This window comes from Lissotriton helveticus, chromosome 8 (genome assembly GCF_964261635.1).
Source record: "Lissotriton helveticus chromosome 8, aLisHel1.1, whole genome shotgun sequence".
NCBI classification, from domain to species: domain Eukaryota; kingdom Metazoa; phylum Chordata; class Amphibia; order Caudata; family Salamandridae; genus Lissotriton; species Lissotriton helveticus.
In genome coordinates this window covers 208,301,520-208,445,698 of record NC_136069.1, presented here as the reverse complement: position 1 = coordinate 208,445,698, position 144,179 = coordinate 208,301,520, and the positions used below count along the sequence as shown (strand labels likewise).

Sequence of the window (144,179 nt, the reverse complement as noted above, 5' to 3'; positions counted from 1 at the left end):
TCCTTTTTTTGTGTAAACATATTTTATTGAAATTTTGAAGTTTTGGGCTGTACTTTTACTGGGTACAAAGAAAGCTGAACATTGGACACATTATTTAGCTGTACAATCAACATAAAAACTGTGTTGGACCTGGGGTTACCAATCCACATAGGGTAGCTTGGCTTGGAGTGGGAAGGCCTATCTCAAAGGTACATGTGTTAAGCTTGCGTCTCACCCACTCAGTAACTCAGTGTCCATCCATCCAAAAATGACACTACACCTTAATTTTTATAAAAGTAGAAAAGCTTTATACTCTCTTATGGTAGATTCTTGTTTTTCTTTCAGTCGCCTCTAGGACCACATTTACAATTCATACAGTGCATTTACATTACTTGTTTTACTATTCGCCAATATCATTCTGGACTCTGTGGATCACTATTTTAACTCCACTCGGGTGGTATTATTAAGACCTTTCTGCTTCAGTTTTCAATCCACCCGGGTATGAACAATTTACACTCCCTCCATTTCTTATTCTAATCCTTCATATCGAGAAGAGTAAGTTATTACTGTCCATTAGTATGTTGCTATTACCAGATTCAACAAAAAGGAACCTCTGACTTCAGTTACATTGAATTAGTTAGGTATGACATCATTCCAGTCTGATTACAACTTTCCTTGTCTAGTTCACCTCCCTCCTGGTTCCACAATTACATGGTTGTTGCCACTCTGATATTGCTTTGGTTCCCCCTATTCAAGGATGATTTTGTGCTGAAATAATTCACTTCGATTCCTTTTCTGACACCATTTGAGCCGATTCCCCAGTTCTCTGTGACTCACCAGCCCTCGTTAAATGTTGAAGGCTCCCCACGGTAATGTCAACAACTTCCTTCACTCCCCCCCACCACCATGCTTACTTTATAGTGGTTGATCTCGCTGCTGTGAGGCGGTTTCAGGGGTTACGGTGGACACTCGGGGGGGTAATTATGTGACAGTACGAGGGGATCAAGCAGGGGAAAAGAACCCGTCTCCTGGTACCTGTCCAGACGCTCTGAACCCGAGCGTTTCCCTCCTCGAACGTCTCTGTGAGAGGCGGAGGACAGGGCAAGGGCTTCCCTCTGAGGAGGCTTCCACACAGGGCGGCACAACACGCAGGAGTCGGCCCCAGCTTCGTAGCTGAGCACCCGGCAGTCAAGTACCTCCGCTCCTGCGCAGTCGCCTGCCACATGCCTCCCGGTCACGCCTCCTCCCCGCCTCTCTCTCTCTTTCTGGCTCCGCTCTCCCACACTGCGGTTTGCCCCTGTCAGGAGACCTCCGGGCACCGGCCTGATGACGGCCCGCTCCTCCGCAGCTAGCGTCTCAGGAGCCCGTCTCCCTGCGCGTCCGCCACCTCCTCACCTGGCTCACTTCATGAGGCGCTGTCGGACTCGTCCTCACAATGCGGCACCCCTTCCGCTCCGAGCCCCCACAGACTCGCCGCCTCAGACCCCACAGATGCCGGGCTAGGATAATGCAGCAAAGTCCCGGTAAGGAGATAGGTGAGGGGAGGGCACCTCCGGTCAGCTTTTCAAAGCCCACAGCCAATTAAGGATTGTGTCAGCCCTCCGCTTCCACTTCTGGGGGACGTATTACGAAGAGGCTTCTTACTTCCCTACTGGAGGTTGACCTCTCCACCTGGCAGTTTCTCTTCAGTTCGCAACCTGTAGTCTTTTCAGGGTACGGTTCCGCCGGGTCAGATCTATAGCTGAGGGGGGGGGTCAGACAACAAAGAGAGCAGCCCCAGGGGACTGTCAAACTCCTTACTGAGCGCCCACCTCCTCACTCCACAGCCTGGACTCCAGCTGACCTCCTCTCACACCAGTACTCCACACAAAATGGCCGCACAACATTCCACTATATATAGCCTAGGGCCAGTGGGTCTAGAGTGGACCAGAAAGTTCTGGAGCCCCTCTGTTTATCCAATGGCCCAAGCCCTGAGGTAGCAGTTGGCAGTTGGCAGGACACCATTTTGTGGGTCTTGTAATTTCAGACAGGGAGGCACCTAGGCCTCAGGAAGAAGACTATGAGGGCAAAGAGCACCTAACCCCTAGGTCAACACCTAAAAAGTCCAGTGGACATAAAAAATAAAGAGGTTGAGGGGCAAAAAGGGGACAAAATAAATAAATAATAGGAGGGACCACCAAAAGGCTGACATGTCTAACAAACTGCAAGCCTGTTGATGCATCCGGAGACGGGTCCCCTTGATTATACTAGTATGGCCAGGGCTGGGTCTGGGATCACAAATAGACCTGGGCACCCTAAAAAAAAAAGTGGTCCACATTTGCGGAGTGTGCATCAATTATAAGGGCCCAAGGGAGTGGTCAAGAAGATAGCCATAATAGGATACTTGTTACCATTGGCAAATCCAACACTGAAAATGGGACACCCTGCAGGCCCCTGAAGAAGGCCTACAAAGGGTTCCTTAAACAAAAGCCAATATCACTCTCCTGTAGTGCATCAGACAGACCCTCAAATAATTCTTCTTAGGAGGATATATTGCTAGCAGGCTTTGAAGGGTTGTTCAGGTGGATTTGGTGGTAAGTCTCAAAGAGAAATGTACCAACCTTCACACGAGGCAAAGCAGGAATAGAACGAGTGCTGTAGCCAGCTGTTGCAATGCCCACAAGGGTGCCCTAGGATAGGACAGATCCTGATGTTACAGCCTGAGGGGTACCTTCAGTGAAGCACTTTGATTGGAGTTCACAATGTGACCCCACCAGCATTTCAGGCAAAGCCTGTATGTATGGCCTACCAGATATCTTGGGTCGAGAGACAGAGTAAGAGATCCACTGACCCTTGTGAAACCACTAAAGTTAGTGCTGCATTGTGAGCACACTTAGGGGCATATTTACATGCCCCTATCGGCATCACAACATCACTTTCAGTGATGTTGTGATGCCGATAGAGGCCTCGCCTTATTTACATGGCAGCGTTAAGCCACTTAACGTGGCTTAATGCTGCCTTGTAAATAAGGCACCCGTTCACACTGTATTTAGCATGAAAGGGGAGGGTAATGGGTGTTGCGGTGGACGTTACTCCGCAACACCCATTGATTTTGACGCTGCCCCCTATTTACAAGGGCAGCGTAAATAGGAGGCAGCACCAAAATTACGACCAGGGAAAACCTGGTCTTAAACAGGCAGAACGAGGAGAAATGCTTAATTTCTCCTCGTTGTTGCTGTTTCCATGTGTCCTGCTTTGTGCAGCACACATGGAAACAGCAAATTGACTGTGATTGTTTATGAGCAGGAAGGTCCCCCTTCCTGCACATAAACAATCATTTTTAAAAAAAATGCTGTTTTGCAACTTCTATGTGAGCTGCAGTAAGCATCACACATGCAAGTTATAAAACAGCATTTAAAGATTGTTTATGTGCAGGAAGGGGGACCTTCCTGCACATAAACAATCACCGGCAATTTGCTGTTTCCATGTGTGCTGCACAAAGCAGGACACATGGAAGGGGCTACCATCTTCTAGGGACAATTAACAACCTCAAACGTCTTTATACATCCCTTGCACTAGGTGCTAGATTTCCAGTTAACACTGAGTTCTATGTCAATGTTGTACTAAGAGGGATACTTTATGTAGACGTGGTGAAGTTCAAAAGAACTCAAGTTTCTTTAGGTAAAAATAGGTTTAGCTGGAGACAAGCAGTTTATACTTTGATAGTACCAAATAGATAAGTATGTTCTGAAAAAATGTGCTGCACTCATAAATAATTTGTGTCCAGAAGAGATCATATACACATACATATATATAATATATATATATATATATATATAAAATCCAACAACAAGTTGCCTGTAAAAGAGGTGCCTACGACTTGAAATTCAATTGCCATCAATCTTTAATGGGGAAACAGCGAGGAACCAGCACATGCAGCACAAGAAATGATGTCCAGCCTGACGCGTTTCATCCAAAAAGCATTTCCTCAGAGGCATCGGACTTCTGAGCCAACAGCACGATGGTATCAGGCAGCACTTTTAAATGAAGAGTTACGCCCTTTGTGGGCGTGGCAACTCCCTTGTGGTGAAACCTTACCTGATGGTGGTCCTTTCCTACAGCAGGCAACTTTGTTTGGATGGTGTTTAGCGGCTTGCCTGAGCCGCGGGAAAGTGACCGGCTGCTTTTTCAGCAGTCCTGTGGGTACGCCACTGGCGTGGCCAAGAAGGACGTCGGGAGCCGTATTGGAGGTGTAAGCAGTTGGTGCGGTTTAAGACAGTTGAGTACAACAATCCACTTGGATTTTATTTATTTATGTGAGCAGGACTGAACGGCAGCTCACTTGAGAAATAGCAAAGCACTCCGAGTACCAGAGGCCACTGGGGTGGCGACGCCCTCAGAGGCGGAGTTACGAGAAAATGTATTTGGTGCCGCAAACATTGCCACTCATTCTGTGTTCAAGCAGCAAACCCCTGAGGAAGTGATTAAACATGAAACGCGTCAGGATGGCTGGTTGATAGCAAGCGGGATTGACTGTCTCTCCGCACCGCTTCCTTCAATAAAATTGTGGTGAAACCTTACCTGATGGTGGTCCTTTCCTACAGCAGGCAACTTTGTTTGGAGATATATATACTGTCTCTCCGCACCGCTTCCTTCAATAAAATTGTGGTGAAACCTTACCTGATGGTGGTCCTTTCCTACAGCAGGCAACTTTGTTTGGAGATAGATAGATATATATATATATATATGTATACTTTGCGACCAAAGACACAGCAACAGCGGAAAACAAGAAGGAGGAAATGCCGGAGGGAGAGGTTTCGCAAAGAGAGGCAGGAGAAAGAAATGGTAGGCATAATGCCTGGTATCATGGGTGAGGATGACTCAGTTAGGGTCATTGCACCGGATGAAGCAACCAAGTCCACAGAAGATACCACAGTTGTGAACCTCTCTGATGCCGTCCTCTCTAAAGCTGAAACTCAATTATTATCTCTGGGTCTGTCTTTCTGTCTGAAAAACACCTACAATTATGTACAAACCCAGATAGATGTTTTTAAATTGATCAGGAAATTGAAACTTAAGAAACACTTCAAATTGGCAAATGTACAAAATCAAGCAAGAGATATCACTGATATGTCTCAAGCTTCAACTAAATTTCAGGTATCTGATATTAGAGCATTACAAACGGCACATGAATTGGCTCTTGAGGAAGATCTGGGGGAAGACCCAACACAAGCTAGGTGTCACAGAATGGGGGTAACATCAATCAACCCTGTACAACTCATTTCAAGGCATCTTCCACCTTCATCCCCCTTATGCGTAAAGATGCTATAGACACTTTTAGTGACATGGTAATTGAAGACCTGAAGGGTTTGAAGAGAAATATTTCCAGGAGAGCCAAGCGAGTTAAATACATGGAAAAACAATATTTCAATCTAATGAAAAAACTCAGGAACAACTCTAATCTCATAATAAACAAAGCAGACAAAGGAGGTAATATTGTTATTTGGCCGCGGATCCAATATATGGAAGAAGCAAAAAAGCACCTGGACGATTCTTCATGTTACAGGAAAGGACATTTCAGTGACATTCGTACCTTGAAAGAGACTGTGCATAAGGAGCTGAATCAATAGAAAAGAGAAGGACTCCTTAGTAAACAAGAACATGCTTTTTTGAAGAATGATTTCCCTTTAATTCCGACTTTTTACCTCATTCCTAAAATTCACAAACTTACATTTCCGGTACCTGGGCGACCTATCATCGCAACCCAAGGCAGTGTACTAGATGCAGTCTCCAAATATGTGGATTATTTTCTTCAGGACTTTGTTGTGGAGCTTCCATCCTACATTAAGGACACGGGGCAATTCCTAACCAAATTAAGGGAAGTGGAGTGGCAACCAGGATACATACTTGTGGCCCTTGACATTAGTACACTGTACACTAGCATCGAACATGCTGATGGTCTGAATGCTGTCAAGTATTTTTTGAGCCAGCGCAGTATTGTATTTAAGAAACACAATGATATGCTGATTAAGATGATACAGCTTTGTTTAACCCCATGGAAGCTCATCATATTCTGCTGCTGCGCTGGGATTTACAAAAACCCATTATTCATGACGAGCTGGGCTCGTCATGAGCGTGCTGGGAGGCTACTTCATGACGAGCCCAGCTCGTCATGAGCGTCGAAGGGGTTAATGAATAATTACTTCTTATACAACAGGGAAGTGTATCAGCAGCAAAGAGGTGTGGCTATGGGGGCATGCTTCTCCCCCACCTATGCATGTTTACATATTGGGTGGTGGGAGGAGCATGTCCTCAGGGGCACGCTCAGCGTTAGGTTCGCTGACAACATCATCCATTTTTGGAGATTTATAGACGACATCTGCATGGTATGGAAAGGGTCAGAAGAATTAACAAGGGAGTTTGTGGAAACTATCAATGTGAATAATTTAAACCTTAGTTTCACCTCCCAGATTAGCACAACCCACATGCAGTTCCTAGACGTAGAAATCTATGTCCACAACAACACACTTGAAACTAGGTTACATAGAAAAAGCACTGCAGGCAACTCCATTTTGCACGCCAACAGTGCCCATCCAGGCCACCTGATTAAAAGGATCCCTTATGTGGAGTTTATCAGGATGAGCAGAATCTGTAGTTCAGAATCTGACTTGATAGCCTCTCAAAATGAGGCACTTAAAAGATGCCCCTTAGAAAGAGAAAATTGACTCTGAGCTGTTTTTGTGTAGGAAGATGAGCCTTCCTGCACAAAAACAATCCTGCCTGCAGCGCATAATGCAAGGGTGCCTGCGTTGATACCAGGCTGCACTGAGTGCACCAGCACTAGGAGAGGAAAGGAATGTGCCATATAAAGGCAAATATGGCGCATTCCTGCCCTCTCCATTTCATGCAGTGCAGCAAGTTGTCTTGCTGCATCGCGTGATAAATGATAAATATTGGCTTAGGTCACTTAGGATGTTTGTTGAGTTCTCAGTAACCGGTCTCCCCGTTTTTTCTTAATTAATGGTATTCCAAGGATGTAGATTTAATTGTGGTGAAAGCCATTTATATCAGAAACATTCTCGGCCATCTTTATTTCCAGAATCACATAGGTCTCTTTATCAGAGAGACATACACTAAATTCACCTTATACCTTTACCCCGTGCACCCCTTTTTTGCCTTGTTTGTAGTATGGGAACCCCTGCCCATTCAATTGTACCCCAATTCCAACCAATTCCCTAGGACTTCTATACCTGTCTGGACCCTTGTAACTATAATCACCTAAACCATGCTCCCTCCACTCCCGTGTACATTAGTACCTGTCCCCCTGTTAAAAGCCCATATTTCTGCCCCATCTATACCCTATTACTTTTCCCCTTCCCACAACCAAATATCACTACTCTACATATACTCTAGCACCTCTACTCCCACCAATATTTCATGTGTACCTGCTTCTTGCGTTATTATCCTGAGCCCTGCTTCATTGCTGGGATGCCTTCGGGTAGCTACACACTTTAGAAGTGATGTTTCATTCATTCATTCATTCATTCTAGTGTGTTTTCATTTTAGAAAGTCTCAAAAATTGAGTTTCTGCAGCCTTGGGCAGTCAGGCTGATACTCTACATCTTGGGGTTTGTCTAATTTGAGGCAGAGCATTTTTCGAACAGCAGTGTTGAGCCGCCTGTTGTTCTCATCTGGTTTTGTTGCTTCTACCACTGTGTATGTCTACTGATGATAGCCAGAAAATTTTCTGTTTGGACAGAAATGACAGATTTCAGTCTAAAGCAATGATCAAAGGCTCTCCAAGACTGGATGAGCAGCCTCTCTCAAAATTATATTGGATACCTTATACTTATAGTCTCTTTTGCAGAAAATCCTGCTAACGGGATTTCAGTTCTTGGATGGATAATCCACACATGTATCTAAACTACTTTATAACATGCAAATACTCTAGTTGATTCAAATAGTAAGAGGCCTGACTCATACACTATAGCTAACCACACCATGGATCTGATATTCTCACAAAACATAGGAAAACAAATATATATATTCCAATATCATCTTCAACCTCGCAACAAACTCCATTCCAAGACTGTATTGTTCTCTTTTCTGATTGCAGCAGTCATCATTTTTTCAGAAGAATCAGGGCTCGAGTCGGGGTACCACGCGGGTGGACGGCATCCCCCACTTATTTTACCGGGTGGACACCGTCCCCCCTGCCAAACAGCTGGACGTCACTCTTTGGCCTCTCTGGGACGAGATCGGAGTCAGCTTTCGTGACGTCACTTCCTGTCGTGACGTCCCGTCCGGTGACAGCGTCCCCCCACTTCTTTTTTTAGGACTTGTGCCCTGAAAATATGATTCAAGATTCAGAAGTAGTTTTAAACCAGCATTGGCAATGCCAATAGGTCTGGCATTAAAGGAATGCTGTATGGTAATGTGAAGCATTACGAGTAAATAGCATGGGAATGAATATGTTTTTGTGTGGAAGCAAATAACTGTGGAATATTGGTGTAGGTTAAAAGGCAACTCTCAAACCAGACCTAAACATTCATTTGGTTAATAACTGCCCTCCCATCTGTGCTGCCAGAGAAAAACACCATAAACTATCTGGTTATCTAAGACACTTTAATAGAAATACAATGTTATATGTGCTCCTGAAAGTGTAAGTTCAGGTAGCTGGATAAATAAACAAAATAGTACCTGTGTGAAGGGCAAGAACGTTTTTGTGGAATTGCACGACTTCTGCCCAATCAAAACATGTGCTCCCAACATGTGTGTGGAACCAAAGCCCCTCTCTAGAGATGCTCACATAATTGTCTGGCGATAGCTGCGATGTCAAGCCAGACCATAAAAATATGCATTGTAACTGTACAACAATGCTGGACATTTTGGCCCCTATTAAACTAAATAAGGCACAAAAGCAAGTACAGGCCATGAAAAATACACTCACCAACTTGCAATGGCGAGTCAGAATTTATCAGGGCGAGCTAATTTTAGCACCTACTGTTCCGTTCTAGAAAAGGAACAGATGTTCTGTTAATTCAGAAAATGAATGAGCAATAAAGATGGCTTTAGATCTTGTTTTTATCTTGACACATATGAAGTCTGTTCAAGGGAAGATGTCAAAAGCCAGTTTGGGAATTTACTAATTGCTGTTTGGAAAATGGAGTTGGTTTCTTTCTCTTACTATTGTCACAGGTTATTGTCAAGTGAGCTGTCTGACAATCATTGTGAAACACAAGGTGTGATGCAAAGAAGTACATATGAGCAAAACAAATAAGAACACTTTAATTGGTGATGTGCAAATGACAAATATTTACAGAAACTCAATTTCCAAACATTGTTTGTACACTATATTATTTTATCAGTTAAAACCGCATCAGAGGGTAATTGTGTGGCCATTTCAATGTAAAATCAGCTGATTGCAAATGACAGTATGCTACCACTTCATGCTTTAGTTATGTATTTATTAAAAGTGATAGGTTTTGAACATATTTAGAGAAACATGCCTGCTCCCAACCTGATGACCATGCTGTTATCGAACCAAGGGGCAAGTCAGGGATCATGTGTATCCTATATGAGGCAAGTTTTGTATACTATATTGAGCAAAGATTTAGGGGCAGATTTACAAGCCACTTGCTCCACTTTTGCATTACTGTTAACATGGGAAAAGTGACGCAAGGGGCTTGTAAATCTGCCCCTCAGTCTATCAAATAAAAACAATGTTTTTTGTACAGCAGATATGCTGAACTGCCATATTTGAAGGTGCAGTGATATGGGATCATGAAGAAAATGGCGACTCACTGAATACAAATATTTGCACAGGATCACATCACTTGAAATAACTTTATGTGTCAGGAACATTGCAATTAGGTTGAGTGGATTATTTGAGTCATCAGACCTGCAGGACTGATAACATTTTTATGAGTTTTCAAGGCCTGCGGTAAAACATTTTTCAGTAAGGATCTGGCAAATCTTAACAGACTCAATAATGTACTGGAATGAATATGGATAAAAACATGGAGCCAAATTTATCAACATTTCACGCCTATGCAGAAAGGCCCCTTGTTGGGTGAAAGGGCAAGAATGTGACCCATTTAAAATTATACGGTGCATTGCTGCTCTCTACCTGCACTGGCGCAGAATCTGCTGCAGAGGCATGTTCCTCTTTGTCAGTGTACTGCAGAATGTAGCACACATAGAAAGATTAAACTAGAAGAAATAAACATATTTCTCCTCTATGTGCCTCAGCTGGGGTGGGGGAGGGTTCAGCATTTTGATGCATTCCCAGGTAATGGGAATGGTAAATCTGGGAAAGCGTCAAAATCCATGGGTGGTTCCATCCATGGAATGCCTCTCTGGGGGCGAGTAATGCAGGGCAGCGATTTGCGCTGCCTTATGTTACTTCTTATTTATCAAGCCATGCAGGGCCACACAAGTTGGTCTTGGGTGGCTTGATAAATCTCACTTACGTTTTGCGTGGTGCAAGGGCAATGCCAAACCTTGATAAATTTGCCCCGTGGTTTGCATCTGGTAATATACAGCTACAAATATATAGAAGAGGCTACTATAAAGCCATTGAAATAGCAATACACTTCCTTCTTTGGCAGAAGAATTAGTGAAGCCCGATATCAGACAAAAAATGTCTTTAGCACTTTCAGAGAATTAACCAACCCAACTAAGATCATAAGCTGCCCCACACACTGCAAAGATCTCATTCTTCACATCAAAATAACAAACATCTAAAAAGCTAACCTGGCTGAATATGAGATGACATCATCCACCTTCACTGCTCCTTATCAAGATATGAACAAGCTACATCTTTTCCAAAGCAATTAATCTAGATGTCTTGTGAGCCAAATAAAATAAATCAAAGCTTCCACGTAACTGATGGAACATTGTACTTCATCTTTTTTAAAATTGGCTTCTGAGATTACAAACCTAGTTAATCTAGAAGATATGTTTTCAGGCTCACTGAAACATGTAGTGATTAACCACTTAACAGCAGACCCATGTGTCTTCTATAATTACAGTCCTACTACAGATCTCCCTCATCTGAGCAAAATTCTAGAGAAAGAGATAACACAACTTCAGATGCACCCTAAACAAAACATCATCCCTCATGACTAACAATCTGGATTCACACCAATTACAAGAAATGTAACCAACCTTGGAGAACTACTCCCTCACCTTCATCAAGGTAAACAATCAGCCCTCAAACTCCTAGACCTCTTGGGGGCATACAATACAGTGTACTATACTATTCTCCACAAAAGACTTGACAAATGGGCAGTTGTTACTGGCACAACCTTGAAATGGATATTGTCCTACCTTTCAGAGCACTATCAAGAGGTATGGATTGGATCTGTAGGCTTCTTTTACATGTACCGCCGCTTGCAACATGCTACAAATCCTGTCTTTCGCCATTATTGTTCAATTTATACATGCTCCGACTTAGATTATTTTGAGTAACTAGGAAGTCAATTTCCAAAGGTTTGCGGATGATAGATTCTCATTTGTCAGGAGAACAGCTTGGGTCAGCTACCCAAACATCACCAAATTCTTTTAGCAGCAGGGGATGAAAGAAAGCTTTCATCCCTTTCATTTCTGTGTACTGTGTGTCTGCGTGTCTGCCTGCCTGCCTGCCTGCCTGCCTGCCTGATGTGAATTGCATGTCTGGTTTGTGATTGACAGGAGCTGAGAGGTGTGGGAGGCTCCAGGATACAAGGCGGCGTTTGCCCAGTGGTGAATAGAGAGATCTGCATGCAGATGGGAGGGAGGAGTTGCCCCTGGGACCTGACTAGGACTGTGCCTCCCCTCCACAATGCTGGTGCCGCCCCCTGTGGTGCGTCTGAGCACTGAGCCCCCACCAGACAAAGGAGAGAGGAGCTGAACAAAACAAAGTGCTCCAAAGCTCCTCTGAACCAGTTGGTTCTCCCATGCCCTGCACTTGACACAAAGGATTTACTGCTATAAATATATGGGCTGTGACCCCATGAAATTGGTCAGTTCTGGTGCTGCTGCTGGGGCCCGGGGGTGAGGGGCTGCCATGAGGGCTTGCCTCCCTGGGCCCTGCTTTGCCCCTGGATGCCTCAAGGACTTTTTGGGACCTTTTGCTTTTTCTTTAATCTTAAAAGGACTTTGTGCTTTGGCCTCGAGCGCCCTGTGAGCGCTTTACTTTTATTTTCTAAAAGCGCTTTCCCTAGCGCTGTGCTCCCTGCAGATGAGATTTGGCTCTCAGAGGAGCCCTGGAACTTTGCAGCATCGAGCTGCACCTTGCCCGGAGGGAATCCCCGGCATAAGGGATTCCCCCGACATTGCCGCGATTGAGCGGGTGCCCACCCCGCTTTATATGGATGGAGAATGGCAGGGGCTCCGGATCCCCTACCGACCCCTGCCCCCACCACGTCTTCAACAAGGCCGACTCCATCATCGCACCCCAACTCCGGGACATCATCAACATCTCCTTCACCACCGCCACCTTCCCGGAAAGCTGGAAGCATGCCGAGCTCAGCGCCCTCCTGAAGAAACCGACAGCAGACGCCACCGACCTCAAGAACTTCCGCCCCATCTCGCTCCTCCCTTTCCCTGCAAAAGTCATCGAGAAGACCGTCAACAAACAGCTCGCCGCCTTCCTCGAGACGAACGGATCCCTCGACCCCTCACAGTCCAGTTTCCAAACCAACCAAAGCACCGAGACCGCCCTCATCGCTGCCACCGACAACATCAGATCCCTGCTAGACAACGGGGAAACAGCTGCCCTCATCCTCCTGGACCTCTCTGCAGCATTCGACACAGTCTGCCACCGCACCCTAATACAGCACCTCAGCAACATCGGAATCCAAGAGAAGGCACTGGAATGGATCATCTCGTTCTTTGCCGGAAGAACCCAGAGAGTCCGCCTCCCCCCGTTCTGATCCGCGGCCTCCAAAGTCCTCTGCAGTGTACCTCAAGGATCCTCGCTCAGCCCCACCCTCTTCAACGTCTACATGAGCCCCCTCGCAGACATCGCACGCCAACACAACCTCAACATCTCCTACGCCGACGACACCCAGCTGATCCTCTCCCTCACCAACGACCCTGCCACCGCCAGAGCCAACCTACACGAGGGAATGAAGGACGTCGCCGAATGGATGAAGAACAGCCGCCTGAAGCTGAACTCGGACAAGACGGAAGTCCTCATCCTGGGATCATCCCCCTCCGCCTGGGATGACTCCTGGTGGCCCCCTGCCCTGGGCACCACCCCCAAGCCAACGGACCACGCACGAAACCTGGGCTTCATCCTGGACTCCTCCCTCACGATGACCAGACAAGTCAACGCCGTCTCGTCATCCTGTTTCAACACCCTGCGCATGCTCCGAAAGATGTTCCGTTGGATCCCCACCGAAACCAGGAAGACGGTCACCCAGGCACTCGTCACCAGCCGACTGGACTACGGGAACACCCTCTACGCAGGAACCACTGCCAAACTGCAGAAAAGGCTCCAGCGCATACAGAACGCCTCCGCACGACTCGTCCTGGACATCCCCCGCCACAACCACATCTCCGCCCACCTGAGAGACCTGCACTTGCTCCCCATCAGCAAGAGGATCACATTCAGACTCCTCACCCACGCACACAAGGCTCTCCACGACCTGGGACCCAAGTACCTCAACAACCACCTCACCTTCTACACGCCCACCCGCCAGCTGCGATCGACCAGCCTCGCCCTCGCCACCGTACCACGCATTCGCAGAACCACCGCCGGAGGAAGATCCTTCTCCTTCCTGGCGGCCAAGACATGGAACTCCCTCCCCATCCACCTACGGCTGACCCAGGACCATCTCTCCGTCAGGAGGCAACTCAAGACCTGGCTTTTCGAGCAGTAACGGACCCCCTCGCCCCCTGTGCCTTGAGACCCTCCGAGTGAGTAGCGCGCTATATACATTGTTTGATTGATTGATTGATTGCCCACCCCGCATTCTTATAGAGCTTTGCGGGTACCCACCCCGCGCTGCCGGCAAGAAATCACCGCTGCGTCCCGAGCCGCTACTAGAATCGCTTCCGGGCCGCTGCCCAGCGCGACCAGGAAGGCAGGCGAGGCTGTGGTTTTTGTGGGCGGGGCGTTGGAGACCGGAGGGAAGCCCCACGAGAAAGGACTCCGCCACCGAGGATGATGCGGGGCTCCCATGAGCGAGGGAGAGCCCTGCGGTGGCGGCCGCCGGAAAAGCAGAGTCCCGGGTCTCAGGAGGGGGCACGGGTGAAGGAGACAGAAGCTCTGGTCCCACCTACCAGCGAGAGAATCCTGTGTCAGTGAGCCCGGCGAGTATGGGCTGGTCCGGGAGTCTGAGCGGTCCCGCTAGGAAAGTGGGCCGCTCCACAGTTGGGGGCATAATTTTTCTTAGAGCCTAGTTGGCTCCAACGATGGGGCATAGTTATTTTCAGAAACTACGTGGCGCCAACGATGATCTCATTTATTTTAAAAGGGCCCAGAGGTGCCCATGCTTTTTTCCCCTTTTTGTGGCCATTCCTCCACAGCTGCCCCAGATCGGGGCACATTGTCGGTGCTCATGCTCCTCCCAGTTTGGGCACATTTGTTTTCAGGGCACAGTCGGTGCCAGTGCCCCATAGTTGATATTCTCAGCCGCCCAGCAAGGAGTGGACAGCTGCACCGTTTAGGTTATTTCTTTGGGGCCATGTCTGAGTCAGGGTTGAGATGCACTCCTTTGCCCCTGACATTCACAGCTGCGCAGCACTTAGTGCCAGCTGCTACGTTTAGGCCTGCGCAGATTGCGCACCCTTTACTTTCGCTGCTTTGGCAGCGTGCCCTGACTCTTGGGACGGAGGGCATTTGAGCCCCTTTTTGAGATGGTCAGTTGGCCAGGGGGACTATTAGGTTTGTAGGGCGCCAGGCCCTAATGTGATTATAGGGTGCTAGGAAATGTAATGTATGTAGTATGATTTACGCACCCTGTGTTATACCTCTAAATGTGATGATTGTGAGGTGGTTTTGCATATTATGGTTTATGCTAGTGAGATTATGTTCCACTGTGACTTACGCCCCTAGTGTGATTTATGCTTAGGAGGTTAGGGTCTAATGTGTTTAGACTTATGAGAAGATTACATAAGGTGTTTATGCTGGTGAGGTTGGCGCAGAATGTAATTCACGCCTGATGTGATACTGTGCATAATGTAGTTTATGTTACAGGCTGATGCTAAGTACAGTGATTACCAGTGGTTACTGGTTGTACGTTTATGATCTGTTTTACTTTTACTAAGTTCGCTTTGTGATGGTCTTGACAGTGGTCCCTGTCAGGTGTAAATAATCCCTTGTAGATAGGACCAAGTGGCACCATGTATAATGTTTACTACTCTGCACATTAGTGTCTCCCCCTCCTGTAGTGAAGCTGGACCAGGGAGGACAGAACTGTTTTTTCTGAGCTCAGAGACCCTTGAAACAAAGACTACAAATAGAAAATGGAATATAAATATTAGACCTAAAACGTTAGATTACTTCTGGAATCAAGAGGAACCTCAGCCAAACATGAAGAGCTGTGAGGAGGAGACTGCCCCTTTGCTGTTTTGGCCTGCAGTTGCTGCTTCTGCAAAGGAGAGGACAAACACTGGAACGTTGCTATGAACCTGCTTGTGAAGAATCTCCAAGGGCTTGTGTGTACTTGCTTCATGTTCTGAAGTCTCAGGGACACAAAGACGTTCCCACCAGCTTCCTTGAACTCCACTACTGGGAGTTCTTACCTGCCAGGAGGTGTCTGTTCCAGTCTGGACCTCTGGAGGTTGTTCTGTTTCTGGAAGCTGAAAAAGCTTGAAGAAACCAAGAAAAATCAATGCATCGCCCAGTCAGCTCCTGTTTTTCCAACGCAGCAGCACTGTGCAGGAAGAATTTCCATTCACAGATGCTGCTGTGTGGGAAGAATTTCCACACACTGCTGCCGAGCCCGTCAGTGGTTGAAAAATCCCCCACACGTGGAGTCCAGTGCATAGACTCCAACACAGGCCCTACTGTGCGGCTGAAAGAATCAACGCATCGTGGGATCACAGCTGAAGAAATTGGAGCATTGCCTGTTTACCGCGGCCTTGGCTTCCAGCACACCCGGATTTCCACGCATCACACCTAATGTTTCCTCTAATTTTTTTCCTTTTTGTGCTGCAGCCAAGGCTATGTGCGCCCAGGACCCGACAGCAGGTGTAGACCAGGGCTTTAAGTGGGATGAAAAAACGAGGGGGGGTCTCTCAATGGGGCGTGGCCGATGCAATTAAGGGCGTGGCTTGAAAGCAATTAAGCTAAAAATCTGTGCTTAGCATAGTGTGCCACCCGACTGATATTGTGCTTCTTTTCTTTGCATCCAGAAATGTAATACAAGTAATATTACACCTACAAGAAGCCAGGACTATTGGTTAGTTGTATATAATATTGAAAATGCTTCAGCTCTTGTGGTAGCAGTTGTGGCTTAATGCTCGAGCTGCCAACTTAGGAGACAGATTTTGAGAGGTAGGGTCAGTGAGATATGTGTACAATGATTTTATGCTTTGGTGGCAATCAAGAGAAGTGTTCCGTCAACCCTCACATGACTATTTCCTCCCTGGGACGACATTTACTTCAACAAAAAACTCAGGGGTTCCATGTTAGTCTGGACAGTCTGATGGTACATAAATATAGTGTAGGACATTCCTTGTAAAGAGAGTTTAGAACTGTTCAATTTGAACTTGTTTAGCATACTGGGGTGTAAGTAAGCCAATTATGAAATTTCATGGGAAATTATCACAAACTGGGGATGTGATGCAGGCACCAAGGCAGATGAACTCTTGGACCTCGGTCAAGCCGTGTAGAGTGGTAATTCCATGTACTAATTGCTGAATTACTACCCCAGATAATTCTAAGCTTTACTTTGCGTGGACTTGCATTCGGTACTACTAAATTATTTTCTGCCCACATTTTATCAGCTAAAAGCAAGTGGGAAATGTGAGGGGAAAGGGCACTGAATTATTAAATCTCTCTGCAGTAAAGTGCCCTGCAATTCCAGGACCCGCCAGCTTTCCATTTTTCAGGGCGAAAAACTCATAATGGCTGCTAATTGAGGTACTGATACCAACTTGCATCAGTAACAGCAGGCCCAGTATTGCCAACTGTTGTTACCAACCATCTTAGATGGATGACGTTGCAGTTAAGTGAGCCCTACACTTTTTGTTTTAAGCCAAATTTAGTAGCTTCTGCCATATTTAATCAGGACTGCCAGCTTTGCAAGGGCAGAGGGTTATCTGGCGGAGGCTCTTAAAGGAAGGGCAGTAGTGATCTATTATTAAGGGAATTTAATACAGTACAGATTCACATCTTTGTCTTTAGGTTATGCAATAAGTAAAAGCAAGAACATAAAGCTCTGCATGGCATTTCAGTAAGATAGAAGAAATGGTGAGGACAAAAAGCCATTTTGGAATAATTAAGTCCTAGGACCTAGCCTTTTGCTGAATGAGTTGTTCAAATCCTTACCAAAATGGTGGGTAAAGGTTCAACAGAAACATCAAGACTATTTCTTTTTAACAAGTGTACTCATTACTAACTGAGGGGACTCCAGAAATGCAAACTATTTATGTTTCCATTCTGAACGAATAAGGACAAGCTAAATAAAGAGAAATGCAAAGTAATGGTATAACTTTTGATATGATGTCAAGTTTTGCCTAGCTCGAAATCACCTCATCTAATTAGGTTTGCCTGAGGAGATCTCAAGAAAAAAATATCCGAATTCCACAAAGTAAACGTAGAAAACAAATACCTCTATTTGCTTCAAATTTCAGTAACTGTGTCACTGCACGCTGACTGCAGAGTGTTCTTTAGTGGGACTGCAATGTTGTTAAAAAAATGTATATGCTTTTCTAAACAAAGATTTTGTTTGGCTCTAATGTACTGATTCAGTGGGGCAGTGACAGTTTACAGATGTTAACAACAAAAGCTTTGAAAGATTCATTGAAGAAGAAGCTACAGATTTGAAGCTATCCACACAGAGGCTTCTATTATGGAAAATCCTGTCTGTCCAACCTGGCTTTAAATGATTCATCTGATGAAAATACGAACAGATCGATTATTTGGAATTGTTCAATCCAGCAGAGTATGTGTAAAAGGGGCCCTCGTCCAAGATTTCAGAATTACAACAGAAAATGCACACATATCTAGCCAGTCTGCAAAGCAGAGAGAAATGGGGAACCTTTTCTACGTCTAGAGTGAATTTGCTAGATAGATACATTAAGGAGGCAATAGAATCAAGGTGATAAATGTGTCTCTGATGCTAGATCAATTGACATGATCAATAAAAATGTCAATCATCTTAGGGCAAATGATGAAAACTGCCCTCATATGGAACGAGTATCTTCTGGGGGAACAATTTCCCAATATTAAATGCAATATTATCTCTAAAAACACTGAAGCTAAGGAAAAAGTAGCATGTCAGTACTTTCTATTCATTCATGACTGTATGAGGAGGTGCAACTTGATGAAGCCAGCAAACATGAAAAAACGATTAATATGCAAGTGGTACATCACCGTAGAGAGCAAATTAATAAATGTTGATTGGTTCAACAGCCTTTATGACAGCCTAAATATTTGTAGGAAAGATTGTCAGGAACTGCTATTAAGTCCAAACCAACAAGAGATATTGATAGTTCTCATCCCAGACGCCCTGCTCACTGAGCCTAAATATTAGCAAGAAAGATGATGACCAGGTGTGCCATTCAGTCCATTCTATCAAGAAGGGGTACTGACAGTTTTCATTGCTTACACAATCCTCTCTACAAACACACCTGTACTCCTGTTGTACAAAGGGAGGAGGTGTAAATACTAAGGCATGAGTCGACATGGACATTCTCTGGCCAGTAGTCTAAGCATGAATTATGTTATGTTATAAAAGTCTCTTCTATAGCGCACGGCTACTCCACAGAGTGTCCCAGCGCTTTGGCAAAGAGAACTACAAGGAAAAAATGCACAACACAACACCGAACGCAGGCCGACAGAGAAATTACTGTGAGAAAAGCCAGGTCTTCAGCTCCTTTCTGAAAGAGAGCAAACTGTTGGCTATTCTCAAGGAAAAGGGAAGCTCATTCCAGCATCGAGGTGCCAGGTACCGGAAGGAACGACCTCCAATGCGTGCACGTCTGATGGTGGGAACAACGGCTTTAGCATGCAAAGCTGACCTTAAAGTCCTCCTAGGGGCATAGAAGGCCATACGCTTCCCGAGGTATTATAGAATAGCTCACTTCCCAATGAGATCTTGAGTGGTGATGTTATAAAGCTCTTTTTTCCTCTGTACACTCAATTCCCAGCGCATTGATTTCTGAACACATACATTACATTTTATCCATCTAAACTCTCACATCATTGTAAGAAACTATTTTTCATTTTTGTATTCCTTTTCATGCACAAAGGCCTAGGAGACTGAATGCTTAATGGAATTTGAATGTAAAAGTTCAATTGATATTTTATATCGGCATTCTTCTAATTATCATATTTTAACTATATTATTAGCTAACGTGGGAGATCAGAATTGCCTCACAAGCGATTAAAGAATTCTGATGAAAGGCGCATGCTTACATTATAAGGCCACAATGCATGGTCTGTTGAGTAGCCTCTTTCATGGCTCGGCACATGCACAACATGCTTCGTATTTGGAATAACAACAATTCTGGTCACCAGTGTCCTGGTTATCACATGAAAAGCATACAGTGATGTCTTGCACTGAATCGGCAACTAGGACTGCTTAAATGGCTTGATAACTGATTCCGCATTACACATATTCGTTTACCTGCCTAGATAAAACTGTGCTCTTCAGGATGCTGCCAACCACTCGGTATTATGTACCTATCTGCCCTGGCTAGTGTACCAAAGGCTGTAAAGGAAGTAAAGCACACAGGCACACTTATGCAGTGAGCAACAGAGAACAGGTGGCAGGCTCCAAACAGTATTCCTACGCTGAAAATGCACCCTTGTTTACTACTATATACCAGGCTTTTAAAAATGTGTGTAATCGCTGCCATTCAGTCTTTTCTCCACTGGTAATGCTAACCTATTTAACTTCATGATTCTGTTCTGGAAGGAATTGTAGCTTACATCAAGTACATTTTAGTGTAACCCCGGTGTCCAAACTGTCTGTCGTTTTTGGGAAAAATACACTCTCTCACCGCCCCAAAATTGGCCAAAACACTTTTCTGGTTTGTGCGTGCGTATATGTTTTTGGTTTAACATACAAACAAAAGGACTTCTTGTTATTTACAGGTTTCCAAACCTAGGGATCAGATAGACTTAGATTTAACATGTAAACTCACTTTACAATGCAACAGGTACATTTAAAATGGTAGCAAATGAATGAAGTGGGCGCAAATAAAATATCCTCGTTAGGTCTCGGCCTAGGCAGCGCATCCGCCGTCTCGTCGAGGGATGCAATATACTGTATAGTGGGGGAAGCTCCGCCCACTTTCTGGCTATCTTTTTAATTGGCCGAACTCGTAAATGCTGCATTCTGATTGGTGTTCGGCAAGTTAGTCCTGCCTCCTTACGCCCATGACGTCATTTTTGTCCCCCCATGGCTATCGGCCCCTTTACTTTCAAAACAGTTCTGTTCGCCTGCCTCCTCCCGTCCGTCACTTCTCTGCCCACCACAACCCCCCCACCCACTCCTGTTTTCTTGCACGACCTCAGTTTTGTTTACAATGCAATAGGGCTCTTGTAAATACGAGTCCTATTTCATGTGTAAATGCTTGTCTTCTTCACTGATTGGCTGAGTGGATTCGCACTCTTTCTTGCCTGACCTGTCCAGTCTCTCGTTTTAGTCGTGATTCACACGGCTCCCTTACCCGGAAGCGGAAGCATGGCAGCTGTAATGCAACTGCACATCCTGCTTTACCAAGGGCAGGCAGGAGCTCGCGGTGCTCTCCATTACCAGGACCTCAATGGCAGCTGTAATGCAAATGCACATCCTGCGATGCGCTTTACCGAGGGCAGGCAGGAGCTTGTGGCAGCTGGCGGCGCTCTCCCCTACCCGGACCTCCCGCGCCGTCCCCTCGATTTATTTTTATTTATTTATTTATTGAATTTCTATGGCGCAACAGCTACCCAGAGGGTTTCATGGCGCCCTGGATCAGTACTAGACCAGGAGGAGTCACTAGGCTATTTAATCAAAGGGCTTATTGACTGAATAGCCAGGTCTTAATGCCTTTCCGGAATTTTATATAGCTCGGTTCCAGTCGCAATGGAAGAGGGAGAGAGTTCCATAAGGCCGGAGCCAGCTGAGCGAAAGAGCGGCCACCCATCCGCGCTCGCTTGAATCTAGGGACCACAAATTTTGCCTGATTTAAAGAGCGAAGGTTACGGGTCGGGATGTATTTTTGGACCAGCTTACTTAAGTAGCTGGGGGCTGTCCCCGTGTTTATTCTGAACATAAAATAAAGTGCTTTAAACTTAGATCGATTGCCCATCTTGAGCCAATGTAAGTTGTGGAGATGGTCAGAGATATGCGTCCGCCTGGGGAGGCGGAGAAGTACCCTGGCTGCCGCATTTTGAATGACTTGTAGCCGCCGCGTGACTTCTTTGTTCGTGCATAAATATAGGATTTCTGATAGATACATCTGCCGTGTGGATTCCTAACCTTGTGAATATCCCCTTGCGCCAGCAACATTCGGAAATTCTTTTTGTAGCTTCGCGCCAACGTGGACTTGGACGTCATAGAGGCACGGCACCGCTCGCGACTCCGCTGACGTCACCGACGCCTATAATAGGCCCAAGCCGGCGTGATGACATCAGTTCCCTTTTTTCCACGTCGTCGACGCTAACGGTTTTCTGGGATCGTACTGTAGCTTCCTGGTAACTTTGTTACTCTTGTTCTATTATTGCTGTTTCTGTTTTCTTCGAGATGTCGTCGAAGAAGACTGGCTTTAAGGCTTGCGGAGAATGTGGCAAGACAATGTCTATTATTGACCCGCATGAGTGCTGCGTCTGGTGCCTGAGTTCCGACCATGACGTCGAGGATTGCCCTTGTTGTAAGAAGATGACCCCAAAGGCCCTGCGGGAAAGGGAGACAAAACTCCTCGTGGCAAGGCTGAAGAGTAAGAAGGTTAAAAAGACTTCGAAGTCTCGATCTCGGTGGTCGAGGTCTCGATCGAAGTCGCGCTCGGATTCGTCTTCAGCTCATGTTTCAAGATCCTCAAGGAAAAAGCATAAGAAGAGGAGCCATGAATCACGTCATCACTCAGGGAAGGACTCTGGTTCGAGGCCGAAGTCGCAGGTCAAACTTCTTAATAAAGAAGCGGAGGTTTCGGCGTCGGAGGCTCAGGACTCTGTTGGTGAAGCTTCGCATCCGAATTCGCCCGAGTCGCCGAAGCAGATGGCTATCCCTTCTCCAGATCCGTCCAATCCTTCTGGTCAGGAGGATGAAGGTGAGGTGCAGAAGGTTGGTGAGCCCGAGGTTCTGGTGCCTGCGGGTTCGTCGACCCCGGTTCCGGGGCTCGGAGAAGAGGTCGACTTCGTGTCGACTCCGCCTCCTCGGGAACAGCCCGGAGGACCGTATCCAGATTTTCCGGCTCCAGGTCAGGATCCATCCCAATTCCTGAACGCCATGTTTGGTGTTTATTCCAGGGCGATGTACCCGTCTGGTGCACCTGTTGGTCCTACGGGTCCTATGTCTTTTAACTTGGGTGTTCCCCAAGCTTATGCTCCTGCGCCCTTCATGCCTTTTATGCCGGCTCTACCACTGCATTGGCATTTTCCGACACCGCCTGTGTCGTCGACGCCGACTCCGTCAAAGGGGAGGTCAGAGAGCTCGAGTTATTGTTTTTAGAAAATACCTGAAATGATCTATTGGACAGGAAGTTTTCTAGCCAATTCAGGGCCGAGCTTCTCACCCCTATCCTTTCCAGAGTCTGGATCAGCATGTCATGGGAGATGGTATCGAAGGCGGCACTCAAATAAAATGAGTGCCACCGTGCTACCCTCGTCCGACAGATAGTTTCCATCACTCCCAATAGTGTGGATTCTGTTGAATACTCAGTGTTGTTTAAATACCCCTCACAAACCAACAGGCCCCTTGGTGTCATGCTTCATCATCGGGGTCTTCGCACCCCTCTACGGGATGCAGCGTGCTGCGACCGACGACTACGTGGGAGCACTTTCTATTGGACTATGTGTGGATGTGTGTGGGGTAAAGGACGTATGTGAGTGGTGAGTTTAAAGTGGGTGAGGGTTCAAAAATACCTGGCTCGTGGGGTAGGAAAATAAAAATCTTTATTCAGCCCCCGGCTGGTATTGTTAAAAAGGGTGCAGAGAGAGGTTTGTGAGTGTATAATTAAGTTTTGTGGGTTCCACCAATGCAGAGAGTTGTATGCCCAACCGCTCACCAACACTAGGTCTGTTAACTGCCCCTGAGCCTGATTCCACTGACGTGCCAAGCGGACGCATATGTAGCCTCGCGTGCGGGACTATGGAGATGCAGGAGGCCCCATCATGCATATCAACTGCATGAACACTTTTGCTGTAAGCGAGTGTTGGGGTTTGAATTTTTGGATCAGCAATTGCATGCTGTGTATTCTCGCCGAATTTGGCTGAGCTGTGGCTGCCAGAGTGTTTATTGTCGCGCCCAGGTACTGTCGCACGTGGGCGGGCTGAAGATGTGATTTTGGATAATTCAGCGAGAATCCCAGACTGTGAAGAAGATGAATGGTGTGGGACATGTGGCTGGCACACTGCTGGGCCGACTTTGCTTGAATAAGCCAGTCGTCCAGATAAGGGTAGACATGTATGTGCCGCCTCCTGAGGTGTGCCGCTACTGTAGCCAGGCACTTTGTGAGGACTCTGGGCGCTGTTGTTACTCCGAAAGGGAGGACTTTGAACTGATAATGTTGATTTTGGATGGTGAACCGGAGATACCGTCTGTGCGACGGGTGTATGGGTATATGGAAATACGCATCTTTGAGATCCAGTGTTGCGAGGAAGTCTCCCTGACTGAGTAACGGCAGAACCTGCTGTAAGGTGAGCATGTGGAAATGCTCTGACAGAATGTAAGCGTTCAGAGGTCTAATATAGGTCTGAGAGACCCGTCCTTTTTTGGTATTAGAAAGTACAGAGAGTACACCCCTGAGCCCTGGTCTTCTACAGGCACGAGCTCTATGGCCCCTTTTTGTAGCATGCTGACGACCTCCTGCTGCAAGACGACCTCCTGCTGCAATAAGTGTAAGTGCTCTGCGGACATAGGACGGTGTCTTGGTGGAATGTTGGGTGGAGTGGTCGTCAATTCCAGACAATACCCGTACTGGACAAGGTCTCTCACCCACCTGTCTGTGGTGATAGATTTCCAGACCGGCAGGAACTGCTGTATTCCGCCCCCCGGCAGGTGTTATATGGTCGGGGGGCAGTGACAAGGTGTCACTGTTTGGTATTGGCAGAGGATCTGGAACTGTCGTTTCCTCTGCCTCTGCCTTTGATGTTGTTTCCACGATATCCACCACGGGCGTTTTTATGGTAGGTGGATTGTGTACTGCCTTTATTGTACTGTGTTTGTTGTGTGGATTGGCCTCGTGAAGGGCCCCTAGCATTGGAGCGACGAAAGGAGCCACCCCGAAACTGCTGTGACTGCAGAGCCCCCATAGACTTTGCAGTCTCTGTGTCTTTCTTAATCTTCTCAAGGGTGGTGTCAACCTCAGGTCCAAACAGGAAGTCCGGATTAACTGGCTGATTGAGGATAGAAGTTTGTATTTCTGGTTTGAATCCCGAGATTCTCAACCATGCATGCCTCCGCAACATAACGCTAGTGTTTATGGCCCTGGCTGCAGTGTCAGCTGCGTCAAGCGCGCACTTGATGGAAGCATTGGTTATAAGCTTTCCTTCCTGTATCAGTAGTTCTGCACCCTCTTTGTACTGATCTGGTAGGTGTTGCAGTAGTGTCTCAAGGGTATCGTAGGGTGCCCTGTCATATCTGGCTAACAGTGCCTGAGTGTTAGCAATGCACCAGACGTTAGCCGCCTGCGCAGCCACCCTTTTCCCAGAAGTTTCCAGTACTTTCGACTCTTTGTCCGGAGGAGGAGCATCACCTGTAGTCTGGGAGTTCGCCCTCTTTCGTGCATTAGAAACAACCAATGAGTCTAATGGCAACTGTCCCCTTATATACGTAGGGTCCACAGGTGCCGGTCTATATTTTCTCTCAATCCTGGGGTTTAACACCCTGGCCCTAGTTGTGTCCTTAAAGATGTCAGCAGCATGCTTAAGGACTCCTTTTAGCATGGGCAGGGCCTTGACTGTCCTTTCAGAAGTGGAAAAGGTGTCAACCAGAAAGTCCTCAGCATGTAGATCTACGTTATGATTACTGGCCGCCTGTTCAATAAGGGCGTTAAAGGCAATAGTGTCCTCAGTTGGAGATGTTTTTACACTGTACATATGAGTGTCAGGGCCAGCTTGCGGATCCCTAGAGTCAGCCGGGTCTGCCCATGTTTGGTTTTGATCCTCGGGATCAGTGTCCACTTGATAAGGGTCATCCTCATGTTCGACATCCCCTGCATCCACATCCGAGTATGTGGGTGAAAAAGTCTGTGGTTGTTGGCCATAGGAATGGAGGGGTTCCACAAGAGCAGGTGACGTTGCAGAGACCCTCTTTTTCTTCAAAGGAATTTTATACGACTCCATGGGTGTTTCTGGAATTATTTTCCTTTTATATATGGACAGTCTACCAGTTTCTGAGTCGATGTACTGCCTGGAGTCCTGGTCTTCAGGCTCCTCCGTAGCCTCCAGTGCCGTCGACACTTGTGGAGCGGTGCCGGAACCTCTTTTAGGATCGAACATCTTCGGACGCACTGGGGGTGGCAACCCGAATTTGATCGGCGCCGACGCGGTGTGAACGTGTCCGACCAGTTTTGGTGTCGGGGCCTTCTTTGACCCGACCGCTGTAGCTTTTTCATTGATGCATTGGAGGGACTCCGACACTTGCTTGGCTATGAATGGATTCCGATGCGTCGACTCGACAGGGTCCTTGGACCCAGTCTTCGTCTTGTCCGCAGGCCTCGACCGGGGTTCGAGTCCGTCTTTCGGTTCGAGTCTCTTGTGTGTGCCAGCTCCTTTTGGCATCGACTTCGTCGGTTCGACAACCTTGACCTTAGTCGCCGGTGCCCCAACCGTCGGTTCGATGACCTTCTTGAGCTTTCCGGTATCGACGGCCATTTTGTGTTTCTTCGGCTCCGAGGGGTTTGAGGCCTTGGTGCCGACCAAAGTTGGTTGCACTTTCGGTTTCAACACTTTAGGATTGACCGATGTAGGGTTGGAAACCGATGGCTCAATATTAATGTTCGAAGCCGGGCCTTTATGCGGGGCTGTAGATCTTGGGTAAGGCCTAGTGGCGATCCCTTGACCTGAGCCGTGTGGAGTGCATCAACGTCGGCCCCCATATATCCGGAAGGGCCTAGCTCCTCGCCTGAGCTATCTTCGACAGCCCCAAGGGCCTGTGCGTCGTCTAATACCTCTTCGACGACGTGTTAGTCTTCTTCCTGCGCACCTTCGTCTTCGGCGTCATACTCGGACTCAGGGCCGGAAGCCGGATCGGAGCAGTATTCCTGATCCCCTAGATCAACGACCTCCTCGTCTTCGGTCCCGAAGATGTTTTCAGGAACAGGCGCTGACATTTTGGACTCCAGTCTAGCCGCGCGTCGAATCCGAAGGATTTTCTTCGACCTGAACCGGGCACAGGCCATGCAGTTGGCTTCGTTGTGATCCGGGGACAGGCACTTGTTGCACACCGGGTGGACATCGATGTGCGGGTATTTTGCATTTCAAAGAGGGCACCTCTTGAATGGACTTCTATCCATCGTAGATAGAAGATCGGGTCGAGAGTGGAAAGAAATCCGACCAAGTCCTTGATGTCCTCTCTAAACAAAGGTACCGGCACCGAACGAAATGAAACCGACGCTGTCGAAAGCCTTTTGGCTTTAAAGAAAGTTTTCCTAACTTGAGCTAAGATAGTAACATCCGAACCCAATGGCGGAAAAAAACAATCTGAGGATGGAGAGGATGCCCATGCGCACTGTAGTCCAGGGGAGGAGCCACCTATCTCGTGATACTTCGAAGACTCTTCCAGGACAACAATGTGCAATCATCCGGACCCAACACTAGGCGGCGATCTATGCACAGATATGAATTCAGCAGCCCACATGCCTCGAACATCTGGATTTATTCTTCGTAAGTGGAATAATGGTGTCTATAACTTCCAATACCCATTTGTTAATTGTGTTTGTATCAGCGACTCTGGTGTCTTTTAGATGTGGCATTGAATTAATTAATTGAGTGTTGAGACAATCTATGTTAAGCCTTTTCCAGTTTCTCGACCAGGTAGCCTCAGATCTGTCCGAGCTCTGTGCAATTGTCAGCATAATTTCAAAAATAACCAGATAGTGGTCTGACCAGAGTAAAGGCAACGAGGGCTCACACGTTAAATTATCAACATTAGAGAATACAGGTGTCCTGCCATGTGCGTGGGTCCAGAATTGCATAAGCGCATATTAAGAGCTTCCAAGTCTGATATAAGGTTCAAGCTCGTGGAGCAGTTTAAATCCTCAAGGTGTAAGTTAAAATCTCTTAAAATGGAGAAGGCGGAGGTTTACAATAAATAAGGGGCGATAAAATCTGGGAGAGCGGCCACCCATTCTCCTGCTGTTCCTGGGAGCCGGTAAATCAACATCCCTGAGAATGTGGCCTGGGGTGTAAGGGTTAGTTTGAAAAGGCCTGCTTCACAATTATTTAATGGTAGATCTTCCCATTTACAGCTAAATTCCTTTTTAAAAATAATGCCTAGACCTCCCCGATTCTGTGCTTACGATCTCTTCGGATTATAGTATAATTTGGCAGGAGGGCTATAGCTATGTCCGGGCCAGAGCTATCACTAAGCCAAGTTTCTGTCTGAAAGATGGCGTCAGGCTGTAGATCATTTAATAAGTTGTAAATGTCTTCTTTATGTTTCGGTAATGATCTGCAGTTTGTACTGAGAAATTTGAAGATTCTAGGTTGATTCCCCTTTTTCATTGAATTAGCATTCTTATGCAACCTAGTCTCCCCTGTTGTTCCCTGCCCCCATTGGGGAAAAAGGGAAGTTACAGCCCGGGCAAGGGGGTAAAGGATACTAAAGATTTAACAATTACAGTGCCGCTGGCAATTTGGCCTTAAATTGGTAAGATGTCTGTGCGAGTAACTTAGTGGGGTCGGCAGGGGGGGTGGCCCCTGGTCCCGGGCGGGTTTGCCGTTGGCGTGCCGCCGGCGCGCCCGCTGCGCGTCGTACTCCTGAGTCCACTAAATACTGTTGCAGCAGTATACCCGCCCCCTGTCCTCTAACCCGGAAAGGGTCGATCAGTCCCGCCTTCACTCCCTCCACACAACAGGGAAAGACCCGTGGTGGACCGGGGAGTTGGCAGACTGGACTTTGGATATCGGATTAACAGAACGCGGCAGTAAGTTACCCACAGATTAAAAGGCAGAGCACTCAGTGAAGCAACAATTGTAAAATATGTTTAAAATAGGTTCCTGTATGGATTTAAAATTTTGTGCAAAATGGCAGGGTTACATATCAACAATACGTAGCGCCCGTACCTGACAAGCGCGAATCCAAATGCGTGTCGCCCCACAAGCCCACTAAATACTGTTGCAGCAGTATGCCTGCCCACTGTCCTCTAAGCCGGAAAGTGTCGATCTGTCCCGCCTTCACTCCCTCCACAACAACCGGGAAAGACCCGAGGTGGACCGGGGAGTTGGTGGACTGGACTTCGGATATCGGAGGAACAGAACGTGGCAGTAAGTTACCCACAGATTAAAAGGCAGAGCACTCAGTGAAGCAACAATTGTAAAATACGTTTAAAATAGGTTCCTGTATTGATATAAAATTTTGTGCAAAATGGCAGAGTTACATATCAACAATACGTAGCGCCCATACCTGGCAAGCGCGTGAGTGATAAGGTGAACACAGTTTAGTTAGGTAACATAACACATCTGGGGCTCAATTAGGTAAAGTGGTGCTGTTCCTGCCTGCGGCAGATGAACCTGGGCAGTGCGCTCTCTTGCATATAAGATGTGCTTCTCCAGAGCAGACATGAACTCGCCGAGCATTGAACGGCAGACCAGCGTTTTGACCATGCCGGGTTGTTGTTCAAGGCAGAGGTTCTGCTGCTTATTGAGAAGGTGCCCCGACAACAACAGATGACAAAGGAGCCCCACAGTCAAGATCAGAGAGGGGGGGGGGGGGGGAGCACAATCCTCTCCTGGGGCAGTTCAGAGGTCCCTCAGCCCTTTAAGGGCCCCCATTCAGGATAAGGCAAATTACTACCTGCAGAAAGGCCGCACTTCAGCAGGGCGCATTGATCTGGCGCAGCTTAATTAACTTTAACCCGTTTTAACCTAATGCCAGTTCATTGATTGACAGTGGACACTGTGCCACAGGCGCTCCATTCAACATACTGGTGATGCCATAGTAAACACATTTTTCATACAGCATCTTGGATTTGCTTCCATTTTGGTACACATTGCACACTGAGCTGCACAGCAGGCATTCAGTCTGCTGTGGCGGACGCATTCTTGCTAATTGTTTTGTAAATTGGACCAACTGGTGATGTGTGTGCTTGTCTAAATGCAGTTGTGTATTTTTATGTTAATTCGTTTTTTGCTGCAGCATTTGACTGATATTTCGTTTTTTATTTTAACTTTAAAAACTATGAACGACAGAGGCAGTTCTCCCAGACCCAGATCTCGGCTTTAACAATTTCACACTAACTTGCCCAGCAGGCGCTCAACACATTGAGCCACTACAGTGCACGTACTTTTTGTTAAGCATCTTTTACTTCCTTGCAGTTATGCTCAGTTTCCTTCCAGAGATGCGCAGCAGGCACGTAATCCACCGAGTTGCCATAGCAGAAACACTCTTTATAAAGCATCTCTTAGATGGTGGGTTTAAAGGCAGCAAGCAAGAGAGAAGCCCCTCTAAAATGTTTGGATTTTCCACCGGTCCTATAATAAGTTAGATGCATGGACACAATAGTTGAATGTCTGTGTTTAAGAATCTTTATTTAATTTGTAACAGCAGACCCTAATTGAAACCAAACGTGTTTGTTGCCACACTAAATGAAACAAAAGTGATACAGCTTACATAATTGATGCTTGCCAGATCTTGTCTCAGGTGTACTACATACTATAAACATGCAAAAGTGCTGATTTCTAAAATAATGCTGGCATCGTTTTAAAGATGTGTAAAAGCATGTTTGCAGTATGAACAGGAATTGTAGTTATTATAACATATTTGCTAGTCTTTGTTTGTAGCCTGCATGTTAATCGGTTGATTCCTCAGCGCATTGCCCCTCAGTCTGTGTATTTAGGCCCTCAAAGTGCTGGCTGGCAATGTCTGGATGAGAGAGAAGAGCGTCCTATCCCGCTCTTGTACTGACGCAGACTGGAAAGCTGCATTTCTTATCTTAAAGGAGTGCAGCTGGGGGCCGATTGTGGGCCATTGTGAAAATATTCATGTTAATTGCAGCGCATGACGGTGCTGTAATTAACAAATATTCTCACAAAGGTCCACAAACAGCCTCCGGCCGCACTCCATTAAGAAATTAATGCAGCACTTGCAGGAGGAGCCACTGCTTGCACGAGCTTCCAGCAGAGAGGAAATTAGCAGTTTTCACGCCGCTCGTGTTTTAAATGCGGCGGCGCAAATGCTCTCCCGGGATGTGCTACGTGTGCGCGCTTCACACACAGCACTGCGCACTCAGGGGAACGAAGGTGCGCGGGCACCCAGGCGCGCACCTACTGGGAACAGTGATCACACCTATGGTTGTTCAACATTTCCCTTTTCCGAGTCGGTTTGGCCCTGTGAATTTTGAAGCAGCTAAAGATACATTGTGTAAAATCATGCATCCATAGTTTTCTATGGACACAATTGCTTGAAACCTTTGAAAAGTCATATTTGGAATTGTGCATGTTGGATTTTTGTCTTGTTTGGACTAGATAAAGATACTTTATTTTTCCAAACTGGTGTGGTGTCCATTTCTAGTGTTTTCACTGTGCTACTCTGTCTGGGTGCAAATACACATTGCCTTTGGGATAAGCCTATCTGCTCGTGCCAGGCTACTAAGTGGGTGAGCAAGGGTTATCTAAAGTGTATAACTCCCTTATCCTGCCTAGAGGGAAGGGTTCCTACTTGGACAGAGTGCATAACACTGCCAACTAGAGATCCCCATTTCTAACACTGTTTACCTTCCTCTGTTGGCAGGGGAGGGCTCAGCAGCCTCTCCCCGTAAGCCAGGGTGTCAGCAGCCCACTCCCTAGCTCTAGGGAGAAGTAATCTCCGGTCCTGCTGATGCAGCGGCTACACCTTATCCTCTTGGGCTCAGTGGGGCCACCCAAGGAGGTCAGTTGCCATCTTGCTTACTACTCTGCTTGCGTTCGACCACATTGTTGCTCACTCACCCACCAGAAATCTAGGACATTGCATGACAGGGGAATTCGCAGGCAGCTCTGCTGGCACTCAGGAGCAGAATTAGTGGTCCGGGCCCGCTATGTTAGCTAATAACTGGCAGGCAGGCAGAGGAGTGCGAAGCATTTAGCACCCGTCCATGTCCCATAGAAGAATTTGTAAAACTGAGCGGACAAGGTATTTGAAAACCCTGTTTTTCAGGTGTCATCACCACCAGATACTTCACTTGCTCCAAGCATTACAATATCAAATATTCCCAAAAAAGGCAAATACTGTATGAGTCGCACATTTGACCTTGTAGACCATAAACTCCTTCGGCAAAACATTTAAAGAGGGGCATTTCACCGGGGCTATTGTCATTGCTTACTACCCTCTACAGTGTAATATGGATTAAAGTTCTAATGGAGGCAACTGGCGTATTCACTGAAAATAAATATACATAGCGGAGACAAGAATGCTTTGAATTAGCAATATTTTCCCCTCATCTGTGCCCTACTTTTCAGCTTTCTTTTTTGTTTTTTTAAACATGGGCCTCAAATTCATCTCCTTAAATGTGGAAATCACTTCCTGGTATATATGCACAGATGATATTCAAATGAATTAAACACCAATTAGTCAACAAAAGAAAATGTTTAAAAACTGGAAATACAGCCCCAAAAAAATGGCTCAAAAATATTACAATATGGTGTTTGCCAGAAGGAGTATTCTATCTTCATTTATATGGTGATCAAAGAACTAGAGTTCAACTATTGCTATCGAAGGGTCACACTGTCATCCAAATTGGATTAGACTCTGGTATCAAAAGCCAAGAATTGAACAAAGAAAAGAATGTTACTTTTTTATTAATATGGGTTGTCACGGTGTTTTCTGTCCTCGGAAACGGTGCATAATGCACACTGCCACCAAAGACGTTATATGGCATAGAATGCCCTGCTCTTCAATGTGTGCATCTCCTTGAACCTGAAGGATAACTTTGGGAATGCTTCCTAGCAGTTAGGCAGTCATTACCAAGTGCAGACCTCAGACTGAGTGTTGGCCTAAAGAGTTTTGCATAGCCCAACTGAATGCTCAGGTGATCTGCTCGACATTCCCTCTCCATAAACTTGCAGGATTCGCCAAGAATGCTAATCTACAAAGAGTTTTGGGATGCTCAGGCACATATACACAATGCTCTGCATTTAAGGCTACTTAAAGAAAAAGCCCTTAAAAGCTTTTAGGATAATTTGATGTTATTAATCTTTCAACTGGCATAGTATGTACAATTGTTGGCTGCACAATATGACAAATATACTCAATTGTAGAAACCCAGAGAGAGTAACACTACTAGTAATATTTCTAACTAGAGTGTGGAAGACAGTCCAGCAACATTAAAAACTATGTATTATACAGAGTCAATGAAAATACGTAACCATTTTTATTAATTTCTTTACTTTAACCTTTTAAATACTGCAATTTCCTTGTGACTTTGGAGGTATTGCAGCATCAGTGGAAGTAACAAATAAATAAAAGAAATGCAGCTGCTTTACTTCTTGTGAGTAGCCCAGGATTCAGTACGATGACGAGCCACTGAAACAGGTATTAAACAACAGAGGTGGTTAGATTTGCAGACAGTCAATTTTCATATTTTGAAACATACACTACCATTGGAGGCACAAGTTCTGGACCCTCCTAGAGACTGCCTATTGCATGCAGTCTTTAAAATAGGTTTGCCTCTATTTAATCTCGTCTGACAGGTGTTCTCTTGCTTCTTCCATGGTCTCCTTCTGAAACGCTGCAATGTCAGCATTTTACAGATGTGCTTCTTTTAACTGTACATCTGTAACTTTTTATCTAAATCATTCAGAAAGCTTTGAGCCACCTCATACTGGACACACTTAAAAACAGCACCATAAGTAGATGTTTCATTCGTTTTTAACTCAACAGAACAAACACAATTACTACTTGATACTCAGAAGGAATATTTATTGATTCAATACATGTAGGGGCTTCGTGGTGAAATTTAACAGTGCGATAAAAATATCACTCTTACAGAAATATTAACTTAAGCCGTCTCCCTCATAATTTTGCCCAGTTTCTGAATTTTGGCTTTCGTTGACATATCGATGTATTTATCACCAATGCTGATAACCATTCCGCCGAGGATCGCTGGATCAGTCTACAAAGGAAGACACAATTAGTTAGAGAAAGAGCATATTTTTTAATTCTGAGAACAGTTTTATGTTTTCTGCTACAGAAGGTAGTCCAACACTTGCCTAAACCTTTAAAACACCACAAATTCACTCCTACTACTAGAGTTTGCCCAGAATGAAGGTACAGGAAGCTTTGGTTATCCAAACTTTCAAAGGTAAAAAACATTTGTGTCTTTATTATTCAATGCACAAGCCCAGAACAATGTCCACCTAACTGTGGCATTACGTTACCAGTGACTATGCCAACCAATGGCAAACTCCTTCAAGGATATCAACACTCAGATCCATGCAACTGGTTTTGCTCATGAGCAGGTTGCAGCTATTGTCTTCCGATTGTAATTTAAGTAGTAGATAAGGAATATGCTACTTACCAGTATGCATCTGTTCTTGGCATAGAGGGCTGCAGAGTGGTACATTTATGAATAGATCGCCATCTGGTGTTGGGCTCGGATGATTGCACTTGTTTTTCTTCTGGAGAAGTCTTTGTCGTCATAGATGACTCCTCCTCTTGGTGTTAGTGCGCATGGGCATCGGCTCCATCCTTAGATTGTTTTGCCATAGTAGGGTTAGATGGAGTAGTGTAGTATAATACATAAAGATATGCCCATGTAAATGTATCTAAATAAGATAATGTTGGGACAGACACAGGTTTCCGGGGAGGCAGGGAGGGCATGTACCACTCTGCAGCCCTCTATGCCAAGAACAGATGCATACTGGTAAGTAGCATATTCCGTTCGAGGCATATGGGCTGCAGATGGTACATTTATGAATAGATTGTACAGCAGTTACCTCCCTAGCGGTGGTCACCAGTGTCTGTCGCAACTTTTTGAAATAGAGTTTTTAATACAGCTTGGCCCACTCTGGCTTGTTGTGTAGCCTGTACATCAACACAGTAGTGCTTTGTGAATGTATGTGGTGTAGACCAAGTTGCTGCTCTACATATGTCATCTAGGGGAATGTTCCCTAAGAATGCCATAGATGCTCCTAGCTTTCGTGTAGAGTGAGCTCTAGGAGGAACAGTTAATGTTCTCTTTGCTTTAATGTAACATATCTGTATACATCTTACAATCCATCTAGCGATGCCTGCTTTAGAGATAGGATTGCTCTTATGTGTTGGGGAAAATGCTACAAATAGTTGTTTAGTTTTCCTGAAGTTTTGTGTCCTTTCTATGTAGTACAAAATGGCTCTTTTGACATCTAGTGTATGTAGAGCCCTTTCTGCTACCGTCTGTGGCTTTGGAAAAAAGACTGGTAGCTCCACTGGCTGGTTGATGTGAAATGCTGAAATTACTTTAGGCAAGAACTTTGGGTTTGTTCTAAGAACCACTTTATTCTGGTGTAACTGTAGGAATGGTTCTTGTATTGTCAATGCCTGTAATTCACTTACTCTCCTGAGTGAGGTAATGGCTATAAGGAACGCCACCTTCCATGTAAGGAATTGTATCTCGCACCTATGCATAGGTTCGAAAGGTGGTCCCATTAGTCTGGTGAGTACTACGTTGAGGTTCCAGACCGGGGAAGGTGGTAATCTTGGTGGAATGACACTTTTAAGGCCTTCCATGAAGGCTTTTATCGCTGGCACTCTGAACAGTGATATATGTTGCCTGTTTTGTAGGTACGCTGCTATAGCTGCTAAATGTACTCTGATAGATGTGTACGCGAGATTACATTGCTGTAAGTGTAGTAAGTAGCAAATAATCTCCCTTGTTGATGCGTCCAGAGGGTTGATATTATTAGTAGTACAGTGTATAGCAAACCTCTTCCACTTAGCTGCATAGCATGCTCTGGTGGTGGGACGTCTCGCTTGTTTAATTATCTCCATGCAATTTGGGGGTAGATCTAAGTACCCAAATTCTAGGATTTCAGGAGCCAGATCGCTAGGTTCAGTTGTGTGGGATCTGGGTGCATTATTTCTCCATGGTTCTGTGTAAGGTGCATGGGTAGAATTCTTAGCTTTTGATGTGGCACTTGTGAGAGTTGCAGGAGCGTGGTGAACCACGGTTGTCTTGCCCACGTGGGTGCTACTAGTATCATGGTCATTGAGTGTTGTTGCAGCTTCCTGACCACTAATGGGATTAGTGGGAGAGGGGGAAAAGCGTATGCAAATTTGTTGGACCAATTTATCCATAACGCATTGCCCTGCGACAGGTGGTGTGGGTACCTGGACGCGAAGCTTTGGCATTTTGCGTTCTGATGAGTGGCAAAGAGGTCTATCTCTGGCTGTCCCCATCTTTGGAAGAATGGCTGCAGTATTTGTTGGTGCAGTTCCCATTCGTGTATTTGTTCCGACTGTCTGCTTAAGATGTCTGCTATCTGGTTTTGGACTCCTGGTAGGTGTTCGGCTAACAGATAGATGTTTTGAGGAATGGCCCATCTCCAGATTTCCTGTGCTAGTCCGGATAGTTGGAGAGAGTGCGCCCCCCCCCCGGTTTTTGAATATAATACATTGCTGTCATGTTGTCTGTTCTGATCAGGACTGCTTTGTTGGCAACATGTATTTGGAAGGCTTTCAATGCTAGAAACACTGCTAGTAGTTCTAGATGATTGATGTGCAGTCTTTTTTTCCTGCACACTCCACCTTCCTTGTACTGTGTATTTCTCCATATGTGCTCCCCATCCTGTGAGCGATGCGTCCGCTGTTATTGTCACCTGTGGAATCGGTTCTAGGAACGACCGCCCCTTGGCAATGTTTGTTGTGTTCCACCACTTCAGAGAGCGGTGTGTGCGGTCGTCTACCAACACCAGATCTGTAATCTGTCCTTGAGCCTGATTCCACTGTGTCGCTAAGCATTCTTGTAGCGGACGCATTTGTAGTTTGGCATATGGTATTAGCAGTATGCAGGATGACATCATCCCTAATAGCTGCATGAACACTCTTGCTGGTAGTGAGTGTTGTGGCTGGAATCTTTGAATGATTGTAAGCATTGTTTGGATTCTGACTGGATTGGGGTATACTTTGGCTTTTTCTGTGTCTATCGTAGCCCCCAGATATTGTTGAACCTTGCTTGGTTGTAGGTGTGACTTTGTGTAGTTCACTGTGAACCCTAGCTGGTGTAGTAGCTGAATTGTCTTTTGTGTGTTTTGAAGACATTCCTCTTGTGACTTGGCCTTTATTAGCCAGTCGTCCAAGTATGGGAAGACATGTATTTGTTGTCTTCTTAGGTGAGCTGCCACCACTGCCAGGCATTTTGTGAACACCCTTGGTGCCGTTGTGACACCAAACGGAAGGACTTTGAACTGATAATGTTGTCCTTCTACCACAAACCTGAGGTATTTCCTGTGGGCTTTGTGAATTGGGATATGAAAGTAAGCGTCTTTTAGATCCAGTGTAGAAAGAAAGTCCCCTTTCTTCAGTAAAGGAAGTACTTGTTGGAGCGTGACCATGTGGAAATGTTCCGAATTTATGTATGCGTTGAGAGGTCTCAGGTCCAGTATTGGCCTTAGAGACCCGTCCTTTTTGGGAATTAGGAAGTATAGGGAGTATACTCCTGTTCCTTGTTGGTGCTGTGGAACCTTCTCTATGGCATGCTTTTCTAGTAGGGATAGTACTTCTTGTTTTAACAGTGTCAGGTGATCTTGTTTCATTGGACGCTGTTTGGGGGGGATGTTTGGTGGGGTAGATGTGAGTTCCAGGCAATAACCATGTTGGATAATTTGTCTCACCCACCTGTCTGATGTGATGTTTTCCCAGACAGGTAGGAACCGTGATAGGCGTCCCCCGACCGGTGTTATATGGTCTAGGGGGAGCTGTATGAAGTCACTGCTATGGGGTTGGAGAGTTGCGGTTGTTGTTGTTTCCGAGACCTCTACCCTTGTTGTTGTTACCTCTGTAACTACCTCTAGAATTACCTCTGGGTGATGTAGGTGTAAAAGAGGTTTGTTGCTGGCTTGTACCTGTATTTTTGGATCCTCCTCTATAGGTGGACCTACGAAAGGAACCTCTTTGTGTCGGTTGTTGCAATGCTCCCATTGATTTAGCCGTTTCCGTATCCTTTTTCATCTTTTCTAAGGCCTCATCTGTCCCTGTGCCGAAAAGTGTTTTCTCATCAAAAGGTTGGTTCAGTAATGATGTTTGTACCTCTTGTTTGAACCCTGAAACCCTGAGCCATGCATGTCTCCTTAACATGATGCTTGTGTTTATAGATCTTGCTGCAGTGTCTGCCGCGTCTAGGGCGCACTTGATTGAAGTGTTAGTAATTAACTTCCCTTCCTGTATGAGTTGATCTGCTCTCTTTTGATGTTCGTTAGGGAGATGTGTGATGAGTTTTTCTAACTCATCATAATGCGCTCTGTCATACCTTGCAAGTAGTGCTTGTGTATTAGCTATGCGCCAGCTGTTTGCCGCTTGAGATGCTACTCTCTTACCAGAGGCATCTATTAGCTTAGACTCTTTGTCAGGAGGTGGAGCTTCTCCTGTAGATAAAGAGTTTGCTCTCTTACGAGCGTTTGTGACTACTAGTGAGTCTAGAGGAATTTGCCCTTTAATGAATATTGGGTCTTTTGGAGCTGCTCTATATTTCTTATCAATCCTTGGGTTCAGTACCCTAGCCCTCACCGGGTCTTTGAATATTTCTGATGTGCGAGTGAGAAGGCCCTTAAGCATTGGTAGTGTTCCTGATGTTCTTTGTGTAGTAGGTAGTGTTTCTAATAAGAAATCCTCTATTTGAGGTTCTGCATGTAGTTCTACCTTGTGGTATTTTGCTGCTCTATTAATGAGTTGCGCAAAACCAGTATTATCATCAGGAGGTGAAGGTTTTGAAGGATACAGTTCAGGGTCGTTATCGTTATCTGACCCTACATTGTACTCTTCCCATGGGTCTGCCTCCTCTGGGATTGTGTCTTCATCATTCCCAGGATGTTCTCCCTCCCCTATGTCACTTTCTACATCTGTTGTAGGTGTAGATGGTCGTGTGGGAGGAATATTTGGCCTATTGTGAGGAAGAGGAGAAGAGGGTGTGTCTCTAGGTTTTGGAGAATGGGGAGGAGTTGTATTTGTCCCCATTGTTCTCTTCTTCGGATGAGTCCTGTCGTCCGACTGTTCATTCTTCCTCTTTTTAGGTAGTTCTGTGACTACCTTGCCAGTTTGTGGATCAATAAACAGAGTCTTTTGTTTAGGATCTGTTTTATATTCCTGTGTCGGTACCGCAGTTTTCGGGTCCGAAAGGTGTTTTTTCTTCTGACTGTCCATTTGTGTTTTCGGCACCGAGATTTTATTCGGATCCGATGTTTTCGGTGTCGACGATGTCCCCGGTGTCGAGGGTGTTTTCGACGTCGAAACGTGTTTCGGTGTCGACATGGACTGTTTCGACTTCGAGCTTTCTTTGACATGTAGCTTCGGTGTCGATGTGGGTCGTCTATCGGAACCACCATGATGGGAGACCGAGTGTTTCGGTTTCGTTGCCGGGCCCGAAGGCGGGGCGTCGGAAACTTTTTTCGGTTGTCTGACCGGGCTCGAGGGCGGGGTCGACACCGTGCGGGGTCTGTTCTTTGGTAAAGGGACGTCGTCACTCACGGTTTGCTGGACGTCGATTTCCTCGACGTCGGACTCGTCCACTTCTGACCCCGCTTCGTCGACCTCCTCTTCCTCCTGTTCTGGGTGCTGGTCCTCGAACAGCTCCGGGATTGCTTGTGACTGCATTCTCGATACCTCGTGTCTTCGGGCTCGACGGTTTCTAATCGTCGATTTTGAAGAAAATGCTGCACAGGCCTCACAGTCCCTGGATTCGTGTTCAGGGGACAAGCAGAGGTTGCACACTTCGTGTAGGTCCTTGTGTGGGAACTTAGCACCACACGTTGGACATTTTTTGAATGGAGTCCTTTCCATGGACTCCGGGCTGGACTACGTCGAGCTGGTCTTCTCGTAGTCGTCGTTCTTCGAAACGCGTCGAGATGGAATTGAAGTCGCGTTCGATAACAATACCGTCGAATTGGAAAGGGTTACGCGCCGAATATAACCGTCTTTATTGAAGTCGGTCCGGAGCGCTTCGATCCTCATCCGAACCCGATGGCGGAAAAAAACAATCTAAGGATGGAGCCGATGCCCATGCGCACTAACACCAAGAGGAGGAGTCATCTATGACGACAAAGACTTCTCCAGAAGAAAAACAAGTGCAATCATCCGAGCCCAACACCAGATGGCGATCTATTCATAAATGTACCATCTGCAGCCCATATGCCTCGAACACAATATCTTCATCCTTCATGCTGCTTCAATACTGAGAACTTTTTTTTCTTCATACAATATATTCCATAGTGAAATTGTGCACCCCCACCCCCAGCTTCAGCCTCTGCACTCATTTACGAGATTTCACCTAAGAAGCGTGGAAAGAGGATCATGGAGAGGGTTTCTTTTTTCTACAATGTTCTTACTTAGCAGATTTTTTTTGTTCCGCAAGTTACGTTAAAAAAACACAAATAGGTCAAGAAAACTGTTAAGCTACCAAGGACACCAGAGAGAGTTATAATTCAGGTATTGTGATACACTTGTATTGTGCTGTACACCCGAGTTAGGGAGCATCTTTCCACCCCTTTCATGCAGACAGTAACATACTTATGCATTTTTGTGCATTGAGGGATGCCAGCCATTGATCAATGGTGTGCCTTATTGTTGAATTATACGTAGCGTCTACGTTCCCTGCATTGTGAAAATCACAGGTACGTGGAAAAAAACCTATACCGTCTATAACAGAGAACTGACAAAACGAATTCAAATTAATTCTGCTGTTTAATTTCTTTTTATTTCCCAGTTTTCCCTTATGGGTATCTTCATTCAATTCAAAATTATTGAACAGCTCCACATCACTGTATCTTGGAAATGTTAAGTGAAACCACGTATAAAACCCTATCTGGCTTTATAGTTAAGCAATGTTTAATTGTAAAAAGAATAAAAAGGAGACCACGATGCTTTAAGCTTTTCCAAACTCCCAATTTTAAAAAGTGAGTAGAAACACAAAGAAATAAAAAAAGGCAATTAACTCGAGGGCTTTATTAAAAAATGTCCATGAATCATGATTAAGCCAGTAAGGATTAGTTACTTACCTGTAATCCTAGTTCTCTTCCAGGGGTATCCTCATCAAAGTCATAAGCATTAGAATATTCCCGCCCATGTGCGGGACCCCGGAAACACTATTATATGTGCCCCACATATATATACTCGTATATATATAAATGCATATATATATATATATATAACATGCAATAGCAGCCATTAAAAACAGAGCTGAAATATGCTGTGTAGAATTTCCACCATACATGCAATAATAATAAGCATTAGAAACATGAGAAACAACACAAAGTTTGTTTTAGAAACTGTTTTAATGCTCAGAAAGCAGTAGAAATTCTCATAACTCACTGGAAGCATAGAAAGCTCCCAGGCTGCATTGCAAACACACAGTCTAAAAAGACTGAAAAGCTAACCTGTAGCTACATTGCAATAAACTGACACCGTGCCTTTAAGGCACTCATGACCCCCAGTATCCCATCATGCCTCAGGGGTGACAGTTAGGTCAGTTGTTCTTTTTGGAGACTGAAAATAAACCCAATAACAAATAGGTTAACCATATCTCCTTATTAAAGAATGTCCTTTGCCCGGGGAGGCGGGAGGGTTGATTATGACTTTGATGAGGATACCCCTGGAAGAGAACTAGGATTACAGGTAAGTAACTAATCCTTCTCTTCCAGGGGATCCTCATCAATAGTCATAAGCATTAGAATAGAATAGCGAGCCTCACCTCATCTCCCTGCGGGCAAAGGAGTAACAATACAGTAATAAACCATATTAAGCCTAGTATTCACTAAGCTTGTACAGGCCGTAGGCTACCCAAATAGATTCCTCAAAGAGGCTTGTCCTACTTGAGTATCGGCCCTGGAATCAGACTCGAGACAGTAATGTCTCGTAAAGGTATGAACTGATTTCCAAGTCGCAGCCTTGCATATCTCGGACATTGGGATGTCGTGCAAGAAGGCTACTGTAGCGGCCTTCCCTCTAGTGGAATGCGCTTTGGGCGACTGCAACAAAGGCTTGCCTGCAAGCTGATAAGCCAATTTAATGCAAGAGACAATCCATCTCGCGATGGACCTCTTGGCCGCTGGAAAACCTGTTCGCATTGAACCATAGTTCACAAACAGTTGATCCGTTTTCCTAATCCCTTTGGTCATTTCCAAATAGAACTTGAGCACTCTCTTAAGATCTAAGGAGTGAAGTGACCGCTCGGCTGGGGTCGTAGGATTTGGAAAAAATGAAGGGAGGGAAATGGACTGATTTATATGAAAATCAGAGATGACTTTAGGTAGGAAAGCTGGATGAGCCCTTAGGACTACCCTATTGTGATGAAAGATAGTGTATGGTTCTTTCGCACAGAGAGCTTGAATCTCGCTGACTCTGCGAGCAGAGGTAATCGCCACCAAAAAGGCCGCCTTCCAAGAGAGATGTTGCAAAGAGGCCTTGTGGATGAGGCTCAAAAGGTGGTGACATTAACCTGGATAGCACCAGGTTTAATTCCCATGGAGGAGAAGGATTTCGCACAGGGGGATACACTTTCTTCAACCCCTGGAGGAAGTCCTTAACCACTGGAACCTGAAAGAAAGACACCTGATCTGGTGATTTTCTGTATGCTACTATGGCTGACAAATGCACCCTAATAGAAGCGTATTTCAAACCAGCAGTAGCTAGGGAAAGGAGGTATGGCAAAATGACGTCCTCCTGTCCTTTAGTCGGATCAAGGTGATGATCCCTACACCATAGGAAAAACCGCTTCCACTTAAACGCATAAGACGTTCTCGTGGAAGGTCTCTTAGCCTCCTTTAAAATGTTCATGCACTCAGGAGGCAAGTTCAAATGTCCATATTGCAGGACCTCAGGAGCCATGCTGTTAGGTTCAATGATGGGAGGTTGGGATGCATTATCCTCCCGTTCATTTTGCTCAACAGGTCCGGCCTGCAAGGGAGTCGTCTGTGTGGACACACAGACAGATGTAGAAGGTCCGGGTACCACCACTGCCGCGGCCAATCCGGAGCTATCAGGATCATTTCCATGTTCGACCTGCAGAGCTTGGAAACTACTCTCGGAATCAGAGCCAGGGGAGGAAACGCGTAAGCGAACGTCCCTGACCAATCCATCAGCAGAGCATTCCCCTGAGTTCCAGGCCGGTGGAACCTGGACGCGAAGGTGTGGCATTTGGAGTTTGTCGTCGTCTGCAAACAAATCTATGGCTGGACGACCCCAGCAACGAAAAAGCTCTTCCACCACATCGTCGTTTAGCACCCAGTCTGGCTGATCTTCGAAGAGCCTGCTGAGTGCGTCTGCTTTTACGTTCAACTCGCCTGGCAGGTGCACCGCCACTATCGTGAGGCCTCGAGAGAGGAGCCAATGCCAAATTGCCTGAGCCTCTCGAGACAGAGGGCGAGATCTTGTGCCTCCTTGTTTGTTCAGATAGAACATGGTGGTCGTGTTGTCTGTCTGAACTAGGACTGAGTTGGACTCTATCGCTGGTAAAAACGCTTTGAGAGCCAGGAATACCGCTCTGAGTTCCAGCATATTGATGTGGTATGTCTGCTCCTGCGCAGACCACAGGCCTTGAATCTGAAGCGGACCCATATGCGCTCCCCAACCTTGTAGAGAGGCATCCGTCACTATCGACTGGTTTGGAAGAGGCTGGTGAAACCGAACCCCCACCAGCAGATTCTTTCTCCGTGTCCACCATTTGATGGCGTCTTTCGTCGTTTGGGAGAGCTTGATGCGATCCTCCCAAAGTCCTGTCGCCTGGTCCCATTGATCCTCCAGGGCCTGCTGTAGAGGCCGCATTCTCAGCCTTGCGTTTGGGATGAGAAAGATGCAGGATGCCATGGAACCCAGCAGGGATGCGACTTGTCGGGCTGTTGGAAGCCGAGAGTCTATCAGAATTCCACATTTCTGGTTCAGGGAAAAAAGTCTCTCCTCCGAAGGAAACGCTTTTCCCACTTTTGTGTCCAGAACGGAGCCTAGGTAGTGAATTGACTGTGTAGGCCGCTGGACTGACTTCTCCAGATTCACATGGAGACCGAGCCTGTGCAATTGGAGAAGACACAGATGTAGATCGTGCTTTACCCGCACTGGAGACGGACCTTTTAGGAGCCAGTCGTCCAAGTATGGGTATAGGAAGAGTCCCTTCTTGTGCAGAAAAGCCGCCACCACCGCCATGCATTTGGTGAAGACTCGTGGTGCGGACTTGAGACCGAAGGGTAGCACCGTGTACTGATAGTGTTTGTTCCCTACGACAAACCTCAAGTACTTGCGATGTTGTTGAGCAATTGGGATGTGAAAGTACGCATCTTGCAAGTCCACCGAACACATCCAATCTCCGGCTTGAAGATGTGGGCATATTTGGTGAAGAGCCAGCATGCGGAACTTTTCTCTGATGATGATCTTGTTTAGAAGTCGTAGATCGAGTATTGGTCTGAACTTGTCCTCCTGATCTTTTTTGGGGACAAGAAAGTACCTGGAGTAAACTCCCTTTCCTCTTTGAGCGAGAGGAACCTCCTCTATCGCTCGCTTTTGTAGTAGAACTGTTACCTCTCTTCGGAGCAAGCTTAGTTGGTGAGGGGAAGCGCTCTTTGGAGGTATGTTCTTTGGAGGAGCCAGGAAACGTAGTTTGTATCCATTGCGCAGTATATTCAGCACCCACTGATCCTTGGTGATGCTGACCCACTCTGCCAGGTGTTGTGAAGCACTTCCTCCCACTGGAGTGGGCAACGGCGCCAGAGGAAGCCACTGATCAGGCTTTTCCTCCTCTTGTAGTGGTAGAGGATTGTTGATGACCTCCTCTACCTCTGCCAGGTTTACCTCGAAACTGGGGTTTTCCTTGGGCTTTACTTTGGGACCATTGAGGGGTTTGAACCCTCTGTTGAGCCCCTCTCCCCCTGTTGGGCTTGAAACAACGCTTGAACTCTTTCTTCTTTTCCAAGCCCACCGCTTTCACTGTGTCTAGTTCCGTCTTCATTCGGGTCATTTCTTCATCCGCATGCTCACTGAAAAGAGCGGAACCCGAAAAGGGGAGATTAAGGATGCGATGTTGAGCATCCGGCTTCAGGCCTGTCAAGCGTAACCATGCCGATCTCCTGGCACAAACCCCATGAGAATAGGAATGCGCCGACAGGACAGCACCATCCGCAGCCGTGCTTATCTGATTCGCCACCAGACATCCTTCAGACACGGTCTCTTCAAAGTCCTGCTGGTCTTCTTTTGGCAGCTTGGCTTTGAACCTTTCCATAGAGTCCCATAAGGCTCTGTCGTACCGACCCAGAAGTGCAGCCGCACTAGAAACCTTAAGAGTCGACGCAGCTGAGTTGCAAACTTTGCGACCCCAGGAGTCTTGCGTCTTGCTGTCCTTGTCTGGGGGGACGGAAGAAGAACCTGCCACTGCGTGTGTCTTCCTCGCCGCCGCCACAATAACAGAGTCTGCTGGCGGGTCCGATCTTACAAAAACCGGGTCAGAAGAGGCCGGTTTGTATTTCTTTTGGATGCGGGCTGGCACCGCTCTGATAGCCGCCGGAGTTAGGAATACCTCCTTGACAGGATCTATAATCCCCGGAACTAATGGCAGTAGAGGCCGGGTGATCGCCTTTTTGTGTAGAGTCTCAAAAATGACTGTCGTGGTAACCTGAGGGACAGACATTTCAATGTTCAGCTTCTGAGCTCCTCTTTGCAAGACGTCCAGATACGTGCCAATGTCATCCACTGGGGAGGATCGGGACGTAGGACTGTCCGTCAAAGTAGGGGAGTAGTCCCTCTTGGAAGACCTGGTAGAAGAGGTCGAGGAAGTAGACGGAGTTCGTCGACGTCTACGGTGGACACTGTGCCTCCTCTCCTTGGATCGTTTCGAACGCACTTCCCGTCTAGGAGAGCGAGACCTGACCCGCACCTCTGGGTCTTTTCTGGGAGATCGGGTCCTTCTGGGAGATCTAGTTGGTGTTCTCACCGGAGATTTGCGCCTGGGAGGGCTATGCTTGTCCATCTCCTCCACTAGATCCTGAAGAGGAGACCTGTGCTGCGAGCTGGCGTAGTCCTGCATACGTTTTGCAGCTTCAGAATCTCTCCAATGATCCAAAGACTTATACCATCTAGGTGAAAGTCTGACTTTATCCGCCCAAGGGTCCGTCCGACGCTCAGGTGACTTGCGTACTGGACTTCTGGACTTCGAAGACGTAGTTGAGGAGCCAGAGGACCTTGAGGTGGAATGACGGGAAGCTGACTCCGTTACCATCACCACATCTGAACCTCTCGACGCCGAGCGATCTTCCCTCGTGGTCGAGTGCTTTCGGGGAGTCGGCGGATCAAACAATCTTGTTTTAGATTGTCTATGCGAGGATGTATGGTCTCTCGACGTCGAGCGGCGATGAGCAGCCGCCGACGGAGTTCCACGTCTCGACGTCGAACGGTGAGTACCGGCCTTCGACGGAGACCTCTCGCTCGACGTCGAACGACGATGCCCAGTCGTCGACGGAAGTCTCGACGTCGTCGACGAAGCACCCTGCTTCGACGTCGATTGACGATGTCTAATCGTCGACGGAGGTCTTTCACTCGACGTCGAACGGTGATGATCAGCCGTCGACGGAGATTTCTGCATCGACGTCGAATGTCTGTGCGACGACGGTGGAGGGGTATTGGACACCCTCGACGCCGAGAGCTGACGAGACACCGACGGAGACTGCATCCTCGACGCCGATCGACTCTTCCCTGTCGACGGCGGAGGGGTCTTGGTCCTCGACGCCGAACGTCGCTTCTTCGACGACGGCGGAGTCACACTTCTCGACGCCGGTCGACGTCTGGATGACGACGGCGGAGGGGTGACCTCCCTCGACGCCGGTCGTCGCCTGGTTGACGACGGCGGAGGGGTCCTGGGTCTCGACACCGACCGTCGCCCGGTTGACGGCGGCGGAGTTCCCTTCCGACGTCGCCCGGTTGACGCCGACGGAGGGGATTTCGACGATGGAACTGGATCCTTCGACGTCGGCGACGTACCTGGTCTTCTCTTCGACGGCGAGCCCGCCGTCGACGGTAGTTTAGACGATGAATGATCCACCGGTGGTTCTTTTCTCAGCGCCGAGCCCGACGCTGAGGGTGAGGGGTATGAAGACTTCTTTCTGGAAGATGAATGAGTCTTCTTGGAGCCCTTCTTCACCGGAGATCTTCCTCTTGATGACCTATGAGCTAGGCCATAAATGCGAATCCTCTCCCTGTCTTTTAAAGTTCTTCCTGACAGGTGTTCACAATGAGGACAGGTGCCTGGATCATGTTCCTCAGGCAGACACAGGATACAGACGTCGTGGTTGTCTGACTTGGCCTTCTTGTTGCCACAAGAAGGGCATTTGTCAAAGAGGGAAGGCATTTTCAGGAGAAAATGCTCACCAAATTGACTGAAAAAGACAGTATCTTACTTGACTAGATGTTAAATGTCGAGTAAGAACAAAAAATTGTCAAAAGTGAAGAGTTTTTCAGTCAAAAAACAGGAAAATTAGTGGAGCTGTGTAACCAGGGTCCTTCTCTGAAGGAGCCGGAAAGAACAACTGACCTAACTGTCACCCCTGAGGCATGATGGGATACTGGGGGTCATGAGTGCCTTAAAGGCACGGTGTCAGTTTATTGCAATGTAGCTACAGGTTAGCTTTTCAGTCTTTTTAGACTGTGTGTTTGCAATGCAGCCTGGGAGCTTTCTATGCTTCCAGTGAGTTATAAGAATTTCTACTGCTTTCTGAGCATTAAAACAGTTTCTAAAACAAACTTTGTGTTGTTTCTCATGTTTCTGATGCTTATTATTATTGCATGTATGGTGGAAATTCTACACAGCATATTTCAGCTCTGTTTTTATTGGCTGCTATTGCATGTTATATATATATATGTATTTATATATATATATATATATATATATATATATATATATATATGAGTATATATATGTGGGGCACATATAATATAGTGTTTCCGGGGTCCCGCACATGGGCGGGAATATTCTAATGCTTAGGACTATTGATGAGGATCCCCTGGAAGAGAACTGGCTAAATCAGGATTACGTGTCAAGTGAGAAAATCCACAATTCAAGCATTCACATTTCGCCAGGATGTACCTAGTTAAATGTGATGGAATGAGGGGAAAAACTGTAGAAATCAGTACCGAAGCCAATTCCATAGGTGAAAGATAACTTGCAATGTTGCAGTGCTCAATTACCTTTTGTTTACAGTATTAACTACTTGATGTGTTATACATTTAAAAATATATAGATTTTGAACATGCATCTTTTTACGATTGCGTTTCTTTGGTACAACTATAGATCATGTTATCCAAAATTCTCAAACCTTTAACAACAATGTACTGTATTTAGTAACCTAATCATTCATCTATTATTCCATTGGGTCAGTTATTCATAGTAGCCTGTTTACAGATTTGGAAAAACAAGGCTCTTACCTTGAAACTGCATTTAGCAATATAGCGATTCATCAGTTTTATAGCTACCCATTGAAAAACTGGTCCCAGCATTTGCCATTTGAAAAACAAATACATAGCTTGGCCCTTACAGGGACTGCAGTGCTGGCAATACAGGGCATAGTACAATTCATCACAGTAGCCTCAAATACAAAAAAACTAATAGACCTCAGCCATGGATAGTCATGTAACAAAATGCTGCCTATATAGGACCCTCCTCGCTGTCCTCATAGTTACTTTTCCCCCCACCTTTTACTGATTAAAGCGGTCAGCCGCTCCACAGAATGAATATACCCGACCGTAGACCAGCACAACTAGGGCCTCCAAGAAAGTGGATTCCTCCAGATGTGGGAGATAATTAATCTTACTGATAGTAGGAAAGTAGTAACCAACTTGCCCCTAGGAGTAGTGTATGGGTATATCAAATCCTCCCCAGCCTCATCCAATAAGAGCACCAGTGAGTCCAGTGGCTAGGTCACCAAGCAAATTAAACAGATCTGCTGTAGGACCTCCACTCCAAATCACTTCACTTGTGTACACTGCCACCAGATAATGAAATAGGAACCCCGGGTCCCACCGCCATGTGAAATGTTTCTGTGAGTTGGCTTTGTGTTGCAAGCAAATAGAAGTCTTTGCAGCTTGCGACCAAGTCTCTGCAATTGTCCTACGGAGATCATGCTCCCATTTCAGTTCATAGTTATGTTGCTATGTTTATGTGAGGATGTTCACGGCAATAGAGATGAGTGATGCCCTTCTTTGTGGCACCCTGGGTGAAAAGCTGTTCAGAGAGTTTTAGAAGCAAGCTGTACCCAGCTGATGAAACCGGTCCGGGGTTACTTGTGTTCCGGTTCAGGGAGGAACTGGCTTGGCAGTACGGGCTGAGCTGTTCAAATGAGGGGCAGGGTCAAGAATGATTTTCATATGGCTGAGTCCAAACTCAAGTGGCATGGTGAGCAACAGAACAATGGTTTGGAGTACTAACCCGAGCTATTGCCAGTGGTTAGACTTACTGCAGGCAGCCTCCCATCACCCTTGTGAGTTTCAAAGCGTGTTTTAGCTCTTCTACCTTTATCTTTCACGGACTGCGTGTTCACCCAGTGGAGGTGTTGATTAAGTCAGAACTCATCCACTCCAGTCAGTTGGAGGATCTGTTTGCAAGTGGGCCTATCTACGGTGGCCTCATCATGATAGAGGTCGCCCAAGAGGTGGGGGGGTACAACCCTCACACCCCCTTCCTATTTCCAAGGTGTTGGTAGCCGGCTGGAACTCCGAATTTTACACAATGGTGGGGAGGGATACATGGTTGCCACATGATGGTGATTAATCGTATCCCAATACCGAGGGAATGTGGCCATGGCATATAGGGGTGCCTGAAGAGGCAGGAAGCGGTCCCCGGGCCTCATTCCCAGGACATCGTGAAGGGGATGGTGTGGAGCAGCTCTGTTCAAGCAGCACCTAAGGTTTAGTTTAAGAGAATTGGTGCTGATTGGAGTTGTTAAGAATGTATGTAGTGTGCCATGTTAGGGAACCCCAGCCCTCCATCAGATGTTCTTTAATATAACGTAGCCCTGGGCACTCTTGGCGCAGCGTTACTCCATATAAATTGAAGTTGCTGTTCTTGCACCTGGCGGATGGTTTCTTTAGGAATCCATAGGGAAGAGTTTGTGTTACATATAGCAATCTGGGTAGGTAGGAAATGTCATGCTTACCCCAGCGATAGAGGTCTTTAAGCCGGGCCTAAAGTATGGGTTACACATTGTATCTTTATAAATTACTGATAATGCTGGTGAGAAAGACACCTAGGTACAGTATACATGTGTCTGCACATGCAAAGGGGAGAACAAGCGTTGAGACTTATTGGTGGGGTCCCATACCTATAGACTACTCCTAGTTAATGTGAAACCCCAAGGCGGCTTCAAACTGCCTCAATTTGTATAAAAGACAAGGGAGGGACGTGTCCGGGCAGGAAGCACAGCACATCATCAGCAAACAGGGCCAGTTTGCACTGTTTCCCATCGACCTAGATCCCCCAGACTTCAGGATTGTTTTCCAAGTGGCGTACTAGGAGTACCTTCGTTTAAGTTAATTTTAAGTGGCTAGGGGGCACCCCTGTCTAGTGCCCCTACTGAAAAGAATAGAGGGGAAAGGGTGCCACTAACTCTCATTCACATCACCGGGGCAGTGTTGTTGATTAACACATACGTTGTAATGAGTGAGCTCAGGCCCGCTATTCAAGAGGACTGCTCCAAGAAATTGCCATTCCACTCGATCAAAGTCCTTCTCTGCATCTAGAGAGAAATGTATAGTCTTGGTCCATTCCGTCCTGTCGACCATATTTACCACCGGTTGTACACTGGTCTAGGCTTCTCTAAAGCCGGACTGGCAGCTCGACAACATCAGCCATATTGAATGCAGTCGGGAAACCAGGATAGAAGTGAACATTTTACTACTATACTGCTTTACATCACATTTGCCTCTGCGTGCTCTGTTGCACCAAAGTCCAAACAGAAAATAGAAAAAACAATGGCATCTGCGTCAGCGCATCATTTATAGTTTAGTGTATTTATAGAACAGATACAAATAACCTTCGGCTTAGAGAGGCTGGGAATGGTGCAAGTACTCACCTTGGTCTCCAGCTGCAGGACTTGTCCTTTAGCCAGAAATCCATTCAGAGCAGTTTTTAAATCAGCCAGCGTGGGCTCATCCAAAGGCTAAAACAAAAAAAAAAGAGGAAATGTAGTCAACTGCTAATGGAACATTACAGCTTCCGATACTGTAATAATAAAAATGACTTTCCATATAATATGTTCATGTTTAAATTTCAAACTTTTTAATCATGCATGCGGACACTAATTCATCTTTTCTTTACTAATTATGGGTCCCAGGTGAAGTCAATAGGTGACCATCAAAACAAGTAGGGAAAAGAAGTTTTTTCTACTTTTCAAAGGTTACCAAAATGTGAGACTGAACTACCTTGAGATCGTTTCCTGAATAGTTAAGGTAATCGAGGCAAGAAAATGATCAAATGCAAATCCCAATACTAAAACGACTTGACCACTATTGAGAACCAACTCACAAGGTTCAGAAACATTTCAGATGCAATAATACTACACAAAAAATCCCTAGGTAATTTCTATGTGTAATATTACCACACCATTATGAAACTGCCCCTTAGGAAAGGAGACTTGCAGTGGAAAGCAGTGCCTCTGCATCAATTTCTGCATGTTGTCCGCACATCCAAGGACGCTGTCCGCAAACATATTTCACCAGATTTACTGTACCAGAATTTATCCTTGGAAAACCCTGAGGGGATGCTATTACTGCACATCCTGAGTTCCCGATTCAGAAAGAAACTCCCTTTTCTGCCAAAACTTGGATAGGCAAAGTACTATTAAAAAGGGATTAGGTCTTACTCTCGGAGGTGGCACTCCTTGAGCAAGTCTTATGCTGGGGAGCCTCATTTAAAACATTAGTTACATACATAAATCTCAAACATATTCTCATCAACACCATCTCCGTTAACTTATCATAAACCAAGTCTTTGCAAAATGAGCACCTGTTAGCATTCGTGAGAAAAAGAGTGCGTGTAAATCTCTTAGGTGAAAGAATATACCATATGATTGGCCGAATAAAAGCGGCATGCCTCTTATTTTTTTATATGCTGTGGGTGAGAAACTGGTTAGACTTGTGAGGGATTCTGTTTCTGTATATACAGGTGAAGCCACTATGGATCCCAGAGGACCAAGTCTGTTGATCCAGTTGATATCCTTAAAGGTAGACTATTTGCCGATTGTCATTGGCTGTATGTGTCGTCTGACTGGCTCACAGACAAACCAGACATAATATTTGCTTGAATGTTGGATAAAAATATGCAGAGACTGCTGCTATTTCCTTTGCCTCGCTATCATCAAGCAACAATCACCCATAGCTCATCAGAGATGTAATATATAATATTATCCCTAATCGTGGTTCCATTTCCACCCCCGCCCTGCTCTCCAGAAAGTCTCAGGCTGTAATCCATAACAAGGAGAAGGCATGTGTAGTCCTAGTGGGAGATGCTACATTGTTAAGAGCAAGCGCGCTCAGATGTAGTTCTCTGCAGAACTCTTTTCTCATCCTTCAAAGTGAGGGCAAACCTCAATTTCTAATCACATCAAATGAATCGTAGGAAACAAAATCCTTCACAGGGAAGCGCCCTCTTATCACAAACACCCTAGGCTTGCAATGGTATCTATTGTTCTACCACTATCTATATTTTGCAGGATGTTAATTTTGTTAGATATTAATATTGGATTGCATTATTGCACTGTTATTTCACTTTTAAGGTCAATCACATTTGTGAACAGTCTCAAGCCTAATGAATAACAAGCATTTGCAATGCAATAGGTCTCGCATTTGCGAAAGTTTAAGCTACTGGCATTGTAACTGACAATGCATTTTATTTATCTGTTTAGATAATTAACACAAGTAAAATACATTGTCATTTATGGTACTTTGGTTTACTTTAATTTAATTAAATTTTTACACTTTGGTTTACTGATTCACTCTCCCGATGCCCCCACTCAGTGTTCTCTATACACTATGACATTGGTATAAGCCATCCACACACCCAAGGTGTACCTGAACACCTCTGTAGTGGGATCAATGACTGGTGCCGTCTTATATTACTTGTTTACCTGTTTGTATATTGATATGTTTTATGTATGTTATTATTATCCTACCATGTCAGTGACTATTATATTGCTTCCATTATCTCTGTTCATTCCTACTGCCCCTACCCTGTCTTTGTGAAGCGCTCTGATATCTGTAAGGATCTTGTTCGCGCTATATAAAACTTTGAATAAATAAATAAATAAATAAATAATGCTAATAGCTCATACTCTTGTAAATGCGAGACCTGCTGCATTTCAAAGAAGCGGCCGTCATTGTCCCGGGCTGCTAGGAAAGTTAAAGCGGGCATGGCACGCTGAATGTTGCAGGAAAACATGTTGTGCCTGCAGTAGGAGAAACTCATTAAAGAAAGTAGTGCTTACAGACTAAATAAGATGTACAGTGTAATAACCGAAGTGAAGGGCCAGTCCTCATGGGAAGATTCAAATGAAGACAAAGCGGTACTAAGGAGGGACTAACAAGCGTATTAAAGAATTAGAAGCCAGCATTTATAAAGGACAATGACACAAGCCAATGACAAATATGGGTGGAGAGTGGGCAGGGCTTTAAGTCCATACTCGAATACAGCATGCCTAGCAGATCAGCGCATTCGCTGCCCAGGCTCGACCTAATATCATCTACCTTCATCCTGATCAAGGGACACATACTGGGGAACCGACAGGTGATGGTACTGCTGCAGTAAGTCCAATCTTGCCATAGCATTGCAAAGTTCTCCGACACTGCTCTTCAATATCTGTATGGAGACGATGCCATAAAACACGACGACGTTATCATTTGCGCAGTACACGCCTATCGTTAGTATGGCCTCCCACCCCTGAGGGTGGTATGAGATATAGGTTTCCCATGATTTCAGGGTTTCCTTGCAGGCCGCATGCTGAACCATCAAAAGTGAACCACTAGGAGCCTGACAAAGATTACTCGAAAATTGTACCAACCCTATCAAACTCTACTGTGGAATTCACCAATGAGGCATTAAAGGCCAGATTTGGAAAGCCATCCATGAAGACAAACAGGCAACATGGGCAGAGACCACTTTCTCAAGGGTAAGAGCCAGATCGCCCGTACAGGAGAAAAAGAGCTGAAAAGCAGTGATAACCTAGAGAAAGATCAATGTGTGAAACCTAGAGAAAGATCAATGTGCGAAACCAACCACAAGCGAGTCCAGGTCGGATCACAATATTTTCCACACCACTGATGGGGCCGGCCAGACACTAGTAACATTCAGATCTGTATGAATTGATTCTGCGCTTTTTAGCCCAGGGCAGCTGGAAGAAAGTAGGGGTTTGTTAAACACAGATAGCCCAAGCAAAGGTAGAGTTGGACTGCTGGGGTGGGCATTCGGTGGCAAAGACCAAATCCAATCTTCAAGAAATGACAGATACAAGGTATAAGATGACTCACTACTGAAGACTGCTCACCTCCCCAGGTCTGCATCTTAAAATTCTTTATTCTTCCACTTTCCAGTATGGGTCTCCCTCCCCTACATTACCATCCAAAAGAACACTTGGGGACGGAGGGGGTTAAAGTGGGGTAAGAGAAGAGAAAGAATGATATAATAACAAACACAGACTCGGAAGGGAGAGAGAGAGAGAGATAGATCGAGAAAATGGAAGAGAAAGAAAGCGCGAACAAGAATAGAGACCAAAGAAAGGAAGAGAGAGAAAAGAGATGGGTGCAGGAAAGAGACAAAGGAGAGGTTGGTTTCTGTGACTTTACAATGTGCCTCGTTGGGCGATGTTACATTGGTCCTCATGCAAGGCAGAAAATGGGCCCCTTAAATGCTGTTTGAACTGTTAAATACAGGGATAGTCAAGGGTCAGTGGCCTTCTGCACCAATGGAAGCTACGCCCCTGGCTGGGTGTCCACTCTGTCTGCCAGGTCCTGTGTCGTTAGGGTGTGGGTTCTGTGTTTCCATGCATGCTGGGTGGAATGTGTGCTGTGTGTGTTCTATACACGACTGCTTCTACCTTGTACACCTGTGTCAAGATGCACAGGTGCGCTTTAACCAATTGTTTAAATGCAGTGTGTGCGAGTGTTCACACGGACTGGGCACATGCCTCTATGAAGAGGCCAGAGAAAACCGAGTTAACAGTAAGTTTCGTCCTGTAGCACTTTCTACCCACGTCTTGCGCCTCTTAGCGCTGCGAGTGACCAACAATGCCGCACAGACATAAGATTTATTTGTAAAGCACAAGATCACACATGGGGTTTCCTGGCGCTGGTTGTCAGATGTTTGTTACCCACGTGAGTGGAGGATAAGAGACCGGACAGGACAGATGCACAACTAGAGCCAAATTTCATGGGGGCTAAGAAAAAATGTGTGGGGACAAATTCTTCCAACAATAGGCAGAGTGGAGATGCAGGGGCTCTAAGAAGGGGTGAAAAAACAGCAAAGCCTCATTAACAAGTAAATGATCTTTTAAAGACCTGTGAAGTACTCAGGTGTGGCTGTGTGTGTCTCAGCCGGGCTGACACACACGATGGGGGGTGGGGGCTGAAGCCCTTTGAGCCCAATGGGCTGCATCCAGGCACCCTCCTGTAGATGAGGTGCAGCATGATGGGGGCTGCTGTTCCAGGGCCATCCTATGCAGACAGGGAGTGGTTGTTGGGATGGACGAATAACTCTTTGCCCTGCAGGTAGAAGGCCTATCGGAGGCCCCTGCAGAGGCTCAGTGCCGCACTGGACGAGGGGTTCCCATTCACAGTGCATGAGTTGAAGCAGCTGGCCAGGTTCCCCCCCCGAAGAGCTGCCCACGTACCGCAGAGTAAAGTCAGGTGCCAAGAAGCTGCGGTCCGGCTCCAGCTTTAATGTTAGCTGCTTCCTGAAGGCGATAAGCCGGTTTTCATGGGCTCGAGGGAAATAGGGGGGGGGAGTACTGTCCCAGTTTCCTGAAGAAGGAATACAAGGAAGAGCTAATGTTGGATTAAGAGGTGGGATCAGTGCTTGTAATGGAAAAATAGAAGTGTGGGTACTATGTAGCAGAGTACCTGCTTGGTTCTGAGAAGTGCCGGTACTCTCCAATTAAAGGTTTTGCAGTTCTCTTGAGATGTGCCGGTACTCTCCCTTTCAAAATAAAAAAAGAAATGTGTCTTGTTGAGGAGACAGAGTATTTTATCCTACAACAACTATAAAGCCTTACACTCAGTAAAAAAAAAAAAAGGGGAACAGAGTAGCCGCTATGCAATCTCCAAAGATAAGCGCTCGACTGAAGGAGGTGCACCTGAATTCAAAAGAAGGCCAAGCACACACACAGAGCACCACAATGCCACAAAACCAGATAGTCGACGAAACCCTGAACGTTGGGTCTAAATGTTACCTCTTCCCAGCTTGAAGCCCCTGTTTGTTCTTTTATGGCTAAAGGAGAAGGAGTCAACGTGACAGGACAGAGAACGGCCCCTTCCTCTTCATAGCGTTCAGTGTCTGGCAGCAGGCAACCACTGCAAGCCTGTTTAACCTTTACATTCTGCAGTGATGACATCTCAGTTTACACCCTGGCTCGACAATAAGAGAGTCGATCAACCTTCGAGCATCGCTTTCAACACTAACTAGATCAGAAAACTGCTTAGTGGGCATGCAAAGAGAGTGCGCACAGTGAGATACAGCTAAAACGTAAAGCACATAGAGAGCAGTGCACTTTATTAAAATATAATTACGTCAGAACATGTAGGAGCGTGGTATGCTAGGTATGATGCAATATGGTATGGTGTTTAATCTCAGATAGCTATATGAGGGTCAGTGCAGATCTAAAAAATGCTTTTGCGCTTCCAAAGCTATGTAGGCGCTATATAAATATTAATACAACACATGTGTGCGCGCGGCAGCCTGCACTAGACATGTGGGCGCTGCCCTGCTTTTTGCTGATTTCCCTGGCGCGCGATCTCTCTCGCTCATTCTCTGTCTCACTCTCTCCCTCTCTCCCTCCCATCCATTTCCAAAACTTATCTTTGAACTTCTCCTCCGATAACATTGTTTTCCCAGCACCGGAAAAGTGAAAGCGGCAAAATTAAGCTTGGTCGGGAGGGGGGTGAATCAGTAAAGAACAAACATGGAGCGATGGGAGGGGGAGGGTTGACAACACCAAGGAAAGCGGTTGTGCAACACCGAGAAAAGTGGCCACGCATATTGAACGTATGAGCAACCCAGGCACCAATTACGAGTCATAGAATGTTTTGATAATTGCCCTTTAGATAAAATCAGCTAAACGTTCCTCTCTTCGTGTCGGTCAGCAATTTGCTGTTGTTGCAGTGTAATAGTGATAATTACTGATCACGTGTCAATTAAAGCTTTTAAAGGGTGTCAATAGATTCCAAACGATAAGGCGGTGCAGCAGACGCGCACAAACTCAGCTCAGTCTGGTTTAAAAATCAGAGTTGTGAATACCGAGGGCTGCTAGAATACATTATTCGTGTACTGCCTGGCTGCCGCTATGCCTCGGACACGCATGACGGCTTTTCTACTCACTTGATTTATTGCGGGCTAAATGCCTGACATCACACGCTTGCATCAGTGAGTAATATAATTGCGAGTAAATGCACGTTCTGCTGAAACGCCGCGAGCGCGGACAGGGGATGCGCATGCACATCTCCTGTCCACGCGTGCCACCTCCTGTCTCCCTTCGCTAAGGAAAGCGACGACTATAGAGTCTCGCTAGCGAAGCAGCTGCACTGCATTCGCACGCGAGACCTAAAAACGAGAGGCAGAGAGATATACCTTAAAACAAATGTCAATTGACGGACTATAATGGAAGATTCCTTTGGCAATCAAAAAACAGATTAATTGGCGGCAGTCCCCAATTAATGAAAAGCACACCAACAGTACAACTCGCAGATGTTACCTAGGAGAAGTAAATGGCATTACACACAGATCAGATGATTTAAGTACAGTAACTGAGTTACAAATTGAGTCTTCCTTCAAACAAAAGCTTGGTGTAAAAAAGAGAAATACAAATGCATTAAATAGCACTTATAAGAAACCAGCACAGATGTATTCTTCTATAGAAAAATTCATTAACAAACCCTTGCAGATGTGACAGAACAAAGTACTTCACCACGGTGAGCGCTCATAATTTTACTGAAGGAAGCAATGATAGACTCAGTTTTGCTCAGGCGGCCATTCTCTGCCAGTAAGTCTGTAGAAGAAGAAACAGTATTGTGAAGAATTACTGGCGAGAAAATCTAAAACAGAAGCATTGATTAGTCAATGGTAATATTTCTCACTATGGATCCATGATACAAGATCCTATCAGGCAGACCCAGTTCAAAGATTAGCTGAAATATTATATACAGCAATGTTCACACTCTCTAACGCACAAGTCTGTGGCATAATCACGTATATGGCAGTACTAATCCTTGGCTCAGTTAAATACTTTTCAGCCCAAAGACTAGACTAAATTCATTTGTAAGGTTTTTGTTAGTGTAGTCAAAACCATAAAAACAGATTTTAAAAAATCAAGCATCATTAACTTAAACGGAAATTATCAATCATCCTCTTAAGAAATGATTAGAATGACATTCTTTGCTTGCCATGACAATTGAACATTTCAGACAAAATGTAGGCATCAAAGCATCCCGGTCAGTAAATAGTTGAAACAAGAGGTTCAACATACGTACCTGTAAAACAATAAATACAACCTTGCAGTAACTTTGGCTTGTGAAAGGACAGCAAAACAGTCTCCTGCGCCTCTAATCAGGAAGACCTACTGAAATATAACGGATATCTCCTAATAGTTGCCCCAATGTGAATAATAATGGCAAATGCCTCTCATCAGGCGTCCATAATTATTTCACTGAACACATTGTAAAGCAACATCATAACTGACTGTAGGGGACAAATGTTGACTGCCACAAAACGAAGCCCCAGTCTCACATAGTACAGAAATTGATTTCCACACACCAAGAGGTTCTCCTATGATGGACCGTTCAATATTATCTAGGTTAGTTTCATTCTGGAGCCACATTGTCAGCATGTCATGTCAGATGGGAAACAGTTTTTAGGTCTCTGTAATATCCGGTCTGCGAAGGCAGACCGGAAGTCCGAGAATTAATGTTTCTTAGTGGGACTATTAGTCCCGCCTCAGTTTATACCTCTCTCCCATTGGCTGGCTTCCTAAACGGAGGCCAGCCATTTGAGGAGAGAGCCGTCACTCGGATTTAGCCCCGTCTTTCTCGGATTTGGGGGCGTCATTTTTGCTGTTCTTTAGACAGTGACGTCATCCGTCACTCAGAACAGCAAAACCACGCCCCCAAATCCGAAATTCTTCGGGCTTTGTGGCCGCCATTTTTTTTTCTCGTCTGGGGAGGATCGTCTTGTTCGTCGTGATGGCTGGCCCTTGCATCCCCACCGCCGCCTGCCAGAAGACTGCAGTGTGCTCTGTCTGCCGTTTTTTTATTTTTTTTTATTTATTTCACCGGGAGGCCCACGAGTCGTTCTCACCCCCCCCCCCCCGCCGGCCCGGGGATTCTCTGAGAGGCGCTGTGGCCGCCTCCAAACTCCGGGGCCGCGGTGCGATTGGCACGGCGGGCACTGCAGAGAAGAGACAGCAGAAAGCAGAGACCACTGAGACTGGAGCAAAAGACGACGGAGTGTGAAAAGAGGAGAAGTTACAACAGACTGCAGCAAGAGCTGCTGGTATGTTTTCTCCCAAACCAATAATGAACGATTAATAATAAGCAAATACAATCAGATGCCCCAGAAACCGGACAACAGAGACCGCAGAGCTCGAGGCAAGAGACTACAGGCTATTGGAAAGCAGAGACCCTCGGGTTTGCAGCCAGGTGCGGCAGAGACAGTAAACAGAGGCCGAGGAGCTGTGGTCGAGAGACTGCAGAGAACGAGGAACGTGAAGCCAGACACTGCAGCGACCTGAAGGAAGAGTCAAGAGACGACACCCACTGGACGGCAGCGGCTGCCCCCTCCTTGGAGAGGAGAGACCGCACCGCTCGAGGTAGGGGAGAGACTGCAGAGCAGAGGCCGTGACTCCTTCACGCCATTGCCAAGGTGAGAGGCTCGCGTGATCCATTCGGGGGGGGAGGGTGAACTCCTCATTCAGAGCCATCGAGCACCGGATTATGAATGGATTTGGGAGGAAGGACCCCCCATCCCCTTTGCATGCACACCCTGGGGGCAGGCGGGCTGCGCCAACAGCCCGTCTGCAGAGGGACAGTTCGCCGCATTTTCCAAACCCAGTCTTTAACAGTTGCCTGTTTTATTGTGAAAATACAATATTTTATAAATAATTCAATATCATTAGTCCGCTGCCTCCAAGACGTGGGAATGTGGACTCCGCTCACTGGTCCTTATACTAGCGCCAAGAAGCACACACTGCTTGGGTTGACCGGTGCCACAACAAAGTGCGCTCTAATGAGGTAAGGAACATCTTGGGGGGGGGGGGGGAACTCCTCATTCAGAGCCATCGAGCACCGGATTATGAATGGATTTGGGAGGAAGGACCCCCCATCCCCTTTGCATGCACACCCTGGGGGCAGGCGGGCTGCGCCAATGGCCCGTCTGCAGAGGGACAGTTCGCCGCATTTTCCAAACCCAGTCTTTAACAGTTGCCTGTTTTATTGGGAAAATACAATATTTTATAAATAATTCAATATCATTAGTCCGCTGCCTCCAAGACGTGGGAATGTGGACTCCGCTCACTGGTCCTTATACTAGCGCCAAGAAGCACACACCGCGTGGGTTGACCGGCGCCACAACAAAGTGCGCTCTAATGAGGTAAGGAACATCTTTAGCTGTCATTTCCGGCATGTAATGCCCCCTTGTTCTGTCGTGTTTGCTTTCCTCCCCTATTCCGTCGTGTTTGCTTTCCTGCCCCGTTCCGTTCCGTCGTGCTTGCTGCCCCCTGTTCTGTCGTGCTTGCTGCCCCCTGTTCCGTCGTGCTTGCTGCCCCCTGTTCCGTCGTGCTTGCTGCCCCCTGTTCCGTCGTGCTTGCTGCCCCCTGTTCCGATGTGCTTGCTTTCCTGCCCCCGGTTCCGTTGTGCTTGTCTTCAATATGGCGAAGGAAAGTACTTTCAAATACCCGTGTTCCGAATACCAGTTGCAGAAAAGCATAGTGCCTCTGATTTACTAGAGCATAATGTTGCTCTCTCCACAAGAATGCGGCCTCGCAGGGTTCAACTGGCTGCTCGTAGTTCATTAACGTCACTTTTGGCAGAGTTGGGAGGGAGCAGAAGGGTTCGCAGTTATTGTTATTATGTATTACATTACTAGTGCGTCTCTTCCTGGGGTGGTGCTGTTGGTCTTTTTACTAAGCTTATTTGCGTGACAATGGTTTTAAATGTGGTACAGTGACAACATACTTTCTTATAACACAAGATATGTGACACTTGGCAGGGCTGGTATTTTTATTATTCATCCAAACTCTACTCAATATTTATGGGGTGTCGGTGGGAGGCACAGTTTGCTGGTAAGTTCTCATGCCAATTATCAAAAATATGAAACCCCTCAGCGCTTTGTTCATTAACATATGGCACCAAGCTGTTCGCTTCCATAGTTTCCATACCATGGGGCGTATTTAAAAGCGTTGGCGCTGCATCACTTTTTATGATGCTCGGTGGCGCAGAGAGCTAAACCATATGTTTCATGGTCTTGCAGATATGGTGTAAGCAGAGACGTTTTAAGGCAGGGGCAAAGTGCCCTCTGGCCCAAGGCCCCTGGCTTTCAGGGGGTCCTGATAGAGCCATTGCCATTGCTGTTCTGCAGAGTCTTGCCCTGATGACCTGGAATAATTCTTCAACAGATTGTTTTAAATACCATTTTCCTTTCATTAATTTTAATGTGAGTGATGTGTGAGTTTATTACAGATATTTTGCAAAGAAATGTGTTTGTTTTATGCAACATCCATAAAAAAAGTTTTTTTAAGATCAAAACAGGACCTCACATATGAGAAATGGGAACGGATCACAGAGATTATTTTCAATATTAGCGAGCAGCTGCTGGGTTTCAATATTGCAAATAGGTCATGTAATAGGTCATGCATTTGCGAGCGATTAAGCTGTTGGCATTGTAAATGACAATGCCATTTATTTAACGATTGAGCTATTGGCAATGTAAATGAGAATGACATTTATTTATGATTTAAAAAAAAAAAAAAAAAATCATGAGCAATGCCAATAGCTCTACCTTTAATAATGCCGAGACCATTGCATTGTAAATGCTTGTTGCTTTTGATACAAAATCTTCTTACCATTGGGAAGAAAAACTAAATAAGCTTTGAGTCACAAACACAATAATTGGTGTCTTGCTAAATAAAAGGTACAACGCTGCACAAATCTCAGCCAAACATATTAAGCAAAAAAACTTTTGTATGTCTCGCCTACCCAGCGGGCATGCATAGGAGGAGACCTCATGTAATCGACTCGCTTTTTGAGCCAAATACGTGCACGCATTGCATTGCTTTCAATGGCAACGCATGCACGTTTGGCGATTCCCTTGCGGGAGCGAGCTTGAAACCATCTGTTTGTAATTAACTTGCAAACAGATGGTGCCCTTGGCTCGCGCCCGCAAGGGAAACGCTCTGCGAGTTTTTTTTTTACTTTGGTTTTTTTTTTTACTTTGAAACTGAGCGCGGCGCCGCTTCACAGACACCGCGCTCAATGTTGAAGTTAAGATATATATAAAGAAACCAAGCGAGGTTCTCCGTGAAGCGGAACACGCTCAGTTTTAAACGTAAGCATTTGCAATGCAATCGGACCAATTACATTGCAAATGCTTGTTTTTATTTCACGTCACTCGAAATTCACGAATTAGAGAACTTGAATCCGAAAACAGGGTCTGTAGGGCAGTTGGACGCCGAGAGCCACCCGTCTTTGCTGTCGTCATTTGTCATCAGCAGACTTTTCACTTCTCTGCCTACAGACCGCCGCTGCTCCATTTCCGTGTTGTAACACGACCCTGGTGAGAGGGTGATTCTGTACCCAAAGGCTCCCTAACTACATGTCTTGGTTCATTTCCCAATCATTTCCTCAGGGTTTCCCTATGCAAAGGTTGCAATGGCAGTGTGAGTGTGTTTCGCAAAACTGGATAGCAACAATACTGAGCATCATTGAAGGTGGGGCACTGGTGCACGCCAGACACCACTTTTCAAGTAAAAGAGATGAATTCAAAAACCAACAGATAAATGCTTGCAGTGCACTTTGGTGCAGTGACAAATTATGCACGAGCTCTGAGTCACTAATTGCAATTGTAATTGCATGTATATAGCGCTTACTACTCCGGACAAGGTGTTGAGGCGCTTTTCGGCGCGTAGCACTCTATAGTAAATTACCTTTGCTCTTTCCACATCCTGGGAGCTCTCTTCTGTTCTCTTAATAAAGGCAGTGTTCTCAGAGAGAAAACGCTCCATATATAGAAGAACAGATACATTTCTGACGCTAAGAAACAGTTTATCTTTAAAAAGTAAGTTTTTCTGATTGATACTTGAAGAATAATTAACCCTTAAAGGTGAGATAGGAGGTATGAATGCCAATGACGCTATAAAACGATGTAATTCTATGCACCAACGTATAGCACCTCTGTAGATTAATTAAGCGACCCTGCCTGGCTATAGAAAAGTATCATGCTAGGCACACAAACGTTTTGACAAAGGCACACAAAGCAAGATATGGGCCCTTCTAGGCACTGTGGTGAAGGCGTTATTGCATAGAGTCAAGCATATTACACTGACAGAAAGGCGCACATAGCTTGTTGAGAAAGAGCAAAACAGACAGACCCTTCAATTAATGTAAAAAGTGTATTTCAACCAATTTTAAGCGCGACATATTAAACAAAAAAACTTTTTTAGGTCTCGCCTACCCAGCGGGCATGCATAGGACACCTCATGTAATCGACTCGCTTTTTGGGCCAAAAACGTGCACGCATTGCATTGCTTTCAATGGCAACGCATGCACGTTTGGCGATTCCCTTGTGGGATCGAGCTTGAAACCATCTGTTTGTAATTAACTTGCAAACAGATGGTGCCCTTGGCTCGCTCCCGCAAGGGAAACGCTCTGAGAGTTTTTTTTTTTACTTTGTGTTTTTTTTTACTTTGAAACTGAGCGCGGCGCCGCTTCACAGACACCACGCTCAATGTTGAAGTTAAGATATATATAAAGAAACCAAGTGCGGTTCTCCGTGAAGCGGAACACGCTCAGTTTTAAACGTAAGCATTTGCAATGCAATCGGACCGATTACAACTACTCCTCCGCTCGCATTCCAGTCACTCCTCACCCACCACCCTCCTCAAGCTCAAACAAGACATTCACATCATCAAACAATTACTCTGCACACATCCCGGACACCCCACACCCGCCTTCACCAGCACCACCCTTCCTAACAGGACCTCCACTCGGGCGACTGACTCTCACACTCAACGCCCCCCGCACTGGATCTCCATCCCTGTTCGCAATCGGGAAAACCGCCCCCATCGTACCTGCAACACACTATCGGACCTCGACACAGTCAACCTCCTCCGCTCCTACGACCCAGCTCCCCTTAACAACATACCCTCCACCCTCCGCGCCATTCCAACGATTCATCCAAATCCCCTTAGACCCCCCACGCAAACAACAGAATCTCTATCCTTAGTAACCTGAGAAAAGTCCCCCTCTCTCTAGAACCCCCTTCCACCCTCGACACACCCCGTCTCAAATGCACCCTCCTCAACTGCAGATCGGCCTCTAGGCACTCCTCTGCAATCGCTGATCTCATCTTATCACTGGACATAGACCTCATCATCATGACTGAAACCTGGCTAACTGAATCTTCTACACCCATACTGGTTCCCCCCAACTACCACATCACAAGATTAGACAGGGTTGGTCAAAAAGGTGGGGGAATCGCATGTATACACAGGAGCAACCTCTCGGTCAAGAAAGTAACCTCTCCCTCCCTACCCTCCCCAACCTCCTGTGAATACATTTGCCTTGATATGATCAGTGAGGGCAAACCGATATGCTCTCTCCACGGCATTTACCATCCACCAGGGGACAACTTTACCTTCGCGCAACAAATTATGGATTTGATCACCACCAATTCGGGGCGACAACTCACACAAATATACCTTGGTGACTTTAACCTCCACTGGAACGATCATAATGACGCGGTGGTGAATAGTCTTAAAAACTTCCTTGACGCCCTTGACCTCACCCAAATATGCAACAGCCCGACCCACGAGAAAGGCTCTATCATCGACCTTATCATCGCCAAAGAAGACTCTATCCAGCTCGAATCTATCAAACCCTGTGACTGGTCAGATCACCACATTGTCACGTTCTTCATCAACGAAAAAGTCAAATTTAACCGGGTTCAATCCTTCAAACCCAAAGTCTGGAAAAGAGACTTGAAAAAACTCAACCCAAACTCTCTACCTCCCAACAGCTGCAATATATTACTCCCTCCCACTGGCGTTGCGGATGTCCAAGCCTTGACGGATCACTATCTCAACGCTATGACCTCTTTAGTTAATGAAGCTGCACCTATGCAGCTAAAAAGAGCATCCGCAAAAATGTCCAATCCTTGGTACAACGGGAGTCTCAACGACGATAGACGGGCCATGCGAATGGCAGAGCGCACCTGGAGATCAGCTCCCTCCGCACTGCACCTAAAAACGCTGAAGAAAAAGATAAATGCCTACTTCAGGAAAATAAAACGCACAAAATCGGATTTCTTCAGCCGTCAGCTTGACCAAGCCAAAAATCGCCCGAGAAAGCTGTTTGAGCTAATCAGAACGCAATCCAAGGATCAACCCCAACCACTCAGTACTCTGGGCGAAGCACCCTCCTGTGAAGACTTCGCCTCTTTCTTTATCCAAAAAACAGACAACATAAAGATCGATCTCCTCATTGACGTAAGTCTCTATCCCAAACCGCTCTGCACAGCACCCGCTGAACCAAAAAATAATGCTACATGGTCATCCTTTGCCACCTACTCGGAAGAAGAAATTGGTAGACTGTGGAGAAGTGTGGCTCAGGGGTTAGAGGCAGCAGACCCGGAAGCTGAGATCGGTCCTGGACCAGGGTTCAATTCCCCGCCTCGGCGGGTCTTGGGCTAAAAATTCCACGGACTCGATAATTGTCGCCCCGGTGCCTACTCGACTCACGGGTTCACACTCTGCGACTCTGGGCAATAGCTTGCTTAATCTCCACAACGGCCCCTCGCGGCGGGATGCCTGACTTTCACCTTGTGGATACCCTGCTATCTCACAGGGGAATACCAGGAAGGGTTCCCTAAGCAAGCGCCGGGAAACCCACTGCGGGTAGCTGTGCGCTATATAAGCTCAACTACATTTACATTTACTGCTCAGCACTGTGAAACCAGCCAATCACCTCTCGGACCCCCTTCCTGCCAACGCTGTCAAAGACCTTACCCCGTCGCTCCTCCCACTTTGGACTAAAATCATCAACAGCTCTCTTCAACAAGGGACCATTCCCGACTCCCTCAAAGTTGGACAAGTCACACCTCTACTAAAGAAACCTACAGCCGACCCCTCTGATCTAAATAATTACCGTCCCATTACCAATATTCCGACTCTTGCCAAACTACTGGAAAAATGCGCACAAACCCAATTGACTAATCACATTAATCAGTTTGATCTACTCAACACTCATCAATCAGGCTTCAGAGCGGACCACAGCACAGAAACTGCTATGATACACATAATTGACGACGCCCTCCAAATCCTAGATCAAAACGATACCTGCCTCCTTATCCTTCTGGATCTCTCCTCTGCATTCGACACCGTCAAACATGAGAACCTACTTGATCTATTAAACACAAGAATGGGTATATCTGGAACTGTGCTCAAGTGGTTCACGTCCTTTCTACACAACAGAACGCAGAAATTCAAGAGTAACAACTTGATGTCTTCTCCAATACGGGTATCGCTAGGCGTCCCACAAGGATCCTCCCTATCACCAACTTTGTTTAACCTAGTCATGGAACCTCTCACCACCTTGCTACAAGCATCCAATGTTCAATTCCACATGTATGCCGATGACACCCAACTTTATCTCAAAGTACAATCACCCAAAGACATTATGCTCTTGAATTCAACGATCAGAAGCACCCAAGCATGGTTGGCCGCTAATCATCTCAAGCTCAATGCTCTTAAAACAGAGTTCCTCTTGATCTCACCTCCTGCGAAGATCACTACCACTCAAATCTGGCTTAAACACTTAACCGCACTCAATGTTCATCCCACCATTGTAGACTCGTAATTGCAAACACAACAATGATGGACAGAATGTGGATCAATGTCACACATTTACCCCAGTCCAAAGATCTGGGCCCAAATCCACAGCACCCTGGGTTAGACAATGGCGATATGCAAATCAGCGCTGACCCTGTGCCCCATGGGAACAGTCCAGTCCGAACTACAAAAGCCATGTCCTTCCCAGAACGGAAACAAGCATCCGAGGACCGGCCCGGTTTCGAGGTAACACCTCTCATCAGCCCGGCTAGCTTGATTCCAGTGGTGTGGAGTGCCTGGGACTCACGTCTGAGCATCCCCAGTACATTTAGAGCGGTAATTGCAAACACAACAATGATGGACAGAATGTGGATCAATGTCACACATTCACCGAGTCCAAAGATCTGGGCCCAAATCCATCGTTTTTCCACTCCACACCACCCTGGGTTAGACAATGGCGATATGCAAATCAGCACTGACCCTGTGCCTCATGGGAACAGTCCAGTCCGAACTACAAAAGCCATGTCCTTCGCAGAACGGAAACAAGCATCCGAGGACCGGCCCGGTTTTGAGGTAACACCTCTCATCAGCCCGGCTAGCTTGATTCCAGTGGTGTGGAGTGCCTGGGACTCACGTCTGAGCATCCCCAGTACACTTAGAGCGGTAATTGCAAACACAACAATGATGGACAGAATGTGGATCAATGTCACACATTCACCCCAGTCCAAAGATCTGGGCCCAAATCCATCGTTTTTCCACTCCACACCACCCTGGGTTAAACAATGGCGATATGCAAATCAGCGCTGACCCTGTGCCCCATGGGAACAGTCCAGTCCGAACTACAAAAGCCATGTCCTTCCCAGAACGGAAACAAGCATCCGAGGACCGGCCCGGTTTCGAGGTAACACCTCTCATCAGCCCGGCTAGCTTGATTCCAGTGGTGTGGAGTGCCTGAGACTCACGTCTGAGCATCCCCAGTACACTTAGAGCGGTAATTGCAAACACAACAATGATGGACAGAATGTGGATCAATGTCACACATTCACCCCAGTCCAAAGATCTGGGCCCAAATCCATCGTTTTTCCACTCCACACCACCCTGGGTTAGACAATGGCGATATGCAAATCAGCGCTGACCCTGTGCCCCATGGGAACAGTCCAGTCCGAACTACAAAAGCCATGTCCTTCCCAGAACGGAAACAAGCATCCGAGGACCGGACCGGTTTCGAGGTAACACCTCTCATCAGCCCGGCTAGCTTGATTCCAGTGGTGTGGAGTGCCTGGGACTCACGTCTGAGCATCCCCAGTACACTTAGAGCGGTAATTGCAAACACAACAATGATGGACAGAATGTGGATCAATGTCACACATTCACCCCAGTCCAAAGATCTGGGCCCAAATCCATCGTTTTTCCACTCCACACCACCCTGGGTTAGACAATGGCGATATGCAAATCAGCGCTGACCCTGTGCCCCATGGGAACAGTCCAGTCCGAACTACAAAAGCCATGTCCTTCCCAGAACGGAAACAAGCATCCGAGGACCGGCCCGGTAACCGGTAACCGGGCCGGTCCTCGGATGCTTGTTTCCGTTCTGGGAAGGACATGGCTTTTGTAGTTCGGACTGGACTGTTCCCATGGGGCACAGGGTCAGCGCTGATTTGCATATCGCCATTGTCTAACCCAGGGTGGTGTGGAGTGGAAAAACGATGGATTTGGGCCCAGATCTTTGGACTGGGGTGAATGTGTGACATTGATCCACATTCTGTCCATCACTGTTGTGTTTGCAACCATTGTAGACTCAGCAAAATCTCTAGGCATAACACTTGACACCAACCTCAACATGCAGGAACACATCAACCAAGCAACTAAAGGGGCGAACTACCAGATCAATACCTTAAGGAAACTCAAACCCTTCCTTCCAGCCAAAGATTACCAAACTGCGGTACAAGCTGTAGTCATCCCCCGAATAGATTACGGCAGCATCGCCCTCTGCGGTCTCCCCCTAACTACCACGGCACCCATAAGAGCTTCTCTAAACGCTGCAGCGAGACTCATCACCGGATCAAGAAAACACTCACACATTTCCCCTGACCTGAGAGCCCTGAACTGGCTACCTTTTGAAGCCAGAATTCATTTGAAAATCGCCTGCATCACGCACAAGGCTGTTCACATGAGCTCACCCGGATACCTCGCCCAAAAGCTGTCGATTTCCGGAGGCTCTAGAATCACTAGAGGCACAAACAATCTCCTGCTAAAGCCCCAAAGATTCCGTAAGGAAAAAACGTATAAACGCTCCTTCTCTGGAATGGCACCCAGGATCTGGAACTCATTCCCCCTGAAATCAGGCTCATCTCCTCTACCATACTTTTTAATAAAGAAGTAAAAGTTATCCTCATGGCGAAATACACTTGAATTATTACTGGGGATGTTATTTACAGACGCTGTTTCATTCAGTTTTACTGTCCTTTTTTGCATGACTCGTGTTGATGACCTGCCTGAGTGTTTACGCTATCAATTATTTGTACTTGTATTTGTACTTGTATCATTATTGATGTAGCTGGGGGTCTATGCTCCCACATGTACCTTCCCCACCCCAATACTATTTGCTCACACGTTGTTCTTTTCGTCTGTAAAGCGCTCTGATGTCTGCAAAGATCTTGTTCGCGCTATATAAAACTTTCAAAATAAATAAATAAATATATAAAAACTAACTTTCACGCAACAGTTCTTCCTCATTTTAGGCCTATCAACAGGCCCGTCCTGGCAAAAATCTTTTAAAAATTGGTAGTAATATAGCTTCAACATTTAAATATTTTTAAGTGTCTCTGCATTTTCCAGTTAGGATTTAGATCACGGCATGGTACACCGAGTATGCTGCAAGGATTTCGAGAGGATTCCCTAATGAGGGAAGATCTGGGGTGGATGTGTCCTGGTTCCATTACACCTGCCCACATTCTTTTAAAGCAGTGAACCAGTAAACTCTTCAACAGTTGCTGGTGGTTGTTGGACCGGTTGGGCAGGAAGCCACCAGATGAGTCACGTCATTTTTAAAACTAGAGCTGTGCTGGGGGATACGACGTGAGATGACAAATGAACTGGAGATGGTAAATAGGAAATCGAGATAAGAACTTATCACCCAGAAACTGGAGCTAAATGAACTAGACAAACCCTATTTTTCGTCTCCAATGCACAAAAGTATATATCAGAGTCTCCAAATCTCACATGGCAACATATTTTAAAGGAGCTTTCTGTTGAGATCAACAGTTGGAAGCAACAGAGACCACTTCAGTTGAGCCGCTCGAAAACATTGACCATCATTTTGGAGGGAACCTCCTTCGAGACCCAAGAGTAAAACATAGCCCGTTGCGATGGTCGGATCTCATGCTCAAAGCCCTCAGGCTGAAAGGTGTGGTCTGAGCATTTGCAGTAAAGCACATATGTCCAGAAACTGGAAGTGGAGGTGTATTACTTCTCTGTGTGGAGTCACAAGATAAGGCAGGACTACCCTGTTTCAGCCTTTGTTCGTGCACTATTTCAACAATTCTAAGCAGCCATTTTTATGCTGCTTTAAAAAGATTATTCAGAACAAAACACGGGCTAGTTGTAGGGACATGGATAATCTTAAACTATATAACAATGTTTCTTCTAGAAGCACGTGTATGTGACTGAGACGTACACAAGAAGTAAACCTATGAAAGAGTGCACGAAGACTACGCATAAGTACACATTTTTGGCTGTTTTCAAAATATTTGATCTAACATTGATGTTATTCCTCAATGAAGTCTCTAGCTTGTATTCTAAACAGTTTGTCGACATTTTGAGCCCTAAAGGTGCTCATTGAAGCATGGTCTACAGCAGGACAGAGAATTACATAGTACTCTTCAGAAAATTATATGGTAATATGAGGAACCTATTTGTATTTATTTATTTTAAATGCTTTATATAGCGCTGGCTAGACCCAGGGGTATCAGAGCGCTTTACAGGAGTGTGAGGAGGAAAGGTACAAAAAATATCTGACCAAAAACATTGCAATAAGAACTATTATACCAAAGAAAGCAGATAAATACGAGTGCTATTTACAAAAGTACTATATTAATCTAAAGAGGGCAGTGAGTAATTAGGATAGGGTGGGTGGGTGAAAAAAAAAAAAGATAAAGGAGGGGGGCAGAGAGAATAGGAGTCAGGAGAACAGTGGGAGGCCGTGGGTAAAGCTAGATATCGGATGTAAAGATAGAGGCAGGGAGGGGAATTGGGAGATGGAAGAGAGTAGCGTGAGGGAGGGGAGTAAGAGGGAAAATGGGGTGGAGAGAGAATTGGAGGGCAATTGAGGGGAGCCTGACGGGGGAGCAGAGTGAGTGTCAGTGGTAGGTATTATGGTCCCTAATATTTGTTTAGGAGGTACCGTTTAAGGTCTGTTTTTGAAGTTGAAATAGGAAGGGTTACAGCGTAGGTCTTTAGACAGGGAATTCCAGATGGAAGGAGCATTTCCGGAGAATGAGCGAGCTTGTGTGCATTTCTTCTTTAACAGAGGGGGGACAAGAACGAGGGTGTTGGTGCTCCTAGTCAGTTGGGTGCAGCACGCTTTGTGGAGTTTGTCTGAGAGAACGTGGGGTGTTTTGGTGAAGGGCTTTGTGCGTGATACATGCAATCTTATAGGTGGATCTGCCTTTGATGGGTAGCCATTTGAGGGTTTTAAGGGCGGGGGAGATGTGGTTGAAACGTTTGTAGTCAGAGATAAGTCTAGCAGCTAGGTTGAGCACAGATTTTAGTGGTGCAAGGTGGACTTTGGGTGTTCCAGCGAGGATAGCGTTACCATAGTCTATTCTCGACAGGACCAGCGATTGGACAACAGATTTGAAGTCGTCAGCCGGGATAAGGGGTTTTAATTTTCTTGAAATGACGGAGGGTGAGTAGTCCTTTGGCTGAGGTTTTTATGTGGGAAGTAAGGGCAAGGCTATTATCAATGGTGATGCCTAGAGATTTAACTGAGTTGGAAGTAGTGAGAGAACAGTTGAGAACATGAAGGTCGGAGATCCTGTCTTGTATAGGGAAGTGGGTTGTTTTTAGGGGAGAAGAGAATGCTACATTTTTTTTTAGGGTTGAGCTTGAGATGATTGTGGCGGAACCATGATTGGATCATGGTCAGGGTGTCGTTGAGGTGGAGGACATCAGAGCGGGATTTAATCTTAGAGTAGAGTTGAGCGTTGCCGGCATAGAGGTGGTAATTGATTCCTGCTTGTTTGACAATGAGGGTAAGGGGTTCCATGAAGAGGTTGAAGAGAACAGGAGAGAGAATGGATCCCCGGGGAACACCGAGGTAGATTGTTGTAGGGTTGGAAAGGCAGTTATCGATTTTGATTTGTTGGGTTCTGTGTTGGAGAAAGGAGGTGAACCAGTTGAGGACAAGGCCATTAAGGCCAAAGCGGACTTTAAGAGTGTTAAGTAAGGCAGTATGGTTAACTATCAAATGCAGCGGAAAGGTCTAGGAGAATGAGTAAGCAAGACTCGCCATTGTCGAGTGAGTGATGTATGTCGTCAAGATCCTAATGCGGGCTTGTTAACCTGCTGGATACTTTTTAAATCCCCTATAATTTCTCACCAAATACTCCTATTTACTCGCTGAGCCTGATCCGTAAAATGGCACCCGCAATAGTATTTTCGCAGGTAAGGGTAGATGTCCCTTCTGCCAAGAGGGTCCTGATGTTCTTCCAGGATTAATGGCATGGCGAATTTAAATAATCTTGGAACTTGTGGCAACTTGAACTAGCTACTGAGGTATGGAGTCTAACAAACTAGACATGCCTGACTTTAAGATGGCTGCCAAACCACTTTCCTTCTCCTATCCTGCCATCCTTGCCAGCTCCCACCTCCCGTCTTTGGATTCTAGACTTTTGATCACCTCCTCATCCTCACTCTATTCTGGTGGAGCCCGAAACGCATACATGGCCGATTCCCGGTGGAGCTGCTCCGACAGTTATAGGGGTAGTGGTGATCGTGATGAGGATGAGGTGATACTCGGACCAGTCAATGGGGATGATGTCGGAATTGGAGGCCAAGTCATTATTAGTGATAACAGCATCAAGAGTGGCCCCTTTGGTGTGAGTTGGAGTGAAAGATTTGTTTACGGTCACTAATCTCCGGAAGATGTGTGAGGAGATTAACTGTAGGGTCTTTTATATCATTCCAGTGGGTTGATGTCTCCAAGGAAGAGATTTTTAGAGTTGGAAAGTGAGGATTGGGTGAGGAGGTCGGAAATTTCCTCTGCGAAGGGAAGAGGTTTGCCAGTAGGATGGTAGATATTATGTAGGCGAATAGGTGGGGAGCCCTGGATTTTAAGTTCAGCTCCGAGGTATTCAAAGGTGTTAGGGTCAGAGTTCTTAACAAGCGAGAGTTGTAGTTTGTTTTTAAAGATGATGGCTAGACCACCTCCTATTCTATCTTGTGTATATTTTCGGAATATGGAGTCACTGGGGGGGGGGTATCCATGGGGGGGGGGGGAGTAAGTCAAGGATAGATGTAGAGTAGACATTAAGCCAAGTTTCCGTAAGGAAGGCAATGTCTTAGCTGAGGATGGTTTCAGCAATTTCAGTCGCATGCCGGACAGCTGAGCGGCAGTTAACCAGCATGTATGCAAGGGGTTTATGTTGCGTTGGGGGATCTAGGAGAGAAAGGGGAGGAAGGGATTCTGCTCGTCCCCAGGATCACAGGAGTGGTAGAGTTAGGGGCCGGAGGGTCAGTTGGATAGTTAGGGAGGTAAGAGTTACAAAGGTCGAGGAGGTGAGAGGGGGAGAGATGGCTCAAAGCACAGGGGGGCCTATGGAAACAGTTGCAGCGGAGGAAGGTTCTCCCCTGTTGAGGGCTGGTGGTGTTTTCTGAGCCAGGGTTTGGTGAGATCACGCGGTTTAGGCGGATCTCAGAGGAGAGGGAGTTAAAATCTTGCCCGAGTTGAGAGAGTTCGGACGATAAGGTAAGGAGATAGCTTTCGATGTTAGATAGAGTCTGTGTTAAAAGAGTGATAGGGACTGAGGGTGAGAAGGTGGTAGGGAGAAGAGTAGGATCCGTGCTGACCGGGGAGAGCGGTCTGTGGAGTGTGTGTTGGGAGGCCAGGGGTGGGGGGGGGGGATGAAGAGGCGTGCTCAGGTTGGTGGACGAAGGGAGGTCCGTGGAGTCAGAGAGGGAGTGCACAGAGTCAAAATAAGTGTTCTGAGATATTAAGGGGGCATAAGGGGAGAGAGGGGGAAAGAACATCCTGGCTAGGGGGGGAAGGCAATTTGGAGACAGTGACATTGGTGCTGGCAGTCGAATAATAGGTACCTCAGGAAGAGGGTGCTGGAAGAAGGTAGTGAGGCAGGGGGTGTGCCTAGTGGTAGGTGGAGAGGAGTCAGAGAGAGAGAGAGAGAAAGGGTTTGGGAGACTGAGTATGCTGTTGAGGTGTCAGAATGAGGGAGGGTTGTTAGCGATGGAGGGTAATTGGGTGATTGGGTATGGGAGACATCATGCGCAGTAGAAGTGCCTGTAGGGAGGGGTTAGGGACAACCTATACCTGTAATGATGGAGGGTCACGTTTTATCATATAAATCCCCAACATAACATTCTGCTCGACACATGCAGCATGAAGGTCCCTGTATAGGCCCCACCAGCAAAAATCTGGAACTATGCTATCTTGACCATTATTTGCATACAGTCAGTAAGTGATAACCCACACATGCCTTGACACATCTGCATATAGGCCCAAGCCCAAAGAACACTGCCTCATGTTACCATCTTCAATATTAAAATCTACTAGGCCCAATATTCTCAAACATGCATTTCTCTTGTGCCCAACACTGCAAGGCAGCTCGGCGACCGCAGAAACTCGCCACAGATGCAAAAACGACCTATCTCGCCCACACACAGGACCAGCTGGTACATTCTCGACATTTCACAAATATCGTTTGCTTCATTTTTTATTATGAAACTTTCCAAGCTTGCTCAAACGAAACCCAAGACGGAACCTTGCAATGATGGCACCGGTTTCAAATTTCCGCTCTCACATATATTTTCAGAGAAACTTACTCTAAAAATGTTTTTTGTTTATAAGTTGCGGTCAAGCATTGCCGACCACCTGCCCAAACACACGACCCACTGAGACACCACTTCTGTGTTATCAGGGTTTTAGCAACACCACCGTAGGCGTGCGGTCAAGCACTTACGCCAGTGTGGTTCAAATACATACGTCAATGTGGTTTAACCGTTCTGCACTGGACAGGTATATAGGGCCTGCACCCCAGTCAGAGCTCAGAACGCTTCTGCAGTGCCATGCACAGCATTGGTGGCCGGCCGGCCGGCCGGCCGTATATCTGCATTGGGACTTCTAGGCCTGCTCTCAGGTGGTACAACCCAATCTAGATACCTTTTTCCTTTTTGATCTCTCCGTTTATTCTTAATTTCTCATCCTCACCCAATTCATTGCATTTAATGTATCTTGAAATTATAATTCTAGCATGGTTAGTTTTCTCTTTTAAAGTTTGCCTTCTATGCGCATTATAAAAATGTATTTTGTGTTATTTTCTGACTGATTGCAATCGTGCTTTTTAATATATTCTTTCTAAGGCTAATGAATTGATGAATACATTTTCTGCTAGGTTAATGACTTGATGAATAAAAGTGCCACTTCAGCGTAATTTCTTCGTTTCACACCTGTGTTCATTATTTTTAGACAGACAGTGTTTCAGTGTCTCGTGACAACCATTGAAGAGAATTACTTACCCTTCTTCAGTAAAGATCAAGAAAGTTGATAGACAAGACATTAATAAGTAGTGTACAAATTACTACTATATCTGTGCATTATGCTGCATACTGTTATACAGGTTCGATGCTAAGTTCAGTGCAATTGTGTAGCTATTGAGGTTTTATAATAGTATGCAGAATTGTGCACCTTTATAATAGTGATATGTACACAGCTCCCAGACTTCGACTGTACTGGTTAGAGAGCCTATATATCAGTATGCATATATGCTTACATTTGTAGTAGTAATTTTTATAGTGCTGATTAAAGTCTTGTCTAGAAACTTGCATGCTTTTTACAGCAAAAAAGACCATATACTGTCTTTGTAGCTTGTCTAATTCTTTTTTAGTAATGTTCGTCATTTTCATTCATCTTGTTGAGGAGAAACTTCTGGCACTGTGATACCTGTCAATTTGTATAGAATCATTACTCTACAAGCCTTCTCCAGGAGCTGGACACATCGTGGCTATATTCCTTAGCCCAAGAGAGTGGGAGCCCAGGTCTAGGACATAAGATAACCAACTCTAGTGATTAAGAACATGAAACTCACAGGTGTATCTTGTCATACTGCCACTCATTTGAAAACAAGTATATCTGAACAAGACATTCTAACCATCAGTTAGACACTGCAAGCGAACCTCCAACCCCAATAATGTTTTAAAAAAATGCTTAGTATAAGCATCTATATATGGTGCACTTCAAATAGAATCACTTAATGAATTATACTACTAATAAACATTAAAAGAACAGTAGTCCATATCAGAGCAAAAACAACTTTAAAAAATAGGAACGAGGACACTTTTGTGAACAATAGGTTCAAAACCTTTCAATAGTTTGTTTAATCCCACAGAACATTAACTTAATATTTAACTAGACCCTACTCTTGTTAGTAATTCTGTTAAACTAAGGATACCGGAAGACACAAATGCATAACACTCAGATTAGCAGATGTAAAAGCAAGTATGTCTTGCAGGGCTTCATTCCAGAGCTTCATATCCCATAAGATTACCAGCATCACTCCTTTGAGGTGTGCAGCTGAATACCGAGTCCCAGAGTTGGACACCTAAACAAACTTCAGGCGCCCGCTGTACTCATGTTTTGAGTCCAGCAGCAATCCATTCAGCTACAGATCTAGTGATCCCAAGCTTCTAAAAACAAAAGGCTTTTATAGGGCTTTTGACCCCCGATCTCTAACTATAGATGGACACCTCTGAGGGATTCTCTTTCGTTAAGATCCAATTAAAATGATCTCACTTTAAGATCTAAGCAAATCAGATTATAGGCTATATCATTTTTGATTTTGTACATGTCTGAAAAGTAATACTCTTTCCTTGACTAAGAGAAACTGCTACATGGCATGGGTGTTTGGTCCAAAACAGTGCAGGCGTCCCTGGCTCTGTTTGAATAGCTGTCAAACAAACCTGGATGGCTGTCTAAGCACCAAGACAGCCTACATACCTTAAAACGTAAGATGATATGCACAATGTGCTACTCTAAAAAATTAGCCCCAACAATGTACTGAAAATCAAATGAAGCCAGACTGCAATTTTCAAATTATATTTCATTCTAATTATTCACTTTCCAACAACGCAGTAGGCTACGAGAACACACATCACTAGCACATGGTTAACGCACAGAACGTAATAGTTTGTTAACAGTGCAAGCTTAACCATAACATGAAAAAATGCCACTGGAGTGCTAATTAACTCCAAACTTCTGTTTTCCCTAAATGCAGAATGAGTGCAGGAAGATGGGCTTCACGGGAGGTCAGCAGGGCATTTGTGAGGCGGTGTTGCCTACCTCACTTCCTTTCATTTCCTTGTAGGCTTCCTGTGTGCTAAGCACTTGGGTCTGGTTTCCTGGAGTTGCCTGGCTCACTACCATCAAATTGGGCGCCATCTTTAAAGGGCCCATGCCCTTAACTTTTTTATGGTTTATTTTCCTCACAATTTTCTTTTAGTTTATCTTGATTTCCCAGTAACTTTCCATCACAGGGAAGCTGGGCCCTGGATTTGCCCCCAGTTTACTTTCCCCATCAGTTTGTTAGGAATCTCTTACTCGTGCTACGGTGCTGGCGTGTAGACACGTCCAGCCTCCTATGGAGGGATATTAAAATCTGGCTGTAGCACGGACACGTGCACCGGGTGCGGCAAAGGCAGGCCCGTCTGCGCCAGTCCGCGCCCGAACCCCTGCTCGTTTTAATGTAGATACCAATACACTTATCAGATATTCAGGTAAGGAGTTACTTGCCCTCAGAGGATCCACTAACGTTTGCCCCCGTTTCAAAATGCACTCCCTTTGGTTAGGAAATACTGCTAGCTGCAAGTCATGCAGATTTTCTTTGGTAGCCCCCTCTCGCTCGCAAAGCCTCTCCGCACCTTGCTCAGAACGCACCTCAGTCCTCCCGCTCCCCTCATACCGTTGTGCACTCGTCAATGCCCGGTCCCTGGTTAAACATGCCATGAAAATGGCTATCTTTATTGAAACCTACCAAACAGACATCATGTTTGTCACTGAAACATGGGCCAATTGTACCTACACCCCTGATGTACCGCCAGATCAACTCTGTCTCATCTTCCTGCTTCCACACCCTCCGCCTCCTTCGTAAGACCTTCAAATGGATCCCCCTCGAACACCGAAAGACAGTCACTCACGCCCTGGTCACCAGCAGACTCGACTACGGCAACGCACTTTACGCCGGAATAAACAAAAACCTCATCCGCAAGCTACAGAACATCCAGAACGCCGCCGCAAGACTGGTCCTCAACCTGCCAAAACACTGCCACATCTCCCAGCACCTGCGCACACTCCACTGGCTCCCCGTCGAGGCGAGAATCACCTTTAAGATGCTCACCCACGCACACAAGGCCCTCCACGGCACCGGACCAGCATACCTGAACAGCCGACACAAATTCCACGCACCCCAAAGGACCCTACGATCAGCCCAGCTCTCCTACGCCGTGGTCCCCCGCACCAGAAAGACCAGATCGGGAGGCCGCTCCTTCTCCTTCCTCGAAGCTAAAGCATGGAACGCCCTTCCGCTCCACCTCAGACAGACAACATCGCTCCCCATCTTCGCAAGAAACCTCAAAACCTGGCTCTTCGACAGACCCCCTCCTTGATGGAATGGAACCTGCATCCCCCCCACCCCTAGCGCCTTGAGAGCCTTACGGGTGAGTAGTCGCGCTTTAACAAACCCGATTGATTGATTGTGATTATCCGCGTCCCCCCAGGGTATACCCTAGACCGACCCCTAAAAAGAGGAGACTTACTCGAAATTATTCACAGGGAATCAGTGCTAGATTCACAGCCATGTCTAATGAAACTGTAAGGCCCCATCTTTCTGGCTTGAACTGACCCAAAATAAATCCTTTAGAGGGCTGCTTATTTACCACCCAACCGGACCAAAAAGTAGGTTTCTCAATTCCATTAGCACTCTCATGGAGGGAGACATCTGTAAATCAGACTTCACAATTTTGGGAGATCTAAACTTCCACCTACACCTAATGGACGAGAAAGACACCAGGGACCTCTAGGAAACTAAATGATTTTGGGCTCACTCAACTATCCAGAATCACATCCATATAGCAGGCCACACACTGGACACCATCTTTAGCAACAATGACTCGCTCACTGGACTAGGCGTCCTACCCCTCACATGGTCCGAACATTCCGCCATTCTCTTCAACCTAGAAATCCCTAAAGACACTCCAGTTATCAACAAGCAAAAGGGCCCGATCTCCCAACAAGCATAGAAGAACTTAAACTTCAGCCAACTTCAGATTCAGCTTTTGGAAAATCTGCCTCCCTCCTCCCTGGGAAATGCTGTCCAGAACTACACAAATTGGCTTGATGCTGCATTCTCACAACTGGCTCCTCCTAAAGCCATTAAATAAAAGAGGAGTAAACCCTCGGAGCCCTGTTATTAAGTGGATCTTCATCTAGAAACACAAAACTGTAGACGGCAAGAGAGGAATTGGAGACTCAACTATGAAGCCCACGAGAAGGAACTGTAAAGAAGTGCTCTGTCCAAATACAAAACTCTCTTGACTAAAGAAAAAACTGTGTACTTTACATCCCGAATAAAATCCTCAATGAACTCCCCTAGGGAGCTTTTTCAGGTTATAAACAAACTTATTACAAAACCTCCTGTAGCTAAAGGAAGTAGTAGCAGTCAAATCTTCTGTGATAACATTGCTCAATATCTCAGAAATAAGGTAGTTCAAATTTATAATCTTTAGTGCCTCTAGGAACAACAACCCTATTCCGCAACCTGTTGAACCGACAGTTATGGAGAAGAATGATAACAAAACTCTACCTATCGAATTGCTCCGCTTCAGCCGAGTTTCTAAAAATCAGGGGGAGCATCTTATTCAGTCCACTAAATCCGGATCTCCTACTGAACCTTGCCCCCCTCAGTCCTCAAACACATTCCTGAACCCATTGCTAAAGTTCTGACGAACATCTTTAATTCCATTTTCCGGTCAGGCTCCTTTCTCGCATCTTGGAAGAAAGCTATTATTCCTTTCTTACAAAAAACAATTTTGACCCCGACATCCCGTTTAGCTAACGACCCATCTCCAGACTTCCTTTTCCTTCCAAACTCAATGTAAAAAAATGAATACTGAACTCACACAATTCATCAAAGAGTATGATCTGTTAGACCCAACACAGTTTAGTTTTCAGTGCTCATCAAAGATACTGGTGAACTTAAAGCTTTCCTTGATGGAGGCAAAGCAGCACTGATCCTGCTGGACCTATCTGCAGCCTTCGATACCGTAGATCACTTAACATTATGCCATTGGCTAGAGAATATTGGCATAAAGGGCATAGCTCTAGACCTACTCAGATCATTCCTAAAGGACAGGGAAAATACAGTGAGGCTAGACAACCTCAGCTCCAAAACGTTCTCGCTATCATGGGGGGTTGCGCTGGGGTCCTTGCTCAGCCCCACCATTTTTAAAATATATGTAGCTGAACTTGCTCCGCAGATTCAGTCATTTGGCCTCTCACTCACTTCCTACGCAGTTGACACACAAATTGTGCTATCTGCTACATATAAGTCTGATAGCGCCGGGACACTCTGCTTGAGTAGCTGAGCGCTCTACAAAACACCAGTTAACATAACATAAGGCCAAAACAAGCAGCTCCCAGCTTCACAAATGGAAGAAAATCGGCACTTGGATAGACAGGCACTGTCTAAAGTTAAATTCTGATAAGACAGAGGTTATCTTCTTCGGAAATAATCCCCACTTTTGGACTCCTGATAGCTGGCCTTCAGAGATGTGCCCACTCCCAGTGCCAACTCTCAAAGTTAAAAGCATGGGAGTGATTCTGGATGATAAACTAAATCTTGGTAAACAGATGCCATCTTGTCTGTCTCCTATAATACCTTAAGAACCATAAAAAAAAGTATTACATACCCATCAATTCTAGAAAAACAGTGGTGTCCTGCCTCATTTTATCCAAAATGGATTATTACAATTATGTATATATCAACATACATAAACAATACATTAACCTAATAGCTGCTATGGAACGTCCAGCTCCAGTGCTGGATGTTCCATTGCGCAGGTGCAGTTCGAACGTTCAACGGCCGACGGCAGCACTACGGAGGTAGTGGTGCAGTCGGCCGCTGAACGTGCGGAGCACTTAAGGGGCTAATAAACTGCAGGTCCACCAAAACTGTGCCGCCAGAGTACTGCTTTATCTCTCTAAACATCCTTCAGGATCTTCTGCTATCAAGGAACTACACTGGCTCACCATCAGGAATTGAATCAAAATTAAAACCTCTGTCTCACTTAAGGCCCTACATGGCTTTGGCCCCGAATTCCCCCCCCTCCAAAAAGTAATCTCTTGGTACACCTCCAACAGGAACTCAGATCTTTAGGAACCTAAAAAGTGACCTTCTGGAATACGCTGCCTCTCCACATTAGATCCACACCTTCTTTTTCCAAGCATTCAGAAAACTTTGTAAGACCTGGCTTTTTAACTCTGCCTCAGCTATCAGCGTCAAGACACCTTCTGGTACACACTGCGCTTTACAAAACTTGTTAACGTAACATATGGCTCCTGAGGAACTAGGCACCGGATATCTTGTTCAGCCAGCCCAAACCCCAAAAACGTCCACCTCCGTAAAACATTTGGGTTTTAATTCCGATCAAAATATATGGCTTCGATTGGTAAGTTGATGGGCAAATGCTTCTGGCTAAAGTAAAACCTCTCCACCCTTACTTTCACATATCATAAAGCAGTAGTAGTGGGTGCTACAATTATTTTTACTCCATTATTGTAACTGACTGTTCCCAGGTCTACCACCCAACAACACAATGTGGTCACAGGAGGCCAAAATTGCTACTGTACACACAGTAGTTGGTGTGAAGCTACAGGACAAAGTATTGGAGTATACCATCTTGCTGCATAGGCTTCCAGTCAAGGACTGGATTAGATTCAAACAGGCCTGTTTAATCTACAAGTGTTACCATCACCTAGTTCAGGATTCATTAAACTAGTCACATTTTTCAAAACAGACTGACTCATACTCTACATAGCCAAGATCAAGCCTTAACAAGCCTCAGATGCAAGCTAAAAAGTGAAGGGGCTAGAGCTTTCTATGTTGTAGGTTCTTTATTCTGGAATTCCCTTCCATCCAGGCTTAGAGCAGCATTCTCAAGGTAGCTCTGAAAAGGTCTCATTTTTACCTACTCCATAAGACAAACTCCAAAAGGCAGGGTAGCCCTTTAAATGCAATTCTTTATTCTACAGTTGAGGCAGAATGGCTCCTGCTACCTTGTCAGAGTCGCTCTACAATATACAGTGTCACTGGAATTATACAAGTCTGCTGCATAATTATGGATTTGCTGCATTAGCAGCATAATCCATCACCTGAAGCATAATGTACAGATTTTCACACAAAACATTTTTATAGCTCAAAACAAATAAAAAGTTACTAAAACACAACACATTTAGCTGCACAATGAAAGGCCTTTCATAAAGGTAGACTGGTCACATTTTAGATGTTTACTGTTTACTGATGTTTACTGATGCATTTGGGTGTTAAACTGGTAATAAAGATGAAACCTTTTCCCAAATGGTGTTAAGTAAAAATGTCAAAATAATACTATCACAAAATGTGTCACATTATGCAGCATAATTTACTTTTTCTTGCCACATAATACATTTAACCCGGACACATAATTTGGTCCTCCACTGCTGCATAAATGTAGTTGCCCGGACTATAAACGGATAGCCATCATCAAGAGCTTGCAATTAACATTCCATGTAAAGCACCTGCTTCAGGAACTAAAATGACTGCAGACATGTAGCAATCAAGAAGACTTTCTTAGAGTGTTTTCTCTACGTCAGGTCGGCTCGCAGGAAAATTTTAGTAACTGAGGTTGAGCGCAAATGCTCTCAGTACCCCTTTGAGTGCTAGGAAGTCTAGAAAACCTCTAATGCAGCACAGCCCGGCTTTCAGGTATGAATCTTCACAATCAACACAGTGCACAACAATATTTTAGTACAGGAGACTGTCCTAAGAGGCACGTTGTTGCTTTGAAAGTCCCTGTGGTCTTAAGCAGCACTTCCAACACCATTTGGAGTACTCCCGGGAACGCTTTTCATCTGTCTTTCAGCAGAGCTATGTGTCACAGAAGCTCTCCAGTTCGGCTATTGCCTGGACCATCAATCTCTAGAGTCTAGCTGAAGAAATCATTAAACTAAAGGATATCCAACAAACGTGGTAAGGGCTACCTGGGGATGAAACTGCTATCTTATCTTTGGTTCCAGGGAGTCAGTACAATCTAATAGAGCCATGGGGAAGCTGAAGATTTTAATAACGTAGTTGTTCCTTGTGTATCCAACAGCGTGACATCTTGAGGAACAGGGGCAGTGTCTGTAGTGATAACTTAACGGAGAACCCAGATCTATTGACCCTTATGTAGGAGTAGTACAACCAGGCTAGTTTATGTACTTTAGAAGATGTTTCTTAGTCGACTGACTAACATCTTGGCTTTGAAGCAATACCAAACCTTTTCTGATGTCTTGTAGACTTTGCTCTTTACAGGTAAACGGACTGTGTGATATCATGGATGTAGTCTGAGTCAACCTGAAGGTTAGTGAAAGCAATGGATGAGGATCCTTTTTAGATCCATGAAACAGGTCTCAGAGGGAGAGACATGAGCAATGGCTATTTGCATTGCTGCCAGGTCTTCTCTTGAGAAACATAGCTTAACAGATTCACACAGCAAAATGTGCCCCCACCCCAGGCATTTCCACTGTCTATTAGATAATAGACATTCCTGATGATCTTTAATACAGTGAAGGAAAAAACATTTGTCCTCCATAAGAGAACTACTCGACTTGAAGACTAGTATTTTCTAACTCTCCTAGTAACCATTAAGCGCTCTTTTATTATAGCCCATGTGGCTTTAATACGACCCTATTTAATGTGCAATGACTGGGCCACCTTCCCCTAAATTCCAAAACATAGTCAAGCTCAGATTTCCTCCAAATCCTATTTCACTAAGATGATGATCAGTAGACAGGATGGACAGAGTTAAAATGGGCTGGAGCCACTCTGTACTGGCATCGTCTCAAAAGGTAGAGTAAGCATGGTGGTAGAATGTCACTTCTTCTTAAAAGGTTCCTCCAAGCCACGCTTCATGCTTTTCTGCCTTTTGTCAAAACATTTTACCGGCTCATTGGTTGTGTAGTGGTAGGAGGCTGCAAAATGATCGGTTAATCCACTTATTACCATTGTTAGATTTGGGGGTCTCTAGTTGGCATAGGTAGGTACCTGTGACAAATAGGGACCCTTGCCTCTAGTCAGGATAAGGGGATTACACTCCTAAAATAACCCCTGCTCACCCCCTTGGTAGCTTGGCACGAGCAGACAGGCTTATCTCAGAGGCAGTGTGCAAAGCATTTGTGGCCACATACAGTAACAACACTACAGATGGACACCACACAAGGTTTTATATAAAAAATAAGTATACTTTATATAGTTACCACAAGACCATAACCAACAAAAATACACAATACTATTACTTTAAGATGGTAGTTTTAGCTTAGTTCAGTTCTTAAGAAGAGACACTTTGCATCAATGTTCCTTACGATGGGTTGCGCTTAACAAGCACTGTTGCAGCGATGGAAATGCGGTGAAGTTCGGGTGCAAAGAAATAAAGATGACGCTCCTTCCTTGATGCGACACGCTTCCCGGTGATGCGGCGGCATCTGCTGCGACGTCGTTCCTATTCTCTGGCGATGCGAGATACTTTACAAGATGCGAGCCGCGACTGGCCCTGTGACAAGCTTCCCAGCGATGCGGCGGCATCTGCGGTGACTTCGGTCCTCTCTACTGGCAAAGCGAGGTGCTTCCACAACGATTCGAGCCACGACAGGCCCTGCGACACTCTTCCAGGTGATGCGGCGGCGTCTGCGGCGACGTCGATCATCTTCACCGGTGATGTGCCGCGACAGGCCCTGCGACACGCTTTGCAGAGTTGCGGCGGTGTCTGCGGCGGCATCGGTCCTTTTCTCTTGCGACATGCTTCCCGGTGATGCGCCAGCATCTGCGGCGACGTCGATTCTCGTCTCCAGCGATGCGGGGCGCTTCGTGTTGTGAAGCGGCCGCAGTGGTTCTGCGACACGCTTCCCGATCTGGAGTCGCGCTTCCAGCTCCTTGCAACACGCAAATCCCCTACAAAGTCCAGCACAGCTGCAGGCACTTCAGGAAGACGTTTGAGGAGCTGGTTGGTGAAGTCTGTTGTCCCTGAGACTTCAGCAGGAGGCCAATTCTGTTCCAAGCCCTTGGAGATCCTTCAAAAGTTGAAAGTAAAGCACAAAGTTCCTTCTCCTTTCTTTGGTAGTCAAGCAACCATTGCAGGTCAATCCCCCAAGCAGCACTTCAGCTTAGGGATAGTCTCTCCTCAGTTTCTTCATGTTCCTCTCCTCAGCAAAGGATTCTTCTTGCAGTCCAAAAGCGATCTAATTTCCTGGGATCAGGGTCCCAATATTTATACCCCAAAATCATTTGTGCTCTGAGGGGGGAGGGGCCTTTGCCTAGTCCAAACCAGTTGTGGAGCACTCTGTTTACAGGACTCCTTCCTTCCTTTCACAGTGCAGGGCAGAAACATCAGACGCCCCACAGGAGGTGGAGACAGCGTTGTGGAAGGCAAGCACAGCCCTGGATCACTTTGTTGACATGATTCCTTCTCTCCTTCCACAGTGCAGGGCATAGACATCAGGCGCACCACAGGGGGTGGAGCCAGCACTGTGGGGGGCAGGCACTGTCCTATTCAGGTCCCAGGTGCAACTCCTCCCTCCCATCTAGATGCAGATCTCTCCATTCACCACTGGGCTGTCTCATTCTGTCTCCTGGAATCCCCCAGCCCTGTCACTCAACCTCCAGACAAGGAATACACAACCTAGCAGAGGCAGGCTGGAAAGGTTTAGGCAAGAAAATACCTACTTTCTAAAAGAGGTATTTTGAAACACAGAATGTTAAAACCAACTTCACTAAAAGATGCATTTTATCAGGCATACTAAACTCGAATTTCTACCATATTCTACGAGTCAGTTAGGACTATAAACATGTAATCATCTAACAGCCCATTCTGACCTATGGAGAACAGATAGCCTTGCAATAGTGAAAACCGAAAATGGCTGTAATTCACTATTAGGACATGTCACACACATCAGGGCTTGTCCTACCTTATACTTACAATACACCCTGCCCTTGGGCCTACTATAGGGGTGACTGATATGAAGAAAAGGTAAGGTTTAGGGACTGGCAAGTGGGTGGACTTGCCCAGTCAGCATGGTAGTACCAGACTGCATGCAGGCTCTACAATGGCAGGCCTTAGACACATTTTACAAGGTTGCTCCTGTGGGTGGCACAACCAGTGCTGCAGGCCCACTAGCAGCATTTGGATTACAAGCCCGAGGCACTCCTGGTGCACTGTACTAGGGTCTGACAAGTAAACCAAATAGTCAATCATAGAATCACCAATTAATACATTCATTTACAATAGGGAGAGCAAATGCACTTTAGCACTGATCAGCAGTGGTAAAGTGCCCAGAGTCATAAAATAGCCAACAGGTCAGAAAAAATATAGGAGGAAGGCAAAAAGTTCAGGGATAACCCTGTAAAAAGGGCCAAGTCCAACAACCATGGTCAGAGATCACAGTCGTTGGGAAGCTAAGACGAGAAAAGATTCTCAGTTAGAGCTCCAACTCCCCACAGGAGCAGTACTGTTTCTCAAGGACAAGGTCCTAGGTTCTTCTTGTAGCACAAATATATTTGTTGCAGGGTGAATATCAAAGTCAATATCTATCAGTCATTCACTGGCAATGTACAGCAGGAGCGCCTATTTAACGACCATGGGTGTCTGGCAAAACTTCTTGAACCTATAGCCAAGCCAGCAGAATACAAGCATTTACCTTGAAATCGGATTTCAATGCTAATGGAGACTTTTGAGCCAAAATCCAAAAAGGAAGCTCCTGTTGCACCATGGGACAGCCAGCTTCTAGCTACTACCAGACTCCCCACCCGTGGGCTTCATCTTCCATCTACCGTGCTCCCTCCAAAGTGGGACACACTGTCTGAGACTTGAGGAAATCATTCCACCTGGGCTGATTTAGTGGTTATCAACTCCTAGGCACTGGTAGTTTCCCTGGCCATAGCACCTGGTCACCAAAAGGATGCTTAGATTCCATCCCTGAAGTGGCAGGTATCTACGAGGTGCATACTTTTGATCCACTAGTGTCTGATAGGATTTGAGCTTGTTAGTACTGTCTTGGGGAGCTCCATTCTAGAGGTCTCATTCTTCTGAGAAATGAACATACTGAACTCCAAGATATTAGTCCATGGGCAGAAAGCCCATACTGAGGGTGTCCCTCAAATACTCTGTTAGCCACTTGGTTTCTGATCGGTTATTCTCACACCTGCAAGTGACTACTTAAAATGTTCTCTACTGACCCCTTTTCAGCAGCTACACCCCGTGGAAGTATTTCTTGGGGTCTGCAATCAAGTGGCTGACCATAATCCTCTGGTCATTGATGTAAACATAGTCAGGTATAGTAGGTACCTGTGAGACAGTCTCAAAGAGCTATGTGCTTACAGTGTTCCTTCAGCACAGGTATAGAAATATTGCTTTTACTTATTTGGAGCACTCTTTCCACAGCTTTATGACCCATTCCTGATGGGATCTGGCCCAGCTAGGAGCCCTCAGAATTATCAAGGAGGATTCGGGTCAAGGTACTGAACTTGGTTTGGTATATTATGGACCATTTCCCTTATAACCTACTCTCCTGTTAATTACCAATATATACACATCCGCTATCAGGGTCTTGGGATCAACAATTTGCAAGCCAAGATACTGCTACAGCTGCACTAGACACATTTTCATAAATTGCGCAGCAATTTTTTGTGTTCTTCTCCATATTCATCCTCTCATATTCTGAGCTTTTAAACACTCCGAAATTCTCAACCGGCTGGCTTGGATGTGAAACTGTGTAGGAGCACCCGTGTAGGGTTAGGATCTATCAGAATTTTAAATCTTTAAACTTAGAATTCTCTGGAGTTTAGATTCTGGAGTCCTGGTGGTAAGTCTCAGCCAATTAAATGACACCAAGACCACATGGTGAAAAGGGATGGAACTTGCATCTTTCTTTGGATTAGGAAAGAGTGATACTGGCTACCACAAGGTTGGTCATTTCAGGAGGCAATAGACGATACACAAGCATTGATCCTTGCACATCTGCAGGGCCAGGCAATGCATTCAGTTCAGGCACAGCAAGCAGGGCTGCGGATCCTAGAGGGTTCCTGCAGGCTCCCTTACTTAAATCATCCTCTACTCAGGTTTCAGTCAGAATAGCCTGGTGCTTGATCTACAGGTCATGGAAGGTCCTCTCCTCCCTTAGTCAATCCTTCAACTTGTCTTTAAGGCAGGACACACACGGCAAAGGTTTCTACAATGTCTTAGGTTTGGTCTAAGCTTTGAGAGTAAGAGCAGCATAAAGTCCTGGTCAGATAGAGAGTATGAGCACCACGAAGTCCTGGTCAGATATGCCCAGACGTTGCTGTAAAGGTTCCTCAGACGCCAGGATGCATTCAACTTACCAGCACCAGCAGTTGAGCATTTATCTTAAATGCTCAGCTCCTCAAGCCCCGCAAATGTGGTTTGTCCCAATTTCTCCCGGTGGACTACAAACTTTTCACCTTGCCTGAAGGTAAATCTCCATCTAATGCTGAAATTATTGTGATGCCATACACACACAACACATGAACACAAACACTAAAGAGACCCGCAATAATGCAACTGAGGGACTAAATACATTTTCCTGATAAAAAGGCCTGTCACCGCTGCACCAGTAATTCAACATTCAGAGTCCCAATGAGAAGGCAGGAGCCACCCTATACTTTGGGTACAGCTCCTGCTCAGAGCACCTTTACGCTCTGCAGGGGGAGCAAACAAAAAATTAGTAACACTCTTGATACAATCAAAGACGGGGACTTGATTTTGGATCGGGGTACACTGTGGGTGCATACCCTGTTCATCGCACACTTATTGATCTGCTGAAAGAGCAAACAGGAAATGCATAACACTCTTGGTGGAATCAAAGATGCAGAGATCAGTGGATAAAAAGGCACAAAGCAGAAGGGAAAAGCAAAAATAGGCTGGTGGTCACACCTTTTCAGCAGTAAATTGATTTTCATCCCAGAAAGCTTAGGAGAAAAATGATTTCACTTTCTACAACACCACTTCACTTTAAAACATCAATTTATAAATAATCAATAGACTGTTTACTGCATTTATTTGTGGGCATGCCCGTGTAAAAATATTAAATGATTTTGCAGCACACTTCAAAAAACATACTTACTGACAAAGTTGACGGTGATGGGTGCAAGTTTCTCTTTTGCTAAAACGTCTTTTAGACTCTTCTGTTTAATTGCACGCTTCACATGGGGATCGGTAATGAGAGCAAACATTTTGGATTCTTTTACTAAAGCCTTAAAGAAATATAAGAAAAAGGTTGTCAGTATATGCATATAACATGATGGTACAATCTAAATAAACGCATGGTGCTGAAACGCTCACTAAGTGACTTTTTCTTTTGCCTCTCTTGTAGTTAGCAGTTTTTTTTTGTGTCAAATTCAAACTTCTCATCCTTGTATTACATCCCAGGTTTTATCTTCCTATAATTGTAGTAAAACTTTGACCAAAGTGGATAATCTATATGTAATCTAATATTTTATTGCTGTCATTTTAAACCTTTGAGGATGGGTGAATCAAAAGTGCAGGCTCAGTCTTCATTGCATTATTTGCAATGGCTGGAAATCCCTAGATTACTGCACATTTTCTGTAGCCGAATCTTAACCAGTTTGAAAACAATGTTAGAAAATCAGGAACACAATTGTCCAGCCAAGAAAGCAGCGAGGATTTGTGAAAACAGATTCAGAGAAGGACCAATATATACATGGAAGCAATTTACTGTTGATGGATCGCTGAAAAGCACAAGTTTGGGAAATCACGGTGATGGGTTTAAAAAACATTACATTACTTAAAAAGAACACCCAGCTAGGATGCAAGAAGACATAGATAAGAACAAGAAACTAAAAAAAAAAAAAAGACGTTGTCCGTAGTTTCAGAATGAGTAGAAATTATTTTGTCTGCATTACAATCATCACACAAGCTGAATGAATTTAGGAGTATTCATAACGATTTAGCTACTCGCCGATACTCTGGTGAGATCTTTCTCCACTTGGTCCAGTTTCTTTTCTTTTGAAGCAGCAGAATAAAGAGCAGTTGCATAGCGACCTTCCAGGCCAAACACGGAGATTGGAGGCTGTGTAGAAGGAACAAAAAACACAGTTGGAATAGAAAAAGGAATGATAAAAATACAAGTCTCAACAGCCTGCATCCGCGCTGATCTGCACAATCTGTAATATATTTTATTTTATTTATTTTGAGAGTTTTATACAGCGCGAACAGGATCTTTGCAGATATCAGAGCGCTTTACAAGTAAAAATACGAAGTAGAAATACAAAGTAATAAAGCGTATATACAAAGTAATATATGAGGTAGTTAGGTACAAGGTGCTAGTTACATAGGTAGGTCAAAGGACATGAGGTAGGTTACAGGTGTGGTAGTGTAGGTACACTGAGAGTAGACAAACAATTGCGTCAATAGCATAAAGTGCGACACCAAGGAGCATATACTTGCTTAAGCGTGTTTAGAGTATTTAGAGTTTAAAGGTGGGCCAAGTTGAGGTGGGTGTGTGCAGGATGTATAGTCCCACAGGTGCGACAGTAGAAGGGATGTAAAGATCGTTGAGGTGGAGAGGGTAAAGTGTGCAAAGTCAACCAGGTGCGTCAACACTATAACAATATACATAATCAACCAGGTGCAACGAGCATTATAACAAAATACAAAGAGTGAGCGTATACAATTACGTAATAATACGGGTGGTACAATAGGCCAAGGTCGGACAGGCCTTACAGTGCAGATTTATGAGTGATACGGAGTAATAGGTCATGTGTATTTTGCCATGAGGATCGCTTTAACTTCTTTCTTAAAGATTGTATTGGAGGAGATGAGTCTTGTTTCAGGAGGGAGTGAGTTCCAGATCCTGGGTGCCATTCCTGAAAAGGAACGTTTATACGTTTTTTCCTTCCGAAATCTTCGAGGTTTCAGCAAAAGATTGTTTGTGCTCCTAGTAGTTCGGGAGCCACCCGAAATGGTCAACTTTTGAGTGAGGTAGGCGGGTGAATTCAGATGCACAGCCTTGTGTGTCATGCATGCGATTTTCAGTTGAATTCTGGCTTCAAAAGGTAGCCAGTTCAGTGATTTAAAGTCCGGGGAGATATGCGAGTGTTTTTTTGAGCCTGTGACTAGTCTCGCTGCGGCGTTAAGGGACGCTCGTAGGGGTGCCGTTGTAGTTAGGGGGAGCCCGCAGAGGGCGGTGCTCCCGTATTCTATGTGCGGGATGACTATAGATTGAACTGCAGTTTGGAAGTCTTTGGCAGGAAGGAAAGGTTTAAGTTTTCTCAGGGTATTGATTTGGAAGTTCGCTCCTTTGGTTGCCTTGCTGATGTGCTGCTGCATGTTGAGATTGGTGTCAAGTGTTATGCCTAAAGATTTTGCTGAGTCTACTACGATGGGCTGTACATTTAGAGCCGTTAATTGCTTAAGCCATGTTTGAGCCGTGGATATTTTAGCGGGAGGTGAGATCAGGAGGAACTCGGTCTTCAGAGCATTGAGTTTGAGGTGATTCTCAGCAAGCCAGGATTGGGTGTTTCTGATCGTGGTGTTCAGCAGCATGATGTCCTTGGGAGATTGTATTTTGAGATAAAGTTGGGTGTCGTCGGCATACATGTGAAAGTGCACATTAGAAGCCTGTAACAACGTAGTGAGAGGTTCCATAACTAGGTTGAACAGTGTTGGGGAGAGGGAGGATCCTTGAGGGACGCCTAGCGATACAGGTACCGGAGAGGACAGCAGGTTGTTGCTTTTGATTCTTTGTGTCCGGTTGTGTAGAAATGAGGTGAACCACTTTAGAACAGTCCCAGATATGCCCATCCTTGTGTTTAACAGTTCGAGTAAGTTCTCATGTTTAACTGTATCGAATGCTGAGGAGAGATCCAGAAGGATGAGGAGACAGGTATCATTTTGGTCTAGGATTTGGAGGGCATCGTCCACTATGTGAGTCATGGCAGTTTCGGTACTGTGCCCTGCTCGGAAGCCTGACTGATGAGCGTTTAGGAGGTCAAACTTATCTATGTGTTTAGTCAATTGTAGTTGTACACATTTTTCCAACAGTTTAGCGAGAGTGGGGATGTTTGTAATAGGTCGGTAATTGTTTAGATCAGTGGGGTCTGCTGTTGGTTTTTTTAGTAGCGGTGTGACTTGCCCTACTTTGAGGGCGTTGGGGATGGATCCTTGTTGAAGAGAGCTATTGATAATCTTAGACCAGAGTGGGAGAAGCCAGGGGGAAAAGTCTTTTACAGCGTTAGCAGGAAGGGGGTCAGAGAGGTGATTGGAAGGTTTCAAGGCGCTGAGCAGTCTGCCAATTTCTTCTACGGAGTAAGTGTCAAAGGATGACCAAGTAGCATTGTTCTTAGGTTGAGGCACTGCTGTGTGTCGGGGGTTGGAGTACAGGATAGCGTCATTGAGGAGATCGCTTCTTATTCTCTCAGTTTTTTGGATAAAGAAGGCAGAGAAGTCTTCGCAGGAAGGAGTAACGTCCATGGCACTGATTGTCTGGGGTTGCTCTTTGGATTGTGTTCTGACTAACTCAAACAGTTTTCTTGGACGGTTTTTAGCTTGGGCGAGCTGGAGGCTGAAGAAGTCTCTTTTTGAGCGTTTTATTTTCCTGAAGTAGGCGTTTCTCTGTTTCTTTAGACTTTTTAGGTGCACTGAAGAGGGGGCTGACCTCCAGGTGCGCTCTGCCATTCGCATCGCCCGTCTATCCTCATTGAGGCTTCCGTCATACCATGGGTTGGAAGTCTTCTTGGACGAGACTCTTTTTAGTTGCATGGGCGCCACCTCATCGATTATTGTGGACATAGTATTTAGATAGTGGTCAGTCAGAAGTTGAACGTCTGTAACGCCGGGAGGGGGAAGTAGCCTATTGCCGCTGTTGGGTGGTAGGGAGTTTGGGTTGAGTTTCTTCAAGTCTCTTTTCCACACTTTGTGCTTAGTGTGTTGAACTGAGTTAAGTCTGGTTTTTTCCTTGATGAGGAAGGAGACAATATGATGATCTGACCAGTCACAGGGTTGGATTGACTCCAGTTGAATAGCGCCCTCTTTGGAGATGATAAGGTCAAGGGTAGAGCCTCTCTTATGGGTCGGGCTGTTGCATATTTGGTTGAGATCAAGTGCGTTGAGAAAGCTTTTGAGGCTGTTTACCACTGCGTCACTGCTGTCATTCCAGTGGAGATTGTAGTCGCCAAGGAAAATTTGGGTGTGCTGCCGTCCTGAGTTGGCTGTAATTGTATCCATGAGTTGTTGGACGAAGGAGAAATTGTCCCCAGGTGGGTGGTATATAATGTGTAGTGAGCATACCGGTTTGCTTTCGCTGATGATATCAAGGCATAGGTATTCACAGGAAGTAAGTGAGGAGACGGCCACTTTGGAGACTGAGAGGTTGCTTCTGTAGATGCAGGCAATTCCACCACCTATCTTTTTGTCCCTGTCAAGTCTAATGATACAGTAGTTAGGAGGGACTAGGATATCCAGTATAGGTGTAGAGGAATCAGACAGCCATGTTTCAGTCAGAATGGCTAGGTCCAGTTCCAGGGACATGATGAGGTCAGCGACCTGCGTGGAATGTCTTTGGGCCGATCTGCAGTTGAGCAGTATGCATTTAAGGCTAGGGGTGCAAAGGGTGGAGGATGATTCCAAAACGAGGGGTACATTAGTGAGGTTGTTGGGGACAGCGCCTCTGTTGTTATCCTTTTGATGCCTGAGGTGGTTAGATATAATCGTAGGGATGGACATGTTGTTGGTAGCTAGTGTCTTTTGGGGAGCCGGGTCGTAAGAGTGGAGAAGGGTGTGTACGTCAAGGTCAGAGATCGTGTTGGTGGTGCGTCTGGGGCGATTGGTGGTATTGCAAGAGGGGGTAGAAGTCCAATGTGGGGAACGATGTGTGATGAGGCGAGTAGGAGGTGTGGAGGAGGTGTTGTTAGGTGTAGAAGAAGGGGGAGTATTGCGCTTGGTAGTAAAGAGAATGCAATTGCTATTGTTGGTATTGCAATTGTTATTGCGACTGTTGGTATTGCGAGGGGGGATAGAGGTCCGGTGTGTGGAGTGTTGTGTGGTAGGGCGAGTAGGAGGTGAGAGGGACGTGGTGTTCGGTATGGTAGGTGTGGTGATGGGGGGCGGGTGTCTGATGGGGTGTGTGAAGAGCAACTCTTTAATGGAATGAAATTCTTCTTTCAATTGGAGGAGGGTGGACATAATAATGTCCAAGGTGATGATGGGCGCGGAGTTGGGGGAGGGTACTGGCGCTGAACCGGCGGTTACGTTGACAGGGGGCAGTCCGGGTGGAGAGGCGGAGCTGATGTGGGTGTTGGAGGCGTTAACGAGAGGATAGGTGTTATTGGGAAGCGCATCCGTGCTGGGGGGGGAAGGGAATAAGGGGGCGATGTGATGGCTGGCTGTTGTGGGGGAGGAGGTGGAATATTGAGGAGTGAGCGAGGGGGGTGGGAGGTTGAAGGAGGGATGCAGTCTAGGTGTGGCGGGAGTGCTAAGTGTGGGGGGGGCGGAAGTCGGAGAGAGAGTCATGTTGTGAGGGGTGCCATTGGGGGAGGAGGGGTGCTCTGAGAAAACATGTGCGGGGGAAGGTACGGGAGTGCAAAGTGTGGGGGAGGAGACAGGAAGCTGAGCGGAGGTACGCAGGTTAGTAGGGGGGCTGGGAAAACGAATGGTGTGTGGAGGGACCAGGTCTATGTCTGTGTATGAGGGGCGGGGAGGGGTAGCTGAGACAGGCAGGTGATTGATTGAGGAGCAGGGTGTGAAGGTGCGGTGCGTGTCTTCTTGCTGCTGAACTGGGTTAGGAGAGTTAACGGGAGCTGTGACGTTAGGAGAGGTAGGACAGGGGGTGATATGCGTGTAAGTCCGAGGATTGGAAAGGTGCTCTTTGAGAGAGGGGAACATGTTGTCAAGTAGTTCCAGGTTCCTGTCTGTCGCTTGAATTAAGACAATCCCGTTGTTGTATATAGTGATGGTGGTTCTGCCTGGGAGGAGTTGGGACGATGTAATGGAGAGTGTTAGGCCATGTGCGGATTTCCTGGAGGTGGAGACGGTGAATAGGGTGAGGAACACTTTTTTCCATTGCGCTCTGCGTGTGGTGTGGAAAATGATGTCGGTGCTCAAGGGTCCATTGACCGATGAGAAGTAGGTGTCGGCAAAGGGTGTTTCTGGGTGGGACCTAAGGAAGTCGTGTTTAAAGCGTTTAGTAGCTTTTTTGGTGAGCACGGGAGGGTAGTTAATTTTATATGTGTGTTTGCCGCTGAGCTCCATGTTGGTATGGTGGCAGTATAGCGCAGGAGTTGGCGAACACTAGTGATATGCCGGAGCACGCTGCACATGCACACACAACAGGTTATCAGGATCAGAGATGGCACTAGCAGGCAGAAAATACACTAGTGAGACGACAGGCATATGTGCAGTCATAAAAGGGGAGATTGTGCAGAGTAGAGCAGTGCCCAATTGGGGAGTAGTTATGTTAACAGGTAAACCTATAGATAATATACAGTGAGTGTAATACTTGTAGAGCCGAATGCAGCTGCAGGTAGTCTATTAGATGAAACAGGTAGGTGTGCAACAGAGTGCAATAGGTCACAGATCCGTATTTCAGAGAACAGTAGTGGTAGTAGTTGGGCTTAGCCTAAAAAGGTGAGTTCTTGATGCACCTCCGAAAGTGATAAATTGAATAGCCCAGCAACAGTGACTAGTTCAAGATGGTGATCCGAGAGAGAGACTTTACTTTACCAAAATGGCCGCCACAGAGGGGGAAGAGACATTAGTCCTCTTTTTATTTTCATGCTTTGAGAGACATTAGTCCTCTTTTTATTTTCATGCTTAGAGAGCAGGGAGAGCAGTTTCGATTTCACCCTGTGAGGAAGACTGTCATCCCGAATATATTGTTCTCTCTATAAATAAACGTAATTTTTTATTCATCAAAGACTAAGGAGAAACGTTGACAAAGCCAACAGGTCTCACAAATGCAAGCTATTGGCTTTGTCAAAGTTTTTAGCTACGCTGCTGTGCCGCATGGTTGAAAATTTTCAAAGAAAAAGAATGCTCACTGGCCTTTTTCCAAATTGCTGGCTGGAGACATCTTGGAGGGTGCAGATGGTTTCTGCCTCGTCCCTCAACAGCAATAAAATACAAATAAAAAGCGCTAGAAGCAGCCAGTGCTGGCAGGGTCCTAGTGCTTACCAAAAAAAAAAAAACGTTTATGATTGACAAACCCAGTAGCTTGCAGTGTCTTAATCTAGTTCTCATGAAAAGTGCATTAATGCCTTCGGCCAGATTTCACACAACATAAAAAAAAGCAGCAGACAAGGGGATTGGGATGAGAGGGTAAGCAGGATGGGAGATGGCCTGCAAACACATGCACTATTATGGAATGCCAGCTCAAAAAAAGAAAAAAGTAACCCCACCATGAAAGTGCAAGAAGTGGGAGGACACTCACTTGGAGAGGAAGCAGTACTTAGGGCATGCTCCACCAGAGTGCCAGACACACAAAGAGGAAGTGAGGCTGGCAAGTGCTGACCAAACAAAAGCAGGCAAATTAGAGGGACGATGAAGCCATCCAATGGTAAGCAATGGGCAGGCTCTACGCGCCCTATAAGCTAACAAAATGTCTCCATGTGGAAGCATACGAGGTCAGGCGCAACCTAAAAATAAGTATTGGAGAAAATGCAAGCTGTTGAAGTTACTTACCAAACGGTAATTAAAAGCAAACATTAGGCACACAAACCATTTATAAATAGGATATAATTGGGTACAATTGAGAATCTCAACTAGTTCAGCATGTTTTACGAGCTGTAAACTTTAGGCATGTTAGTGAAAGTGTTTACTAGTCTAGTGTGTGCCTCTTGCTACCAACCTGATTACAACTCTACTTCTAACACAAACTTCAAAGAGGCAAAACACTTACTTACTATAGGGCACACCTTGTCCAAATGCTTAAATATACATCTTTGCCAACCTCATTCTTCCTTACCTACATAGGTAAGAAGTACCAGAGTCTACCCAAATGATAAATAATTATCCGTAACACTAACTGTATTTTTTTAAGGAGTTCAGCAAACTAAGATATAGCTTGGAAAATAATAAATGTCAATTTAGGCACATGCTTGTCTTTCGCTGAATAATGAGATGTGTATAACACATGTATTTAAGCAAAAATGTAAGCCCATACAATTGAGGATGCTGCCCGTTATAGGCCGCTGGCATTCTGGAGACGTCTCTGGATTACTCCTGAGCCTCCACCTCTTTGCTAGGGCACTGTCCGAAGTAAGTGGATTAGATCGCTCACATAGGATCCCATGGCTGATCGGCATTAAAACCCTACTTATTGATATGGGGATGAGGGATCTTTGGGATAACAATCAACAAGCAATTATTTGAGGGTTCAAGGGAAGTATTTAAAGACCCGGGCACAGTTATAACCCCCCACACAAGTTATAAAAAACAACAAATAACAAATAACTGTGGGTCTAATGATCAGCTCAGGACATGCTATATGTAGCTGGCTATGTGTCTGCTACTACTATTTAAAAAGAAGACAGACTGGACAGTTAACCACTGTGAAATAAAGACTTTTTTGAATTGTAAGCCCAAACTTTCACAGCTATAAGTGGAACCGAACATTTTTTTTTCTTCAAATTAATGCTTCACATTCTACAGATTGGTCTGTGATTAAAACAAGATTAAGGAAGCCATGATTAAGCAATCTCAACTCAGTCTTACCCACAATTTATAATTCCTATCTGGAGAGGAAGAAAAATTAAAATGTTTAAATTCTTACCATCCTGAGGTTCCTTCATGCTGTGATGTGTACTATCCTGCTATGTATACTCTTGACATTCAAAGGTTTAGCATTTGAGGATGGGCATGGATGGAAACTGTTTACTTATGGATGTGTGAAGGTTAGTGAGGTTGGAAAACTAGGACTATCCCAAGAGAAATGCAAACTCACAAATAGTTGAAAAAGTTTTAAAGCATCTAAGCGTGCCTCACAATAGATATGGTTTATTAACAACATAACTTTGTGCCGTGCTTAGGGTTTGGGGTTGATATACAGCAAGCATCGAAACTACCACCAAGCACTGCATACAAATATAGTGGAAGGACTTTTAACTGCCTTTTAGGATTTAGAACAAGAAGAACTTAGTTTAAAAAAATCAAGGCACTATTATTCAAATTAAGAAGAATTTACATCTCGATACTGGTAATAAAAGTTGAATGGACGGGGTCCTTTCAATGCAACAAACACTACAACTAATATTTTCTTCTAGAAAAAGGCTGCTCAGTTACTCTGAAGCCTTACAATGTGGAATCAAGGTGCAAGCAGAATTTCTTGGTATGCAAATGCGGACTAGATAACTACTTAGTTTGAGTAATTGTAAGCAAATGCTCAGAATAATCGACAATGATTTTATTAAAATATAGTGACCTTATGCTTAGCTATAGGTAATCTCACAGGAACCTTGGACTGGCTTTGATGGTTGACAAATTAATTACACTAGACCAATACTGAATACCAGAGTTGACCAGGTACAACAGATTAGGTGGTGTAGATACAATAGCAGTAACAGGGTTGTTACAAATATGCCAAACACTTGCTTCTTTTAAAAGTTCTATCCAGTCTGAAACTGTGTTAATATGCATCTCTCTTAAGACATCAGAAGACAGGTTAGTTAGAGAAATGCTGGAGTGAGAGAAGGGACTTATTTGATCAAAAAAACATACTGTTTTGTATATGATGCTTTTACTGTTATAAAGTGCTTTAAATGCCTCTTGGAGCTAAATGAACAAGGAAATCCTACACTGGATAAATAGAGAACGAGAAAACCATTGATGCAGAGAGAAAATATTATAAACAGAATAAAAAGGTCTTTAGCACTTTTCTAAAAGTGAGGTGACTGTGGATCGACAGTGAGCAACAAGTTCAGATCACTTTCTTACTACTGGAATATGTGTGGTTTTCCACAAATTATAGGGCTGCAAGAAAACAGCAGCTTACTGAATATACTTTGAAAAATTACTTGTAACTGAGGTGCTGTAGAAAGCTGGAGCTCCTCAGACAGAATACACTTTATATATTTGTTAATACGGAATAGTGGGAAATGTGTATGAGTGGATAGGCATACCACTCTAAAGAAGCAATGTTTGAGGCAGGCAGCCAACTGGGCAAACACTTTGATAAGCGCAATGTCCTCAATTTAGGTCCTGGGGAAAATCCAGACCACTAAGCCATTTGGGTTAGGTTTTGCGCTATTCAGACACAAGCAGAAACCTACATGCTGCAAATCCAAGTGGTGGTTTATATTAAGGAACAAGATCATCTGGATGTCAGCTGTGCCATTACATAATGCAAAAACAAAAAGGAAAGAGGACTGTAGCTGGAGATCATAAACAGGGCTTAGGTAAAAGAGATAAAATGTTTCAGTCTTGTATCACCTCTCACTAAACCGTATACCACTGAAGTGACTATCCGTCAAAGTAATAATAATATAATAATAATCTACATTTGTAAAGCGCACAATCACCCTTAAGGGTCTATAGGCGCTGGGGGCCGTCGGGAAGATTAAACAAGCTATTGCCTAGAGTCACATGGTGCTGGGCTAATCGCCGCCGGTGATCGAACCGTGATCCCCAGATTACGGAGTCAGTCGCACTAGCCGCAGCGCCACACCTCTTCCGTAAGTCCGCTACTGAAGTAGGCAACAACATTTGGTCGTGTTGAAGGCTGGTGTCAGATTTAACAACATCTGTACCCAGCAGCATCAAGCTCCATCTTTAGGCCAACAAGAACAGATGTGAGGACCTGATACTCTGGTGAGATCTCCGCCACCGGACTGAAACTTGCTTGCAGCCGGGAGGGGGTGGAGGAGGTGTAACATTCTATTAGCTTGAACCAACCAATAAAAATTGATCGCACGCCATTATAGGAGTTCAGATGGATATACAAATTATGGGATTAGTGAGAACCTTCTTTGATCCAAAAAAAGACAGAACGGTTTTTCTTCCATAGTGCTGTAACCAGCGCAACTTGGAATAAATCTGGTGCTGAACAGGACATGACCTGATCAATTAAAACGTGTCACAAGTAGATGCGCCGAGGGCGCAAATAATGAAACATAGTAGATAGGTAGGATATTACAGTAGAGCATAGGCATTTACTTTCTTCTACCAGTTAATTAAACCGATTATGTTTTAGGGATCGACTCCACAGTGAGACGAATGTTATATCATCCACTGTAGCATAAAAAATCCATGGTTTGATGGATCACTGAAGGAAGACAGGCGCAAACTAAGAATGGGCGAAAGAAAATGGAGACAACATCCATCATCCCCTGAGCTGGAAGCCCTCAGAAAAATTAGAAACCAATATAACAAAAAGATCAACTCCAAAAAGGAATTTATAAGATCGGAATTAGATAATGCCAAAAACAGACCACGGAAACTCTTTGAAATCCTGAAGCAACAATCTAACAAACTAGCCAAAACAGCTCATGAAAACGCAAAAACATCTCTAAGCAGCGAGGAATTTTCAACATTTTTCACGAAGAAGGCCAAATCGCTTGAAACAGAGCTCTTAAGCGCAGCGAATAACCTCCTCATCCAACCATTGACTACGAGCGATCCCAACTAGACTACAGTGTGTAGCAAAACAAAAAACAAGGCAAATTGGGACACATTCGAATTATATGATCAGAACACGATCGCCAAAACGCTCTCGAAAATCAAAGCTAACAACCACTACCAAGATCCTCTACCCGCGAAATGCTTAAGAGAAGTCAGCCATATTGTGGTGCCAATCTGGACCAAAATAATAAATGCATCATTATCACAAGGGATCCTCCCAGACTGCCTAAAAACAGGTCAAGTTGTTCCTTTGATCAAAAAACCGACTGCGGATGCTACAGACCCGAATAACTTTCGACCAGTGACCAACATCCCTTTATTGGCCAAACTAATTGAGAAATGCGTGCAGGGCCAACTGAGCCAACACATCACTAAGTTCTCCCTACTAGATGAATGCCAATCAGGATTCAGATCAGGGCATAGCACGGAAACAGCGATCCTCCATATTGTTGATGACGCGCTACAGGCTCTTGATCGAAATCAAGCATGCTTACTAATTCTCCTGGACCTATCATCGGCATTTGACACAGTAAATCACGAAGCATTACTGGCCAGGCTACAGGACAGGATGGGAGTGTCTGGAAATGTTCTGAAATGGTTCGAATCTTTCCTACGGAACAGAACACAACGATTCCTGGTCAATCAATCAATTTCACCATCATGCCCTAACTCAATCGGAGTCCCACAAGGATCGACATTATCCCCTGATCTGTTTAACTTGTATGTCGAACCTCTTACAGAAATTCTCAGAAACTCACAGATATCTTATCATATGTATGCGGATGACACGCAACTATATATATATAAAGATCGCCTCCCTTGAAGACATTGAGCTAATGAATGAAACTTTAAAAATGGCATTGCAATGGTTAACTACCAATCATCTGAAGCTAAATGCTCAAAAAACAGAGTTCTTACTAATCTCTCCACCAAGGAGCGTTACGGAAATAAAGGAATGGACCAAGTTGGTGACCGCGCTCAACTGCACTCCGACTCTAGTCAACTCAGCTAAGTCGCTAGGAATTACTTTAGATGAGAATCTTGACATGAAAGCTCACATTAATTCAATGGCAAAAAGCGCCCGCTTCCACCTGAACTACCTAAGAAAATTGAAACCATTCATCTCTGAAGCAGATCTGAAACTGGCAATCCAATCTTTAGACATCTCTAGGATTGAATATGGTTGCACCACCTTAGCGGGTTTACCAAAAACATCCACAGCACCACTAAAAGCTTGCCTCAACGCTGCGGCGAGACTCATCTCCGGATCAAGGAAGTTTGACCACATATCTCCTCACCTGAAAGCATTAAACTGGCTACCTTATGAGGCCAGAATTCAACTAAAGATATCATGTATCACCCATAGAGCGCTCCACCACAATACTCCTGGATACCTATCCAAGAAAATTGAGCTATCAGGAGGCAACAGACCGGCTAGGAGTGCCAAGGAGTTGGTGCTGCGTCCAGCCATCTTCAGAAAGAAAAAAAAACTTATGACAGAGCGTTCACAGGAGCTGCCCCCAGAATCTGGAACTCACTCCCTCCAAGCATTAGGAAGCCTCCCAATATCTCAACATTTAAGCGAGAAGTGAAGAGCTTCTTAATGAGTAAATACCTTACATAGAGAAGTTGATGGATCATTATGGGATCGAATTCTGTCCTCAAACAAAACACTTACGTCATCAGAAAGAGAAGGATCAACGTGAATTAGATGAAAGATAAACGATGGTTCGAAACTGACGACATTCCTTGTAACTAAACTGTATACCAACTGCTACCTCATGTCAAAGTGAACTCATACAGTTATCTCACATCCTGAAACTATATAACCTCCTACCTCATATGTATGACGAAAATGACAAATGACAATTTCATGCTTTAGAGTTACTTCGTATTGTAAAAGACTAACTTGAATGGAATGTAGTTACATAAGCACTCACTAAAGCCATATAATTATCTACCTCATATCTATATGTTGTTTAATGGTTACCATCTTGTTAATATTTATCCTACTTCTATGTAAAGCGCTCTGATACCCATGGGTCTTGTTCGCGCTATACAAAACTTTTCAATAAATAAATCAATAAATAAATAAATACCCCTCCTGTACAACATCTGGGGGGTATTCTTCTGGATCACAGGTACCTTATTGAAGGAGTGAAAGAAGCTCACATGACTGTTGGGGAGAAGAAAAAGTCTTAAGAGCTTTTATGTTTAAAAGCTTGCCCAACAAACTAATCCTGCTCATATACTACATTTTGATACTTTTGCACAAACCTGAGCAGTAGTGCTTTAATTTACTTTGATATACCACTAGTTCTTGAGAATGTCTATTTGAGGTATGCTAAAAGGACATATTTTTGGCTTTGGTTGTACATATCTCAGGCATAAACAACATAGCCCAATATTTTTTATTTTATGAAATGGTGGATTTCGCAAGCAACTAGGTCTAATGCAGGAAGTTACTATAGGCAAGACAACCTCAACGAAAGGCAGATTTTGTGTCGGAAGCACTGTATGCTAATTAGCCCGAATTGTTTCCCACAAACTTGTGATGATTCCAGCCTCTCAGATGAGCCTTCCAATCTGCACTGAAAACGAGATAGAACATCCCTGAAGGGGGATGAGGGAAGAGTAAGAGTGAGGAAATGCGGGAGGTACATTGCTAAAGCAGAACTGATCAGGCTTGAGCCACATGATAAACTGTGGCGTTTTGATATTGTTGTGAAAAAAGAAAGGAGAAACACTCTGGCTGTTGCATTTGTGTCATGCTATGGTCCAGACCTCGGGAAGACTTAAGCAATGGTTGTTATATGTTTTGCTCACATGTCCTCGACAGTTGGGGAGGTATGTTACATTGATTTTCTTTTCTCTGCGAAAACTGATTAAGAGATATAAAAAAACAGATATAATGATCAGACTATGCATCTAGAGAACTGGTGGATGATCATTCTGGATAATTCATCTACAGCAGAAACACACTGACATGCAGGAGAATGACGATTTTCAGATTACCATGACAAGAGAATCAGGATTTCATTTAAGACGCGGAGGCTAACATTATGCATAACCTATTATTTGCCACTCCTGAACAGCAGCCCCTTTAAAGAACTTCAATAAATAACAATCTAGAACTGGAATTATAATGGTCAATAAAAGCCTCCTGCATAGAACGTACCTACTCCTAAATGCGATTCTGCAAAGTTACTCTTCCCTCAACTCTCCTCCACGAAAACCTGACTTCTCTAAGTCTGAGACTCTGAAATCAAAAAACACCTTATTTAAAAAAACAATTCTGTCAGTTCGAATAAAGAAACGCAATACCAAATCCTTATTCACATACATTTACCTTATCCCTTTTTTTAAACTTACACAACATGCCATTATACGTCTTAAAGAGGGCGTGGAGGGCGGGATAATGTTAGCCTCCGCATCTTCAATGAAATCCTGATTCTCTTGTCATGTTAATCTGAGAATCGCCATTTCATTACAAGCCGGGGGCTACCATTATGCATATAGAAAGCCCTTTAAAACCACTTCAGACATATGCTCAATTGGTCTAAAACAATGTTTTGCAAAAGTGTCCACATTAGACCAATCTGCTGCTTTTAAAATATTCTCCAAACTTTCAACAACACTTGCTCGCCATAGCCCCTCTGACTAATTGAGCTTTGAATGTTTCCATATTCACTCCTGCTTGCTCCATTGCATATCTCACCCACCTAGAAACAACTTCAAAACCAAATTTACATCCGAAAACACATCATACCATGCTCTAGGAGGCTTCTTCAATCTCAATCTTCAATACGCTACAAACCAAAATATTGCTACCCACTGTTCTTCCTCCAACAAAAACATGTCCTGCTGAAATAGCCGACCTGTAACAATTGATAGTTTTATAGCTTAATCTCTTATTGAACTGATCCACTAAAACATTTACTATCCCCCCTACAGGAGCCTCCACTGGATCCAAACTCCTTTCCGTGAACCAATGTACCCAAAATCTCCACACTCCCTAATACCTTTTCTGAGTGCCAGGTGCCCAAGATTCCTTAAGTAACTGCAGCTTCTTGCGGAAGTTCCTCGAATGCACAAGATCCCCTGACACCTTCCAAACAAGAAGGTCCAACATTCCATTCTGAATCAAAGGATGAAACTTGCCTAGCTCATTTACCAGCATACCTTCTTCTGCTTTCTTCAAAAAAAGAAATCTCGCATGCCAATTCCAACACCGCTGGAAACCATGCCTGCGACACCCAAAAAGGCGTTACTAAAACCAACTGACATCCTTCTCTCCTCACCTTCAGTAATACCCTCTGTATCAATGCAAAAGGAGGGAAAGCATAACCTGCCATATTCAACCAAGTCTTCTGAAAGGCGTCTATCGCCGCAGCCCCTGGATCTGGTAACCAACTGTAATACTTCTCCAACTGGCTGGTCAATCTTGTTGCAAACAGGTCTACATCCTGAATCCTTTTGAAATTCTCTCTCCCCAGCATTCAATTGCTGAAATCCTTCACGTGCCTGGTATTCCAATCTACAACCACATTCCATACCCCAGAAAGGTACTTCGCTCTCAAAGCCATCTTGTTCTCCAAAGAAAACATCCACAACTGCTTCTGCTTCGCCACATCCAAAAGACTCTTCGATCTGCAGTCCCCCAGCCGGTTTATATAAGCTCCTGCTGATATGTGGTCCATTTTCATCAGCACTGTGTGACACTAACTTCTCCTAGAAACTCTTCAAGGTATACAACCCCACTGCCAGTTCCAGACAATTTATATGAAGGTCCTTCTCTTGACCATGCACCACCTGTCTCCTGGAGCCCTAAACGACATCCCCCATCCTAATAGACTAGTATCCATCTCAGAACAGCATCCGGAATACAACCAAATATTGCCCTTCTGTTCCATACCTCCAAATTGTGCAACAACCACTCCAATTCTTCTTTCCCATCCACACTCAACTCTGCCCCAATACCATAAACCTCATCACAATGCGTCTGCCTTTACTCTTTGCAACGCACGATAATGCAAAGGCCCTGGAAAAATATCCTGTATCAAGGAAGAAAACAAACCTAGAATCTTTGCTAAATCCTTCAAGGTCAAAGACATCTTGAGCAAGACTCTTAACACCTCTTTCTTTATAATTTTTACCTTCATCTCCGGTAACCCTAACACCTCTCCAACCGTATCTATTGTGAACCCTAGAAACTCCAAACTGAGAAGGAATTAAAATTGACTTTGCTTGGTTTATCAAGAATCCCAAACTCTCCAATATCGCTACTACTGCTTTGAGCTACCTCGTCAACTCCACTGAGTCCTGTGACATCAATAAGATATTGTTTAAATACGCAATAACCTCTCTTTCTGAAAAAAGCCACAACCACACGCATCAACTTTGTGAAGCACCATGGTGGAGAAGACAGACCAAAGGGGAGAAACAAAAATTGCTATAATTGGTTTCTCCACCTGAACTGAAGAAATTTCTGACTGCTTTCCTTCATCTGAACAGTGAAGTAGGCATTCTTCAAATCCAACTTCACCAACCAATCCTTCGACTGTAACATGTCTCTTAAAAAAGATGAATGCCTTGCATCTTGAAATGTCTGCAAACCAATGACCGGTTCAAACATTGTCTTTCTTCTCTACTAAAAACAAAGTGCTTATGAACCCTTTTAAATGATCCTCTATCAAACAAATTGCTCTTTTTTTTTTACATCTCCTCTACCTCTAAATCTGCAATTACTACCTGTTCTTGCTATAAAACGAATTCCTTTGGTTCCACTACCTGAAACGGTTGTTGTACAAAATCTATTTCGAACACTTGTACCACATTTAACACCCAAGGATCCCTTGGTATTTTCTTCCATTCCTCTTGAAATAATCTCAAGTGTCCTCCGACTTTTTATAGGGAAGAACCAAAAGTTTTCTGCATACTCACCTTGTGATCCTGGACCGGACTGACTTCTTACTTGACCTCCTCTGCCTCTGGGATATCTACCTCTTTGTGTGAAGAAGCCTGAGGTCCCTTGGAAACCTCTTCCAATTCCTCTGTACACATAGTTATACTGGGACCTCTGAAATCCCCCGGCCAGAATAGGGTCCCCATCTACTGGCCCTACCAAAAACACCTCCGAAAACGTTACTCATATTTGTTTATGCCTTTTCCAGCACAGTAAAAGTAGACACATGCTTGCCAAGACTCTTAACCAATACTACACCAAATAATAATCATTTTGCCTCCTCATTGGGCTCTTTCTTTGCCATATCTCCTAATTTTGGGCTGATTTTCATTAATACTTCCTTCCTTCTCTGCCAACAGACCTGAATTAGTATTCCCCAAAAAGACCATCGCCCTTTGGCTCCATCCTTGCAACAGTTGAACATAAACCTGCTCACCATTAATATACACCTCTTCCACCATGTCCATTATTTTCGCCAATGGGCCCAAAATATCTAACAGAATCCTGACATTGCTTCAAAGACTTTCCAAGGCCTTTCCGTGGATCTCTCCCCATTTTAAATAAATACGAAAGACATTATATATATATATATATATATATATATATATATAAAAATATAAAGACGAAAGTATGTCTGTCTGTTTGTCCTTTATGCATTACTACACCATTCATCCGATCGGCATGAAACTTTGGGAAGTTGTAGAGTACACTCCCGCGAAAGTTTCTGGCAAAAAAAGAAAAATGTGTTAAATATCGGCCCCCCAGGGCCCTCATAATCTTTCCAATACTGAACGTTTACAGTTTCCTGTGCGACTCGCTTTTGCAATGACCATCAACAAAGGACAATCGCTGCAAGTGTGTGGACTAGATTTGGAGAATACGTGCTTATCACATGGACAACTGTATGTGGCCAGCTCACACGTCAGAAAACCTTCTGATTTATTCGTGTACGCACCAGACGAAAAAACAAAAAATACCGTGTTTCCACAAGCACTCGACTAAATAAACAGAATTAAAACACTTTAAAATGTTTTCCTTATTAAAATGAATATTAAGTTTCAATAAAAATGACACAATGTAAATTGAATGTTATCATAACAAGTTTCCTTAAATTTCCTTTCTTCTGAGATCGCAGCAACGTGTGACGGGTAAGCTAGTTATCTATATGTGGTCTTGAGCATTCAGCTCTAATACATTCCATAACTCTCGTTCTAAAGGCTTCCTAATCCATTGCTTAATAAATTTAGAAACATGATTCAGCGGCCACCAGTCTGCACTCTTTGGATGCCTTCATTTGTATGGACTAAACATTTCGTCACCTAGAGGATCCTTTGTCACAGCCTTAGATGAAGAGGCTTGGTCATTCTTAAGATAGTCATTTAAATCGCCATCCTGTTGCACATCAAAAATGTACTTATCATACATTTTCTCCCATCTCTCATCTATTTGGTCATCAATAGCCATATTGTATTCCTCATCTGAATAATCTTGTGTACAGTCAAGGGCACCACTTTTTCTAATGTCGTTTAATCCATCTTTACTTTTTTAAATGCTTAGTCTTTCTAGCCTTTTTTGCCGGTCTTTCCTTCAGTGCTCCACCTCTGAAAATTACCAAAAATCTTCTTCAGATCTTACCTCCTTTCTCTTCTTAGCCATAACAATTTCCACTACTTCCCTAATAGAAATATTCATCTCACACTGAATCAATCTCCTCAAACTTTCTTCACTAACTCTCTCTTCAACTCCCCTGCTGACTCACACTAGCTTCCTCAGTAGACCTATTCTCTCCTAAATCGCACAAAAAAATACACTTTCCTATTAACTCCACAATCAGAACTAACTGCTCCGACGAATTCTCCTCTTAACACAGCTGATTGTTATTTTTAAACATCAGCTGTGTCTTTTTTCCATTTCCTAGCTATTACCAAGCCGTTTCAGCCCAATCCAATATGGCCGTCGCTCTCTCGCTAGATTATAGGGGCCAATCCGATCTTTTCTTCTGACCCCATCGATAGCATAACCTCACATTACCAGTCACGCCATCGGCATGAAGTCCTGAGCTTGTGCTCCCTCACGCGATCCTGCCTGCTCCCCTCAGGGAGCTCAGAGCAGAAAAGCGTTAGTCAACAATCTGACAGAAAGCACGCACCCCCCATTGCCCCGACAGGAGTCTCATGCATCCTAAAAGCCCGCACAAGTCTCCTGCTTTGCTTTCGCTTAATCAAAACCATTCAAAACAAATATGTTCGTAAGTTCTAAAAGAACAAAAAAACGAAAAAAGTCGAAGTCAACCTTAACAAGTCCCTGCTTCTTAAACTACTACCAGCCTATCACAACATCTAATCAGTTCACTTCCCAACAAAGTCACAAAAACAAGCCATTCTCACGCATTCCGCTTCAGAAAATTATAAGCTTAAACCCAAATACACTCAAAGCTTCCTACTACAAACCGCTTCACAGTGATATTAGTAAAGTGAACAAAGTACTTATCTAAACAGGAGCAGAATTTAAAAGAGGATGAGCGTTCTATGCAGGAGGCTTTTATGGACTACTAAAATTCCAATTCTGGATTGTTATTTACTGAAGTTATTTAAAGGGGCTGCTGTTCAGGAGTGGCAAATAAAAGTTGATGCATAATGGTAGCCTCCCGTCTTGTAATGAAATCCCAATTGGGTGCCAGGCTGATAGTTGCAGTCGGTTTGCTTGTTAGTGAGGGTTCCAAAATCTTGCAAGCAGTTTATAATTTATGAAATAATGATTATTTCAGGGGAATGATCAGAGGAGCTTCAAAAAAGAAAAATATAATCGAGAATATAAAGCTAACAGTGCATTTCCTACTGGAGTCAAGGCTTTAAGATGAGGACAGCGAGTTCAATTTCGTACAATTCTTAGGCGTGTTGAATCTCTAGCTGATGGCAACTGCATACTTTTCATTCCCTGGAAGATTCTCTACAGTCAGTAATACTGTTTTACAACATCCAGCTCAACTGTTTCTGTAGGTTCTTAAAAAGTGAGCAGCTATTGAGTAATTTTTGCTGTTTCTTGTAACACACTGTTACTCTTAGGCTACCAATCTCCTGAAAAATGTGTGTTGACTAAATTAGTGATTGAGTATCTTACAACCCCAGCAGCATCTTAAATTCCCCATCCACCTGTATTGTTCACATCACAATTTAGTTAACTGTAGGTACAGCAAGATCTTAAATTGAATTTTGGTGCTACTTGAGCAGTGTGATTATGGGAAGTGCTGCCATCTCCGTAATTTACCAGCAATAAAGTTCTTGTCTGTCTTGTGGGGGTTACATAGTTATGCCTCTAAGCATTTTAGACATTTCCTACCAAAGGCGATATACAAAATATGTCGGGTCTGGGCATTACCAACATTAGCATCTTAACAGTAATATAGCGATTGATACACAGAATGTTCAGCTACCAGTTTCAGATCATTTAAATAAGTGAGCACGTATAGTACTATTAAAACAGCAAGACTAAATAAGGTTAAACTGTCATTCTGAAAGAAACATTTATTAAACTGATAAAAACCATTTTAAAACATACATACCCGGATCAATTTTGCAACATTCATGGCCATGCTGGTGCTGAAGTTGCGCACCTGAAAATAAAATACATCTCTTAGTAAAACGTTAAATAATGACTTCTTTCGTGTAGGCCTTGTATGAAGTTAGACACAGTGGTCGCAATCCTCAATTACTAACCAACTGCCAATCTCCCTGAAACCCTTACGGTGATACTTTTTCTCGACATGCGATACATGAATTGCTTAGCTATGCAGTACAGAATCGTATAATATTGAGCTTATGAGCCCTAAACAGCTCATAAAAAAGCAAATTTCCATGCAAAATTACTTGATACAGACATATGTTCTAGAGTCAACAGTTATTTAAAAGCCTAGAGAGGGAGGTTTAACTCTGCTTCAGAAACTGATGGTCGGGCCATGATGGTCCCAAGTCAGCAGTTTACAACGTTTCCCTTCCTAAGATTCCCTTTACTAATCATTGTATTTAGGTATGGTAGGCTATTTGTTCTAATTCAAGTGAAACATGATTTAGCAACAGTGTGCTACTTGATTACATCTTGTGGAAAAAATATAACTAACATTTTTCGAATTGTATTTTCTTTTTATATGAGATGCTTACTGGTATGCTGATTTTCACAATTTGATCAATTTTAAAATCAATAACCAAAATAACAACTAAAAAAATCTAGATGTGATCAAATACGTTATTTTCCATGACGAAATACAAGACAGATTCCTTGACTAAATAGCACAACACAAATGATATTGATGTTTTAAAAGTGTGAACATTTCATTCGATAAAACATCACCCGAAGTCAAAGGAAAGTGCAAGTGTTATGCCTCAAGTTTTACTGCAGGATAAAGCTCTCTGCACCGCTCAACAAGTGGCAATAGTAGTAACAAATATCTTCATTTGCCATTAGGTTATGCATGGAGTCTTCAATTTCCTGTGTGAGCTAAAATGTCGTGCAGTCAAAAAAAAGGGGGGGGGGACCAGGAGCTAGTTAATGGTCCAGTGCCCGCGCTCCTAAATAACCACAGAGTCAACATAAAGGTCATTCGATCATGACCTAACGGAGCCCTGGCAGTGTTCCATAAGCCATGGCGTAGGATGCCCACACCTGGTTGTGGATTAAGATCGGGTGCCGGCTCAAGAGACCTGCCCCATCCTGACGCCTGCTTGCATGTCATACAAGCCTGAATGTGCTGTTCTGACTTTTGAGTCAAAGCCGCTACTTATTTCCTTGAAGATAGTGGCCCCCTCTGATAATTTAGAGGGCCAATGGTACCCCTCTATTATGAAATTTCACTTTCATGCACTACACCACCACCACCTCTACTTGTGGTCCTGATGAAACACCAAGGATCCTTTTGGACAGACATAGGCGTGAAACATGTCGACCTGATCAGTTACCTGGGCACATTGCGCCTGTGCTGGTAACTCCGAACCTACGCGTTGTTTTACTCTACCAAGGGTACCTTCTCATTAAAAGTTCTGTAGGTATACCCTTAGGTAGTTTTTAGCCTCACTACAGGACTCTAGCCACACACCCAACGGCAGTTTTCTAAAAAATCTCCGCCAAAGTGACCCTTCGGGGGACCCGTAGGGCATTGCACCGCCGGCCCGACGAGGAGCAACTGCCCAATGATGAAGCATGACATCCTTCGGGGTGAGTGAGGGCAACAAGAGACAAGAATTGTCTTTTCTCAGCACTTCCCCTGACTCCTGACACTGAGTCCACGACCTAGCACCTTTCCCTTGCTCTCTGCATCACTCCTTTTGGAACAGTGCCCCCCCCCCCTTTCTGTTGACTCTATGAGCTAATATGTCACCATGTCAGGGCAATAAAATACGACATAGAATACGGTCAGACTTCTTTGGCAAAGCAGTGTATGGCCATGTTATCCAGGTTTCAAAATGCAAGGATCACGGGTTTTGATACCCTGCATTAGATTAACAACAAATTATATTCCCAAATGATAGAGTGCAAAGCCCTGGTCTTCAGTTGATAGAAAGAAACCTTCAACTATCTGCGGCCGTCATCTGAGGCAAACCCCAATTCAGGAAATCTTGTGCCCGGTACAACCTTGGACATATATTTTTCGTTTACCCAAAAGCTGCCTACTAGATCTGCTTAGTCTTTGGGGGAGGTAACCAACAAAGAGCACCCTGGGGAGGAGCCAAGCTGGCGACCGAGATGGCTGCATAGGCGCTCGGCTCCGTGAGCCTTCTCACCCCGCGCATACATCCTGGCAACTATCCTGAGCCGTAACGGCATATTTAAGTAGGCGAAGGACAACTTCACTGACCGTTTGCTCCTGAGGCTTTTACGTGCGGCAGACCCGTGGAAATGTCCCCGACTGTTTTGCGGCCTTCATGGAGCTGGGACCGGGGTGTCGAGTGAGGAGAGTATCCGGCCGCGACTGCAACAACAGCGGCCTCTGGTGGGGGTGAGGAGTCGGCCGGAGGGCACCGGAGATCTGATGGGCCGATGGCGACAGTGCCGACCCAGTTCATCTAGTGGAGTGCCTTGTGGGATGTGCGGTGAAGCAGGGTCGAGGGGAGTGCACGATACTTGGCCCCCTTTCCAGTGTTGTGTCCGGGCATGACTAATGACTTCTCCCGGAATCGGCGGGCGGCTCCCAGGGAGCGGCGGAGATTTTGTTTAGCCTTTTGGTGACCCTTCGCTGGGAAGCCTGCCTTGACTTTCGGGGTCCTCATGGTGACTCCTGTTGCACCCTGGTGTGGGGCCCGGTCCCGAGGTGAGGTGGAGAAGGACGAGGCCGGATCAGCTAAGATGGCAGACGGCACCCTCTTACGCAGACCACGTCCAGGCAGAGAGGCTGCTGTGCGGGAGAGTCCTGGGGTCTGGTGACACGAGACAGAGCCCACGTCCAGAGATATACTGGCTGCGCTAACAACCCTGCATACGACCCTGATCCGGGACGCCTGGGATCTGGGAAGAAGGATGGCCGCCATTGTTGTCCCACCGTTCCACACGGGCATAGTTCGATCTCAAGGAAGCGCCGATGTGCCCGCCTCTGCGTCAGTGATGAGTGCTCCAGCTACGCCTATGTTCGTGGAGACGCTGGAAGACCCGGTTCATAAGATCGCTTTGGACAGATCTGTTGTACATGTGAGTGACTCGTCGGGGCACTTATCTATTCGGCGGCTGGGGCAACAACGTCGATCTATGGTTTGGGCTGCCCCGGCGGCGTTTCAGCTCTTACCGGATGGTGTGACTCTCTTTCCCTGGCTGGTGAGACTGTGTCCGGACTGGAGGATGTTTTCGGGGTCGATACTGACACAGACGGATTTCCGCCATACATACTCGGCTGGGTTTTGGTGGCTGAAGTCCCATGGAATAACAACACTGCCCTGTCCGCCCGGATCACTTGGACCCTCCACGCTGCTCTGTATGCCGATTGATAAGTGGACGTATGTTGGTACTACTGATAGGAAAGGCCAGGGGTGAGACCGTCTAGGACATAGTGGAACTTATTGTTGGCTGACTGTGATTTGGGGGACACTCAGCGGGGATGTTATTGATTGTGCAATCGGTGATTAATGTTTTCCATGGCTATTCTGATTTTGCTTTTGGGATGTTTACTGTGCGCGGTGGTGGGGGCGGGTGGCCAGATCGATGGCCCTTCCCCTCATTTTTCCTCTTTTTCTATATTTCGGGTCTCTTATTTAGGGCGACAGGCACGCTGCTGGGGGGGATAGGCCGTAGCCTTCTGCAGGGGTGCAGGGTGGGGGGTAGGGGATGGGGTTTGTCAATTTGGCCTTTCTTTGTTTCTATGGCCCTTTGTCTTTCTTCCTTTTTGGTGTCGTCGTTTTTCATGTTTCCTACAGTATGTTTCGTCTTGAGGGGTGGGGTGCAGCTTTGCTACGTAACGTGTTTGTTTTTACATTTATCCTGACTCGTGTGCCTTACCCCCATTACTTCAAACGTATTTGCACTATTTGCGGATTTCCTGCTTCGTGCTTGCTATTGTAGGACCATGTATGACCGTATGGCATTGATTCTGAGTTTTTCTTTATTGTAAAATGAACCTTCTCACATCCTGCATCTTGCACAGTACGCTTGAATACAAGTCATATCCTGGACACTTATTAGACCCTGATTTTCGGGCTGCTGTATTTTTCTACATTGATTTGCTGTACTTACGACTTGACTAGAGGCCGGTCGGGGTGGTTGTAGGCCCATACTTGTATTAACTTGAAGTGACAATAAAGGTTCTCAAAAAAAAAAAAATAATAAAATAAAAACAAAGAGCACCCCGCCTCAAACTCCAGCACTTGCTTTCATAGAATGCTAAGCAAAAACTAGACTGCTAAACGGCATTCATCTTGACCAAGTGCACGTCTTCTAGAAACCGTTAAAGGAATCTCACGCATATGGACCACAAACAATAATTGGCAAATTTGTCTCTTCTTTAAGAGAGATAAAATAATACTAAGACACTGAGTTGGCAAAAAACACCAAAGGACAAAGGAAGTACAACCTGCCATTTCCAGTGATAGTTGATGCAACGCATGCCTCTTCTTCAAAGAAAGCACCAAGGGACAAGTCGACGTGTGGTCAAGTACTGACTGCACAGCATGAGGGGACAACTAGGTGCGTGTAAGCATGCATCAGAAACACAAAGTTTTAATGTCTTCTTTTAAGAGCTCATGTGCATTTCAATCATATCTTTCAACACTGCATGCTCAATCTTGCATAAGTACTGTCCACTCCCTTTACGACATTCAAAGCCCATTGCGTGTGTAAGCAGTCATCGTCACATATTTTTTATTAGCATAGCACCGGAAGACCTTTTCCACGTCTAACTGAAATATTTCTCTGCCTCAAAGAATCCTTCCACAGTTCAGCCCACTACTATTAACCTGCTTTACTTTCTAAATCGATTTTTACAATGAAATTCAGGACCCACTAAAGTGCAATCCAGCTACTCCGCTCCTTTTAACCTCTTCATTTTGTCAGTATGCAATTATACCACTGAAGCAGCACACTTATAGTCAACAAGAGACTAGGCTTCAGCTCCCCAGATTTTCTCACAATTACATACATATATGGGGGGGGTGGAGGTGAGGAGACTGCTGGTCTGTGGACAGAGGTACAGGAGAGCTGGGAACATCCAGAAGGAGACACGGACTCTGAACAGGGAGAACAGGAGGGCAACCAAGATGGAGACCCTGGTGTGAGAGAGGAAGCAAACACCCACTGAAGAGACCAGACCCCTTGACTTCTGAGGTATGGCATCACCCCATGTTGTGCTGTCTGCCTTCTCCTATGCCCCCCTACATCCTTCCTCTTCCCTCCCCCCCCAGATGTGGATAATCTGCCCCTTGGGGCTCTGGACGCACATCCCACTATTGCCCAATTATCTACACCTCCTCCAACCTCCCTCTTACAATTTAGTACGTACGCACCCTGAGAAACCTTGATTATTACCCCTTTTTGTGGGTGTTACTTTTTGCCACTTCCACTGTTTCCCCCTTCCCTCACTCCTGACCCAGAGTCATTCGGGCCCTATGGCACATGATGCCTATTTTACTGTGACCATGCTTAGGTGGGTTCGGCGATGACACACTATGGACAACCCAAATTGAGAGTCTCACTTAGTTGAAAATAGACTAGAAAATTAATACATCCTGGGCTTGTGCACTAAACATGCAAATTATTGCCTGTAACCTGTTTTTTCCTGTCTTTTTGTAAAATACCAACTCTTGCTTACTGAACCACCTTTGTTGGGACATGAACCTATTTGTAGTATATTTGTTTTCACCAAATTGTAATAAAATGTTATATATTTTACCTACTGGCGGTCACCAGTAGGTAGTTATAGTTAGGACCTATTATCCATAGGAAATCCGCAACATTCTATTTGGAATAACTTTGGCATCGGTTGACGAATCTTTGTGAAATTTTGAAAACTCGTGGTCCGCTCCTATCCTGAAAGTCTTGGGGTGATTCGTCAAGCAATGGTCGAGAAAAAAGGGGGGTCCCAAAACATGCTTTCCCCATGCAGTTTTCCATCATTTTCCTAACTGCTGAACATAATTACACCAAATTTGGCAAAAAGGTAGCCCTTGGTTCAGTAATTACACCAAATTTGGCAAAAAGGTAGCCCTTGGTTCAGTAATTACACCAAATTTGGCAAAAAGGTAGCCCTTGGTTCAGAGTCGTGCCTTTTGGTTAAATGGTGTAAATACGTTCTGTAGTTCCTGAGAAAATCATAGCTATATTTATGGCCGCGCAGTATCCGCACACCCTGCCGAGCACGAGCTGTATGCTAATAGGCTGTCAACACTTCAAACCAGGAAGTGTTGGCAGCCATCTTGTGCCTCTATAGAACCGAGGCACAAGAAAGCAGAAAATAAAACCTTGCAAAACGCAAAAAGGGGGCAGGGTAGAAACACCCTGACCCCCTAGGCCTGCTCAGGGAGTCCCACAAGGAACCCCGGGGCCCAAAAAAAGCATATTTTTTAAAGGAGTAGAAAAAAAACTGCGAGATTCGCGCACCCAGCGGCGCGAATTTCGGCCGAAATAAAAAAAAAACAAGCCCCCGGTGGAGGGGGGTAAGTACCAGGAGCAATGTTTTTACCAGCCCTGGGGACTGCCACCCCCCGGGGCTTCGTTAAAATAAGTGCGGGGAGCTCTCAGGCAAAACTATACTGGTTTGTTCTGTCTGGCACGAGAATTCCTCCTGCCTATTTTAACTGACTGTTCGGTCTTGCTATTCCTAGGGTCTTTTTATTTCTTAAAGACTTCACAGCAAGCGACCATACTCTGTAAGAAATATACTGGGAGAAAGAGGGTTCAAATTGGGTCATTTGATGCAGAACGTATACTACTGCAGATTATTCTTTCAGGCATTGTATAGTAGGAAGGTAGCCATCTCCCCACGTCCACGTCTCTGTACAGACCTGTACTGCACGAGGCTGCTGCAGATCTGGAGGGTCTATGTTTGGACTACACTATTGCTGACATTTTGCTAACTGGAAACCATAGGTAGCAATTTCAATTCTGAATCAATCGGCCAATGTTCCTCTGGCTTACCGCAGACTTCTTTAAATTCAACAAATCTCTGAAATCCTGAGCAACCTGAAACATGTTTTGGACAGTGTTGACTATGAATATAGGAAACTCAAATTAATTCCATTTCTGACAATTGTCTAGGGTCACAGTGAAATAATTCCATAGACAAAAATATGTACACCTACAAAATGCCACTCAATAAAAAATGTAAATCGTAAAAAAGACATCCCGTTCTATTTTTTAACAAAAATATTATTACACCTTTTACACTTGTCTTTCTAGTACTTTTTCAGAGCTCACCCATATCTACTGTGGCTCGCCATCTGTGGCAACTAGAAGTAGATTCCCTGTGACCCGGTCACTCTAGGCAAGTGAATCCTTTCCAACAAGGGGACCACAAGTACCAACTTCTTTGGGGAGCCAGGGCTTGAGACCAAGCAATATTTAGGCTAAGGCACCCAAGCCTAGGCTCTGCAAATGAAGCAAGGCGCCAGCAGTGAGGCTTTCATTTTCTAAATTCAGACTCCTGCAGCTGCTTCACAGCATGACAGCAGGTGTGGAGGTTACAGGTGGTGCTGTGACATAGGGCAACCCGTCCTAGGGCTCTCACTGTGGTGGGTAGTAAAGGTTTTCTAAACTCGAGTTTTAGAGGAATGTGCCCACTAGCACTTGAATCCTAACATCTGCTTCTGAAGCGCAGACTGACAATTGACCAATGAAGTGACTAACCTTTGATTGCTTTCAAGAATAAGGCTGAAAATCAGAAACACAGTTTCCAAGTAGCCCATTGTCTTGCGTCACATCTTTAGACAATTCCTTATTTTCAAATCCTACAATACTGCATTCTGGGATGGCACCAAGAGAGAGCCAGGCTTCCTTGGCACACCCTAACAGTATTGGAATATTTCATGACAGGCATTTCTGATCTATCGTTTTTTTTAAGCAAATTTATGTGAAAACTGTGCTTTAAAATACATTAAATTACCCAATTGTTAAAATATTCTCAGGGGAAGAATCAATTTAAAAAACTCTTGGAAGTGGTCTATCTCGCTCACTCACTGGAATTTGATACAAATATTACAAACATGTCAACATTTCGAAAAAGGAGCAGGGCTTTAAGTGGGCCGGGTCCTGCCAGTGCTCAGCACTGTTCTAAAAAAAACAAGTGCTGAGACAGGTCCTTATCGGGCTCCCCTCTTTTGCCCTTACCCTCGGAGTGAAAAAAACATAAATCTTAACTCTGCAGCAGTACCACCCTTCGCTGCCTTTGATGGAACTTCAAAGAGCCTTGTTATAGCTGTTTCAGTCTCAGCATTTTCTAAATTATATACAATGAATCCATAGTTGTGGCTTTTTTATCTTATGCAACTAACAACCATTGACAAAACCAATAGTTCGGGATTTTTGTGGGTGTAATGTTACTTGTATTATCTGGATGCAATGACAGAAGCAGCAAAATACTAGTCGGGTGGCACACTATACAAAGCACAGATTTTAAGCAGGCGTGTTTTGAAGCCATGCCCCATCCCCAGTTTTTTCATCCTACTTAAAACCCTGGAAAGACGACAGTGAGAATAAAAATCGGAGGAATTTATTTTCCCTATTACCTAACAAATGAAAAAGAAGCAATTTTAGGCAAGAGACAACTAAAGTAAAGCAATTTTCAACTTTAAAATGGGGTATGTTGGCATGAATAAAATATTACAATCCATAACATTCACAGAGCACCAGCCGCCACCACTGGCGAGTAGAAGAGGCAGGAAGCAGAAAGAGCAGTAAGGGAAGCTTCCTCATGGCTAACAACAGTGCTGACATTTCCTAAGTGAATAAAAGCACCATGTTGCTAAACTGCCATTCTTTCCAATCTACTCTCAATAATGTGTCTCGTGACTCGATCCCAACCAATAATTTCCAAGAACTTGGCTCCATGGAGGCCGCTCACTTATGTGGTAGGTCTTTCGCCAACAGAGCGCCAGTGAAGTACTTTCACGTAACCAGTCATACTTGTTAGATAATCTCCCGCAAACGCCGGGTCACTCATGACAGACTTCTAGCAGGTCACCTTTGCATGTATTGGACGGCTTGCATTTTTTGCTTTACCAGCCCTCCTCCGAGAAATGCTCATTACAGGGGACCCTCAGCTTTAACAGAAACTAATCGACCGTCTCTACGTGGCCGTAATCTACCTGCTGCTGGAGCCCGGCTGCTGCTGCCATCTTCTCACTCGGGCCCACCGCTGCTGCTAGGAAGGTCAAACCGGCGCCTCGCCTGCACGAACGGGGCTTGCAAAAGAGACAACGGACCAAAGTGCACGCGTTGTCTTCCTACACAGACACGAACGTGGCGGCCATATTGAAACATTATTATTTCTAATAGTTTTTCTCTAAGCTCTCTAGTTATTAATATAGCTTCGTACACATGGAGCTAGACCCATTAAATAATGTAAACATTTAGCCAATTTTAAAAGTATGCAAACGTGTTTATAAAGTATATCGACACCATTAAAAAGACGTTAAGTGACACGATAAGGATAAGAGCATGTGCGAAGGCTCTGCGCATGCTCAGTAAACTAACGACCTACGTTGGCTCGCAAAGGAGAAACTGGTGTCCTCCTACTGTTCTTATAGGTCGAATTTACCAGAAAGCACAGGTTGCAAATACATATAGTAGACTTATACGACTTTAATATTACCACTCTCATATGCTTGCTTATTTGGACGGCTTCCCTTCATTGTCCCAATTTGATACTCAACTGAAGCATATCATCTGCACCATCCCTGTGTTTTAGCTGATTTCTTACTTCCACTGTTCACTTTTAGGGAACTACATTTCCGTCTAGTTTGCTAACCACATGATTGCTCACTATTGGCTTCGTGGTTTGTAACTCACATTTGCTTACTGGCTCTGTTTGTTTTAGACTGTCCAGCTTGAGTCAGCTTGAGTTTGTCCCTTCTCCAAAATCTATTTACTGTATTCCACCATTCAAGGCCTTTAAAACCTATTCTTATCTTGTTACATTTGCTGTGCATTCAAAAGCAGCGTCAAATGTCAGGTGATTTCTTCTAGGGAGCTTGGTGTTTACTTTTCTTTCTTTGATTTGAAAGTTAGAGGATCTATATAACAATCATGCTCGCTATTGGGGTGAGGGGGGGAGGGGGGCACACAACCACATCTAAATGTCTGTAAATGAACTGTGAAGATATATCAGAATTAGAAAAGCACAAATTAAGCACATTTGGGTCATTCTGAAGTGCAATAGCAACAAATATTTTAATAAGATTAAAATTAATCACTACACTAAGGATGACATTTTCACACATTATCGTTTGTGCCCTGTATACGTTTATCATTAAACCTGTATGTCTGTGCAAATGTATTGGTCATTTCAATTGATGATGTGTTTTTTTTAATTTCTTTTTTCAGAGTTTTTTATAGCGCAAATTTGACCCGAATCGGGTATCAGAGCGCTTTACATAGCACCAGTTGCATTACATGAGGACGAGGACACATTCATTTTTGTTAGGCACAGGGAGATTAAGTGATTTGCCCAGAATCACAGGATGATCAGCGCCATTGCAGAGACTTAAATCCAGTTCCCCAGATTCGAGGTCGACCGCCCTAGCTGTTAGGCCAACTGTTGACTGTAATGGCAGTATGCTACCATACCATGCATACTTTACTTTTCCACACTCCTCTCTACTCTGCACCACTACACACCACTGCAGCCTACTCTGCAGCACTCCACACTGTGTCATTGCACTCTACACTGCACCGCTCCACTCTCCTCTGCAACACTACACAGTATGCGACTCCACGCCACTCCACATTGAGTCACTGCACTCTACTCGGCACCACTCCACTCTACGCCTCTCTACTCTTCTCCACTACTCTATGCCAATGCACTCTACCCCACACTATTCTACTATGCAACACTGCCTCTTTCGACACTGCTTTCTACATTACTCCACTTTGCACCACTCCCCTCTATGCCACTCTACTGTGCAACACTGCACTTTATGCCACTGCACTCTACACCAATATGCTCTACTTTGTACCACTCCACTCTACACCAGGGCAGCCTATACCAATCCACTCTATACAACTCTAGTCAACACTGTACGTTACTCTACTCTAAGCCACTCTTCTCCACCGTGCACCACTCCGCTCTACCTTGAAACAATCTACTCTACGCCATTGCACTTAGCACCATTGCACTTGACTCTGCTCTGTGCCACTTAACTCTACTTTGCATCACTACACTCTACGCTTATGCACTCATCACCACTTTACTAGAAACCAATGCACTCTATGCCACTGCACTCTACACCACTCTACTCAACACCTGTTACACCCAGAAACAAGACGCTGAGAAGAAGCAATGTGAACACTATCAGAAGTTCTCCAGACATGTCATCAAGAGACATAACTACTTCCAATTCCTTTATGATGAGATATATAAACATGTTCTGATTCTTATCAGAGTAGTGGCATGAACAGAACAGATGAGCATGAAAGACGAATAGTGTTTTACTGTTGTAAGCAATAGGAAGGAGAGAGTATCTAGGGGAGAATTCAGCCAGTGTGGTATGGGCGCTCTTCCACCACTCTCCTTTGTGAGTAATTACACGTTCCGGGATTCAGTATTTGCAGGACGTTTAGTCTGCACTAAGCATTGCTATCTGCGACAACTGAGTGTATGTGAAGTCGGCGCAGAGGCTGTATTTGCCTTCGCTTCTAGTTCGAAGATTGGCCTCCTATGAAAGTTTGGTGTAGATTGTTCTGCTGCACACACTTGTGCCTCATAGTCAGTTGGTTTGTCTGATTGGGGGTTTACATTAACTCGGAGGGTTACTACCGGGATCGTGGTTATTTAACATTCTTGACTATTGATTGTTTTGACCTTATGAGCAGCACTCTGTGCTATCAACAGCTTGGCTGCCAAAGTGAGGATTATATATTCCTTCTAGCAGCGCTCTATCGAGGATCATAAAGCGCTGTTGACTTGGAGACATACCTGATACTACAGCGTGATATGGTGGTGAATATCACAGCTGATTTGGGAAGTGATGACAATGGCTGCTATGCTGAAAGAATAAGCATGATTGTTCTCTAAAGTTATTCATAAGAGTATTATTATTTTGCCATTAAAAGGGGTTCTTCTAGAGTTCCTAAGGCTTTGCTCTCCCCCTGTGAAGCAAGGTTTTTACTGCTACTGGTGGGTTCTGTATGAGTATATCAGCACATCTTATGAAAACAGATGTTCTTATGGCATATTGTGGTATAAATAAATAACTCTCTCCTCCTATTCCAGCAATCAAAGAAAAGCCTTATTATGAGAGTATTGGGACATGAAAATGTTACATACACTACTCTGCTAATTCAAGTCTGGTATTTTCTTCTGCAGATAACAGGTGTTAGAATGTTCTATATAATTTGTGTTAGAGAAGATGCCACAGAAACGCTGATGATGACTTTTCCTTTGTAGGAGTCCTTCCCAGCTGTTCCCTTCCCTACCTTCCCTCACTTGATCACTTCAATCTTCTGCACTTTTTTAGCATTCAGAATTGAGGCTGTCGAGAGGTGGACCTTATTAAGCAATTAACTGAGCCTGAGGAATTTGCCAGGTTGACAGAGCCACTGCACTTTATGCCACTCCACTCTACACCTCTGAACTCTAACCAGCCACACTTCACTTTACCCTGAACAACTCTACTCTACACAACTTCACTCTACTGTATGCGCCACTGCTATCTACTCTGCCCCACTCTACTCTACTCCACTGCATTCTATGTCACTCTACTCTACTACACTACAATGTACGCCAGTGCACTCTACACCACTTTGTTCAAAACCAATACACTCTTACGGCCAGATTCGTCATTGTAAAATCGGCTCGCAAAGGGCCAGATTCTGAGAATCCGGCCCTTTGCGAGCGCTAGTTTTGCATTTGGGATTCATCATCCCAAATGCAAAAATCCCAATGACAGAAAGCGCAAAATTGCGAAGAATCGCATTTAAGGATTCCTTAAATGCTATTCATGAACCTTTTAAAAATTGCGAATTCGCAATATGGGGCCGCTATTTACCGCGAAGTGTAACTTCATGGTAAATAGCGAAAATATTGCATGTTACACACACACATTTCCTTTGGACATGTGGGTGCGGAACACCTGTGTACATTTGCATTTCAGGGGTGCTACAGGGTGTCCTTTGGACACCCTGGCACCCTTGAAATCGCTTCCTTATTTGCGATTCGCTAATTGCTAATCGCAAATAAGGAATGACTCCTCATACATTTCTATGGGCCTTTGGCCCATAGGAATGAATGGGGAGTCATTCCTTATTTGCGATTAGCAATTAGCGAATCGCAAATAAGGAAGCTGCAGAAATCGCATTTAATTGTGCAATTTCTACATGAATCCCGTTTTGCGAGTCCTTAATAGCGATTCCTTAATAATCGCTATTAAGGACTTGCAAATCGGGACATTGATGAATCTGGGGGTAAGTCACTGCACTCTATACCAATTTACTCTGCACTGCTGTTCTTTATGTCACTTCACTCTAGGCCACTCTACTCCATTAAACTCTACTCCACTCTATGCTACTCCACTAGACAACACTGTACGCAACTCCCTCTATGCCAGTGTTTCCAGACTTTTTAGAACTACAAAATGCTTTTTCGTACGACAAGTTTTCGTGCCCTACCTACGTTTAATAGACATGAGGAGGGCGATTTTTTTAAATGTAATAAAACATCATGAGGTAGAGCATTCTTATTTGCAGACAGCGCTTTTCTGCTGAAAAGGTCACTAAATTTGCACAGTCATACAGTTTTATAGATAAAACTATTTTGCATACAATGATAATGCATGGAAATATGAACTCTTTCTTTGAAATACAGCAAATTAAACTCGGTAAATATAGAATTTAAAGGCATCTTTATTTATTGCCTGGACTTCTGCAACCCATCAAAAATCGCTTCGCGACCCACCAGTGGGTTGTGACCCTTAGTTTGGGAAACACTGCTCTATGCCACAGCATGCCACTTTAGTCCACTCTATTCTACAACACACTACTCCACTCTGCGCCACTCCACTCTACGTCACTCACCTATACAACACTCTACTCCACTCTAGGCCATTCCACTCTCCTACGCTACTCCATTCTATGCTACTTTACTCTACAACACTCTTCTCCACTCTACTCAACTCCCTCTATGCTACTCCACTATGCTCTACATCCATCCACAACACTATGCCACTCCACTCTACTCCCCTTCCACTCTACTACATTCTACTCACTCCACAACATTCCATGGCACTCAGCTCTACGCACACTCCACACCACTCCATAATACTCCACTCTACTCCACTTTACGACACACCACTCCATGTCACTCTCATTTAGCCCACTAGCTTTAAGCCATGCTGAATAGTAGCCACGCTGGTGTACAACATGGCTAAAACATACTAGCAAAGCCAATAGCTCTTCCTTAGCTGAGGCCTAGTGGCTTTGTCAAAGCTTATTTTCCTTTTGTTAAGTACTCCATGAGAGCGCATGTGTTTTTCAGCTCTCTTCCTTGTGTGTTTCAGTGTCCTGCCCCCTCAAATACCTGCGGTGCCCCAGTGCTTACTTTGAGCCTGTGGCACCAGCACTTAACTGTTAACACCTTCACTTATGCCAGTTTGCCACACGGTGGCGCTGTCAGTTGAATTCAGAATTCAGAGATAAGTACAACAGCTGTTTATTAATTCAATACACAATAAAAATGACTAAAGTACCACCCAGGCCGTTTTTATAGCTTTGGGGCCTGGAATTGTCATGCGCCAAGAGTGTGATGATTAGTAGTGTATTGGTACCGTCATTAGCCACTCTGGCAGGGGCAATGGGTGATGCAAGTTGCAGTGGCCTTCTGACAAGGGCCCCGCCCCTACTCTTATTTTTTTGCAAATTAGGCACTACTGTGCCCACTCTGTGTTGCAGGTTTGCTCATATGTGTCTCCCAACCAAACTCCCCTCATGCCCTGCACTTTGTATTTCTTTCTCATTTGTGTGCTTCTCCTCAAACCCTTGTGCTGCGCTCTCTCATGCGCTGCTTCTTCCCTCCCCTGCCGACTCTCTTCCACTCCCCCAACAAGCTCCTCTGTTGCCCTTCCCGCCCCCATCTTTTGTAATATCTTATTATTTATTTATTTTAAATATTTTAAATTGCTGATAGTCCCTCCACCTTAAACATACCTCATGCTTCTTCGTTTACATTTTTTAAATATTTGCCAATACATTTCCATCTCGCCCTAGTCCTTTTGTAAGTGCATATGCGTAATGGCACACATGGCACGGCATCACATTTCTTTTTTGCATTGGAAAAGCAAAGAGGTTCTAAAATCGAGACCTATTTGCTCTGTCAAAGTGTGTTTTCTGGCCTTCAGCTCAGTGGTGCTGTGGTGGATGTATCTGCAGGAATTGTGCAAAGCTCTGTTCTGAGACATTTTAATATTGTTTCAAAATTTGTGGGGAATTCTTTAAAGTGGTTTGTGTCTCCTTCTGCTCTGCCACTCAGTCAATACCATCCAGTACTTTTCTCTGTTTTTACTAGTTTTTTATTGTCTTGTTATAACTTTTCAGTAATCTATGTTTTTTATCATGTTCTTTAACTGACCCATTTAGTTCCAAAATTGATACTGAATTAAAACCAGACCATTTTTAGGTCTCGCCTGTCGATGCGCATGCGCATCGAGCTTGCGAGCCTATTGCGGCTTAAACAACTTTTAACTAAGAAGCAAGGAATCGTGGCGATTCCTTGCAGTGCCCGTGACTTTTAAGCTCAATGCGCATGTGCATTGAGCTTAAAAGCGCGTGCACATGCCCCCAGCCGCCTGCCTTGCCTACTCTCCCAGCTGGTGCCGCTCCACCCCCTGCGGCATCAAAGGCTTTCACGGCCGGCCGGCCATGCTTTCAGTTTCACGACCGGCCGGCCGTGTGAAGTGCATTTCAAAGCCCGCTCTCCCTGCTCCGCCCCCTGCTCCGGCCGAGACGCATTTCTCCTCCCTCCTCCCCCCTCCTGGGTCAGGTTACCCTGCTTTCTCTTTCGCTTTTTTTTCACCCGGTGACATTGTTGCCTTTAGCCCTTCCCTCACCTCCTCAAGCCGTTCAAGTTGTAAATTCCATGCTCCCCTCTCGCTGTCCATGTTGTCCACCTTCTGACTCCTGGGCAGCGTGATAAGGAAGGCAACATGATGGCGCACACTCCCTGCTGCTTTACCGTGAAGCGTGTCCATGTATGCGAGTATGCTTCATAGCGTTTTAACTTAGCCTGTTAAATCTATTATCCGCACTCCATACATTCCATTCCTGCTATCTTTGTTTACCACGCTCCATCTGCACACGCTTTACCATGAAGCACGTCAGGGTATGTGAGTATGCTTCAAAGCGCTTTAACTTGGCCATGTTAAATCTATTACCCGTACTCCTTATGTTCCGTTGCCGATTTTGTAGTTGTTTCTATCCCCTGGGGTAAATAGCTAACTCACAGGGTTTAAGAGCGCATCAAACAGCTTGCTATTTTAAAACACGCTTCTTTCCTACGTATGCAAGCTATATCTAAGGATTCTGACGTGCATATAAACCGGACGAGGCAGGGCGAGTGCAAACGTTTACAACACTTCAACAACGGATTATAATAATGAATGGGCCATCATAGCAAGTTAAGTCTTAAATATACTTATTTATAAACTAGGGGTGATGCTTTGGACAGGTAATGTAATAGGCAGCTGGCTGGAGCATAACTCTAGCGCCTCCTGACAAAGTACTGTTAAACTAACAAAAGACCCCTTGGCAAGTTTCAATATTAATCACTGATCATAGAGTCTGCGAAGTCGCCCACTGTGTGAAAGCTGCAGAGACCGCAATTATCTATTAAATATTCAATTTACTATCAACTTTTTGCAAATGGTCGTGGCAGTAAAGCAATTCAATTAGGGACATCTTCGCTCAGTATTTTTTTTAAAGTATTTTGCCCAAAGAAGATAAAACACAAGTTCGCTCACATAACCCGCAAAATACATGTTTACTTTTCCTCTGTCTTATAGCTCAGGTCTGTGAAATCCTATTGCAACGACAGACATTGTGAGCCTTTCAACAAACACTGAGGCGTTGCTTCATGCGGCCTGTTATAATTTATTTTTTGGTGTTACCGGTTACTGAAGGAAGCCTGTTACATATTAACCCTTTGGAAACAAACGTGTTTCACGACCGGCCGGCCGTGTGAAGTGCATTTCAAAGCCCGCTCTCCCTGCTCCGCCCCCTGCTCCGGCCGAGACGCATTTCTCCTCCCTCCTCCCCCCTCCCCATGCACCCTCAGTGGGCTGAAGAATTGCCAGAATGCAATATCACAGGCTTAGCTCTTGTTTACGTTGGTAGTTCTCGTGGTGATTGGCTTGTGTGGTAGGTTTAAATAATCTTACCCTTATCGCACACCCATGTCTGGTTTAAAGACTGCGTTGCTTGCAGTTTGCGCCTTTCCCCGTCAGCCCAAGAACAGACGTGCTGCCATACTGACACCCGCCAGGTTGTGCTGGCTTGTATCCGGTCCGGTGCAATCCTTTTATTAATGACCCTTTGGTGGTACTCAGAAGCGTTCGTCCTCAGCCCCTCGTATCTAGTTAATAATCCGCTCTTTGCGAGCTTCTCCTCCGTGTGCTTGTCCTCCCCATTACCACTCGTACCACTCATTCCACTCCTTCGAATTTCTCTTCAACTCTTCTATGCATCCATCTCACTCCTGCCTCCCTGCTGTCTTAGCCTACCACTCCGTCATTCAAAATCTACTCTTAAGGACAGTCTGCTCTACTATTCCGGTAAAGCCTACCTGGACTCACATGTGTGGGTTCTGGTGTTTTTCCCCTCGATATGTTCAACTTCTAAACACAAGCTGTTGCATGCCTTTGTTTAACATTGTTGCTGAGAACATGACCTCGCACATACGGTTCACGTTTAGGATACTACTTCTGGCTTAAGCACCATCAGGACATAGTATCACCGAGTGTTCGATTTTCTAAACCTCTCCTTGCCCTTTATGTAGATCCTTAATTGTGTTAAAAGCTGCTCGCGTTATGCACAGTCCCGAATACAATGTTATAAGATACATGCATTAAAAGTTTCAAAATCCCTTAAAGATACATGATAGTTTTGCACAAGTGAAATGTCGGCATTAGGGCTACTAGAATTAGTGGCTTAAATCTATTTTAGTACTGTAGCCGCTGACACTTTAGTCGCCGGCCAGATGGTGGTTGTATTAGACGTTACAAGCAGTTTCTAAATGGGGGTGGGTAAATTCAGTGATGACACCTTCTTTTTGTAGTGGCTGCAGGCCGCCATTGTATACTGTTTTTGTGCTTTTCATACTTCTACAACATGAAGATCGAAAAAAATAACTTTTCTTTACTGCAACAGCCAGGCATATGCTCTTTTGTGTGTAATGGTTGCATCTGCGGGTATTATTTTTAGCCCGTTGTGGAAAACTGATGACTACATATAGACCTCGATAAGACCCTTTCGCGTTTAAAATAGTTTACCATTTGAGTTTGAGATGCTAATTATTTGCCTAAGATTATTCTCGTCCTATCAAAACATAAAGCACTAGTCCGCAATTTATAACACGTATATTGTGCAACACTTCAATGACATTTTTAAAGTAACTATGCTGATTTTCCTGGCTATTGCACATTTTTCCCTCACCCACCCTCAACCCCTCATCCCCACTCACCCTCAACCCCTCACCCTCACTCACCCTCAACCCCTCACCCTCACTCACCCTCACTCACCCTCAACCCCTCACCCTCACTCAACCCCTCACCCTCACTCACCCTCACTCACCCTCAACACCTCACCCTCAACACCTCACTCACCCTCACTCTCACTCAACCTCACTCACCCTCAACCCCTCACCCTCACTCACCCTCACTCACCCTCACCCACCCTCAACCCCTCACCCTCACTCACCCTCAACCCCTCACCCTCACTCACCCTCACCCTCACTCACCCTCAACGCCTCACCCTCACTCACCCTCAACGCCTCACCCTCAATCACCCTCAACCCCTCACCCTCACCCACCTTCACTCACCCTCACTCACCCTCACTCACCCTCACTCACCCTCACCCTCACTCACCCTCACTCACCCTCACCCTCACTCACCCTCACCCACCCTCAACCCCTCATCCTCACTCACCCTCACTCACCCTCAACGCCTCACCCTCAACCCCTCACCTTCACCCTCACTCACCCCCACTCACCCTCAACCCCTCACCCTCAATCCCTCACCCTCACTCACCCTCAACCCCTCACCCTCACTTACCCACACTCACCCACACTCACCCACACTCACCCTCAACCCCTCACCCTCAACCCCTCACCCTCACTCTCACTCACCCTCACTCACCCTCAACGCCTCACCCTCACTCACCCTCAACACCTCACCCTCACTCACCCTCACCCTCACTCACCCTCAACACCTCACCCTCACTCACCCTCAACACCTCACCCTCACCCTCACTCACCCTCAACCCCTCAACCCCTCAACCCCTCACCCACTCACCCTCACTCACCCTCACTCACCCTCACTCACCCTCACTCACACTCACTCACCCTCACTCACCCTCAACCCCTCACCCTCACTCACCCTCACCCTCACTCACCCTCACTCAGCGCAACAACAGCATCTTCACTAAATATATTTAATAAACTTTAAGCTATTGGCAATATAAAATAAAATCCATTTTATTTACGTATTAATTATTAATTGCTTTTTAAAGCCTTTGATTTTTTTTATATCAATACATATAAGTCACATATAAGTCCCGTTAATACAAACAATGTTGCTTTACAAATGCTAGAGGTGTCACATTTACAAAAATTATAACTATTGGCTTTGTAAATAAGAAAGCTATTAATTTAGCTATTTAGAAAAAACAACACATAAATAAAAAACAAAAAAATAACACCTATAGCTCAAACTTTCCTACTGCGAGACCTATTGCATTTCCAATGCTTGTTTATTTTATCTTGATCATATGCTTGTGCCAACAGTAATTTTGTTCTCTCCTTTGATCCCTGAAACATTTTGGACTGTCCTAGACTTTCTTGAAGTGAGTGATTATTGGTTACTTCTTCTGAAACCAGAAAACATAATGAAAAAATATTTCCCAATCATCACAATTAACATATCAAATCTGTATATTAGCTACAGTATAATCACTGTTGTCTTCATGGAATCTAAAAGCGTATAATTAACTTATCTACGTATAACAACTGATGTTTATTTACTTCTGTGCACATTGACTCTACCACTGATATGATTTAATGGTGAGATATACAAGCGCATGCCTACATCACAGATTCTCCTGACCACCGGCTCCAAATTCTGATAAATAAGCATGCCAAATAATGAGTCCATTTAACTGCCCGTGCTGCATACTAAAATATCCAAAATGCATTAACGATACTAAATGCTCACTGTTATCAACATGAGTATAAACACACTTGTAAGAGAAGTCTATTCGTGAGGCAGATAAAAATCTTCAAGGGGACTGAACTTTGATGAACATGGATTGCCCACATGTATGATTCGAAGCCGTGACTATTGTGTTTACATGATAAAGTACAAAGGTCCATGTATGCCTCTGACCTTAAAAGTCTTAAAAAATAAAAAGCATGCTTTGAACCAGATTTCTATTCTGAGCGGGGTTCCCCAGCAGTGAACCCAAAATGCAAGGATATGCGATAATTCATACTCCAGAGGAAAGAAGTCCCTCGAATGGTGTTCTGGTAGTAATCAGTAGTTCCCCTCCTTACCGCATGTGGACTTTGTTCCCTAATCGACCGGCGTATTCACCTAAACTCTGCCCCAGATATTGGGCGTGAGTCAAGTAAATGATCTTATCTCAACAGTTCCCATACTGTGGGGAAACTGAGATCTAAACTCTGTGATAACCATATTACGGGGAAACTGGTAATCACCATGTTGTTAATAGTGCAGAGGTCTTGGCAAAAGTAGCACACAGTGACCTTGCCTTCCTTTTTTCTAGGAAGAATAGTAATGTTACATTGGCTCACAGTAGGCAGTACAACACTTAGGGCCCGATGTAGGTGGCCATTACCGGTCGGTAACGGCCGAATTCGGCCGTTACCGACCGGTAAATGGGTCATTGAGATGTAGGGGACCTTTTTTACAGAATTGGTAAATTTACCGAATCGGTACATTTACTGATTCTGTAAAATACCGAATCGGTAATTTTACCAATTCGGTAAATCTCACATGTAGGTGGCACTGCAAACAGGCCTTTAGGAGTCGGTATTTTACCACCCAATCCAATTGGGTGGTAAAATACCGAATCCAGGTGTGCATGCACATCTGTGCATGCACACCTGTGCCATGTGGCATGTCTGTGTGTCACATGGGACACATGCCTGTAATTGGGGTGCCAGAGGGTGTCAAAGTGACACCCCCTGCACCCTTGCAAAATTCGGTATTTACCGATTTGGTAAATACCGATTCGGTAATGCCCATTGATTCCTATGGGCTTCAATGCCCATAGGAATCAATGGGCATTACCGATTCGGTATTTACCGAATCGGTAAATACCTATTCCTTCCGATTGGACAATTATAAAAATAAAATTACCTACATCTGCCCTCCTCTTTTTTACCACTTCTTAAATACCGATTCGGTCTGAATCGGTATTTAAGAAGTGGTAAAAAGGATTTACCTACATCGGGCCCTTTGTCTTATGAGATTGGAAATACTGGGTCAGATTCAAGCTACTGCTTCAGGTCTTAGAGAATATTGTGGAATGCATGACAATTTCCTCGAGGGGTTTACCTTAAACTCAAAAGAGAGGATAAATCCAACATCATTTGAATAGACAGAACACGAAGAGGAGGAACTTTGTACAAATAACTTATTTAACTCTTCAGACATTTAGGTATCACATTTAATATTCTGATTATCTGACTAATACAACACTACTAGTATCTCGTCTTTTTTTGTTCGCGGGATGTTTAGGAACACTGTGTCACTTGTGCAGAAAACCCTACAGTTCAGTTTACACGGTAAATCTCTAGCCAACAGGTTTGGAGATGAAGTAGGGCTTAGTAAAAAAGCATGTTCACAGAAGTAGGGTCAGAGATGTGATGGAGAACTCATTAGTTTGACAGGCCGACTATGCATAAACAAGCCCAAGAAAGGTATTGAAGGGAACTCAGAGTTTTAAAGGCCGATCGACTGGCACTCTTGTAAATCGGGCATGGTACAACTGACATTTCTTGGGATTTCCTACTAATCTAGACACAGATTTTGCATTACCTGAGTAAGTTCAGGAGGGCCTGGTTGAGGAGGAACACCCAAAGTCAGATTGGGCAGTCTCTTCTCCAGTGTCCTAATCCACCACAATTAAAACATGACACTCCTAAAGGGGTGCTGCCATCCTCCATGTCGGCCCTGTTCCCATCTGGAGATTCGGGTTCCCCAGCTGTCCCTTTTACAATTTGTTTAAAAAGTTGCATTTGTAAAGACATTAGATTCGTTCGACTCATTTTTCATTTCCCCTACTGCCACACAGTGATTAGCTACTGAGCTTAAGTCTTCTCAATTTTAAGGTATTACAATTGTAGCAGTTCATTTCTTCTGCATGAGAAAGAAGACTGTTCAATAAATCCTTTTTATTGAAAACGCCCGTCTCTCTATTTCTCTGCACCTCTGATGAAACAATGCATGCACGATTTACTTCTCCTTGAAGTGGGTCAAGCAATTTATTTCAAAAGAGTAATAACTATAAATATTTTGGTGATAATTCCCTTGTAAATTTTCCAGGCTTTTTCACCCAATGTTTAAAAGTTGTAAAAAGCTACCCCCCTGTCCTGTGCACCACAACGTCCAATATGGTGCATTCTTTGCTCACACTATCTTTCAGCTCCACCTGTGGCCCATAAAGTTACTTCCATCAAGTCTCAAAGGAAATATTTAGCCCATGAGCTCCTAACGGTTTTATCCCTAACCTGCAACCTGAAACGATAGGATTGCTACTCAGCCATACATGGGTAAGTGATCAGGAAGGCGGGGATCATGATTCCTTACCTAGACTTGTTTTTGTGAGGCTTCCCTTTGTCCTCACAGCTGATGACTCTATCTGGGAGAGGTGTGCACTACTTGGGAAGTGGCAGACTTCCCAGGCAAGGCCATAGATGCCCTTTGTTAAGCATTCAGTTGAGTTTAGGCAGAATATATTTTTTATCCCCAAACTAGAAAAACATTATAGGTGATAAAGGTCCAACCTTAAACCTCGTCTGTTCCCAGCTAGACAGTGATATCCATCCCAATGAGCTTCTCATGGCCATAGCTCGTCTGCAGTCAGGTAAAGCATTTGGCCAAGATGGCTACACTTCTGACTTTTGAAAAACGTTTGCGGCCCGCTGGGTCACCTACTTGCCCGCCTCTATAACTCTTTTAACACATCCGGTTCCCTCACAGACTCTATGAGAGAGCTCCCTCACGGACTCTATGAGAGAGGCTACTGTTACAGTACTCCCCAAGCCTGGAAATTACTCTATGATCTGTTTTTCAAATCACCCCATCTCATTGTTAATTGTCGATGTTAATATCTTCACCAGTATAATGGCAGCCCACCTCGCCCCCTTTATGCAGGGCGTGGTGGATCTCGACGAGTCCGGAATCATTCTTGAGTGAGGCTGCAGCGATAACACCAAACACCTTTCCCATCTCATAGACTAAATTCTTTTTTCCCATACATCAGCGCTCCTACTCTCAGTCGATGCCGAAAAGGCATTTGACCAGGTGTCCTGCCAGTATCTCCAGTTCGTGCTGGCCAAAACTGGTCTCGGAGCCACATTCCAGTGCAGAATATGGTGCAGTTATACTAACCCTACGGCTGCGGTGAGAGTCAACGGGCTGATGACACAACCCTTCACCATAGCGTGCCGCAATAGACAGGGGTGCTCCTTGTTTGCACCCCTCTTTACCCTCTATATGGAGCCATTTACGGAAAGGGTGTAGAGTGAGTCCCCCACATAGCAGGTATCACCATGAGGGGGTTGCAAGCATAAACTTGCTTTATATGCTGACGATGTCATGATAATGGTAACATAACCCTTCACATCCCTCTCCCGGCTGACTCTGCCCGCTGATTCAGGAATTAAAAGCCTTTATGAGATCCTCGAACTTTGAGTTAAACCTCCATAAATCACAGACTGTTAGCCTTACCATTCCACAAACTGGCCAACTTTAACTAGAAAACCTCATCCCCGTTACATGGGCCATCCACAGGGGCACCCGTCTAGGTCTGCAAATTTACCCAATGCTAGAGCGCACAGCGGAATGCAATTATGCTGGATTGCTTTCTACTGCTGGATCAGATCTACAATCCTGGAAGGGAGGCTCTCTTTCCTGTTTGGGTAGGCTGTGGTGGTTAAAATGACCCTACTACTCAAGATGCTCTATGTCAATCAGACATTGCTACTGCAGCCTCCCCCCCCCACATGTCATTGGTAGGCTACAGCATCTAATTGAAGGCTACATATGGTATGGTGAAAAGGCACGCATGGCAAAGACACAAGCATACTTTGCTGTGGCAGATTGTGGTATGGGCATTTTCCACTTAGTGCGCTACTATCAGGCAGTGCAGCTCAGATATTTGGTAGAATTGGCTAGGCCTCACAATGAGAACTGGTGCTTTATAGAACAAGTAGTAGCTGGTATCCACATCTCCAAAGTGCCATGGCTCCCTGGGCCCCACCGACCACCAGTCCGTAGTTAGGGCGACGGTAGGAGCCTGGGACAAACTGCAGTAGACACAGAAGCTCTCCACCCGCATATCACCACAGACACCGATTATAGGAAACCCTGACTTCCCTCCAGCCCTCCAGGGGATAGCATTATCACTGTGGCAAAAGGCCAACTGTAAAAGTGTGGTGGATTTATTTGACCAATATGGTCTTATGTTATGTTATGTTATGTTATGTTAAGCACTTTTATTAGGCGCACAGCTGCTCCAGCGAAGGAGCGTCCTGGCGCCGCGACAAGGTAGCAGCATAACACAACGAGATAAAAACACAATAGGGTGAAGCTAAGGGAACAGGAAAGTTTTCACCGCACGGCGGAATGAGAGCAAGTCCCTATGGGCGCGAATCGCCGGGGGAAGGGAGTTCCACAGCATAGCTGCGCGGACTTGAAAGGAACGTCCACCGGCTCTGCTGCGCTTAAAGCGGGGGACAACAGCTAGTTCTAAGTCAGCAGATCTTAGTGCTCGCGCCGGAGTGTAGTGAGCCAGAAGTTTGGACAAAATCACCGCTGGAGATCCCTTGAGTATTTTGTAGGCGACACAGAATACCTTAAACTGAATCCGCTGAGCCACCGGGAGCCAATGCAGCGTTCGCAGGGTACTGGAGGTAGGACAAGATCTAGGTAGTCCTACCACCGCTCTCGCAGCGGCATTCTGAATCCGCTGTAAGCGACCGATTTCAGCTTGGTTTAAGCCAGCGAATAGGGAGCTCGCGTAGTCCAGCCTGGAAATAACAGTGGCTTGGATCACAAGTTGCCGGGTGGTGGCATCAAAAAACTTGAGCACTGGACGTAGTCCCCGTAGAATGCCAAAGCAACAGGCCGCCGTACGTTTGGTGTGACATACAAACGTAAGGGAAGGGTCCAACCATACTCCGAGGTTTTTAAGCTCGGACACAGGAAGAGGTGTAGGACCCAGATCCCCAGGCCACCATCTCCCTCCCCAAAGTTCCGGTTGTTTCCCAAAAATCATGACCTCGGTCTTGCTAGCGTTCAGCTGGAGACAGTTGGACGTCATCCAGCCAGCGACCGCCCGCAGTCCTTGTTGGAATCTGGGTGCATCCACATCAGCATCCCCGCTGATCGTGACCGCTAGCTGGGTGTCATCGGCGTATGACACCATAGTCATACCCCATTGTCGGACAACCTCAGCCAGCGGCCTTACGTATAGATTAAACAACGTAGGACTCAGCGAGGAGCCTTGTGGGACCCCCAGATCCAGCAGATGGGGTTTGGACTGGTATGGAGGGACGGTCACGCTAAAGGTCCGATTAGCTAAGAAGGACCGGAACCATTGGAGAGCGGTACCAGTGACACCAGCCTCCTCTAACCGACGCAGAAGGATAGGGTGTGATACGGTGTCAAAGGCGGCGCTCAGATCTAATAGCACCAGCGCCGCCGTTTGGCCCGCATCAAGCACGGAGCGCAAGTGCTCCACCATATACAGCAGAGCCGTCTCCGTGCTGTGACCTGCTCGAAACCCATTCTGCGTCGTATCGAGGATATCGGCTTGGTAGAGATGTTCCGAGAGGACCGCGTTTACATGCGCCTCAGTCACCTTGGCGGGCCACGGCAGAAGTGAAATTGGCCGGTAATTTTCGGGCTTACTCCCGTCCAGGCTTGGTTTTTTGAGAATAGGCCGGACCATGGCCTGTTTCCACTTAAGTGGAACTGCGCCAGATGTAAGCGACTTGTTGATCAAAGAGCATAGCGGTGAGATGTCGTGCACCGCAAGATCTTTGAACACAGCCGGACAAAGTGGATCTGCTGGGGACCCCGACTTCACTTGGCAGGCCAATTTGCCAAGGCTTTCAGTTGTTAAGGTCGGAAAAGAGTGCAATTCCTCAGCAGTCAAGGGTTTAAGAGGTGTATCTGCAGATGGAATGGCCGACGGAAAAGCCCTATGGATAGCATTCACCTTTTCCACAAAGAAATCCGCCAGTATTTCACAGTGCTCCACAGAGCTCTGGAAGATCGCAGTCGCCTTTTTGGTGGTAAGGTCTTTCAACACCTTGAAGATGGCTTTAGAGGGATTGGCACTAGTCCGAAATTGTAAGGCATAAAAGGCAGCGCGGGTTCTGCACACTGCTCGATGGTAGAGTTTCACAGTGGCTTGGTACAAGATCTTCTCCTGGATGTTGTAGGTTTTGCGCCATACCCGCTCTGCACGCCTACAAGAGGTCTTGAGAGCCTGCAGCGCATCGTCATACCATGGGCTGGTATTCCTAGCCCCTGATTTACACCAAACTGTGGGGATAAGGGAATCTAAAGCCCTAGTCACCCAGTTACAGAAACCATCATAGCCTTGATCAACCGCCCCAGTTATGTCTAGTGGGTCGGACGATAAAAGGTGGTAGAACTCGTCCAGCTTAAGTTTGTTCCAACGCCGTCTAGGTGTTGGACAGACCACTGGTTTGGGCTGCGTACCAGGTACGGGGCACTGGATCTGTATCAGATAATGATCAGTCCATGCCAGCGGTGTGAGGCTAGTAATGCTGGTTCCCGCAGCGTTGGTGAAAAACGGGTCAAGAATATGCCCCCCTATGTGAGTGGGTTGTAAGACCATCTGGGCCAGCTGAAGCGACTCTAAATCTGCAATAAAACTAGACACCGACGGGCTAGAAAGATTGTCAAAATGCAGATTCATATCCCCAATAATGGAGAAATTAGAGCACCCAACAGCCAGCTTACAGATGGCATCTGGTAGAGCAGCTCTAAAGGATACCTCACTCCCGGGTGGTCGATAAATCAATAGCCCCGACAAGGTGAAATTGGGCGTGATGGCTACCTTAAAGATTGCACTTTCACAGCCGGGAATCCTCTGTCCCTGCCACGTACATGGATAACAGGACTTGACCGCAAGAGCTATCCCTCCGCCTCTAGAGCCTCGGTTAAGAGTAAATACCGAGTATTCCGGCGGGAAAGCCAAGTTGAGAATGGCTGTATCGGCTGTATGGACTTCATGCAGTCCAGTCTAACCATGGCATCCCTCTCAGTGCACCTTGGCAATATGTTGCCATTCGGCACTAGGTTACACAACCACACATATGTCCGCACGCCAGTCCACCCCTCACATCTTTTGAGAAATGGGTGCTCACCGGCCACATAGCCAAAGGCCTTCTCTCTGACATATATGCCTTCCTTAATGCCCTGATGACCAACACTAAATCTTCAGCACCAGGGCTCGAGTTGGGGTACCACGCGGGTGGACGGCGTCCCCCCACTTATTTTACCGGGAGCTGGATAACTGGAGCAAATGGAGCCACACATTCACTCTTTGGCCTCTCTGGGGCGAGATCGGAGCTCATTCAGAATGCTGCTCATGCGCTGGCTTCTCTGATGCAATGGTCTCTAAGGGGTGAGCGAGGGGAGGCTATGAGTCTGATGGTGCAAGCCACCTTTCCTGGCGTCACTTCCTGTCGTGACATCAGCGTCCCCCCACTTCTTTTTTTAGGACTTGTGCCCTGCTAAGCACTGCAACGATGGGAACTAGAGTGTGAATGCCCCTTTGCCCCAAAAGAGTGGTCTGACATTCTACACCGAGGCCAAACTTCTGCTTGTAGCGCCACCAGTAAAGAGACTTTACTTAAAATTACACATTATTGCTACTACACCCCTGCTAGAATATTTTAATGGAAACACGGTGGGGATGATAGATGCTGGAGGCAATGCGGATATCTAGGGACATTGACACATAATCTATGGCATTGCTCCAAACTACCACAATACCGGACCGATGTCCTGGCAGACATTAATGAGATATACGAAACCGACCTGTCCAGGTTCCACAGCTTCATTTTTTGGGTCTTCTCAATGAACTAACTTACCCCTGTGTTCAGCAAGTGAGAGCGCTATTACCCTTGCCCTCTGTGTGTGGAATTTTAGTTCGTGTATTGAACATCATCTACGCCATCTTGCAGACCCACGTACGAGCATACACGGCAGCCATTTTAGGTACCATGGTCTCCCTGTTCACGATCACTCATCAGCGCACTTCCCTGACCCTGCAAGCGTCCCCCATGCACCCTGACTACCCCCGCTCTCTCATGCACAAGTCATGAGCCCTCCCCTCCCATGACTCTGTCCCAGGGAATCGCACCCCGCGCCTGACCAACACCTCCTCTCCGTCCATGAATACCCCTCCTTTGATGACCCCTTCCTCTGAGCCTGAACGTCAGCACGGACCGCTGGTCATCCTCTAGCCCGAGGATACAGTTTATTGCCCATTACTGTATGCACTCGCCTTTCCTGAAAGAAGCCACTATTGATCACGACCCTCCACCCCCAGAGATTCGATCAGGCGCACACATTCCAGAGAGATCGGCAGAACACTCAGCTGCGTGATAGCCCCTCCCAATCATATGAGGGGAAAGGGTCTCTACTGTTGTCATGTGTTGGAATGGGCTGGAACTGGGGGGTGACAGGGATATCGTTCTGATGTCATTCTCATGCTCTACAATGTCCCTGTTGTAATAAAGGACGTTCACATGTCTTGAACCAGTGTATAAAAGACCAGGTCTCAGAGAGGTTGAGAGAGCACCTCGAGACGATACCTTGTTGTCCGATCTGACGTGTTCTACTCCGCCGGAATAAAACTTGTTTCCTGTCTTCCAGTCTCCAGCGCCTGCCTCTTTATTGAATAACTTCATATGGTATCAGAGGCGTTTTTACGCCGGGCAAATCTAACTTAGGAAACAACTACTGAAATTGCCTGACCATTGTAAATTGATCTTTATCAATTGGCGTCCCAAACGCGGGGCCCATCAGCGACACGTGGATCCAGTGGGAGAGGTCCCAACGACAGAGTGAACGACTGCAACGATCGGAAGAGCTCCTGTCCAATAGACCCTCGCCTGACAGCCGATCATCTGAACTTCACTGATTCCGAGCAGACCTCTCCCGAGTGATCTACGGTCCTGACTGGGAACCACCAGGAGTGCCGCGATAGCAACAGAGAGTAGAGGACGATCGGGCGCTGGAAGCGGAAGACGAGAAACTGTCCATGCGGTCCGGGTAAGGTCGTGACACACGACAAATTGCGAAATTGATTGATTGATTGATTGTTTGATAATACTAGTATTTCCTATTGATTGTTTCTGGGAGATTCTCTATTTGCAAACAAACACAGAATCGCCATACTCTGTTTAGTCTTTGCAGATAGTGAAGGGTAGGCAACGCAAAACTTTAACACGTCGTGCCTATTTTTTTCCTCCCCATCGATTGATTGATTGAATCGAGCATTGAATTGTTCGAAGTTGGTTCTCTTAGGAATCTTCTCTGCCTGCAAACGGGAAGAATAGGAATATTCTCTCTCCCTTTGCCGATAGTGAAGGGTAGGTAACGCAAAAATTTAACACGTCGTACCTATTTCGCTCCTTCATTGATTGATTGTTTGCCCAAACATTGACTGTTTTGGGAATTGGTTCTTTCTGGAGGTATTCCCTGTTTGCAAATAGCGTAGAATAGAATATTCTGTCCAGTCTTTGCAAATAGGGAAAGGATAGGTAGTGCAGGCTTTTGCCCCCCATTGTAATCCGTCATGCCTATCTTCTCCCCATTGGCTCATAGTTGGGTCAACCCGGACCGCTTATTAGAGATGGACCATCCAGCTCCACTGGAAGGCACCCCTAATAAGGACATGTTTACTAAGCAAGGACTAGTCGCTATAGCTTATAGTAAGTTATGGCATAAATATACAAAAAGGGATCCTAAAAACCAGTGGCCACTGATAGGTTCTTTTGACGAAAATAAAATAAAAACACTAGAAGCAGCTGTAAAAATAAATAAGGTAACATCCACTATGCTCGATAGTATCGGCATGTGGCGCAAAGAAGCAGAGCATCGCAGGAAAAAAGAGGAAGCAAAAACAGTGAAAGAATTACGAAAAGCAGCCCATCTGGCCGCAAAAGAACTAGATGAAGAAATAAGAAGAAGAGAGGAAGTTAAACAAACGCAAGAATCAGGACTGACAGGCCAATGCCCTGTCAGGACCACCTCTACGCTCTACCCGGAGATTCCCTCCAAACAGCGAGCAAATGACGAGTTACTGCTCGGTCCTCCAATGATCTACATGCCTCCTCCTTATGCTCCCTGCCAGCCTCTAGCACAACACTCACCAGTCCAGAGTGCAGTCGAGGGTAACCCTAGCGCTAGTGCCCCGACTCTTACGGCCTTCGCACCAGCCACATTGGTAACAACACCAGATGAACTTGAGACTGGCAAACAGTTAACAACCAGACCAAATAGGTTGAGCAAAGATGAGCGGGATGGAATCGACCAGATAGCAAAAACCCTGGTAGAACGGAAGGAGAGTGAAGAATATACGATGAATATGCACAACTCACATGCCGGTAGTCACAGACGGCATTTTATTTTACGGTTCAGCTACCACACCCTGAACGCGTATGAGGATAGGTACCAGACTAAAGGTCCTGCTAAATTGACGACTCTATATAGAAGGGTTGATGTCGGAGATGGGGCTGAAAGTGATGTGACGGACCTCTTCATGCAAACGCTTGAGGTCTTCCGCCACCTCGCGGAACAAAAACCAGAGGTCAAGATCACAGTCCCTGAGACGATTGAACACTCACTAGAAGCAGCCACCACCATGATGCCTATCAGAGAAGCTGCCCCCTATTGGGTTCCCCCAAGAGGTCAGGGAACAAACGATGATATCAACCATGCAGATGCCAAAGGGAGGGTTGTGTACAACTGGGTTTACCAACCATGGGATCGGCAAGATATTTTAACTTTTAGACAAACCCTGCCCGACTTAAGAAAGAACCCTACAGCATTCTATACCGAATTAGGCACAGCCTTGGGCTCAACCATAATGACTCTAGCGGACATGGATTTGTTTTTCGGGTTGTGTCTGCCGGCTGATGTGTGGAAGCAAATCCGGAGAGCCGACCACACAGATCTGTTCGGACACACCTGGACAAAACTCGATGAACTAGATAGGCAGCGAGAGCCCGGACAGAAACCTGTAAAAGACATATTGGAACTCCCTGACAAAATAGTGCAGAAGCTGAAAACGTTGATCCCAGAAAAGAAGGTAGACTGGTCGATAGTCACGGCCTGCCGCCAGAAACCTCAGGAGGACGTATCAGAATACTTCTCACGATTTGAAACAGTGTTCTCCGACTACAGTGGCCAAGACATGACCACCGCAACCGGACAACACCTATTCGTGCAGAACTACGTAAAGGGGCTATCGCAAGAGGTCTCCCAAAAGTTACAGACTAGCGAAAGTAGTTGGGGAGCCTCTAAACCTGCAGCTATCCTTCAGATGGCTCAGTATTACGAACACCAAAAGAATGAGAACGAAAGGGCAACTGAGAAAAAGAAAAAGGACCTAAAGGAACGAGTAATGATTGCACAACTACAGGGAGTGACCACAGGGAGGGAACGGTATAGGGGGAACTACCAGTCAAATGCCCCTAGGAATTCGGCCCCTAGAGACCGCAACCCCACCCCTGGCGCTCCACGAACCGACCTTGATGAGAACCAATGTGCATTTTGTAAAGAATTTGGACATTGGAAGTCTCAATGCCTAGCCCTTCGGGAACTGATTAAAAATAAAGAGACAAGGGACATGACAAATGGCCCCAAAACTGGAGGGCAGGGACGAGGACAGACTCACGACACCACCAATGACCGATCTGGTAGATCAAACACATTTGACCGCCCCCGACAGAATCAGTGCCAACAGTCCGATGGCTACAATGATCACGACTCTGCATAGGACTGCCAGGGGCAAGGGAGGGATCCAGTCGAGCTCTGTGTTGACCAGCAAGGTCCTTATGTCACTGCTAAGGTCCTGGGTACAAAGTCTCAATTTTTGGTAGACACTGGAGCGACACGTAGTGTGTTATCAAAACGACTGATTCCAAGGGCACCCTTGTCTGGCTCACACATCACCTCGATAGGTTTCGATGGGACGCCCTCCACTAATCCCCTGTCTGTACCTATCTCCTTTGACCTAGGAAACAATCCCACTGACACGACGTTTCTGCTCTCCTCCAACTCCCCTGACGCTATTATGGGTATTGATTTACTGAAACATTTCCGAGCTACTATTAGGTGTTCCCCGGATGGAGTCCGAGCCATCCTGTACGACAACCCGAGCATGTCCAGACCCTACCCCGCACGACATATGTACGCCATAACCGATGCTGACCTATCCTTGCTCGATTCGCTACCCCTGCACCTATGGGCCAGAAACGACTCGGATGTAGGACGAATGATGATCGATCCTGTACACATAACTGTTCGACCAGATGCAATACTCCCGAAACTCCCACAGTACCGGATATCGCCCGAAGGCGAGAAGGCATTGGTAGCGATTATTCAGTCCTTGGTAGATGCAGGAGTGGTAGAGGAAGTGGTTAGTAATGTCTGCAATAGTCCTATCCTACCCATTGTTAAGAAGCAAGGTGAGGGGGATGAGAAAGCGTACCGCTTCATCATCGACCTACGAGAAGTCAACAAAGTGGTGGTGCCACAGTACCCCGTAGTCTCAGACATCGCCACCATTCTGACCCTCATCCCGTCCACTGCCACCATCTTCACCGTTATAGATCTTAAAAATGCATTTTTCTCTATCCCCATCCATCCAGACAGCCGTTATCTCTTCGGCTTCACTTTAAAAAACCGTTCATACCGATTTTGTAGAGCTCCCCAGGGCTACACTGAAAGTCCCAGCATTTACAGCCAAGC

The 144,179-nt window shown here is 45.3% G+C and overlaps 1 protein-coding gene across 1 annotated transcript; it reads right to left on the bottom strand.

The window, feature by feature from the left end:
• Positions 1-33,363: 33,363 nt before the first annotated feature.
• Positions 33,364-119,935, bottom strand: ATP5PO (ATP synthase peripheral stalk subunit OSCP). Its single transcript, XM_078656930.1, has 7 exons — positions 119,798-119,935; positions 110,590-110,640; positions 90,414-90,524; positions 89,559-89,688; positions 57,750-57,862; positions 50,687-50,773; positions 33,364-33,573 (listed from the first exon to the last, which is right to left on the bottom strand). Exons 1-7 carry the CDS (start codon positions 119,825-119,827, stop codon positions 33,460-33,462), a joined length of 636 nt encoding a protein of 211 aa, XP_078513056.1. The 5' UTR covers positions 119,828-119,935; the 3' UTR covers positions 33,364-33,459.
• Positions 119,936-144,179: the final 24,244 nt, after the last annotated feature.

Bases quoted from the DNA above. Each gene is read 5' to 3' on its own strand.
- ATP5PO (XM_078656930.1), bottom strand. From the start codon at position 119,827: ATGGCAGCAGCAGCCGGGCTCCAGCAGCAG. The intron at 90,525-110,589 runs GTATGTATGTTT...CCTTCTACACAG, and splicing joins ATGTTGCAAAATTGATCCGG to CCTCCAATCTCCGTGTTTGG. The intron at 33,574-50,686 runs GTGAGTACTTGC...CTTCCTTTGTAG, and splicing joins TCCTGCAGCTGGAGACCAAG to ACTGATCCAGCGATCCTCGG.